At 33.8% G+C, this 120,047-nt stretch overlaps 17 protein-coding genes, 2 long non-coding RNA genes and 1 other non-coding gene across 37 annotated transcripts in view; 10 read left to right on the top strand and 10 right to left on the bottom strand.

Annotated features, from left to right (window-relative positions):
* Nucleotides 1–238: 238 nt before the first annotated feature.
* LOC142545672 (pollen receptor-like kinase 4) lies at nt 239–2,836 on the bottom strand. Its single transcript, XM_075652995.1, has 3 exons — nt 2,033–2,836; nt 1,282–1,872; nt 239–1,017 (listed from the first exon to the last, which is right to left on the bottom strand). The coding sequence occupies exons 1-3, from the start codon at nt 2,709–2,711 to the stop codon at nt 350–352; spliced, it is 1,938 nt and encodes a 645-aa protein (XP_075509110.1). The 5' UTR covers nt 2,712–2,836; the 3' UTR covers nt 239–349.
* Nucleotides 2,837–8,940: 6,104 nt separating this feature from the next.
* On the top strand, nt 8,941–15,891 carry LOC142545671 (uncharacterized). 2 transcript variants are annotated; one of them, XM_075652993.1, is made up of 15 exons: nt 8,944–9,248; nt 9,703–10,227; nt 10,527–10,625; nt 10,703–10,755; nt 11,499–11,556; nt 11,858–11,940; nt 12,141–12,218; nt 12,762–12,841; nt 13,805–13,983; nt 14,145–14,219; nt 14,616–14,656; nt 14,747–14,852; nt 14,938–15,020; nt 15,246–15,319; nt 15,570–15,891. In XM_075652993.1, the coding sequence occupies exons 1-15, from the start codon at nt 9,048–9,050 to the stop codon at nt 15,683–15,685; spliced, it is 1,851 nt and encodes a 616-aa protein (XP_075509108.1). In that variant the 5' UTR covers nt 8,944–9,047; the 3' UTR covers nt 15,686–15,891. The 2 variants fall into 2 exon arrangements, 1 of the variants encoding a protein (XP_075509108.1); XR_012820316.1 differs by lacking the exon at nt 15,570–15,891 and having other exon boundaries at nt 8,941–9,248; nt 14,145–14,215.
* A 503-nt stretch (nt 15,892–16,394) lies between these two features.
* LOC142545670 (uncharacterized) lies at nt 16,395–18,942 on the top strand. Of its 3 annotated transcripts, XR_012820315.1 has the most exons (4): nt 16,395–16,651; nt 16,777–16,921; nt 18,403–18,530; nt 18,620–18,942. XR_012820315.1 is itself a non-coding variant. In XM_075652991.1 (3 exons), the coding sequence occupies exons 1-2, from the start codon at nt 16,490–16,492 to the stop codon at nt 16,918–16,920; spliced, it is 306 nt and encodes a 101-aa protein (XP_075509106.1). In that variant the 5' UTR covers nt 16,395–16,489; the 3' UTR covers nt 16,921; nt 18,638–18,942. The 3 variants fall into 3 exon arrangements, 2 of the variants coding, with proteins under 2 accessions (XP_075509106.1, XP_075509107.1); XM_075652991.1 differs by lacking the exon at nt 18,403–18,530 and having other exon boundaries at nt 18,638–18,942; XM_075652992.1 differs by lacking the exon at nt 18,403–18,530.
* Nucleotides 18,943–21,547: 2,605 nt separating this feature from the next.
* Nucleotides 21,548–23,828, bottom strand: LOC142545668 (3-ketoacyl-CoA synthase 15-like). The gene is made up of 3 exons (XM_075652990.1): nt 23,331–23,828; nt 22,440–23,024; nt 21,548–22,313 (listed from the first exon to the last, which is right to left on the bottom strand). Exons 1-3 carry the CDS (start codon nt 23,727–23,729, stop codon nt 21,762–21,764), a joined length of 1,536 nt encoding a protein of 511 aa, XP_075509105.1. The 5' UTR covers nt 23,730–23,828; the 3' UTR covers nt 21,548–21,761.
* A 742-nt stretch (nt 23,829–24,570) lies between these two features.
* On the bottom strand, nt 24,571–28,833 carry LOC142545667 (organic cation/carnitine transporter 7-like). The gene is made up of 6 exons (XM_075652989.1): nt 28,769–28,833; nt 28,124–28,625; nt 26,234–26,351; nt 25,881–25,972; nt 25,475–25,677; nt 24,571–24,935 (listed from the first exon to the last, which is right to left on the bottom strand). Exons 2-6 carry the CDS (start codon nt 28,131–28,133, stop codon nt 24,792–24,794), a joined length of 567 nt encoding a protein of 188 aa, XP_075509104.1. The 5' UTR covers nt 28,134–28,625; nt 28,769–28,833; the 3' UTR covers nt 24,571–24,791.
* Nucleotides 28,834–34,922: 6,089 nt separating this feature from the next.
* On the top strand, nt 34,923–37,054 carry LOC142545665 (putative pectinesterase/pectinesterase inhibitor 45). Its single transcript, XM_075652988.1, has 3 exons — nt 34,923–35,925; nt 36,017–36,177; nt 36,274–37,054. The coding sequence occupies exons 1-3, from the start codon at nt 35,030–35,032 to the stop codon at nt 36,966–36,968; spliced, it is 1,752 nt and encodes a 583-aa protein (XP_075509103.1). The 5' UTR covers nt 34,923–35,029; the 3' UTR covers nt 36,969–37,054.
* LOC142545666 (uncharacterized) lies at nt 36,995–38,451 on the bottom strand. Its single transcript, XR_012820314.1, has 2 exons — nt 37,751–38,451; nt 36,995–37,539 (listed from the first exon to the last, which is right to left on the bottom strand). It is a non-coding gene; the product is annotated as an uncharacterized LOC142545666 (long non-coding RNA).
* Nucleotides 38,452–44,410: 5,959 nt separating this feature from the next.
* Nucleotides 44,411–46,729, top strand: LOC142545664 (putative pectinesterase/pectinesterase inhibitor 54). Its single transcript, XM_075652986.1, has 3 exons — nt 44,411–44,783; nt 44,879–45,481; nt 45,931–46,729. The coding sequence occupies exons 1-3, from the start codon at nt 44,480–44,482 to the stop codon at nt 46,626–46,628; spliced, it is 1,605 nt and encodes a 534-aa protein (XP_075509101.1). The 5' UTR covers nt 44,411–44,479; the 3' UTR covers nt 46,629–46,729.
* A 3,233-nt stretch (nt 46,730–49,962) lies between these two features.
* LOC142545663 (eukaryotic translation initiation factor 3 subunit K-like) lies at nt 49,963–53,007 on the bottom strand. Its single transcript, XM_075652985.1, has 8 exons — nt 52,747–53,007; nt 52,593–52,649; nt 52,454–52,504; nt 52,287–52,349; nt 51,568–51,618; nt 51,378–51,444; nt 50,562–50,644; nt 49,963–50,420 (listed from the first exon to the last, which is right to left on the bottom strand). The coding sequence occupies exons 1-8, from the start codon at nt 52,882–52,884 to the stop codon at nt 50,217–50,219; spliced, it is 714 nt and encodes a 237-aa protein (XP_075509100.1). The 5' UTR covers nt 52,885–53,007; the 3' UTR covers nt 49,963–50,216.
* Nucleotides 53,008–53,463: 456 nt separating this feature from the next.
* On the bottom strand, nt 53,464–62,551 carry LOC142545661 (uncharacterized). 6 transcript variants are annotated; one of them, XM_075652981.1, is made up of 13 exons: nt 61,664–62,551; nt 60,333–60,597; nt 59,962–60,147; nt 59,469–59,615; nt 58,923–59,372; nt 58,399–58,807; nt 57,739–58,290; nt 56,611–57,584; nt 55,855–56,042; nt 55,599–55,754; nt 55,159–55,393; nt 54,313–54,626; nt 53,464–54,125 (listed from the first exon to the last, which is right to left on the bottom strand). In XM_075652981.1, exons 1-13 carry the CDS (start codon nt 62,434–62,436, stop codon nt 53,813–53,815), a joined length of 4,962 nt encoding a protein of 1,653 aa, XP_075509096.1. In that variant the 5' UTR covers nt 62,437–62,551; the 3' UTR covers nt 53,464–53,812. The 6 variants fall into 6 exon arrangements, with proteins under 6 accessions (XP_075509096.1, XP_075509094.1, XP_075509097.1 ...); XM_075652980.1 differs by having other exon boundaries at nt 53,465–54,125; nt 57,739–58,317; XM_075652979.1 differs by having other exon boundaries at nt 57,739–58,807.
* A 437-nt stretch (nt 62,552–62,988) lies between these two features.
* Nucleotides 62,989–63,061, top strand: TRNAA-UGC (transfer RNA alanine (anticodon UGC)). The gene has a single exon. It is a non-coding gene; the product is annotated as a tRNA-Ala (tRNA).
* A 4,234-nt stretch (nt 63,062–67,295) lies between these two features.
* Nucleotides 67,296–74,152, top strand: LOC142545659 (respiratory burst oxidase homolog protein E). The gene is made up of 14 exons (XM_075652978.1): nt 67,296–68,091; nt 68,255–68,414; nt 69,217–69,265; nt 69,642–69,755; nt 70,451–70,873; nt 70,966–71,352; nt 71,454–71,549; nt 71,788–71,903; nt 72,028–72,198; nt 72,287–72,443; nt 72,554–72,739; nt 72,846–72,974; nt 73,153–73,231; nt 73,647–74,152. Exons 1-14 carry the CDS (start codon nt 67,476–67,478, stop codon nt 73,754–73,756), a joined length of 2,793 nt encoding a protein of 930 aa, XP_075509093.1. The 5' UTR covers nt 67,296–67,475; the 3' UTR covers nt 73,757–74,152.
* Nucleotides 73,098–75,413, bottom strand: LOC142545660 (uncharacterized). The gene is made up of 3 exons (XR_012820313.1): nt 75,096–75,413; nt 74,188–74,333; nt 73,098–73,334 (listed from the first exon to the last, which is right to left on the bottom strand). It is a non-coding gene; the product is annotated as an uncharacterized LOC142545660 (long non-coding RNA).
* Nucleotides 75,414–76,850: 1,437 nt separating this feature from the next.
* LOC142545657 (ethylene-responsive transcription factor ERF017-like) lies at nt 76,851–77,723 on the top strand. Its single transcript, XM_075652976.1, has one exon. It carries the CDS (start codon nt 76,972–76,974, stop codon nt 77,680–77,682), a length of 711 nt encoding a protein of 236 aa, XP_075509091.1. The 5' UTR covers nt 76,851–76,971; the 3' UTR covers nt 77,683–77,723.
* A 428-nt stretch (nt 77,724–78,151) lies between these two features.
* On the top strand, nt 78,152–79,357 carry LOC142545658 (ethylene-responsive transcription factor ERF017-like). Its single transcript, XM_075652977.1, has one exon. It carries the CDS (start codon nt 78,713–78,715, stop codon nt 79,211–79,213), a length of 501 nt encoding a protein of 166 aa, XP_075509092.1. The 5' UTR covers nt 78,152–78,712; the 3' UTR covers nt 79,214–79,357.
* An 854-nt stretch (nt 79,358–80,211) lies between these two features.
* Nucleotides 80,212–82,789, top strand: LOC142545656 (mediator of RNA polymerase II transcription subunit 7a-like). The gene is made up of 5 exons (XM_075652975.1): nt 80,212–80,423; nt 81,277–81,346; nt 82,088–82,254; nt 82,361–82,434; nt 82,532–82,789. The coding sequence occupies exons 1-5, from the start codon at nt 80,289–80,291 to the stop codon at nt 82,590–82,592; spliced, it is 507 nt and encodes a 168-aa protein (XP_075509090.1). The 5' UTR covers nt 80,212–80,288; the 3' UTR covers nt 82,593–82,789.
* A 1,827-nt stretch (nt 82,790–84,616) lies between these two features.
* On the bottom strand, nt 84,617–86,075 carry LOC142544602 (protein TIFY 10A-like). Its single transcript, XM_075651635.1, has 5 exons — nt 85,837–86,075; nt 85,544–85,715; nt 85,143–85,426; nt 84,984–85,041; nt 84,617–84,884 (listed from the first exon to the last, which is right to left on the bottom strand). The coding sequence occupies exons 1-5, from the start codon at nt 85,976–85,978 to the stop codon at nt 84,809–84,811; spliced, it is 732 nt and encodes a 243-aa protein (XP_075507750.1). The 5' UTR covers nt 85,979–86,075; the 3' UTR covers nt 84,617–84,808.
* Nucleotides 86,076–90,047: 3,972 nt separating this feature from the next.
* On the bottom strand, nt 90,048–95,097 carry LOC142545655 (protein trichome birefringence-like 14). Of its 3 annotated transcripts, XM_075652973.1 has the most exons (7): nt 94,926–95,097; nt 93,994–94,221; nt 93,201–93,347; nt 92,636–92,818; nt 91,769–91,964; nt 90,643–91,479; nt 90,048–90,534 (listed from the first exon to the last, which is right to left on the bottom strand). In XM_075652973.1, exons 2-6 carry the CDS (start codon nt 94,205–94,207, stop codon nt 90,651–90,653), a joined length of 1,569 nt encoding a protein of 522 aa, XP_075509088.1. In that variant the 5' UTR covers nt 94,208–94,221; nt 94,926–95,097; the 3' UTR covers nt 90,048–90,534; nt 90,643–90,650. The 3 variants fall into 3 exon arrangements, with proteins under 3 accessions (XP_075509088.1, XP_075509087.1, XP_075509089.1); XM_075652972.1 differs by having other exon boundaries at nt 90,051–91,479; XM_075652974.1 differs by having other exon boundaries at nt 90,054–91,479; nt 93,994–94,148.
* A 6,495-nt stretch (nt 95,098–101,592) lies between these two features.
* Nucleotides 101,593–105,087, bottom strand: LOC142545653 (subtilisin-like protease SBT1.8). The gene is made up of 2 exons (XM_075652971.1): nt 103,383–105,087; nt 101,593–102,735 (listed from the first exon to the last, which is right to left on the bottom strand). The coding sequence occupies exons 1-2, from the start codon at nt 105,010–105,012 to the stop codon at nt 102,071–102,073; spliced, it is 2,295 nt and encodes a 764-aa protein (XP_075509086.1). The 5' UTR covers nt 105,013–105,087; the 3' UTR covers nt 101,593–102,070.
* An 11,086-nt stretch (nt 105,088–116,173) lies between these two features.
* The window catches only part of LOC142545652 (uncharacterized), a 4,659-nt gene continuing 785 nt past the window's right edge, over nt 116,174–120,047 (top strand). Inside the window, exons 1-5 of one of the 8 annotated variants that reach the window (XM_075652964.1) lie at nt 116,174–116,670; nt 116,798–117,003; nt 117,891–118,037; nt 119,074–119,186; nt 119,645–120,047. The exon at nt 119,645–120,047 is cut by the window's right edge and continues 785 nt beyond it. In XM_075652964.1, coding sequence (XP_075509079.1) covers nt 118,010–118,037; nt 119,074–119,186; nt 119,645–120,047 — 544 coding nt within the window. In that variant the 5' untranslated portion in view covers nt 116,174–116,670; nt 116,798–117,003; nt 117,891–118,009. The remainder of the gene's footprint in view (nt 116,671–116,797; nt 117,004–117,890; nt 118,038–119,073; nt 119,187–119,644) is intronic. The other 7 variants (XM_075652967.1, XM_075652965.1, XM_075652966.1 and 4 more) reach the window with 7 other exon arrangements.

Raw genomic sequence — 120,047 nt, 5'->3', positions numbered from 1 at the left:
AAGAAAATGTTATGATTTCCTTTGTAATCAAATAATTAAATATTTATCTATTAAAAGTTATTCTTCTTTCAAAATAATTTAAACATATTTAAATAATGTTATCATATACAGATTATCTATATTTCTCAACGTGCAACGCAGTGCATTTGTCTAGTATAATATATGTATATGTATGTATATCTGATCATCAAAAGAAAAAAAAAATATCAAACATCAATGCTAGAAATATTGATACATCACATGCATGAAATTCTTTTATTTCTTCCACTTGAGCACCCATTTTGATACGTTGATAGAAAACACAAGAACCAAAGTTTCCACCAATCGATCGAGCTAATTTAATTAACTATCATTTAAACGTAACATGAACGAAATCATCGGACAACCCCCTGGAACTCCTCGTATCACCTTCGCTCGCGTACGATGAATAGAACTCTTCATCTTTTTCCTTAATCTCCTCAACCATGGCCGCAGCTTCCTTAAACTCGGGTCGCCTCTCCACATCCACCTCGCAGCAACTCAGCCCAATCCTCAAAAGCTTCATCATTTCCCCCTCAGAGTTCCCAGTTCCCCCCATGTCTCTATCCAAAACCAGCTCAAGATTGCTCTCGTCCCTCACTACGGAGTCCACCCACGTCGCCAAATCTGTGTCATCGCCCTTCCCTTGTTGCAGGAAGTTCGAAGGGAACCGGCCGGTCAGGATCTCCAGGACGAGGATTCCGAAACTCCACACGTCGGTTTTCTTGGTGATTCGGCCCGTTTGCTTGTATTCGGGGGACTTGTAGGCGATCATGTGTTCTATCGCGTGTTCTTGGTTGACGATGGGGATGAATCCGTGGTCGCTGAGGAGGGGATTGAAGGTCGCGTCCAGGAGGACGTTGGAGGATTTGAGATGGCCATGCGGTGCTGTTAAGCATGGGAGTTCGTTGTAGAGATATGCGAGGCCTTTCGCGATTCCTTTCACTATTTTTAGACGAGTTGGCCAGTCGGGGCATGGGATTCCACGAGATCGATTTCCTGTAATATATATATATGTAAGAAAAGATAACATTGATTAGTCTGTGTATCCCATTTTGCCCACCAATTCATGAAAATATAAAGGGGTGGTTCGTATACTTAATTGCTTCAAGAAAATACTCAGAATTTGAAATGCATGGGCCGATTGTAGGGAATTGGATAAACTTAAAACGTAAAGAAAATATTTCCTGTTTTTCGGCTTCAAGGACAATTGTCCTTCGGCATCAGTGCAGAAGCTGCAGAATAAAGATTGAGAATACTTACCATGAAGTTGAACAGCAAGGCTGATATTCTCCGCATAATCTGAAACCAACAGCTTCTCCTCTTTCTTATAATAGAAAGCCACAATGGGAAGCAAGTTCTGATGATTCAATCTCCCCAATCTCCTCATATGCTCATTAAAATCCTCCTTGCTCACGTTATTCATGTGTCTGAATCTCTTGACAACCATCATCTTCCCTTCATTCAGGCTGGTCTTGTACGTGGATCCGAACACACCGCTGCCAAGAATCTCCGCTGAGGCTTTCAGCAGATCCGGCATTTCGAACTTCTGCCCGTCTTCTTTCAAGAAGGTTAGTTTTGCGCTTTGCTCGGATTTCTTGGCTTGACCGGGGTGATCTGGGGAAGGGGAGTTTGCATTAGCTTGGCCTTGTTCCATTATTTTTAAATTGGCGGAGGCCGGGGATTCGTCTGGTTGCTGCGATGATTTCTTGCGTCGGCGGAGGATGACGGCCACAACGACTAGGGCAGTTATGACCACCACCACCAGCACCACGACAATGACTATTGCCCTGATGGAGAGTTTGCTCGGGGCTGAACATGCTTTTAGAGGCGCCCCGCATAGATCTTTGTTGCCTGTAAACAGCCAAAAAATAAAAAAAGACGAGTTGAGCAAACCAGTAAACATAAAATAAATTTTTCTTTTCAATAACTAATTGAATTGCGCCCATATCGACCAAATGCAAGTTTGGTCGCCAAGAATAATGCAAGTCCCGATTATGGAACGAAATCTCACCATTAAAAGCCGAAGCATCGACATGACTTAGACCATTAGGGATCTCTCCCTCCAACTTATTGTTCGACGCATTGAAAACTTTCAACCTGTCTTGTGGAAAAGGAGGTATCGCCCCTTCAAATTCATTATTTTCCAGCATCAACTCCTTGAGCCTAGGCAATGCCGTCAAAGATTCTGGGATCGAGCCCGACAATTTATTGTTGGCCATATAAATCTTCTTCAACGAGGACATCCCAGTGAAAACGCTTGGCGGAACGTCCCCAGAGAATTGGTTATATGACAAGTAAATAGTTTTAATAGCACCAAGTTTATGTAGGTCAGGCAAAGGGCCATCAAAATTGTTATTCATGAAGCTTATTGTTCTCAAGTTTGGCATTTGTGCGAGGGCTTCCACATCAACTACACCCTTTAATCCCATATTCTCGAGTTTGAGTCCCCAGACAGTTCCCTGTTCACACAGAACCCCATTCCAGATCTCGTGATCCCCATTGCATGGAGACTTGTTCTCGTCCCAGCCAGATAATGCATCGGCATTCTTGAGGGATTGCTTGAATTTGACCAATACTTCGGCATCGGAAACGGCAGATGACGTGATAAAATTCAAGAAGACGATAAAAAACAAAATGTTTATACGCGATCCCGGCGAGAGAAAGATGTGTTTGACAGACATCTTGAACATGCAAATGGCACGCGCACTCTTAGGTGCGCGCCCTATCGGAAAACTCCAAGAAATGAGAATGGCTTCTTGGAGGGGAGAAAATGGAAGAGAATGAAATGAAATCTTGCGGGCATGGAGATGGAGAGAAGGAACCAATAATAGGGATTTGGTATCATGAGGTTCAAATGAATTTCTTTCGACAAATGTGAAGAGGGTAAAATAAAGTTGACTATGTCCTGTCTTTCTTCGCATGTAAAGGGGAAACTTATTTTTGCACAAGAAATATGCGCAATACCTTTTGAGTTTGAGGCCATTATCCACATAATAATATTATTAAGGATAAATAAAGAATGTTGACTTGAACTGATTGAGTCTATGTGACCTACATTTTAATGCATGTTCAATTAATTATCTATGACATGGCTCACCGGCTTGTTAATTATTTTGAATTCATTGATGGACTGACATCCTTTCTATTTTATTAGTCAAATAAGAGATAATTCAAAAGTAAAAGGGAAACAAGGACTGAAACAACTCATGCCGAAAATTAAATTAATGATAATAATATGGAAAAGAAAATGGGTAATTTGTAGAAAAATACACCTGCCAGTGATTTTTTTAAGATTCAGTACACACAAGTTTTTTTTTGTATTTTAATACCTGACAAAAGACAAACTTAGTTTTTACTACATGTTTCATGTATTTTTACCTTTTTACCCTTTTTACTTAATAAAAAATTATATAAATCCCTTTTTTTGTTAGTCATCTTCTCTTTCCACTCACCATTCCCGATGCATTTGGACCACATATACATTGAATTAAAATATTTTTTTATTTTAAAAAACAATTCACAACTAAGCATTGAACTTTTTGAAATACTTAATTTTACTTGCGAAATACTTAATTTCATTTTTAAAATACTTGATTTAGTAAATGATATACTCATAATGTGTATTAAAATATTTGATATTCGAATATGCAACGCAAGTTCACCAAGTGCTCGTATTTCCTTCCAAGATCCATTTGGATGATATGTTCATTTCATTTAATTATTTTTTTATTTTAAAAAACAAAACAAATTCGCAACTAAGCATTGAACTTTTTCAAGTACTTAGTTTTACTTGTGAAATATCTAATTGCAGTTTAAAAATACTTGATTTGGTAAATGAGATACTCAGAATGAGTATTAAAATACTGGATATTCGAATATGCAACGCAAGTTCACCAAGTGCTCGTATTTCCATCCAAAATCTATTTAGATAACTTGTTCATTTCATTTAATTATTTTTTTTATTTTAAAAAAAACAAATTCGCAACTAAGCATTGAAATTTTTTCAGTACCTAGTTTTACTTGCGAAATACCTAATTTCAGTTTTAAAATACTTGATTTGGTAAATGAGATACTCATAAAAGTTAATAAAATACTGGATATTCTAGTAGGCAACGTAAGTTCACCAAATGCTCGCATTTTCATCCAAGATGCATTTGGATGACATGTACATTCCATTTAAATATTTTTTATTTTTAAATTCACAACTAAGCATCGAACTTTTTGAAGTACTTAGTTTTACTTACGAAATACTTAATTTTAATTTTAAAATACTTGATTTGATAAATGAAATACTCAAAATGAATATTAAAATACTGGATATTAGAATATGCAACATAAATTCACCAAATTCTCCCATTTTCATCGAAGATGCATTTGGATGACATGTTCATTTCATTTAATTATTTTTTTATTGTTAAAAAAAACAAATTCGTAACTAAGCATTAAACATTTTCAAGTACTTAGTTTTACTTGCGAAACACCTAATTTCAATTTTAAAATACTTGATTTGGTAAATGAGATACTCAGAATATGTATTAAAATACTGGATATTCGAATATGCAAGGTAAGTTCACCAAGTGTTGGTCTTTCCTTAGAAGATGCATTTGGACGACATATTCTTATCGTGTGATATCTTTTTTGTAAAAAAATATCAAATTCCCAACTAAATATGAAACTTTTAAAGTACTTAGTTTACTTGATAAGTACCTAATTTCAGTTTCAAAATACTTGATTTCATAAATGAGATACTCAGAATAGGTAATAAAATACCGGATATTTCTAATATGCATTATGATGCAATTTCAATGCAATTGAAATTTTAACAAATACATTGTTCATCACTCCTCATGAAATAAAAATAACAATTTATTTCGATATACAAAGAAAGAACTTACTTTTACTCCGGGAAAAGTATGCTACTATATTTTTGTTAAAAGTAAATGCTTATTTTGATCTACAAACAACTTACTCTTACTCCACGATCACTAATGAACTGTGTTCATTTCTTTAAATGGCATGAATAAGTATTCTAATGAATCTTAGTTGGAAAACCAACCATGACTGAATTTACGTTGCATATTCGAATATCCAGTATTCTATCACATATTATGAGTATCTCATTTACCAAATCAAGTATTTTAAAATTAAAATTATGTATTTCGCAAGTAAAAGTAAGTACTTCAAAATGTTCTATGCTTAGTGATCGAGCAAAACTTTCATTGTAAAATTCTTAGTAAAAATCAATAATATTCAAGCTCGAAATAATCGCAAGTGCACGATGTCAAGTAATAATATAGTGTACAAGAGTACGAGTATCGTTCATCTAAGGATTGTATTTCTCAATTATTATTCTCAGTTATTCAATTTTTAGCAGCGATACTTCAGATGATTGTTTACTACTACGATTATTAAATAAAAACTCAATGAAATGGTTCAAGGATTGAATGATGAAATAAATAAGCTAGAATAATTGATTAAAGTTCAATGAGAAATGAATTTGTTGAGAATCTCGGTTCACATACCCCTCCTTAATCTACTTAATTCGTTCGACAATGATCTATGCTTTCGACGAGATTTCATATCCAATTGAACATGCCCTCTCAAGCTATGCCAAACTAATTCAACTCAGTGAAGTAATTAAATCTCTTTATTTATTTGTCAAGGGTGAATTGCATGTCGTTTTATTAAATCCCCTAGCTTTCGACCTACTGGACTATGACTATCGACGTGTATCCGACTTCATATTTCTATGTAAATTGTAAATCCACGTATTATGCTACTCGTTCCTATCACGGGTTATTCGCTCGAAAAACATTGTCCGAAAATCTTCAAATCTTCGCTCCAAGCCTTTTTTCTCTTTCAATGCTTTGTGGCTGCTAAAAAGTCCTTGAACATGTCATCCAAATGCATCTTGGATGGAAACACGAGCACTTGGTAAACTTACGTTGCATATTCAAATATCCAGTATTTTAATACTTATTATGAGTATCTCATTTATCAAATCAAAGATTTTAAAATTGAAATTAGGTCTTTCGCAAGTAAAACTAAGTACTTGAAAAAGTTCAATGTTTAGTTGCGAATTTGTTTTTTTAACAATAAAAAAACAATTAAATGAAATTAACATGTCATCCAAATGTATCTTAGATAGAAATGCGAGCACTTGGTGAACTTACGTTGCATATTCTAATATCCAGTATTTTAATACCCATTCTGAGTATCTCTATTATCAAATCAAGTATTTTAAAATTGAAATTAGATATTTCGCAAGTAAAAGTAAGTACTTCAAAATGTTCTATACTTAGTTGCGAATTTGTTTTTTTTTTAAATAAAGAAAATAATTAAATGAAATGAACATGTCATCCAAATGCATCTTGGATGTAAATGCGAGCACTTGGTGAACTTACGTTGCATATTCGAATATCCAGTATTTTAATACTCATTCTGAGTATTTCATTTACTAAATCAAGTATTTTAAAATTTAAATTAGGTATTTTGCAAATAAAAGTAAATACTTGAAAAAGTTCAATGCTTAGTTACGAATTTGTTTTTTAACAATAAAAAAATAATTAAATGAAATGAACATGTCATCCAAATGCATCTTGGATGGAAATGCGAGCATTTGGTGAACTTACGTTGCATATTCTAATATCCAGTATTTTAATACTCATTTTGAGTATCTCATTTTACCAAATCAAGTATTTTAAAACTGAAATTAGGTATTTCGCAAGTAAAACTAAGTACTTAAAAAATTTCAATGCTTAGTTGCGAATTTGTTTTTTTAAAAATAAAAAAATAATTAAATGAAATGAACAAGTTATCTAAATAGATTTTGGATGGAAATACGAGCACTTGGTGAACTTACGTTGCATATTCGAATATCCAGTATTTTAATACTCATTCTGAGTATCTCATTTACCAAATCAAGTATTTTAAAACTGCAATTAGGTATTTCGTAAGTAAAACTAAGTACTTGAAAAAGTTCAATGCTTAGTTGCGAATTTGTTTTGTTTTTTAAAATAAAAAAATAATTAAATGAAATGAACATGTCATCCAAATGGATCTTGGAAGGAAATACGAGCACTTGGTGAACTTGCGTTGCATATTCGAATATCAAATATTTTAATACACATTATGAGTATGTCATTTACTAAATCAAGTATTTTAAAATTGAAATTAAGTATTTCGCAAGTAAAATTAAGTATTTCAAAAAGTTCAATGCTTAGTTGTGAATTGTTTTTTAAAATAAAAAAATATTTTAATTCAATGTATATGTGGTCCAAATGCATCGAGAATGGTGAGTGGAAAGAGAAGATGACTAACAAAAAAAGGGATTTATATAATTTTTTATTAAGTTAAAAGGGTAAAAAGGTAAAAATACATGAAACATGTAGTAAAAACTAAGTTTGTCTTTTGTCAGGTATTAAAATACAAAAAAAAACTTATGTGTACTGAATCTTAAAAAAATCATTGGCAGGTGTATTTTTCTACAAATTACCGAAAGAAAATTCATAGTAAAAAAAGGTTTTACTGTCTGAGAAAAGATGATGTTTTTAGAGCTATCAATCGATGACATCTTCTATCTGAATCGACTTAGTAGAACTCATTTTAGAATGCTACCAGCTAACTGTTGAAATCATGTAAAGATAGATCAACGGATCCAGTTTCTGTATGAAGGGTGCATGCTTCATTTATAAAAAATGGTACTGAGAGAACCTTAATGGATCAAGCGACACTTTCTATCAAAATCTCTATACCCCACACCGAGAAGGCAAAGGCCGTCTGGTGGTGCTGGTGGAGTGGTGCATGGCACGTCTACATGTTGCATCCATCAGCTTTAGCAGCATATCGTCTTCTGCACGGGCAGCAGCTTCCCTTATAGCTGTGGCTACAAGAACTCGAACCATCTGTATATCACCAAGAAAAATCATTTTATTTTAGTTTTGATTCTATAAAATCAAGATATCGTCTGTCTAAGCTCCTTTATATTATTGTGTTCATGCTCAAATTAATTCTCTAGACATTTCTTCTTCTGATATGTTGCTGTACAAATGTTATATTTATTATGAAATTGGACAGGGCGAAGCTGATTTCTAGTGTTTAACCTGATCTCACACCATTATTTTACCTCTCATTTTACTGATCTTGGTGTAGATATCATTTACTGATTTCCAACGTCTTAATTCACATGATTCCAGCTGCATGCTGTATATTGACTCTCTTTTCTCAAATTCAATACATTAGACTAGCTAATTTACAAAGTTGAATGTCTGTTTGAGCAGTTTTTGTGGTTCTTTGGATGCTTGTTGATTCCAAAAGTTTCTCCACAGGTATGGATCCTGGGGAGTTTGTTTCAATTATGAGACATTGTTTGGGATTAAAGGCCTGCTGGCCTGTAAGTGGCTTTTGTTTCTTGTTTGATTCTCGTTGTTTTGTGTTTCAGTTCCATTTTTACCCACACACACACACACACATATATTCTCGTAATGATTTCTCTTCTATCAAATTCCTTTTCCGTTTCTTTTTTTTTAAATTAATATATAATTAATGTGAAGTTAATTATTTATTCATGTTTTAAACACTTTGCAAGCAGGTGTGTGTGAGGGTTTGAGAGAATTACTCTGTTTAATACGCGAACAAATATAACTTTAAGGAGAAAACTGGATATATAAAGAAACGGAAACCTAATGATACTTGTTGCATATCGATATTGCAAGGATTATAGGTGAGGTATTCGGATCTTGAAAGAAACGAGATTCATAATCAAATGTTGCTTCTTCTTCTTGTTTTTATTATTATTAATTTGTTAACTATAAAGAACTTTGTTTCAGCCCCGTTTGAATTTAAATTGTGTTTATTTTTAATCAATTTTTTTATTCAAATTATATACAAATATCTATGTTGATATGTATACACATCTGTTACAAAATACGCGTGTGAAGCACATTATCAAGATAAAAGGTGGAATATACTGATTCAGAAGGGAAAATCACTCGAATTGCAAGAACAGTGTCAGCTACACGACTGCCATGATTCTTCAGCCCTGTTCCACCCAGCCCATTTCGAACTCAGTTTTAGTGCCCCGTTTGAAAAAAAGCTTCCATAGTTGCTGTAATTGCTGTTTCAAGAAAAGGGAAAAGTCTTTTGGGAATGACTTGGAGAAGTATTATTGCATTGATTCACGACACGGCAGTTTCAAGATTCGTGCTCTTGAAACTGGTTTTGGTCAAGTAACTTCATCGAGATTCTTTGATCCCGATGTTAATTTGTGTTGGGTTTATGAATATCTATGAATTATTTGGATGAAAATAGATGTCTAATGTGGACCAGCTCTTGAATTTAGTGAACGACTAATTTTGGGGATTGACTTGCATTAAATTTGATCATTTGAGTGGGTTATAGGTTTGCGCTGCTAGGTGCATATGTTGCAGAAACATATGTGTTTCATAATAAATTGTATTCATGAACATGTTTTAGAAGTTTGAATGGATAAATGAACCTCTGTTTAAAGCTTCAGCCTGATCAAGCCTGTACAATTTGGTCGCACTCCTTGATTTATATCTTTATGGTTGGTGCATATTGTTTCTCAGCGTTAAAAAAATGAAGCTCCTTTGATATTTCCTGTCCCTATTTCTTCTTCTCTGTTTTGTTTTCATTGCTTGTTCTAAAATCAAGTTTTTGCAGCTAAAGGCTGAAAAATCTTTTGGTTCAAGAGCAAAGTCGAAATATGATAATCTTATCTGGCCTTCTCCCAGTGATGAAATTCCATTCTGGAAGAGAGAGTTTCCATCTTTGGATATTAGCTCAAATGGTCATGTCAATATTTCGAAGGACCCTGATCTTATGCACATCGCTCACATAACGGCTGAAATGGCACCTATAGCAAAAGTAGGAGGTCTCGGTGATGTGGTGACGGGGCTTGCTAGGGCATGTTTAACACGTGGTCATAAAGTAGATGTTTTTTTACCTTTCTATGAGTGCATCAACAAACAGCAGATCAAAGATTTGGAATTGGTTGTAACTTATAAATCATTTCATGATGAGGATTGGATCCCTGTTAATATGTATCGCGGAGTAGTTTCAGGCGTTCCAGTGATGCTCGTTCAACCTACCAATCACTTTTTCAAGGGACAGTTTGTGTATGGAGGCTCATATAATGAGCTGGAGGCATATTTGTTCTTCAGTCGTGCTTGTCTTGAATGGATGCAGGTTTGTTGATTTACTAAATGAACTTGCTTTTCAGCATAAATGCATAATTTTAGATGAAATCTGAACGAACCTTAAGATTTGAATGAGATACACCTATAGGATATAAACAGTCCAGATCAAATATATAGTCGGGTCTATAAAGCTAGTTTGCATATTCTTTACTTTTTACCATCACCAATTACATAGTTTCTTCTTTTCGTTACTGAATATTTCGAAGGGTTTCTCGAGTTGAATTTTATTTAACCTTTTCATTTTTACAAGTTCGTTGACATTCATGATGAAATTTGTCCTTGTTCCAGGTTACCGGAACCCAGCCTGACATTATTCATGTCCATGAATGGCAAACTGGGGGTTTGCCCTTGCTATACTGGGACATGTACCATCATCTTTCTCTTAAAGTAAGAGTTTCCTTTTGTTTTTAACTTCTACTGGCAAGATAATATGAAAGGTTGGATTGACGTACATTTCCTTGTAGAAACCAAGAATTGTGTTGACTGTCCATAATATGGAGCACTATGGAGACTGCAGGTACACTTCTAAAATATTGCATTTACTTTGAAATTATTGGTTTTTCTCAGCACTTGCTTATGGTGACCAAGTATTTTTTTATTGAAATAAATTAACTTTGATTGGCTGTTCAACCGCCATGAATCAGGGTATTGGGCAAGGGTTTTGTGTGATTAGGTACTCAAAAACTTCTTCTACCATGTGAAGTTCTTGAACTACTACAGATAAGCAAAAGGATTACATGTCTTACTACCTTAGCTTCTCAGAAGATAACGGACAATGGATACATGGTTTTATGGAAATTAGTAATATGAAGGTAGCCAAGTAGTTAAGAATCTTAGCTCAAATCAACGCAAATGACTGAATGAAATTTTGGGAAATTTGAGTTGAATTTCTTAGGTTGTGTTTGGATTGAAGGATTGAGAAATCCACACCTCAAATACATTGTATCGATTTAGTTCAAAACTAGAATGAAAGGATTTGAAATCTCTTATGTTAGTTATGTACATATTTTTTCCAAATTCATATCTCAATTCAGTCATTTCAAATCCATAGATTTCAAATGCTTTGATTTGAAAGCATCCCATAAATCCAAATACATAAATCTAAACACAACCTTAGTTATTTCATTTTCCAATTCAATGGTGAATCTAAATCCTCCATTTATGTTAGAGTGGGGCTAGTTACTGTTAATCTGGTTTGATAAAACTGGAATATGCTTTCGAATTTATTTACTTAAGCTGTACATTGTGGCTCTTTTCCAGAAAAGAGCAACTCAGCAAGTGTGGTCTTGATGGATCAACATATGCTACGGAAGAGAAGGTATGTCTCCCAGTATTTTGGATGTTTATGTATTTATGGGATTTCAGCATCCTTATTCGAGCCCATAGCTGTTAGTAACGGAGCATTGAATTCAGAGAAAGATTTAATTAGTTTTTCATTCTAAGGAGTATCTTTGGCTGATTAATAAGTTATGGTATTTAATATGTGTGTGATAAATACATATTATGAAGCGCACAAAGCTTTTGAAAAATTCCCTTTTTCATGCAGTCCCTTCTCTACCCATTTCAATTCACTAGTCACTTGTGTGAAGAATATTCTCTCTTTTGTTTCCAATTGACAGGCAGTAGATGATCGAACTGTTGGGCATAATCCTGAGAGATTAAGCTTACTTAAAGGAGGCATTGTCTACAGCAATTCAGTTGTGTAAGCTGGCATCCATCTATCTATAATTATTGACCGAATTTTATTCATCACTGAATATTGAACATACGATATGATTAACGTCACTTCTACCTGCAACCTGACTCATGTGTGGGTATTTCAGTTCTTATTGAGTAAAAGTTAAATGTGTGTAATCATGTCAGCGGGAAATAAGGAGTTTAATATTTTTTCCTGAACTTCAGCACGGTTTCTCCGACATATCTCAAGGAAACACTTTGCTCTGGATGGCTTTCTGGCACATTGATAAGACACCGGGACAAGTAAAGACCACTCAAATTTCAATTTTTTGTTATTTGTTTATTTTCTTTCTGAACGTTATTTCTGTAATCTATTTCATGCCTTAAATCCATTTTTAGACCCCCTTCATGTGCAATGTACTGTCGTTTAGAAGACGGTGTGCTGGTATAAATTTGAGAAATGACTGATTTGTTAGTCATCTGGTCTGAGGCGTCTATGCAATTTTGAGGAATAGAAATTCAGAGTTTAAGTTCTTCTCATGAAATTCTATTTGTCTAGAACTGTGAATAATGGAATAGAAAAGTTAGAGTTTGATGGCCGTCTATGTCCTGTTTCACCTTTAGTTGATGCTGAAGTTTCAGAATATAAATGCTGTCTTCTGTTGTGCTAAACGTGGAGATTATTTTATTGCAATTTATGGCTCGGTCATTTGTGATGTAGACTGTAGTGCCTGTTTTTATTCTGTGTCTGTATCCATTTTGACTGAGTTATTCTACCTTTTTGCTTTAGGCTAAGAATATAAACTTTCATCACTAAGTTTAAAAACTAATAAATTATTTTGGTAGGTACTTCGGTGTCTTGAACGGGATCGATACTACAATATGGAACCCATCTACGGATGTTTTCTTGCCTGCTAAGTTTGATGGTGATTTTTCTTTTTTTGATGAAGTCAGCATTCCATTCTGTTTCATCATATGTATTGCGTGTTTGGTATGAAATTATATTATGGATGTTTTGAATCTAAAGTTTCCTGATGCTGACATGTATGACAAGATTTTGAAAGCATTTTTGTGACACTTCCATTACTAGAAATTTGTATATATTTCTTTATTATGAAACTTGGTTTTCTTGCTTTGAGTTGGTTTACGTATCTGTTTGATTTTGAAGTGCTATTGTCGCTCATTAGTCATTATGAAAGATAAGAGTTATGAAGCTCAATATCAATGACGAATAAGTTGATCTTGAAAGACCAATTAAGTGAAGTCGTGCAGAAATGCAGGGAATGAAGATCAGAGAAATGTCTTATTAATTATTTGAAGTTTTTCAAAATTGGTATGCAACAAGTTCTTAAAGTAGATTTCAATACAGGGGTCAGAATGAAAGGCTGAATTCTGAAATTAGATTGTGTTATTTAGTTGCTAAGAATTGGCCAGTCTGTGGTCAAAAAATTATCTTGTAAGAAATAAAAAAGATTTTGCCGCATAATGATGGTGAGAAGAGAACTCAAGAGGATGTTGTGGAGCTGTTTAGTGCTAGAATCGCTGACAAATGTAGAGTTATGAATGAGGCTTTAACAAAAAATATACTGACATTGATTTAGGAGCCGATCCTGTTTTACTAGAGACTTTTAGACTGGTTGAGAGTTAATTAAAAGTTAATTGCTGCAAAACGGAAGCTATGAAAAAGTCATTGATTGTTATGTTGGATCACTTGGATTATGCAACTCTCTTGTAACTATGAGTAACGATCTGCAGGGAATTGCGTAAAGTACAGATGTGTGTTACTATGAAGTTATGTGCATAATTATTGAATCTTTTTCTTTTTTTCTAATAAACAATTTTTTTTTTTGGTTTTTCTTTTGTTATTTAATTTTATTGTTTTTTGGCAGCTAGCAAGATAGAGGGAAAGAAGATATGCAAACTTTATGTTCAGAAAGGCCTTGGCTTGGCTTCGGAAGGACTTCAACAGGGACCTGATAGGATCCCCCTGGTAGTTTGCATTACCAGACTGGTTGCTCAGAAAGGTCTTCATTTGATTACTAATGCAATCAAATATGTTGAAGGACTTGTAAGTGCGTGTGTGTATATTTATTTCGATATACATCTATCTATGTAAACGTCCATATGTATTGAATATCTATAGAATTTGTTCTATTCCTAATATTATTTTTGGAAATCATGACCGTTGTAGTTTACAATCTAAGACATGTTGGTTTGGGCCAATTCCAGGGTGGACAAATGGTGGTTTTGGGAAAAGCTTCAGATGCTCGGGTTGAAAGAGAATTTGAAGGTCTTGCCAAGTTGGTAAAGCATTTTTATATATTCACAATATATACTGCTGTCTTCTTCAAAAAAACAAAACGGGCCAACCGTTTGACTTGGGATCCAAAATATTTTGTGAATACAGCATAAATTGTAAAAATACTACCATACCCGTTTTGTTCGATGTATAACAAGTGACAACATAGCTTAAGGATCCTACCAAGATTGGCAATCAAATATATTTTTGGGTTTCTTGCTGCTTACAATATTTTCTATGAAACACGCAAATGCTTGGTAAAATTTCAATGAGGTTCAATAGTTGAACGACCGTATGATGCTTTTGAAAATCATTGTGCTCACGTGCTGTCTTATGGGAAATAAACAGTGAACGATTCCCGTAAAACAAGCATAACAAACCGACTTCATTTTGTTTTGTAGTACAATCAAGGTTCCAGTATCCAGATCTTACTTATGTACAGGTAATTGTCCTTTACAATACATCTATACCTATACTATATATAGATATGCCAGTGAAGTGAAAAATTCGACTCACGTTCATTTATGTGCAGCGAGGAGTTGTCCCACATGCTCTATGCTGCTGCTGACATGGTGTTGGTTCCGTCTATATATGAGCCATGTGGACTGGCTCAGATGATAGGAATGCGTTATGGAGCGGTATGTAAATGAGTTATGACAGAGATTCTTATTTAAAGATTTTAAAATGTGAGGAATATAATGAATGCTTTAATTATCGATTCAGGTACCTGTAGTCAGAAAGACCGGTGGCCTTGCAGACACTGTGTTTGACATGGATGATAATTCACAACCTGAGTTGGCGAACGGGTCATGATCAAATTTCATTGTAGTTCGAGTATTCCTAGTTATTTTTTTGCTTGCATCAGAGGATTAAGTTATGTGATCGGCTGAGTTATCAATTAAGCAAGATGATTTTGAAAAGCTGGAGCACGTAAATTGAAATGCTGGAGCTGTGACTCCGTGTTCTTTGTGTTACTTGTAGTTTTTTGCTCATTAGACTGATTAGATTGATATTTTTATTTTTTATTGCAGCTTTGTCTTTGAAGGAATTGATGAAGGATCTTTGAACTGGGCATTAGACCGTGCATTTTCTTACTACCGACAAAGTAAGTGTGATTCTTTTTGCGTGTGAGAAAGAGTGCTGATGCATCTGCTGTTTTCTTGCTAGGCTGGATTCAAGAATTTTTCTGGCAAAGCATAATTTTGGTGCAAAACTCACCATTTTTTTCATAAAAATTAAATATAAAATTAGATTTTTTTACTCCAATCTTGCTCACCCATGCTCATTTGTCTATGCTTTTTGCACAAGGCTTGTGGTTACTTTCGAGTAATGTAAGTTAATGTGATTCGGTGCAGAAGCAGATGAATGGGGAGGCATAGTGAAGAAGGTTATGCAGTCAGATAATAGCTGGAATAATACAGCAGGAAAGTATATCGACATCTACAACTCTGTTAGAGTAAAGGAGTATTGATCTTTTCGAGCTGTGTCTGGTGCGAAATGAAGTACATAGACTTGATATTCCGTGGAAATACTTGTATAATTGCTCTGACACTTGATATTCCGTGGAAATACTTGTATAATTGCTCTGAATAAATTTGGGCAGTGTAGGTTGTATTGAAGTACCTGTGCCATTCTAATTAAATACTACATCGACGCACGCGTTGCGTGCTTGTATAATATTTTTTATAATTCATTTGATATATATTTAAATGAGGATCAAAATATAATTATAAGAAATAATGAGAGAATACACTGTAATTTTGATATATAAATTAAAAAATAAATTGAAAAATAAAAGAATAAAAAAATGACCTCAATAAGAACTGAACATATAACCTAAACCTCAAAAAACAATGACTATATCTACTGAACTACATATAACTTACATTAAAATTTTAACATTATTTTAATATATATAATTATTAAAACAGACATGACACCAAAGTTTATTATTCTAAGTGTCTCAATTTAAAAATATTATAATTATCGAATTTCAAATATGAACCTGAGTTCGAACCGATCTCATTCGAGCATTCTTCGTGTTGGCTCGATTCCCATACTACCTCACACATGGACCATCAAATAATACTAGAGCCCAAGATAGTTTCAGTCAAATGGCCCAATTTTAGAGAGCCCCACATATAGGCCCGTTAAAATGTGTGTGAAACTGTGAAACCGTAAATACAAGCACCAAGGCTACGGCTACCACTCGACGTCGTAGATAACAAAACAAAGGGTATAGCAGGGGGCGAAGAGCAAAAGAATCTCGACGATAATGAAGCCGGTGGTGGGGATGGTCGTCTCAAACAAAATGCAGAAATCGGTGGTGGTGGCGGTGGATCGGCTCTTCCACCATAAGCTCTACAACCGATACGTGAAGCGCACCTCCAAATTTATGGCACACGACGAGCAAAACCAATGCAACATCGGCGATCGTGTTAGTTTCTGACACTCTCAATCATTTGCATTTGGTCTTCTTGTGCCTGTTGTTTAGTCATTGATTGAAATGAATGAGTGTGTTGATGGAATAATAGTTATTTCCGGTTGTAAATATAATTGCAGGTGAGGTTGGATCCTTCGAGGCCCCTTAGCAAGCGGAAGAATTGGTTGGTGGCTGAAATTCTTAAGAAAGCGAAGATATATGTGCCGCCGTCGCTTAGAAAGGTAGGGAGTGGACCCGATGATTCGAGCAGCAGAGCCTCATGAGGTAATTATAGATTTCTATTGTGTCCAAAGTTTGCTCTACTTACTATGTTGATGGATTTCTTATATGATGAGTTTGTGTGAAGAAAGATAATTTATTGCTGCTATTGTTGGCTTTCAATATAATTAAGTAGAAAATGAAATTGATTACACGGTTAAGCTTTAGATGTCAAAACTGGCGATGGAGCTTGTAAATTTAACGGTCTCAGAGTGGCTAACTTTGAAATGAAAGTTGCTCAAGATTGTATCTGCATCACTCATGTAAGAACTTGAGAAAGAATAGGTAGTTTGATTTGTCATGAGATAAGTAACCGGACTGTTATGTGTCCATTTTTTTTATTAATTATCAAGGAAAGGCACCTGTGCCCTTAGAACTGTGGTTTTTATGCCATTGGCAAGTTATCATGGGAATTATCCTTTAAAATGTTGAATATGTTCTACGACCTTGCGATCGATGAGATCATTGGCCACCCTTCTCTCCATTCGCATTTGTAATTCCTGTCCCGATCTTTTGATAGTATGTAGGGTGCAGATTTGTTAATTATTATTGTATTGGGTTGCGTTGGCTCAAAATTTTATTTAGTAAACGAGAAATAATTAACCAGTTACTAGCCTGAGAATTATTGTGACGTTATGACAAGGTTCTAAAATTCACTAGGCGCTAGTCAAGCTCCAGACTAGCGCCTAGAGCTTAGCGCCGCTAGACGGATTCCACGGTATCAAGAGACTTGTAATAGTTCTTAGAATAAATTTCAGCCCAAACTTTGTTAAAATCCAATTAGACACATGGTTCATTCCTCCTGCTTCTTCTGCTTAAGGCGGATTAGAATAATACACAATGCAAAAGAAATGAAAAAAATTACGTTTAGGGTCTAGTTTGATTTTCTTATGTGTGCAGAAGTAAGTAGACAAAGAAGATGAGAGTGGTGTATTAGGGCAAGCGCAAGCCAACAAATTGTAATTTTGATTGGGTTTTCAATCGAAAAAAATTAAAAACAAAAACCTATAATTCTTTCTTATGTCATGTTCAGGTTTAATTGTTCAAAAACTAAAAGCCCAAAAAAAATTTACCTAAAAACTCTAAACGTCTAGGCCCGCCTAGGCTGGCCGCCTAACACCTTTTTAGTGCGGTCGGGCGGCGCCTAGGCACCTCCCTCCTAGAGGGCCGTCTAGTCCGAGTTTTAGAACACTGCATTATGAATGACCTTGTCAATTGTTGTGATTTGCGAGTGATGGCTGCATTCTGATATTTTGTCTTGTAAAGTGTGAAAAGTCAATCAAGTATCCTTCAAGAGATGGCTTCTTACTTTCAATTCTTAGGCTGTATTATTTCTCACATGCTTTTGAACTCTCTGTTGATGAATAGATATTTCTTTACCAAAATGTTGGAACACCATTCTCATGAACTGGTTAGACAGCTTATCATTGCTAATCATAAGCAGAATCTGTTGGTCTTTTTCATTTTTCTTTTTATTATTTTGTCAGATCTATTTACTTCAAAGAAGTTGGGGAACAAATCGCGCAATCGCTAATGCGGCATCGCTTGAACATCTGTGCGGTGTTTATATGATTCCAAGACAAGCAGTCTTACTTCTGTGTTCTTGTTAAAATTGGTTCTTTGTGCTTATTAAACTGATTCCTGTCTGTAATTTTCTCTTGAAATCTAATGGCCGTAGGTTGAATTGATACAATCTAATTACAGTGATTTTGTGTTTGCTAGGTGAAATGGACTGGAAGGTTCTGCTTAGCCCAAACAGGCCTACCACCTGTAGAACATATCTGCTACCTCCAGGAGGATAAAGATTGTATCTGTTGGTTATCCAATTACTGGTGATACTAGTTTCATTTGGTATAGGACCTTTTGTAGGCCTCTTTATTTCTTGGCAATTTCTGTCTGTGCCTCTGTATGTGGATTTATTCCATTCTGAAGGTAGAATTCCTAGAGATCAGTTTCAGAAATTTAAGGTTGTATAGCCAAGCATTTCTAATTTCTTTGTTTGAATTTATATGGGTTTCAATTGGAAATGATTGTCGCGGGGCCCGAAATATTCTCTGACTTATCTTTCACGACATCCTGGAAATGTTATAAATTGCTGATAAAAGAACAATAGCATGCTCTTGTATAATGTTTAACTTAGGGGTGTCAAAGTTGGATTCGACTCGTCAATTCGATACAGTTCGACACGAAAAAACCAGGTTTGGGTTCGAGGTTTTCGGATCAGATCGGGTTTGATTCAATATTTGACCCGAGAAAATAATCGGGTCGGGTTCTCAAAAAAATTAATTTTTTAAAAATCTATATATAATTAATAAATATTGTTTATATTTTTATATATTGTATATTTGAAAAAAATATTTATTTGTATATTTATATCATAAATTTTATATTTAATATTTATTTTGTATATTTTTAAATTTTAAACAATTGTTTATCTGATTTATAAACATATTTTATTTTTTATAATTATACTTTCAAATTTAAATTATATACGAAGTAAATTTTATTATTACGTGTTTAAATTAATTTTTTTTGAATTTTATTTAATTTTTTTAAAAAATAAAAAAATATCAAAATCAAATTGAGTCGAGTTGATCAAGTTCGGACCGTACAATTTTCAAATAATATTATAAGTTAACTTAGATCTTTCTCGATCTATGTGAATTGACACCCTTACTTCTTCCTCAACTTCTTATCCTTCATGTATCTTCTCATTTCTTCCCTCCCAGTCCACTTGCCAGATTCTGCGTACACCATACTAAACAAAGTATGATTAGCTGCATTCTCAGGTTGAACACTAACTAGTTCTTCCAAGAAGTTTACAAGCAAAAACCAATTAACTCCAGATTCTTGGGTTTGGTGTCATGGGAATTCTTTCAACAACATCACGTGCATTTTCAAGCTTACCCGCCCAAGAAGGTCAATATAACAAGCATAATGCTCCATCGTCAAGGATACATCTGCGTCTTTTAAAGCTCGATCAAAAACCATTTGGCCTCCACCTACAAGTCCAGCATTGGTACTAGTGGATAAAATGGTAAGATATATCACTTCATCAGCTTTTATTCCACTCTCTCGCATCTCATTAAAGACTTGCAGAGCTTCATCCGCATAGCCATAAAGTCCATACGCATGAATTGGAGCACTCCAAGAAACACAATCCCTAGTGGCCAATTCATCAAACACTTGAAAGAATCTTTAAGATCACCGCCCTTGGAATATGTGTTCATAAGAGCGTTTTGAATGAATAAGTTGGTACCCAAACCAAGTTTCAAAGAGCAACCATGGACTACACACCCATCTCGTGAAGATGCTAGATTAGCACATGCAGAAATTACGGCCAATACGGTAACATTATTTGGTAGAATCCCGGTCTTTCGCATTTCATTAAATAGTCTTACAGCCTCTCTAGCACTATCCTTGCTGTGAGAATAGCCTGAGATGATCCCATTCCGCATAACGATATTATCTTTTTACCCAATTGTTCAAATATAATCTTGTCAAGCTTCAATCCTTCCCCAGATTCACAATATATATGCAATAGAGTTTATGAAAAGTGAGACTCATAATCAAAACTGTGGCGCATAGCATAACCATGAATCTCTTTGCTGAGCAATATGTCTAAATCTGCACATGCCTGTAGAATGGTAATCAGTGTCACTTTGTTGGGCTTCACATGTCAAAATTAGAAATGCCATATTCGAATCATCAAATCTCCAATAGAAATCTAGTAATGCAGTGGAAACAAAAACTGACTTATCTATTCTGTCATCAAGTACTACCAGAGCATGCATAGGCCTTCCAAGCCTCTAATATTCCCTCTTTACACATGCTGATACAACACTAGCAATCAGCTCAGGCTTGGGCACAAAACCATGTGCATTCATTTCCAATAACATCTCTAATGCCTCCGAGAAGAACTCATTTTGAATATATATCCATGAATCATCACATTCCTACAAATAATATCTCTACCTGGAATTTCAACGAACATCCTTCGCGCATTCCCCATAAATAAATATAAATATTCTCTCTTTATTTTCATTAAAAGCTATTGCAAGGGGATTTCATGGTTTTAGACGGGATAGCAGATCCAACGGTTTCAATGTATTTGGAGCTGTGAGAGGTCTATTGCTTGGTTCGAATAATCCATTTTTGACCTAAGATGAACATTATATTATAATATTTAAAACTCTAGTTCGATTATTATTCTTTGATTTAAATTAATTAGATATGCCTATATGCATAAAACACCAACACGTTACGGTGAACGTGGTGCAAGCCAATGAACAAAGAGCAGATTTCTTGTGAAATGATTTCACAAATCTTTATCTGTGATATGGTCAATCCTACCGATATAATATTCTTAGCATAAAAAGTAATAATTTTTCATGGATAACCTAAATAAGAAATCTGTATCACAAAATACAGACAAGTTTTTGCCATGAAAACAAAACTTGTTTTTGCCATGAAAACAAAACTTGCCTCAGTTGCTAAAAATTCAACATTGTCCACATGACCAAACTCGTGTTTTCGTGATTCGTTATCCAGCTTATTTGTTTCATTCGTGTCGTAATGTTATATGTATAAATTGAGTTACAAAATGAATTCGAAAGATAAATTACAATCTAATTAAGAATTTTTAGCATTGCAATTTCTATACGGCTATATGTTAAATGTAATACATCATTTATCATATAAATGATCAATAATACCTCATTGTAACTTTATATTTATTAATTTTTTTTCCGACCCGACAATTATACTCTAAAGACAATTTAAAGGACACGATAAATTTCATGTACTTAAGATTATAATTAATACCTTATATGCAATAATATAATCATCACTTTTCGTTCCAAGGGTTACTCCTCTTCACCTCCCTGATATTGGCCACAGCCCTCCACACCACACTATTACACTTCAAACCAGAACCAAAAGCCAATTGCCATATCCTATCTCCATTTTTAACCTTACCTTTAGCTTCCAAATAGGCCAATTCATACCAAATACTACTGCTAGAGGTGTTCCCGAATCGTTCCAACGTCTTTCTTGATGCTTCCATGTACTCATCTGTAAGGTCCAAGTTCTTCTGTATAGCATCTAGAACTTTCTTGCTCGTGGGGAGGATGCATACATGCTCGAACGCGAGCTTGTAGTCGGGTATGTAGGGCTTGGAGGTGAACTTTTTCTTCAAAATGAGGGATTTGAAGAAGTGGAATTGCTCGGAGACGGGGAGAACTAGAGGGCCTAATGTAGTGATATTGGCCTTGAGTGCTTGTCCACCTATTTCTATGATGTCTTTGCTCACTGAGAGGCCTTGTTTGCCTTGTGAATCTTCCTTGATTTGTATGCTTTTGAAGCTTCTATCATCCATTCCTTTGTGGGTTCTAACCAACTGCAAAAGAAAATCATAGCAAGAAGAATTTTATGCGTGATACGTAGAAGCCCGCTGTCGTTAAGGGTGGAGTCAGAAATTTTATTAAGAGAGAAACAAATTTACATATTTTAAGGCTGTTTTTACCTGCTTTAACTGATACTTGGCGCTCCACCGATCACGGCGGCGATTGGAGAGCAAAACGGCGGCGGCCCCCATGCGGAGGAAGCAATTGGGGAGCACCATGTCCAATTCATTCCCACCATACCACGTAAACCTGATAACTTCAGTACTCACCACCAATGCATACGATCCAGGATATGCATTCAAAAGATCGTTCGCCAGATCCACGGCGGTGATCCCGGCGGCGCAGCCCATCCCTCCGATATTGAAGCTCTGGATTCCCTGTCCAAGTTTGTAATGGTTGATAAGCATGGCGGAGAGCGAAGGGGTTGTGTTGAGAACTCCGCAGTTGACTATGAGTATCTTGATATCTTTCAGACGGAGGCGTGTGACGGAAATGAGCTCGTCCACTGCGCCAAACATCATCGCAGCCGCCTCTTCCCGGCCGCCCTTCAACTCTTTCTCGTAGTTAGGCTGGAACAAGACTCGGGGAAGGTAGGTTTCGTCGCCAAGGCCGGAATTCTCGAGGACACGCTGCTGGAATTGGATTGCAGCGTCGTTGAACTGGCCGGATTTCTTGGCTAATTCTATGTATTCATCTTTTGTGATCTGTGTCATGTGATTCATTATCCATTAGTTTACTGATCAACGTGGCTTCATCTCTTAAACTAGCAGTGATCCAATAAGTACGTGGATAATTTTCATGTATTCAACAGATAAATTATAGAAAATCATGGCCAATGGACCTTTTTTGTTTTTAGAAGTAGGAGATTTAGTATCACTCCAAATGAAATTGAATCATGAAAAAGTGTTAGATTTGTAATTTGGGAGAAATCAATCCAATTAGAGATAATAGTTGGTTGTTTGGCTAAATCTCTCACATTTTTTGTTGGAAGAATGAAAAGTGAAACATACCTTAAATTCATTTGGTGGTCGGCAACATGCAAAGTCAACCAAATAAGTGGTACGAGGAGTCAAATCAAGATACACATACACAACCAAACACAAGAATCCCAAGTAAAGAAGTGCCTTCCCAACTTCAAATTTCAAGTAAAAATCGTCCCAACGTAGCTTCCCACTTAGTGTACCCATTAACACAACAAAAACAGGCGCCACCACGAAGCAAAAACCAATTCCATGGTTGATAAGGTAACCGTAGCCGAGTTTCACGTATTTCAGATTCACACTACTAAGGAAATCCGGCAGGCCGCGTCGAACCCTTACGGAGAAACTCGGGGAACCCGCGAATGGACCCGAGTCCTCGATGCCCCGGTTCACGATTTCAGGTGAAAAGTACTCCCTTGTGCTCGCCATGAAAAGTGGAGAACGACTTTGTTAGAATAATGAAGAAATAGTTTTCGAATTTGTATAAGCATGAAGACCGATCAAAATGAGAAATGTGTTGGAAGGGTGATTAAAAACTCGTGTTCCAGATGACATTCTAATCTCATAAAATGTATTTTGTAAATTGTCTTGCGTTTAATTAACAAAAACACTCGTGGTTTACTTGAGATAGTGAGAAAGATATTGAAACAACATTGAAAATAGGAAATCAAAACTCCCGAAATTGTGAGGTATAACTGAATGGGAGGGGCTTTTGGCATGAAGCCTTGAAATCTGCAGCTGTGTAGGCAGGATACGTTTTGAGTATCAATAATGTTTGTACAATCCAAAGGGAATTACTCTCCCATGGTTAATTCTAATTTTACATATTAATATATATATTCTTCATAAAAACAAAATAAAATAACGAAACTTGGCTAATTCGTTAATGTCAGCCATTTTTATATTTTTTTTAATGACGTGAGAATTGTAACTATTAACATTCGGAGCATATCAAGTAAACTCATGGTTGTCAAATAAACTGCATCAGGTAAATTCTAAATATAAATTTCTCGAACAATAGATGTAATAAAAATATATTTAGAGAAGTATAAAAGTGCAATAAGGTTTTTAATTTTTACTCCATTTGAATATCTCCTTACTCATTTATGGCATTTAACGGATTTATCTATTTATCAAGGGATAAATAATTTTATTTGATTGGACATAAAAGTAAAATAGGAGAATTAATTTATTGCTTGGTATAAATAACAGGATATGATATTATTAGGGGCTAAAATGGACCTAGCTATTCATTATATTATTCAAAACGCAAATTTGAAAAACAGAGTTGATCTGCTAAAATCAAGATCTTCGTTAAAGTGCAGCAAACACTAAATTCTCAGACAAAACTCTTTCTTCTTTCACCGATTACAAGAAAATCGAAATCCTAACATGGAAAATATCATCGTGCAGTACTAACAATGTTGTCTGTCAAACCTCTTCCCTTTGTCTCAAATTTGAAAAACAGAACACAAATTCCCTATATAATTATTACAATTCCGAAATAACAACCGCAGCAGTTTGATGGCATCCTCTGACCAGACCCACAGCCACGAGTGGACATATCTTTCCACCGATTCTTCCCATTGAGGTTGCAAGTCCTGATCCACTGGCCCTTATACATGTTGGATACACCTATCATCATAGTTAACCCAAAGAAACAACAAAGAAGTTTCATTTCATCAATTTCGGGACAAATGCATGTCATACCGGGTGTACGTGTGAACTGTGAACGTCTTTATAAGATCACGTACGTAAAACGAGGACATATATGAAGTAGTTGTAAGTGGAATTTATTGTGTTAAAGTCCTGTTTGAGTGATCCTGGAGCAAGTGTGACAATTTATATGTATATCTCATGGTTGTAACATAAGACAAAGTAGCCAAAGAGCAGAATTGCTTGAGAGCGATATAGTGAGTCGGGCTATTTGAGCAGCTAACCACAAATTAGCTATTTGATCTAGAGTAATTTCTCTTTTTGTCTTGCTTCTTTTGATCTAGTTCAAGTATGGTGGCTATTCGAAGATAAGCATTTGTCGAGCTCAAATGGTGCTATAGCCTATAGCATAGAGCTAGCTAATCATATCGAGTTGAGCTCAAGACTGGCTTTACTACTTACTTGGGCTCAACTCAATTCCTTTGGACTCGTGATAAGACAAGAATATTGCAATTTACCTCCTTTGCACAGATGGTTAAGGTGGAAAATGCAGTAAAAAGAAACATTCGAGCACTGAATATTAAGGCCATTGTTACGATCTGATTCTGATGGGAAGACAATGGTAGGATTAGAATAAGCCCAAAAATGGTCAGAATTTCCATGGTGAGCTTGCGGCCTATTCTATCCACGAGAAACGTCGCTACGAGAAATACTGGAAATTCTGCAAAACAATACATGAAAAAATAGAAATTTGAGTTGGAGTGGAGTTTCATGATCAAAACTATGAATCGAGTCGAGTTTGATAATAGTATTACTGGAGTATACTTGAGCTCAACTAAGTTATTGTGCAACTCATTTCACATTTTTGTTCACAATTTCAATTTAAAATAATAATAATTACAATACGTAGGAGAGCAAGATTACCTGCTAAACAAGCTATAAAATCACTAACATAGAGGCTAGCATCCTTTAAACCTTCCAAATTGTTAGTAGTCGATGCACACTCGTTGCTTCCGCTGCCCAATGAAGAAGTCGTTAGCACAACTCCATAATAAGCACATGTTAACGTGAAATGCAGAATCCACAACAGAAGAGAAGTCCCCCATATATCGATGAAAGGAGTTCAAACATGGATTTAAGGAGAAGGGTTCCTTCTGACGTAGAATCCTCTTCGTCTATGAACATCTCTTGATCAGATACAAGAGAACCGGTTGGGAGGTTTTTACGGTTGGTAAGAACACTTTTCTCCAAAATTCTTAGCGATTTGTCTGTTTTACCTTTCATGTGCAAGTATCTCGGAGATTCTGGAATGAAATTGGATAATACGAGTGCTAGTAGAGATGGTGTCGCAGAGAGAGCAAGTAGCCATCTCTACCCCAATCTTGGCATTATAATCTGCACCAAGAAATATTTAAATTTTATGTATAATAACGTGAAAATAAATCAGAGATGCTTTGACTAGGCAATTGGCATAAACAAGCAATTGAGGCTTCAAACACTTCATCAAGAATCCAGAAAATCAGCAGACTTAGCATCCAAGTAACCAAGATTCAAAAACATGTCCACCCGCAACAGCGAATCCAAGTAACCATCGGAGCTTAACTTAGAAATCCAGCTCCAGCAGTTACTGCGGTTATGCATCGAAGACCCATTATGTAATAAAGGCCATTTTAGCACGAATTAAGTAGGGGAGTCACAAGAATATTGACCAAGTGGAAGTAAAAATCTGGCAGATTAATATAAAGAAAGAACGAAAAGTAAACGCAATCCAATTGCTTCGACAAGATTTAACCAGGCTCAACAATGTGGCCATCCAAATGATGTGAAATGAAATGTATGTATCAATCAAAGAAATGATCGTTCAGCGTGTTATATTATTCAACTCAGTCGAAGTGATAGTCATGAATAGGGGTCCCAACAATAACGAGAGAGATGGAAAAAAATGAAGTACCGATCACATATAGTTGTTAGTATAGGCACACCGCAAATCTTTGACACATACAAACATAGTGACATATATATTTAGGTTATTGTGCCATGTATAGACTAAAAAAGATAGCGGGGATGATTATCGCTAGCCAACATAGAATGCCCGATTAGATCTATTCCCGATCAAAAATAATTTGAATGACCAAACGAATCAGTGGATATAATGTGGTATCGGTATCTACTTATATGTGCAAAAAATAACTTTAAGAATGTTTTGCAGGAATCACTGATGCCGGATCTCATAATGTCATTGCCAAGAAAGCAGGGCTGTGTGCAGATATTATGGAGTGAGAATAAGCAGAGTGTAACATGGTGCCAACAAATGCATTTCGGGTGCGGTGCCTGACACTTGTAATTTTTTTAAAAAAATCACATAAAATTTCAAGAACAAATATCCGAGGAGAGCTGGGTTCAAGCTGTTCGAGAAAGACTTTTTCTTCTTCTTTTTGAGTGTCCAAGGCTTGTTCATGTCCCTGAAGTGCTAGCACAAACTGACCAAAAGAGGAGTAAAGTGGTTTGGAAAGCATAGCCAAGCGAAAGTTCTCGTACCTTGGCCCCAAACATCTAGCAAATTTAAAAACTTTGTCAATGTCACTAACAGGCTTTTTTATCGCAGCAAGCATGTCACATGTTGCTTTGAATTCTCTCATCTACTCATCTACTGATTGTGACCCTTTCTTTAGGGCCATTAGTAGATGTTTTAGATGTCCCTCCTTTTCAATATTTACCGGCAACAAGTGTTCTTCAAGAGAAGACCATTGCTCATAGCTGTTTCAGCATCAAGATTTAGGCCAAGGGTATCTTCTCTCATAGTGCAAAGAAGACAAGAGAGGAAGACCATCATTGACAATCTATGGAGAATAGTTCGGATTTACCACTTTATCTCCTTTGTCATTTTCAAGTTCAGCAGATGGTTTTTTATCACAATGAAGATGATAAAGTATTCCTCAGCTGCGAACAAGAGAGATGATTTGGGAACGCCATAACAAATCATTGTTGGAGGTTAATTTTGCTGAAACTAAGCTAGAGCATTGGTGAAATGCTTGGATACTCAATTGTGGCTACTGAATTTTGACTAAGCTAGACATTTTTGTTTTGGTTAAATGATATCACAGCCTCTGTGGTACCATGAGAAAATTAAATGAAAGTTAATACAAGAAATTCCTGGAAATGGCTACCTTCTCCCATAGTAATCGGATATAAATCCCCAGAAATAAGCTCCGATCAGCATCCCACCGAGAACAGCTGTCGAAAGAAGGAGCTCTTCCGTGGGAGAAAGTGACCATTCAGACTTGACTTCTGGCCCATTAAAGGACAGCAGATTCATCTCCATCGCCTCCGAAAACCAACCCACGCCGGCTAAAACTAGAGCCCGACATTGAAAAGACCCAAATCCCACTGCAGAAAGTGCCTCATCCAGTGTGTAGACATAGCTCTGATCTCCCATTTCTGGGAAGAAAACTAAAAATCCAGAGGCTGCGTGGGTAGAATATTAGTCCTTGCAGTCAAATAGTGGAGGAAAGACAATGGAACCTTACAAAATCTTCATCCGAAAGTTTTTGTTTTGATTTAACATAAGAATCTTTAAAGTTGATAATCAGCAGAAGAATGTGGTCGTAAGTCGTAATAATGAAAATGCAGTGACTTGGTATCCATCGAATTTTGATTTGTGGGGCAGCGCTGGAAGCAGAAACCAATCAAGAATGAATTTTCAGTACCAAAATTCAAAAAAATCTAAGCTCACGTGTATATTGAAGATGTAGAGTATTACTTCAGGAAAGCAAAGGAGAATACTTGGAATAAATTGACAGAAAGAAGCCAACCTTTAAAGTCTATGCATTTGGCATTGACATTGACATTGGAGCTGGTGAGTTGCAGTGGCAGAAATCCTAAATATGATTGGGTAGACTATCTCATGAATAAAGATTGTTAAAGATCATCTCCCGAAATAACAGAGAATATTTGGAACTTTTATAAAGAAGATTAAAGTAAATTTGAATGGTAACGTATTGGAATTTTTTCAGAGATGAGCTTGGGTCAAAATTATTCAGTTTCATAATTTACAAGTGGTCTGTGATTTTTAATATTTTATAAATATAATATCATTACATATTAAAATATAGATACATTTCGAGTCTTTCGATCATTTCGAATTTTCATAACCGAAAAATAGTTTGAATAAGCCTCGAATATGTTCCGAACGCAAACTTCAATTCGAGTCAAACTTGAGCCAAGAAATTTAAAATTTTTTAGCTTCAAATCGAAATCGAACTCAAATATACTTAATTTGAGATAAATTCAGATATTAAATTTTTACTAATATTAATGTCGATAATTAAGCAACCCCTTTAAAGATGAAACAGTGGGCCAAGCTTGGAATATAAATGGGCCTGTTAGGTTGAAGAATGCCAATAAACCAACAGGCTCAGTAGCAAGGCCTTTTATCTGTAATTTTCTTTTCATATATTTTTGATTATTTAGTTTGTGAGAGTAATATTTCCTACTATTTTCTGTATTTGACTATATAAATTACATAAATGATCGAAATAAAAAAATGTTTACACTAGTGGCATAAACTGACATGATCATGGTTGAGAAATGGATTGCCATATTAAATCGGTTAGTCTTTAAAAAAAATCGCGGTTTTTACATATCATATTATATTTATTTTGGGGGGTTTGTGGTTTTTTGTGAATGGGTCAACAATAAAAACCAACTATTCAATCCAATTTTAAAATAATATTGTAATTAATAGCCAAGTAATAAGTTTTATTAAACAAAATATTACAAGATTCAACATACATATAAATTTTTTATCACTATGAAATAGTATAAAACATTCTTTTTTATAATCTTGTTGCGTCCTTACTCTTAAATATTTCTCCTTTTTAAGGCCACTTCCCTTCTCTTTTTTTTTTTCAGTTTCATATCATTGGAAATCCTATTCTTTCATTTACCTAAATTTCGAGAAAGAATTTAAAAAGCTTATGTAGAAAAGAAATTTCAACAATTAAGAACCAGTTATAACATAATTTCAAATATAAAAATAAGTAATATGCTACGAAAATTGCGGCATACTAATAATACTGAGTAAATCAATATAATAAAAAATATTTTTATTCTTTGTTTCAATAAATTATGCATCAACGAATTTGAAGCTGATAAAAATGAATACTTCAAGTGAAAAAATAACAAATTTTCACCAACTTTTTCGATGAATGCGGATAAAATTTAGATCCATGATTTTGAGCTATTCCTTTTTTTATTGTTCTAGTATTTTTTTCCTGGCAATATAAAAATAGAAATAATTAAAAGCATTACTATAATAATTAAAAAAAAAAAGAAAAGAAAAAGATTGGCAGCAGAGATAGAAAGCATCCCTTCTATTTATTTTTTGCAGAAATCTATATATATATATAAAAGTAGAGTTTTTGCCAAAAATAGTAATTTCCCGCCAAAATGTCATTTCTAAAAAAAAAAGATATAAATTTAATGAATCTCGAAATAAGTGTACTGCAATAAATGATAACTTCAATTATTGTTTGCATTGATTATATCAATTATTTTATTAATTCAAATTTGAATTTAATTCATTTATATATTAATTCAAATATAATTTATGTATTATATGTTTTTTTTATTCAAATTGAAACTAAATTATATTGAAAACATAAACTACATTAAACTTTTTGCATTGATTATATCAATCAATTTAATTTGTGATATGAATTGTGTTACTATGATATATTTAATTTTTATTACAAACTGTATAAATAAATTATAAATACAAATGATTGCAATGTTCAGCATCAATCATCTATATATATATATATATATATATATAGTGAAAATATCATTTCTAAAAAAAGAAAGATATATCATGAATATTGACATATGTGTACTGCAATAAATTATTACTTCAATTATTGTTGCATTGATTATATCAATTCATTTAATTTATTTTTGAATTTAATTAATATTTATATTAATTCAAATGTAATTTATGTATTATATGTTTTTTTATTTTTTTTTACTCAAATTAAAACTAAACTCTATTGAAAACGTAAACTATATTAAAATTTTTGCATTGATTATATCAATCAATTTAATTAAAAACTATACAAATAAATTTAAAATACAAATGATTGCAATGTTTAGTATCACTCATGAGATAAATCATTCAAAAATACATTTTGCTATTTTAAGTAATTTCCTGCCTAAATTAATTACTAAAAAAGAAATACAATATTTAATTAGTTTATTTAATTTTCTAAAAATAAAATTGGTTGAGTGTTAAAAGTTATCACTACAATAAGGTTTTCCAATAAACATTAAATTACCATTTAATAATCATAATTTTTTTATCCCAAATATATATTATTTCGAAATTACCTTAATTTGAAAGAATTAATGCATGGTAATTTTCTTACAAAACTACATATATATTTTATATCTTGAATTGTCTTCTTAAAAATTTAAATAAGAGAGCACAAAAAAATTAAAAGAGATATATTCAAAAGAGTTTCAAATGGACATTAAATAACTCTCAATAAACATATATATTACCCTCAATAATCAGAAATGTTTGATACCCAATGCATGCAATTCGATATTTACATAATTTAAAAGAGTTAATGTATGATATAATTCTGTCAAAAGCATCCAATGTATAATTTTTGTCACTTGGAATGTCTTATTTGAATTTTAAATTATAAATAATGCAATATTGCATATTATATTAGAAACCAATTTTATTCTATTTATCTTACTAAATTTATCAACTCCAAAATTGAATTCTGAAATGAATCCTTTTTTTCAGCACCATATATGAGTCGAATCCTTCCAAGATGTAATGTTCGTTTAAATTTAGATTTGTTTGTTGTTATGAACTACTTACATATGGAAACAACGAGACATTAAGTTTGAAATCTGTCTTTCATGATCGGGAAGTAAAAAATATTATTCTTCTATTTGTACAAAATTTTAATTATTACGTATTATTAACGTGATAATTTTTTTCTATATCACCAGGTTCACGGATACATGATAGTATAAAATGTCCCAATGGAAATGATTAAACCAATTCTAAAGAAAGTACGCATCTTATTAGAAGACACCTTAAAAAATTTATTGACATTGCTTTGGAATACACATAGTAAATGTTAATAAAATAACTTTTCTGATTTATACATAATTTGCTTATGATCACATGTTTCATTTTTCTTTCGAAATAATAGGTTATTGTGTATATTATGAAGAGATTTTGTAGATAAAATCACAACTCATTTGGATAAAAATATTGATGAAACAATTATTGTTATCATTCAAATGTGACAAACACGTGTCATGTCACAAAATTGTTTGTGAAGGTGGATTTAGACGAAATTACTGAATTTTTAAAAAAGTATTTATCATTAATTTTATTGAATGTGATTTAAAAATATTTTTTTATCGCATGTTAAAAAATAATAATATATAGTTTTTCGAAAATTAAAGAATTAAATATGTAATAAGGTTGGTGGTCGACATCAATACACTAAACACGATAAGCATAATGTCATTGCCTTATGCTAACACAATCTAAAATTTGATATATGATAGTGATTATTAGCCAAAAAAATTAATCGACATGCGTTGTATTTAAGAAAGTTTTTTAAAATTAGCGAGAAAATATTTTTTATTTTTATTTTATATAATTATATTATTTTTTTCAATTTAAATATATATTATTTTTTACTAATTTTTAATAGTATCATCCCGTGCGATGCATTTTAAGTATACTTTTACCTTTGTGAGAGGAATAGTTTGAAACGCAATTAAATGAGTTAATTATAATAAGGCATTAAAAATTAAATGAGTTAATTATAATAAGGCATTAAAAATTAAATGAGTTAATTATAATAAGGCATTAAAAATTAAAATTCCGTGTCGTAATAGTTATTTAATTAACAATCATTTTTCAAATATATGTGTCCGAATATTATTCGTTGAAATTTATAAAAAAAAAACGATTTATTTCCCAATTTTATTACAGAAAATTTTGAATTTTATTATTATAAAAGTAATTAAAAAAAAAAAGGGTTACTTAGGGTGGCATGTACTATATATAATTAGACAGTGCATCACTTTGGTGGCTAAACAGTCACCGCCGGCACTTCCTCTTCAAGCCCTTCATTTAATGATCAAATTTATATAATAATTTTACATACAGATATTATATTTATTCTCTCAAATCAAAATATGAAATAGAATACAACATAAAACTATAGTTTTATGGAATGTAATGCAATCATTTAATAATTAATGGCAAACCAAGTGACTCAAATTTAAGAAAATAATATTAATTAACTAGGTAATACAAGTTCTATTTCGGCTTTGAGTTTATCACATAGGGTATACTTGATACAATTTACTTGGTCAGCGTGATTTATAGGTTATGTATTGACCTTTCGGGTATATCCTCAAATCAATATATTGTAGACATTGATAGAATCTCTTGATTTTACAATCCAACTCTTGATCACCATTATTTATACCGACTCTTTCTTCCCAGTTCTATTAAACTAACGTAGAAAATAATTTAAAGAACATCATGAACATGATAAATTATAAACAAACAAAATGGTAAAATAGTGAGTTTACAAATGAAAATTATATATTTATAAAAGTAAAATAGATATTAGTAATATTAGCAATTTTTTTAAAATATGTAACATGTAATTAAATTATATTTAAAATAAAATCAAATTAATAATTATTTTAATTGAATTAAGTATACTATTAATGATCATATTAAACTAACATAGAAAATTACTTAAAGAACATTGTAAACTTAACAAATTGTAAAATAAATGAAAGAGTAAAATAGTAAGTTTACAATTCAAACTCATATATTTATAATAGTATTAGATAGAATAGATATTAGATAATATTATGATAAATTTATAAGTAAAATCAAAATAATAATTAATTTGATTGAGTTAAGTACACTATTAATTATCATATTAAACTAACATGAAAAATGACTTAAAGAACCTCATTAACATGACAAAATATAAAACAAATGAAAGGGTAAAAAAGAAAACTCACAAATGAAAGTTAAGTACACTATTAATTAACATATTAAACTAACATAGAAAATTACTTAAAGAGTCAAATGAACATGACAAATTATAAAATAAAAGTATTAGATAGATTAGATATTAGATAACATTATGATAAATTTATAAGTAAAATCAAAATAATAATTAATTTGATTGAGTTAAGTACACTATTAATTATCATATTAAACTAACATGAAAAATGACTTAAAAAACCTCATTAACATGACAAAATATAAAACAAATGAAAGGGTAAAAAAGAAAACTCACAAATGAAAGTTAAGTACACTATTAATTAACATATTAAACTAATATAGAAAATTACTTAAAGAGCCAAATGAACATGACAAATTATAAAATAAATAAAAAGGTAAAAAGATAAGCTCATAATTCAAACTCATATATTTATAATAGTAATAGATAATAGATATAAGTAATATAAATGTTCCTTCAAAATTGGAGGGCTCAATTAAGATGGTATATTGAGTTTTTTTTTTAAGTTTAGTCAAATCCATTGTACCCACGTTAAAATTATATAATTTATTTCGGCCAAACTGCTAATTGCTGTCAAAGTACCTCAAGTTGTAATCTCAGCTTTTATCCAAGAAAATCCTAAAAAAAGCATGCAATTTGAACCAAAATGGGATCGCTTCAAGAAACGTTAGCAATCATACGAAAACAAAGGAATAAGCGTCTTCACATGAACAATCCACAAGCAAAAAACTTAAACTTCGCGAAATGGATGTTTATCAATCACCCACTGCCTCAAACTTGTAACTAAATTTCTCCAATTTTAATGAAAGCTCCTGAATTCTCTCTAATCCAGACCTCACTCACCTAAGCATCCGCACGGCAATGGTGTTTCATATATATATTTCACAAAAGCAAGCCAAGAAAAAGATTGGAAATATCAAAGAACAAAGAAATCCTGCCTTGGCTTGATTCCTAAGTAGCCAAGGCAGAGTTACTTATATCATATCAGCAATGGCATTTCAAGATTTCGACCAGATTACATTACGTCGAAAACAAGAGAGGCAGCAAAAGATTAAAAGGAGGATTACTATTGCCATCGCTTCGAGTGTCGGTGTTCTTCTCTTGGCTGCTGCTGCTGTTTGTGCCGTTGCTTACAAAAACAATCCAGGTACTGATACAGGGCGGCATAGCGAGTCCCCCTCTGCTCCTAGACAGGTCGTGACGGCTGATAAGGCAGTAAAGTCGGTCTGTGCGGGCACAGATTATAAGCAAACGTGCGAAGATAGCCTGTCAAAGGCAGTCAAGAACAATGCCACTGCTGAGCCGAAGGATATTCTCAAGGCTGCTTTTTCCGTGGCCTCGGATGAGATTGACAAGGTTATCAAACAAGCGTCGAATATCAAATTTGATAGTCCTCTTAAAAAGGCTGCATTTGATGACTGTTTGGTGCTTCTAAATGATGCTAAGGAGGAACTGAATAGCTCTATTTCAAGTATAGAAGGCAAAGATTTGACAAAGCTTTCGTCAAAAACGGGTGATCTTAACAATTGGTTGAGTGCCGTTTTGTCGTATCAGCAGACATGTATCGATGGATTTCCTGAGGGAAAGGAAAAGGATGCGTTGAAGAAGATCTTGAAGACTACTAGGGAACTTGGCAGCAATGCTCTTGCTATTACGTCACAATTGTCGAGTATTTTTTCCATTTTGCAAGTTTCTGATGTGAAACGGAATCTTTTATCTGTAAACAAAGATGGATTCCCGTCCTGGATCAGTCGAGAGAACAGGAGAATGTTGAAGACGAATTCTCCGAAAATTATGCCTAATGTGACTGTCGCGAAAGATGGCAGTGGGGACTTTACTACCGTTTCCGCAGCATTGAATGCCTTGCCTGAAAAGTACACGGGACGGTATGATTTGTCGGGTTTCTTCTTCTCGGTTTCTACTTTATTCTCATGTATGTTATCTTGGTAAATTGTTTCCATTTGCACGCAAATGCAGATATGTGATTTACGTTAAAGAAGGAGTGTACGAAGAGAGCGTGATGATTACCAAGAAAATGATAGATGTTACAATGTATGGTGATGGATCTCAGAAGAGCGTCATCTCGGGAAGCAAGAACTTCATAGATGGTGTTCCAACATTTCAGACTGCTACTTTTGGTATATCTTGGATTCAAATTTTTATCATGATTTAAATCAAGAAAATATAACTTTATCTTCCATGAAAATTTATGCATATTTTTCATAATTTTGCAGCTGTTCTAGGGGAAGGATTCATTGCCCAGTCACTTGGATTTAGGAACACTGCTGGTCCCCAAAAACACCAAGCCGTGGCTCTAAGAGTCCAAGCGGATCGTTCAATCTTCGTTAACTGCAGAATGGAAGGATTCCAGGACACCTTGTATGCCCAAACCCACAGACAATTCTACCGAAGCTGTTACATTACAGGCACGATAGATTTCATATTCGGTGATGCAGCAGCCGTGTTCCAAAACTGCATGATCTATATTCGTAAACCATTAGACAACCAGAAGAATATCGTCACAGCTCAGGGGCGTATTGACAGGAGGCAAACCACAGGGATTGTGCTTCAAAACTGCAAGATTTTGGCAGATCCGAAGCTCGAGCCAGAGAAGGCGAAATTCAAGAGTTATCTAGGCAGGCCCTGGAAAGAACAGTCCAGGACCATTATCATGGAGTCAGAGATAGGCGATCTAATCCAGCCTGAGGGATGGCTTGAATGGGATGGAGATTTTGCACTCAAGACCCTTTATTATGCAGAGTTCAACAACAAAGGCCCGGGGTCAAATACATCTGGAAGAGTTAAATGGCCAGGATACAAAGTCATTAAGAGGGAAGATGCCTTGAAGTTTACTGTTGGTCCATTTTTACAGGGCGAGAGCTGGCTGAAGAATCCAACTGTCCCTGTTCGCTTTGGCATGTCAACTTGAGATCTTGTCTCAAATTTGGGACAAAGTTTTCTTATTTTCTTCTGTTCATAAAGAGATTCAATATACGGATTCGTACCTTTTCCGGAGTTCGATTTTCTTGCTATTTTGTTCAATTTCTAGGCCAACAAAGTTAGACAAACAAAACCAACGTAGGAAACTGACCACTTGGGCATGTATTATTATTAGTAAATTAGCAGATGCAAAATCGAAATGAACAGACCAAATAAAAGACTACTATTATAAAACTCTTTGTTTGTGTCCCTTTTAACTTTTGGCATGAAACCAAGAAATTTACCAGGATCAACATTGTTTGCAGGCAATTTTTTCCATCCTGATTTCATTTTATAAAGTGGTTATATGCTGTCTTTCTTCTTCTCTTGAAATTATCAGATGTTCATTCTGGATGGGCCTAGTAATCATAAATCAACAAAATAATGTCTTCCAAGTTTGAAACTTTTTACCTGCATGAATATGCAACACGGAGACTAATAACTGAGCTCAAAAATGGGACCGCGAAAGGACTCATTTATAACCGCCTCGTTTGATGGTTCAGGGGAGCAAGAAAGAACGCCTGATACAGTTGAAGTTTTTGAGAGCATCAAGAACGATGAATTCGAAGAGGAGGAATACCAAAGGCAAACGTGTAAACGTCTAATAATCATAACTATTGCTTCTGTTGTACTGACTGTTCTGATCATTGGAGCAATAATAGGGGTAATTCACGTTAATGATAGTCCCTCCATTTCGAATCGAGTAAAAGATCCAATTGATAAAGCATGTACCTCGACTAGATTTCAATATTCTTGCTATTCAAGTATACATTCCATCATGACATCAAGCAAAGATTCAAGCTTTGATCATTATAATCCAGAGCAAATCTTCACACTTCCACTGAAAGTGACGCTAAATGAGCTACTGAGGTTGCATTCTTCCATTCTCGAAAGGGCTGTTTCCTTCGGAAAAAACAGCACCAATGGTCGATCTTCTGTTATAGAAGTGCTGAATATATGTGAAAATCTTATCCAGGATGCCGTTGATCGTGTCAACATGTTGATTTCCTCGTCTAAATTTGACATGTTCTCTCCAGGTACGATGTTAGTGATATTAAGAACTGGCTAAGCTCTGCAATAACAGATGAGCAAACTTGCCTGGAGAGGGTAATGGAGTTTCCGAACATTTCAGCGTCGGTTCGGAACGAGATTAAGGCCAATATACAAAAAACCACAGAGTTCACCAGCAACGGCCTGCAAATCATTTCTGACATGTTTACACAACAGTCCGATATTTCTAGATTCATGTCCTGAGGTAAATGCTTCAAGAAATGGAAGTTGGTTTTGGGGATCGATATAGATTATTTCTATACAAAATTGAATTTTTATTTTGATAGTCACTTGAGTTCGAGTTTCTGAATCATTCGACAAAAATCTTTAGTAAACTTCATCAAATTTGCTTCATTCCAATCACTGGATATTGCTATGTGTATTCTTTCTTAGCTTAGCCCCTATGTTTCACAAAAATCCATTCAAATTAAATATTTTTTTTTCGAATTCTTTAGGGATAATATAAAATGAAGTTTTGGGTCCCAAAATCTATAAATCATAACCACCTCCTAAGTTTATATTCAAAATAAGCTAAGCTCAAATTAATGTTCATCCATTACTTCCTTGTGATAATAGGGATCGATCAGTTCTATGAATAATTAGACCGCAGATAATGTAAATTAATGGGACAGCTGCGTTTTTAAAATTATGTTTTGTATATTTATATTTATAATATTTAATTAATTAAAGCTTTATATTTTCTCTTTTTCTCAAGCATTATATTTGAAATTTTATTTATGATCTACTATATTTCTCTTAACATTCTTCTTCGTAATATTTTTAATTAATAAGTTGTAACTTTTTTTAACCTTCTGAAATTAATATATATGGTAAATTTCTATTTTTGATCAATGATACCCATAAATGGGCCAAATCCCTGGCTCATCCCGACTCATTCATTCAGTATATTATTTTCAGCAGCATCTTTAGGTGCTCTCATCTTAAGTCTCTGACTTTTTGCGTCGGAGAGCTATGCTGGGACACCCTCTTGGCCCCCTTTTAACGGTCTTATTCGTGATTTCAGGCCCAGGACAATCTCGAAACCTGCGTCTGGACTAGTGACACTTGCTGGAATCGGACCTTAAATTTTTCGTGAGTATCAATAAGTAAATTATTATTTAAAATGTTACGGAAAATTTACAATTCATCTCATAAAAATACCACAAAATATTATTTAAGCTTATATTGGGAAACATAAGTTGACTCGTCGTTCAACTCTCGTCTAGTTAAATGCAGTCAAGTTGAGTTAGTTCAAACATTTCAATCATAACCATATAATTATTCTGAAATTGACCCCAAATTTGAAAAAAGGTTGTCTCATGTCTAATCTCCACGTCAGTCCAACTTTTAATTAAAAAGCTTGTCCTCAATTTGATCCATGACTTGTGAAGTGTAAGGAAAAGTCAATTTAATCGGTGTTAGTTAAGATGTTAATTGTTGATTGCAATATGATTAATGTGTTAATTACTACAGTAGTCTAACTACGCAATAGCAATACTTTTGTTGCATTTAATTTACATAGTCATTCTAATATTCAGTGTCGAGTATTTGTCATTTTATCGAAGAATAATATAAATCAAAAATTGAAAATGTCGTGTTGTTGATCTCTAACATTGATGAGTTTGATCTCCGATATTTCCGTGTTCAGTAATATTGTATTTCATAATTGCCCAAAATGGTTGCAAAGTACTTGTCAAGCGCGGAATTTTCAGGCAATGCCAGCGTTATTTGAAAACGAACATTCAATTATGGCTATTGATGACGGATTTAATTTCCATACATGTGATTACTTCGGATTTATTTAATGGTTTATTAGGAGGGCAATAAATATGTTTCTTCTATGTATCTATTTTATGGAATGTTTCACCCTGCCCGTGCAGGCAGTGAACGGCCTGGATCACTCCACAGGAGTGATCCGGGCCCACCTCCATATAAAAAAAAAAAATTGACTCGGAAAAATTCGAGCCGTTGGATCGCCCCTTGCGGGCACTGCCAGCAGGGGTAGGGTCGAGTAAACCCTATTTTATTTTTTTCGAAAGTAATTAACAATTATATCATCTTATTAATTTGATAAGTTTATTTTAAAAATAAATACGACCCTGAAACATAAACGAATCAAATCACCTCAATTCGAATTCTATTTTAGGCGTTTTTTTTAATAAAACATAGAATTATCAATTAATATCAAGTACAACGTCATAAATAACTGAAGGAGGGGTGGTTATTCCTATAAAATCAGGTAAGTAAACATTTGTCTTTGATAAAGTGTAGGCGCTGATCTATGCACAAAAACAAAAGTATAAGATGTTATATCCTTAAATAGGACTCGACAGTCATCGATCAATCAACACCAAAGCATCATATTCGATTATAACATTTGAGAAATGTAAAATCTTGAACCAACTAAGAGCTTCTCTGGTTCCCAACGCTTCCGTTGCGGTTGGATTATTGCTGCCATGCAGTCTGCCGTAAATTGCATCAATCACTTGGCCTTGTGAATTCCTCAATTATGCATCCTTGCCCAATGTGCAAATATGGTTGTAGTGTTATTTCTTTTATGAACTAAAAGGAAGGCAAACGGCCCCCTACGTCTCCTTTTTTCAATGCGCAATTAAAATCTAATAAACATAAGTAAAAAATGAAGATTTTAATATGTTTAAAAGACAATGATTATGAACTTATATATAGAAACCTCATTTATTTAATTAATGTGCTTAATTAATTAATGAACCTGACATGCATGATGGAGCTGATATCGTATATGGAATTATTGATGGAATTGTATAATTCTACGTGAAATAAAATAACTTTATTTAGAAGGTCAAGATACCTTATATATATGTGTGTGTGTGTGTGTGTATTGTGTTGATGTAAAATACTACGATTCATGTATAACTTTACGTCCTATCATAAACTGATATATTTTTTTGAAACACCAGGTTCCCTCTATATTCACTACTGCTCGTAAATCCATCCCTATATAACTTTATTTATAAATTATATGTTATTTATCTAACTAAAATACATTATCATCTGTTAAATTGCTGAAATAAATATGTAGTTTATATCCCACATTATATTTTATTGATTCCCGACAAATGGTATCGATTTGATATATATAATTATTGATTTAAATATGTATTTATTATTTAAACATTAGATAGATCATGCCAACACTGGTTTTTATTTTATATGATTAAAGTTGGACTTTCTTACGGAATTTTTTTCGTGAGACGAGTCAATTATACTCATGTTTATAATAAAAGTAATATTTTTAGCATGAAAAGTAATTTTTTTCACGAGTGATCCAAATAAGAGACTTATATCACGAAATCGACACATGAGACTGTCTACTCTACAAATCACGTTAGACAAATAAATAGTACTGGGAAATCTCATGCGTCATGTTCGTGTCTCATAATAGTATTGGTAGGGAAAATAAAAAAGACAGTGATATTTAATTATATATATACAGTTGGCAACGTTTATTTTTAGAAGGCATGAAACTTGTAACGACGTACGTGTCCAAGTCTATGTCATCCATTCTAGAGGCCTAAATTATGTTAAGGCCGCCACCATTTGATGTCGCAAACTCGTTGACAAACGACTAAATTAATTTTGACCGATTGTATATTTGTATGTTAATAATACATTAAAATATTTACTTATTTTCATAATTAAGCAAGAATCATCTAAAAATTATCTTTTTTAGATTTTGTCTCTCTTTTTTACCCTATTGTCTTCATATATATACACACACACACACGCACGCACACCCCCCCCCCCCCCCCCCCCCCCAAGTATGCTTACAATTTTCTATAACACGTATCTCATTAAAATTAATAATGTGTCATATTATTTTTAAAATTAGTTAAACATTTTTTTTGTGTGCGCATATATTGTAGTATTGTGAGAAAAAAAATAGGAAAATAAATCTCAAGCACAAATTTAGATTGGAAAATAACACAAATTTATATAAAAATTAGAATCGCCCTAAAATAATAATGTGATTTAGCATCAGAACTAATACCATCTTTGATTTCGTTGGTGTAGCTCTTTAACTTCTTAATATATATATATATATATATATATATATATATATATATATATATATATATATATATATATATATATATCGGTATGATTGACCCGTCTTACAGATAAAGATTCGTGAGACCGTCTCTCAAGAGACCTTACTCTAATAATAATCAGATCCGCGATTAGAAAATATGTGTTTTTTTATGTTTTTTTTTAAATATTATTAACATATGAGAGTTGAAAATTTTCTAGCCTTTAAAATGATTATATGAAAGATATATAATTTCGGGATATGGATGGAAGTTGTTGTCACTTGTCCAATTTATTATTAAATGGTGTTTGCCATTAATATTACGAGACTCCGTCATAACAAACAAACGTAGAATCTAATGTAGTGTAGTGTACATATTTAATTTTGTCACGGCCACGTATCTATTAACATACAAGAGGCACGACCACTTCTATATAAAAATTGAAGTCCTAATTTTAATATTGGCTTTTAGGCCGGTCGTAGTTAATATATTATTTTGCTAGTCATGCAGGAAAAGTTACAATTTGAATATGGACAATTGCTATAATGTGCATATCTATTAAATAAGGCAAAATGTGCGATACGGTCTCACGGGTCGTATTTTGTGAGACATATATTTTATTTGGGTTATCCATGAAAAATTATTACTTTTTATGCTAAGAGTATTATTTTTTATTGTGAATATCAGTAGGGTTGACTCGTCTCATAGATAAAGATTCGTGAGACCATCTCACAAAAGACCTACTCATTAACTAACATACAAGAGGAAGACGACTTCTATATACATGGAGGATTCGACGTCGCAAAATTTAAATTTCGAGTCGAGCCTTAGCGAAAAAAATTAAATATAATGGATCATGAGAGGTACTTAAAAAAAAAAACAAGAAGAAGGGGCAAGGCATGAAATGGACAAAGTAGTTTCACCAATTGGTCTAGTGAATAACAAGAAGCTCCCAGATATTGACCTCTGAACTACCTCACATGCATGCATACATGCACAACAACAGTGAAGGACAAAGGCAAATTTTATCGCATTTGGCTGATGTTGAATTAATTTATAAGCATAAAAAAATTATTTAAGTTAATTGTTTTGTTTTGTTAGTTTTTTTTTTTTTTGGTTAAATTAATTGATGCATATTTATGTTTTATACCATCGTTAAAAAGTATTCTTTAAAAAAAATAATAAATAAATAAATTAAGGTACGACGGCCAATTATTCTTAAAACAATTTATTTTGTTTTATCAAACAAATAATTAATTTTTATTAAATAAATATCATAGTGAATTAAATACTAAACACAAAAAATTTGATACAGAAAACATAAGATTATAAGTATATACAAAATGATAAATTAATTTTTTGAAATTATTAAAAGAACAAAAAAAAATGAAATACACTAACATTAAAAAGTGTTGGTCCATCATACGGGGCGCCAGGTTGGACAACATTTCGGGGGCCCATTTTGGCCCATTTGGAGGGGTTCTTAGAAACTTTTATTTATTGCTCATCGCAATATTTTATTTTCATTAGTATGTTATAATCAAGGTTCTAAAAAGCGTGAAGCATCTCGAAGCGGGTATGTCGAGCTCCAAGTTTTTCAAACTTAAACGAGATTAGCACATGTTTAAGCGTTAAAAAAGTGTTTTTTTTATTTTTAGTGATTGTAATTATCTTAAACCAATAAATAGATAAAATAATACATAAATATGATAACTTTAAGTCTGATGCATTAATTGTCATATTTATAAAAGCATAAAAATCTCAAAATTGAATCTTTATTTGTTTTTGCAACTAGACCACATTAAAAAATGCTAAATATTTGTCAAATCATTATCAGACATGCTTAAGTATAATTAAAATTAAAAAATAAACATCTAAATTATAAACCTAATTTATTATTTTAAAATAAAATGACATACCTTCAAAATAAAAAATTTATAAATAAATAGATGCGATTAATTATGCTTAAGCACACTTAATTAAACGCATTAATTACGTTTAATTCGGTCAAACTACATTTTAACTTTTTTTTTCCGTTTTCTTCAAAGCGGGACGTTTTTGTCGAGTTTAAACCTCCGCTTAATCGGGTGTTTTAGAACACTGATTATAATTGGGTGTTGAAGATCTCGTCTCGGTCTTGGAACTGTGACCCCTATTTTACTAAAATATTATTCAAAAATTTTGAAAATCAGGTATAGGATTTGGATATCGACCCTACGCAGAGAACGAACCTCTCCCTCGTTATAAAAGGCAATACCCATGGCACGTTCATTATCAAATACTCTACAAATCAGCTCAAACAGCTCACGAAACAAAAAAAAAAACCATATTTTTGACCAAAATGGGAACACAAAAAGGTATAGTTTTTGGTTTAACAATGGCAATATCATGCTTTATCATTATATCCTATGCAGGAAAAGATGATTTTGAACAGGATATGAGAATTCAATGTGGCTTCACCAGATATCCAAACTTGTGTATCCAAACCTTGACAGGATTAGCATCCGGAACTCAAAGACTCGATTTCGCAACCGCCCTCGTTAACATGACAATCCGCGAGTCCGAAATTCCAGAGTCCAGCCCTGCAGGTGCATCCAGCTCCAATCTCATCTCCCCCCAAACTCAACTTGCTCAAATGACCATAGGTACGTACATAACACATGATATCCAGTTGTTTATTTTTTTTATTTTTCATATCATAACTTTGATTGTAACGTTACATATGAACTTATATACGTAGATAATTGCCAAGAACTGATGAAAATGTCGCTCAAACGACTCAACCAAGCTCTGGACGCGCTTCAGAAATCTCCGCAACAATACAAACCCGACATCCAGACATGGATTAGTGCTGCCATAACATTCCAGCAATCCTGCAAGGATGAAATCAACGGCCATACTGAATCAAATCTGTTGATGGAAAAAATTTCTAGGAAAATCGACTATCTTTCGGAACTCAGCAGCAACTCTTTAGCCCTGGCGAACAGGATCCCTAGCAACCCGGAAACACAAAAGATGACAACTTCCAGGCGGCTTCATCAAGAAGAAATCTTCCCCGACTGGGTATCGGCCTCCGACAGGAAACTGCTCCAAAGCACCGAGATTAAAGCAAACGCCGTAGTTGCGAAAGATGGGACTGGGGACTATAAGACAGTCTCCGAGGCTGTCCAGGCCGCAGGCGGTGGCCGATTCGTGATATATGTGAAAGCTGGAACTTATAATGAGAAAGTTCACGTAAACAAGGACGGAATCACCTTGATTGGAGATGGAAAATATTCAACTGTTATAAGTGCAAGTAGCAATGTGGCCGGGGGTTCTTCGCTTAAAGGATCTGCAACTTTTAGTAAGTTCCGTCTCCCTTTATAGGAATATTTTCTTTTTCAGATAAAAAGTAAATTCTTTGGAATCTTTAACATATGGGAAATCGTGTCATCAATGTTAGATTTTTTTTTAGGAAAAAAAAAGCTCAAAATTATGGAAAATAAGCCAAACATAATTTCATGAGTCAACAAGGTCCCTTGAGTATAAGTTGGGGACCAATTAATATAGAACAGAAGCTAATATTCAAATTATCACATGTATGTTGGTTGAATGATAATCAATAAAGACGTTCAAATAAGAACTAAGAACAAATACGAATAAAGATAGAGGGTAGGATCGTACACGGAGAATTTTGAACTTAGACCTCAAACTTTCTATGATATTAAAATTCCTTTTGTTACAAGTGGAGTTTGGGTCATTTTATGCCTCAATCGTTACCGAACTGATTGGTTTTCATCTTGGTTTTCGCAGCAATCACTGGCGATGGTTTCATCGCCCGTGATATCGGCTTTGAGAACACCGCGGGTCCTCTTGGACACCAGGCCGTGGCCTTAAACATTGCCTCGGATCGTTCCGTCATATTCCGATGCAGCATAGTAGGTTACCAAGATACAGTATTTGCGTATGCCCTTCGACAATTTTACCGTGACTGCGATATATACGGCACCGTAGACTTCATATTCGGCAATGCCGTGGCCGTGTTCCAAAGCTGCACCTTGATCTTTCGCCGACCACGACGTGGTGGGGCTTTCAACACTATCCTGGCCAATGGCAGGACCGATCCAGGGCAAAACACAGGATTTTCAGTCCAAAACTGTAAAATCACCGTTGAGTCGGATTTCGCCTCCGTCAAAAACTCCTACAATTCTTATCTCGGGAGGCCCTGGAAAGAGTACTCCAGGGCAGTGGTGATGGAAACAAACATCGACGACGTGATCGATCCTCGGGGCTGGGTCGAGTGGAAAGGAGCAGGCGGTTCGACTTATAAAACATTGTATTTCGCTGAATATGCGAATACGGGGCCTGGATCAAGAACTTCTGGCAGGGTGAACTGGCCAGGATTTCATGTCATTGGAACGCCGGAGGCTAGTAAATTTACCGTTGCAAATTTCATCAGTGGAAACTCGTGGTTACCTCCTACAGGGGTAGATTTTACGTCTGGACTTTAGTGATTCTATGGATCCATTTTTATTGTTCAATTGTTTAAGTTAAGTGATATTACACATACATATATAAATAACATGTTACACAAATGCCAATGCATATTTATGTATGTATATGAAAAGAATGGAGAAAAAGTAGCCAACAGAAGAATGGAAAGGAAGGATAGTATTTATTACTCGTATCCGTGAAACGAGTCAATTATATCTATATTTACGATAATAAGTAATACTTTGACATAAAAAATGATATTTTTCATGAGTGACTCATATCATAAATCTGTCTCACAAAATTGACTCATAAAATCGTGTACACCTTTTCATTTGGTTTGGCATTTGTAAAAGAAAAATGTATGATACAAGTGTCATCTAAGGATATCCTTGTTTTAATTTAATTTGAGCAAATATTTATGAAAGACAGTTCTAGCTTGGCTCAGCAAAAGTAGTCGACTCCATTATTATACCATTCTTGGGTAACAATGGTAATTCGGCTATTTCACAATTGCATTCTGTTTTCCCCAAAGCATGTGTTGCTCAATTTGATTGATTAATTTTGCGAGCCTAAGTCAAAAATGTTAAGAGTATGTGTCTTGTGAAATGGTCTCACGAATCTTTATCTGTGAGACATGTCAACCTACCGATATTCACAATAAAAATTAATACTCTTAGCAGAAAAAGTAATAATTTTTCATGGATAACCCAAATAAAATATATGTCTTATAAAATACGACCCGTGATATCGTCTCATACAAATTTTCGTCAAAAGTTAGATAAATAAATAGATAGAGGTGTTAGCTCTTTCCATGAGAGGGACAATCACTTTCACTTTACCAAACAAACCACTTAAATCACATCAATTAACGTGAAATGAAAAGGCTTCACAAATGTTTAGGCATCTACCAAATACTACATCACCCGTCAAAATCAATATAATTATTAATTTAACTGACTTAACCACCGATTATTAAATTGAATTTACTGGTGAACCACCAATGATAGTGTCAAAAATCGTATTTAATAAGCTAAACTTAAACTTCATAGTCTTCTTAAATGACTCCTCTTCTATCTGATATTTGACTGAAAATTTAGCATGGCTCTTAATTCTTAAAAAATATTATTTATTTGCATATATTTATTTTTAATGATTTTAAATATTTGGATTCGTGGCTATTTATTTACATCCCAATTAAGTGCTTTTTCTTTTATTTTGTGTCATTTTTCCAGTTAACTAGCCTAATAGCACGAATTGGTAAGGTTATATATATATTTTTTATAACATTTTTATTGGAAAGTGAAGGATGCAAATGATGTCTTTCAGGCCCTACTGATTACCATTGATGTGGGAATATTAACCAGAAAATATAATGTATTTTCTATCAGTGGACTCCCTTAGATGTAATTGTCAACTTTCACGTCGTTTGAATGCATTCCTAATCCACCGATGCACAATAATAATTATTCTTCAATATATATATATTTTTTTAAATCCAAATGTGTGGACTTTAAATGGCTTGTTGATGATGGCTGGGTGGACATTGGAGCTTCATGCAATTTGGAAATAATGAGATTTATAATTTTAGGGGGGAAGATTAAGTGATTTTTCAGCTTTAATATTTAGTTTCTTTGTACAATAATAAAACTAAATGTTTTTAAAGTGCCATATTAAATTATAAATAATTAGTTATATTTATTTTAAGCAGTCAAAACGAGCTACAGATCGGTCTGACGGAGTATGACGAGCTGGCCCGACAGGTTTAGTCAGTTTTTAGTTATATTAGACGGACCGACGGGTTTAGATATTATCGGCCTATTTGGTGGGGTTGGTGGAAACCAAACTAATCTATCTTGACGGTTTTATTTTTTTCCTATAAAAATAAGTAAATAATTTTGAAAGTCATTCTTAACAAATTATTATTTTAATAAAAGATTTTCACATCCAAATTGTCGGCAATAATTTTATTTTTTTTTATAATGGAACACAATCGTTATTTTTCTGAACATATTAGATAAACACTTTGACTAACGTATTAGCTTGCAAACCATTTAGTCAGGAAAACTATACTGGACATACCATGTTCGACGTGATCACCTTAAAAAATATTGATAGGAGATACGAACTTTTGATTATTAATCAAACAACTCGACACTCTTTCAATGAAGAATTCTTGCCTCGAAGGGTCTTGACTTCGATTCTGAACGTGGCTCTCGTAATTCAAATCCCATTTGGACACGTTTGAGTGCACATTTGAACCAGTGAATTTCACATTAAACTATTTCAAATTCAAGATTTGTTGGTGATGTAAGATATACTAATCTGAAATTATCCGGAAGTTGTTGGTGAGATGTGCAACAAACGCTGAAACAAAGTAAGAATAAAATGTAAGTCGATGTTATAGTTGGATTCTATCTTTTTAAGATGAATTTACATATGCAAGGTGCTTTTGGAACACGGCAATCATTCGACTTGTGTTTTGTGATATGAGCACTCCAATCACAAAACCATACGAACTTCTTTCTATGTGAACGAACGAAATTTATATGCAACATTATGCAGTTGATGAAAAATGTAAATGTATTTTCGAGTTTTTGATAACCTAATCTTATTCATTTATGAGATATAGGTCTATTTATAATTTTTCAAGAGTTCTAGCCTCATCTGATATCTCAGACCAAAGCATGCATAATTTGGCTTGATGTGCAGGGAAGAATTTTCGAAGGGCCTAATCTGATCTCTGAAAGGAACCTTCCAACTCTCAAACGATTAGTCTTACTAGAAACTGTTTTGCTTTCCTTTTCTGCCAGGCTGGAGGGTTGGCTTTCTCTGCGACAGTTTATAACATTTGGACTGCCAGGATTGTTACGATATTCGAGGACACTGCACCAGATATTTATAGGACCTTCATCAATGTTTTCAATATCTATTTGGTTATGATGCACTACATTTTTTAGGTTGATTATGATGTATTTCCTTTTTACAGTTCTTGTTTGTTCTGATTTCTAGATATTAACATATTAACGATATTGACTTCCAGGTTATTTTATATGTACAAGTCCAGTATATTTGTCTCGACATGATTGACTGATATAATTATTTATTGATTTTTTTTATCATGTAATGTGGAAAAACGAGTAAACATCTTCCATTCGTACACCATATCAGTTTCAAAATTCCAAATCCAAACACTAGTTCAGAATTACCAAAAATGCCATAAAATTATGGTTCAAATCTTGACCGCAAGCCCCAATAACAATACGACTTTTAGGGACTACCTTGTTTTACAATGACCATCAACGGAGAAAAAATATTGGCCAAGTACAGATTTGCAAAAATGCAGTAGGCAGGTAGATAATAAACCTGAAAGCAGGCAGTTAAAAACCCAGTACTGATAATCACATGGTGCACATGACCATTTAATCAAACCAAATAAACAGGCTCTTTCAATTCTTGCTGTATCGCGTGAACATGAGATATGACTACAAAAGGTTTTATCCACCAAAATCTAAACACAGGCTCCCATTATGTAAAATCCATACACGTAATTCATGATTAAACTCTGCCAAAATATGAGTTTAGATTTAGACCACACTGTGCATGAATCAGCCAAGAATTGGGAAAATGCGGGTGACATGTTCCAATTGAATGCCATCTGCAGTGGTTTTCTTAAGCTCGGGATGGTTGAATTCGTTGGGTGGAAGGATGATGAGTAGCCCCTTATCCTGCGTCTTCTCTATGGACCAACCAGAATTTGCAATGTGGCTCTCGAGAAACTTGTCTAGGGACAAACCCTCAATGTTAATCGCCTGTAAAAAGACCATTAAAGAAAAATAAAATCTGGATCAGCAGTAAAGCAACTCATCAATTGTGATCAACTCTGCGAGGAATTTTTATCCAGCAGTTCAAAACCTAAGAAAATCGCACTTAAAAGTAAAAAGAATCAATACCTCGGCAAGAACATTCCTTGGGACCTTTTTGTAAATTAGCGAAAGAACATGAATTGCATATGCCTGAACTGCTTGTTCAAAACCTGTAAGTGTCATACACAGTTTTAGGAAAAATAAGCGAGTACTGAAAGGAGCATCACAAACGTGAATACACGAGACATGAATGAAGCCAACACGCTTTCATTGAAAGGAAACAAATTATGACAACATAGAACATTAGGTATTGCACTAGGCCATTTGCGAAAAGTCTAAAAAACATAAAACACCGTCAAAAATACTAATAGGCTAATATCTTGTATTTTTTTAAATCAAGCACGTATAACCCTTGTGTTTAAAAAACTGGAGTACATTTAGCGCATTTGTTGATGGATCTATGCATGGATTTAAAATTACAGGGCTTCCAACGCAATTAATTTTATAACACAGGAGATTTTTCATTTTTTAAATTTTTTTTATAAAAGGTGTTGATGCAATTTTCCCTAAACATTATAAAAGATTTTTCCTTCCCAACATTTGGATGTGATTCCACCACCAGAAAATCAGCAGATTCCCATGATTCAGGATTTAGTTCTGGCAGTGGTCAGATTATCACGCCTCTTTCCATAGATATACGTGTATTACGAAAAGTCAACTTCAGTAATTTTCAACTTTTAGAAGTACTTGCACAACATAGATATGACATATGTCCATCTCTGCACAAATATGCTCCTATACGCACAAGAAATGGTGATGGAACATGAATAGAATCATCAAGTATTCAAAGTCCATAATCCTGGTTGATGCTGGGAAAAGGAAACAGTATCTTAGCATATATACCTGGCACAACATCTAATAAATGGCGGCTCTTAGCAGCTTCATCCCAAAACTGACTGAATCTGGCAGTCTGAAGACAAAGATATAATCATATATAATAAGATCCACATATATTAATAGCATGCCAGTCATATAATTCAATACAGGACTATTTTTCACGTAAAGGAGAAAAGGGACAAAAAAAATAAAATACCTCCAAAAAGTGCGAGAGAACAATGAGAGTCTTAAATTGGTCCTCCATTTGCTGGTAGTTTCAAAGAGAGATATGGAAAAATAAATCCTCAGAAAAAGTGAAAATCGAGATCAAAAGCAATGAGAGGAGACAAGGATGAAAATCTCATACTAAAAAAATCCGGTCACGAGTTATTAAAGCCAATAGGTTGATTCATCCACAAATAAAAATGGATCGAAGGAGAATATATCCCGTTCATTTCCCATTCTGGACACGCCAGGAGTAGCGTCAATGTGCTTCTATACAGGTAATGATTGGCAATATAGAGTCTACCCTACATTTATTAAAGTTCGATTAAAAAAGTGGACTAAGCATCACAGAAAATAAATTACTTCGCCAAAAATTGCATGATGATTGGTTCAGAGTTTTGTCTTTCTATGAAAAGATAATAAAACAATCAATTCTTCATAAGTTAAAAATACCATGAGCTACTAACAGAGTAAAAAATTCAAAGCATCAAGGATTCAATCAATGGTTCAAACTGTTAAACTCGTAACTGGCAGCCCATTGATGATTCTTTGCTACTTTTGGAGAAACGAAGTGGAAATTCAATTCAATGTCCCGCTCCCCAGAACAATTCATAAAGTGTACAAACTAGATAGTTCAAAGTTAGAGCTTGAATGTAAATTCAGTCGATGACACAACAGAGGCAAGCAATTGCATTTCAGATAGTGACGTACCACTCTTTCAGGAATGAGAAAGAGGCAAAGACTGAAATCCTGAGCAGGCATCGCCATTAGCGCCTGCAGAGAAATTACGTTAGACATCAGCACATATCTATACAACACAACACTCGCAAATAAAGAAAAAACGATGGCCATGATTTCTGTTTTCAAACTACAAGTACCTTGATTAAAATCCGAGACACAATTTGAGTACTCATTCTCTCCGGCTCAAACTGCATTCCCCCCAAATAAGCAAACAACAATTAACAAATCAACAGGGGAAAAAATAGAATAGCTATGAAACAAATCAAAAATCCAAACCTGGTACAGTCGCAAAAGGCAGAGATTTGCATTCAAACTGTAGGTTTGAGACGAGACCTAAGATTTCAATCAAACATCAAATACGGCATAAAAATGCTAGGTTGTCATGGTTTTGACAAAACCGAGAAATTATCAACCCAAAACAGACACATACTTGTTCATCGACGGAGAGTTCCAAATCGGGGAGAATGTCTGGGTTGTACGGATTGACGGAGATTAGCTGCTCCACCGTGTAGGACATCGTCGATTGCTGCTTTTGACCCGTCGTCGTATTAACTACCTCTCTACCCATTTCTTCTTAAAATTCGCGAGAGATTTGTTGTAATGGGTTAAATTATTTTTGAAACCTAAAAACCTCAGCTTTGCTTTGCAATGCTGCGAGTGCCCACACAAGATCGATAAGAAAGAGGAAAAATGGTTTTAGGGCTTTTTATCGCACACTATCCGCTGGACAATTATGCCCCCGTTTTCCCTCTTTAAGTCTTCTCTCTTTTTTACAATTATACCCCCGTTTTCCCCCTTAAGTCTTCAATCTTTGTTTTTTTATTAATATTAATCTATTATATATTTTATTAAAGATGAGAATACGACAGTAACCATATAGAAAACATCAAATTTTTTTTACAATGTTACCCTTATATGATACTAATTTTATAATTTTGCTTTTGTTTTTAATTTCAACAAATTTTTATTTTTATTTTTTTTATTTCAAAAATTCAATTATCAATTTAATCCCTCCATAATTTGTCAAATTTCACTTTAGTCCATCGATAATGATAAAAAAAATTATACACACGAGTAACTAATATTTAATAAGCATGCCTAATGCAAACTAGCTAGTTGAAGCTTCCATATAATATCCCAAACAATTAGCTAAAGAGAATGCAAAGATAGCTACAGATGAAAGTGACCATGTTACGTATGAACCAAATTAGTTGCTTATACAACTGCTTCCTGCAACAAATTTATTTGTATACCATAATTTCACAGAAATATCTCTATACATTAGAACTACAACATGTCAGCATAAAGTGCGAAGCAGTATCTAAAGTCACTGCAGTCATAAATCCATGCACCTCTGCCATCTCCTTCCTGTCGTCATTCATATGTCTTGTTTCAAAAATGCGAATCGTGAAACCAGGAAAAGAGCCATTTTAAGGTTCTCTTTCGAGGAAAGGATTCATCCAAAACCAGAACGCAATGTGAATCAAATGTATTGACTACAGTTTTTGCTTGCTCTGCTTGTTTTTTGTCTTGTGAAGAGGTGACTGACGTGGGTACATGATGATCGCCAAAAGTAACGAGAATGCAACACCAACAACTCCACTAAATGGCTGAGAAGGGTGGCCACCTCTAAACCATAGAGGGAGATTAGCTCGATATGTCAAAAAGCCACCCGTTTTTAAGATGAAACTGCAAGCCAGTATCCCTGTACGGATCCCGACCGGAAGGGAGAGGCTACCTTCACTTTGTTGACGAGCTCCAGACAAACTCAGGGACAGTAACCATAATCCCGGTATTTCCCATATTGATCTAAATTTCAATAAATATTAAAATAAGGTGGAAGAAATGAAAGCACAAATAACCCTTATAAATGGATCCGCACAATAGATATAAAGTAATCTTCAGGTCAAAGTTCCAAAACATTAACAAGTTACAACGATGGAAAACCATGAATAAAAAAAGAGATGTCATGAGCAGATAATACGGAAAGAAGTACCTTTGAGATAAAGAAAATGCAAGCCCAGAAATAATTATTCCGCGGTGATAACCAAAATCGGTAGAAATTTCCTCGGGCAACCATGAACGAAAGAGCAATTCCTCCACAGTTGCAACACCAGTTGCAGTGGCAATTCCTTGAACAATCAGCAAAAGCATACTTGCATATGACTTCATCAATGTAACGGGTTCTGAGTATGGTGAAGATAAAGTAGTAGGCCAACGCAATTGCACGCAGCCAAGTAAGGAGCTTACTAACTGTATCAGTAAAACAAGCATTGCCCCTCCAGCAAGACCCATCGAGAAGTTTTTAAACTACAATGAAGGCAAGTGGAGAGCGGAAAAATGTGGGTGAGAGTAAATTGTCAAAGATCAAGACCAAATTGTAAAGAAACAATGAGGAAATCTAATTTTTGGCTCAGAAAGAACTTTTATTAAAGAAATTATTGTCCCAGCATCAAGGATCTCTTTCTCAAAACCAAGGGTTCAATTGGTTAAACGTTTTGGAGACAGTGATTTGAAATTACTTCAATCCAAAAGCAACCATGAAAGAAGATTTTGGAAAAAAAAGGAAGCAGCATGACAAAATATGGAATCAAAAGTTTCTTGGCCAGATCAAGCACTAAAAATTTACACGATAAAATCTCAACAAAAGCTACCAAAAAAGATAGGAGAATTTTTCCGTGTTGATTCATATCCCCAAAAGGTATATCAAGGCTTTTAAAAGCTAAAAGACATTTGCTATCGTTATGGTAGTATCATACATCAATGAACGTGCAAAAACAACAAAAGGACTGGCTTCACCAGCATCATCTTCTCATGATAGTCATAGAAATAACGTACATACCTTAGGTATTGAAGTAAAATCCAGACCATATTGCAGCAACGGATCATCATACTTGCGAATTCTTTTCCCCCACATCACCACCATTATCATTACGGAAATATACAGTCCAGTTATGCAAGTAAGCTCGACAATTTTGAACGGATTTTGAGTCGTCCAACTTCGCATTAGAGATGGAAACAGTGGAATGACAACAGGTGACCATAGAAGCAGCACCATGAATATAAAGCCAATAATTCTGAATTTGAAAAACAGGGCGGTGAAAGGAAATCAATCGACAATCACAAGATCTCATACAATGTGCATATAATTCTAGCAGGAGGAGGAGAAAGGATGCGAAATTTTTCCACAAATGAATTACCATTATCATCCAACATATACTGATGTAATGAACACTTTAGTTTAAAAAACCCGGTCATACGAAAACAGATGCAGATATTCACCTCTGAAACAGTGTACGTTCAGCAAAATGCAGAAATGAAATGAGCCTGTCAGTTACACTCATTGCACCACGTATTCCACCCCAAAGAAGCGCAACTTTTCCAACCAGTCTCAAAATTCCCCCCTTCTGTCCCAGTTCTGCTAGCATGGCTACCAGCCTATTTTTGGAGTTAAAATTTCAACCTCTCAATTGACGAATAAAATGGAATAAAAAAAAAAGACAGACATCGGAAGACAAGAAAGAATGGTCCCGCAAACCTTGCATGATCCACTTCCCCATCTTCTGTTGTAGGAACCACAGGACTAGCAACAGACATTGCTTTTTCCGCAAGACTTGTGACTACATTTTTCTGAGCTCTCTCTGGCATTTCTTCAAGCTTGGAGACATCTTCACTATTTTCTTCCTCCTCAAGGGAGTCCATTAAAGATCCACCAGTCTCAGTGTTCTACAAGCACATCATTGAATAGCTAACATAATTCAAACTAAAGACTAGAAGCAGTGTGTGCATCAGAGAGTGGTCATGATCATCTACACATGCACAAGATAGGTAACAAATGAAAAGGAATGGTCAACCATATATATCCAACCATCGTCGTCTTTCTTGATAACAAAAACTCCACAGTCCACGTGTTGGAATTTGGCATGTTTAACAATCAAAATCTAATAAAAGTCAACTTAGCAATCATGTAATTTTCCCCAAAAAACATCAGAGATTGTTTGAGCAAAAGCAATTTACAAACAATGTAATTTTTTTTCCAGTGCAGCTCACCACATGCCTCTAGTTCAGTTTTTAACTGAATATTACCGCTGCTTCAAAAGACTTTCTGGAGATAAAGTGCAAGGTTGAAACAATATAGCATTGTTTAACCGGCCTTCTGCTAAATTGAAAGATGCTGAAATTGACTACTGATGTTAATAATGAACACTAGGAACCATAAAATGCAAAGATGAATCCAAGAAGAGGTTCATCATGTACATCAAATTCTTAATGATTCACCATGATTAGTTGATACCTGTTGACCAATAAGCAATGCAGATGCCCCTAGAGCAGCTGTAACAGCGCCTAGCATTACTTTATTGTCGTTTGAACGTTGGAAAGTAATCTTATCATCATCTTTGCTAACCAGCGGGCAAAGACTGCTTTCATCTTTGTATTTCACTGGAAGCCGCTGATTAGCCTCTTTTTTGTCAACTGGAATAATACTGGCATCTGACTTTTGAACCTGATGAAAATTTGCATCGTTTTCACCATTACTATCAAATGCAGATGCATTGAAGAATTTTCTAAGTGAAGCTAAACTAGAGCCAACAATAACCCCAACAGGCAGTACTCTTTTTAAATATTGGGTATCCTCAATAGCAAATGAAATAGCTCTCATTATATTCTCGCTGTGAAGAGAGCCAACTGCACTCAACGGATGGTCATTCTGCTCGCACATGTCTTCCTTTTCGCGCCTTGCAGCCAGAGACACAGCATTTGCGACATGTTCTATATCCCTAGCTATTTCAAGCTTCAGTTCTTCCATGTCAGCACTGACCCTCCTAGAAACTTCTACATTTAAACATTCTACTATAATATTTTTAACAGAAAGCATCGACTTATCCAACTCGCCGAAGTCAGTGTGCTCAGATGCAATGTTCATTTCCTCAAATTCTTCATTTATTTTCTGCTGCTTTCCAGAATCCAGTATCACAAAAGAGGGTTCAATGATATTGCTAGTATACTTAGATCTAGAATCAGAATCTATCTGGCTAGCCCTAGAACCACCTTCATGAGTTGTAAATTTTTCACCGGACGTACCACCATCGTCTATTTGTTCCAGGAGTCTCCACCGACCATCTTCGGGGAAGTAGTTGAGAGGCAAAGCTGACTTTGCATCCAAAACTGCAGGCTTGAATTTTCTCAACTCTGAAAGAAGGCGAGCCTTGAGGTATTCCTTGTAAAGTGGGTCCCCATATGGAAAAGCAGCCAAATAACCTGGAACCCCTGAGACATTAACCAAATCAAATGTTTTGCAAAGTTCAGACAAAAGTGCCTCCTTATTTTGTTTGTCAGCTGACTATAATGGAGTCGATCAAATGCATAATGTGGTTTACATCTTCCTGGATTAACAAAACATTTGAATTCACAGAAATAGTACCTGGGTTTCTCCAGAGATTATACACACTTTCTGAGTCATGGTCAAGATCCTTGAGATTGGGAGTGCCTTCCCTCAAATTTATTTCCATGTCCCTTCTATTGAAATCTAGTTTATCGCTTTCATCCTTCACTTGATTCTGATCTTCTCTTTTCACCTGCAACTGATCAAACATGCCCTCAATTGCCTGAAATACACTATTAACAGCAACTTGAGTGGAATCATCAAACCCTGTTAAGGCTTCTAACGCCTGCGACATATTGAAGCTGGAGGGGGCAGCATTAATTTGACTTGAAACAGGTTGTGGATCTTTCCCTTTCTTCTCCTGATTGTTTTCTGCTTCATTTTCTGCGGGTTGAGTCTCCGTAGAGGATGGAGCACCAGAACTCCCATTAATGTGATCAGCTTCCTTCACCTCACTTTGATCATTTGATACATCAAACGCGTCCTCATTATCATTTTCTTTCAGGTTTGATTGACCTTCAACATTTTCTCTTTCTGTTTCCTTCAGGGTGTTGGAAATATTCTGGGATTCACCAGGCCCTTTGTTCTGGCCTGAAAACTCGTGGTTAGCAATCAGTTCTGTCACATTTTCATTGTCATCAGAGGTGTTTGATAAATTATGCCCAGGAAATTGTTCGTTTTCAGAATTATTTTTCATACCATTCTGTTTGTTTTTTTCTGTGGCAAGATTGTCGTCCAATTGGCTGCCTGTAGATTGACTCAAACCTGAATCCTTAGATTTTTCATGTTCTTCTGATTGCTGATTCGCTAACTCCATATATACATGAGGACCATCTCCAGCTTCATTGCTCCTTTTATTTTGATCAGAAAAGAGAGCCTCGTCATCACTTCCTCTTGATAGTCCAATTTTTTCTTGCAATTTTGAGTTCACTCCTGGTGCTACGTAAGGAATGTGCCCCAATTTCAAGAGTTCGTTAAACTTTATATTAGATCTTTGACTCTGCACAATTTCAGAAACAGAGCTAGTAAGCTTTCCACGTACATCTTCAGGCACAGCATCTTCCAACGCTTTCATCAGCATCTCCCCTTGACCCACAGCATCAAGAACCTGCATATCGTTACTGCATGACGTTTGTACATGAATTTGCATCAAGCCTAAACATATATTACCTATAGAATCGCAAGCTGACAGGTATGAAGTATAAGCACGTTATGGACAGTACCTTCTTTTTCTGTTCTTCTGAAAGAGTTTCTGGCATGGTCACGTCAAGCATATTCATGACCACTTCCACAGTTTGTAGCACTTGTCCTCTTTCATTCTCAGAAGATTTAGATGCTTCGTCTTCTATTTTTGTATCACTAGCATTAAGTTGGCGTCCTACATCACTGCCCTCGGCTTGCCGTCCTTCAGTTTGAGGAGGCATCCTTCCTATATCTCTTGCAGATCTTGACTGAAGTTTCGCCTTAGTATCATACGTCTCCAGCATCTTTGACGTAGAATTTTTAGCAGAGTAGCCATTAGGGAAATTCAGGAGCTTGTTTTCATCATCAGATTTACTAGAAGCTTTACCACCTAACAATGTCAAACCCTTCAAAGGATTTACGGTGACATCGACATCTTTCAGAAGCGGATGACGGCCTTTTAGAAGTCCAAGCTCCACAGCACTGAGCCACTGCATGGATGCATGAAAGAATTTTTTGCAATCATCAGAGCATATCAATCATACATACAGGCTAAACTTTATTCAGATGACAAAGGAGAAAGTTACCTCGATGGCTAGGTTCAGGCACCAAGAGAAATATAAACCACTATCTCTACCCAATGACAAATAAGAACAGAGAAGCAAACTCGTGTATGGATTTTCTGCAATCAAACCCCTTGGAACGGAAAACATTGGAAATGTTCCATCATCGTTCTGTATGAATTAATAAAACAACAATTGTCACTTAGAAATCACATGATTCAGCAAGAACATACACAAGCAAATTGTCCCAAAACCAATAATTCTATTTAAATGAATAGTGTTATTTAAAGTTATTGCTTGAAAACATATATGAAGAGCAGGTATACCCAAACCATCCAGGTCATCAAATCTCATTTTTAAGATATGTTTCTCAGTGTCGTAGACAAAGCAAAAATGTTGATTATATACGTTGCAAATACAGAGAGGAGTTTTCCATGATTCATATGATGGTCAAAGACTCAAAGGTCCAACATTGGTCTCCTTGGTGAAGCATAGCATCAAAGAATGAAAATACAACCTGAATGAAAAAAACAGGAATCTTCACTTTGCCCACAACATCTAGAGTACTGGATTTTCCGTAGAAGTCGTCAACGTTATCAAATCCATGAGACACCATTGATATTGCACTGTCAAAATCTCTTATGGATGATGCCAAGAGAGCCTTTTCCACATCAAATCTTTTTCCTCGACCTTGAAATAATTCCTGAAAGGCAAAGGAACGGTTATGATAAAGAAGACATGGAAATTGGCAAGTTCAGCAAGCTGCACCCCAGGCCACATAAACGCTGCCATAAAATAGGAGGATTTTCAAAATAACATTTCCTTTTATAAGGAAGAGTTCTACTTTAAAGATCACCAATTAGGCAAAAAAACAGGCACAATGGCAACCTTGTTACGTTGAAGTATACTGACCAACCCTCCGGTTAGCTTCATGTCCTCCATTGTTAACCGGGTGGCCGCCTCTAAGTCAAATGGATTGTCTATGCATATTGCAGCAGTAAGAGGTGTTCGCTCTCCATATTCAGCCAAGTATTTTGTCAGCATATTGGCACCATATCCCCATCCTACACTCATAAATGTAGTCCACGGTCTTTTCTTGTGGATAAACTGAACAGCTGTGAATATATCATCACTGTCAGCCGCTGTAAATAACCTACATAAATGAAGTAGTTACAGCGTCCTACTATCAGCTTGTTTTGCCGGTCCAGGAATGAAAGAATCTTCTCAATTAGGAACCTGGACGTCAAACTGGATGATTAACAAAGTTATTTTGTTTTTAACTTTATCCGATTGAAGCCGTCAGAATTGCCTATTTTTTCCCTTTAACACAGTTTTCAAGAAACTTGTAAGTTCAACAAGTTCACACAAACATTGCAAACTTAACACATTTGAAGAACAATTGATTATCGTTTCTACACTAGGTAAAAGGCAACAGCAGGCAAGGAGCTTGAATCACTGAGCCTTCAAATAAGGTCAAAGCACAGAGGGGGGAAAAAGAGCTGGACCTTACCGGGCTTGCCATGATTAAAAAAAAAAGAAGCCATGCTTGAAAATAATGATGAAAAGAATTTTTAAAAGGCTGCATTCAGATGTTCTAATAAGCATGCATCTGAACACATCGACGATCATGAAATATTTGATATAATTTGGCAGTGCAATGGAGATTGGTTGAAGAAAAATGTGTCTATCATAAAAAATTAAACAGCTTTTATTTCATGCGAAACCAACTTGTTGAGGAAAACTTGAAAAGACATTGTGCTATTTGGTAACCTCAAAGTTGGTTGTAACTCAAAAAAAGCATTAAAAAAATAAGTAAACATGAAGAATTCACAAACAAAAACATTCTGATTTTCTGACAATAATTTCTCTACATATCCTATTACACAGAAAATTAAGCATGAACGATATCATGAACTATTTCTCGTAGCACAAGCCAAGAACGTTACTGACTAATTAACTCTAAACTAGTATTTTGCTGCTTACACTTTCCAAGCAGAAGTAGTAAAGCAAGCAAACAAGAAAATCAAGCCAACTAGCTGCCACGCTGCAAAACACTGAACAATGTCGCAACTAATTTTCATGATTTCGACATGATGTTAGCTCTAGTTAAAAGGTCTTTTCAGATGCCAAACTATGCCCTTGGATTGATCCACTAAAAAATAAACAACAGTAGCAAGTGAACAAAAACATGAACAAGATTGATTTTGGATAAAACTAACCGAGGAGTGGTCAACGGTGAGCCCGCACACCCTCTTGGATTCATGACAACTGGAAACACCCCTCTTCTCAAACACTCACAGACTAATCGCTTAATTTTCCCCTCATAACTCCCTTCTGCAGTTCCTGGAACAATCAAAATTGTAGTATCCAATCCTCGCTCCTCCTCTAACTCCAAATTGGCCGGCCAATCCAAGGACAAAACTCCACCGCCGTCCGAGACCACACAGAGCCTCTGATACGCCACCTTCTCCAGAATCCCATCCTCCTCGCTCTTACCGAGAACTATCCTCCCGCGGTTCGAATTCACAAAATGCGTGTCCTCTTCAACGAGCTTCTCCTTCACATTCTCCAGCAACTCACCTCCAGGGAAACAAATTGACGGGCAACGCAACACTACGAAACGATTAAACGGAGTAGGGCTCGAAAACAAAATCCACTCCCCGATAGAAGAATCAAAATCACTGCTTTTTTCAGGGTTCGCTTTCCGGGATTTAGAAGAAAGATAAAGAGCGAGGCCAGAGGCGAACCCGAGAGTCGGGGCAATGTAATCTAGGTAGCTCAGCGAAGGAATTTGAGATAGTAGGCTATGAAATATATTCACAGAGATCAAAGATGAAGCATTAAAGTGGCTACAGATAGAAAAGGGCTTCAAACGGCTGCGTTTACAGGGATGGTGATGGTGGCGGGAAGGAAAGGAGACCCGCTTGTAGACTGCTGAAGATGCAAGGTTGTGAGGAAAAGCGAGGATCATTTCATACGCAGGCGGCAGCATCAAAGTTCGAAATTTGTGGAGGATTTATGGATGAAAATTGGCGGTGGAAAATGAGAAGGTGGCGGAAGCTGCAGCAGTGGCGCTGGTTTTGAATTGATGGTGGCGAATGACGTAAAGTTTGGCTTCTGGTTCCATCACAGACACGTGTACGTGCGTATGATGATTCCACAAAAATCCAATACATAAATAATAAAAGAAACCACTCGCTTTGATGCATGGGATGATATAGCTATTTTTCAAATCAAAGTTCGAGTTAAATGTCCATAATGCAATTATATTAAACCTCGATTTTTATTTTTTTTTTGGGGAGTAAAACAATCCTTAACAAATAAAAAATATAAGCCCTTCATTTAAAAAATAAATAAATAAAGAAAACTTAAGCCCTTCACATGTTCACAACATTTTTTTTTCCCTCTTTGTTGTTCCAGTATTGGGCTTTTGAGACATGAATGATATTGGGTTGCTCCAAACTCTTTCAAGCCCAATCATTAGTTGCATTTGCTTATTGGTTCAGTTTATTATTATATAAAACAAAACCGTACAGATTCGACAGGGGATGTAGCTCAAATGGTAGAGCGCTCGCTTTGCATGCGAGAGGCACGGGGTTCGATCCCCCGCATCTCCATCTTTTATTTTAATTTATTCCGTAATCACAATTTCAATTCACTTACGTAGCGCATGCTTACGAAGTTATTGATTAATCAATTACCATGCGAATAATTTGTATCTTAATTCTTTTAAATCATTCCATTAGAAATCAATGGGCCACAATTCTCTCTCTTTTTCTCCGATTCAAGAAAGTTGTAAGTTCTCCTTTACATAAAATTTTTGAGAATGGTATATAAAGTGTTCGTATTTATTTGGGTCACTTATTCTCTTATAAATTTTAAGCTTTAGATGTTCATTTGTAAACTTGAATAGGTATGTTCATTGTCCCACATCAATTATATAAAACCAGTTGGAGTTGCATATACGGACTTTGACAATCTTCTTTTTTGAATTAACTTTTGAAGTTAAGTTAGATTTGAGTCTCAATCTTAACTAAAATTATTTATTCTGCACACGCGATGTGTGTACCGTCTTTTTTATCATTATCGATATATTAAACTGAAGTTTGACAAAATATGGAGAAACTAAATTGATATTTGAATTGTTGAAATAAATAAAAATAAAAATAAAAGTGTGTGTTGAAATTTAAAAAGAAAAAAATAAGAGTGTAATATTAGTATCATATAAAGGTAAGGTTGGAAGAAAAAATTGATATCATTCCTAGGTGGTTACTATCATATCTTCAAATTTAATAAAATAGAATAGATAACATTCTGAATCAAAAACAATTCATCGGTATTAAAGTTAATTATTGAGAATATATCTAAGCTATTTTTAATTAGAATGTTAATGTTTACGTTTCATTTCTTATTATTTGCACTTTGTTTGTGAATAAATTTGACATATGTTTTACTCATGAAATTAGTTTAAATAACATAAAATTGAGTGTAAAGTTTCTTTTAGATGTATTACATTTTCTGTGTGTAATATCAATTTTTTTACAAAATGATTTTTATTGGTTACATAATTATAATTTTTCAAATTTCTCCGTAAGCGCAGAAGTAGGCAAGGATCTTTTGACATTAGGCCATCTCCAACCATAAAATCTATTTTGGTACAAATTTTACACTACAATAGTGTGATTTCTACATCAAATACAACATTCATCTCCAACTCATTTTTACTTCAAATCTTACACCAAAAAGAATATTCTCAAAATATTTTTTTTATTTTACGTATATTAATTATTATATTTTATTTAATATATTTTTAATTTTGTATTTGTATTAAATTATATTAATTAAAAATCATAAAAAATTAGTTTTTGAATATTATAATTAAAGTAAAAAAATAAATATTTTAAAAATAAACAATTATTATTTTATAATTTTTATGATTAAATATCTAATTATTCAAATAATAAAATCAATAATATATTATTATTTAAATAATATTTATAATTTTAAATATAAATATTTAGAATAAATATAAATAAAAAATAAAAAAATAGAAAACCCATGCGCCAAATTGGCGCAGTTGGCGCAGGGATCTCCTCCTGAGCCAAATTTGGCGCAGTAAGAAGGGGCTGCGCTATTTTGGTTAAATAGCACGGCCCCCATTAGAACAATCAAAGTTGCACCAAAATTGATGTAGTGTTGGAGATGGCTTTATAGATGGTGGAGTTTAATCACAACATACAATAATATTCCGTCTAATATAAAAAGACACTTGAGAAATCAAACACGCCTCTTGTTATTTTACTACAAGAAATCCGTCAAATCAGTAGATGTTCGTTCATTTTCTAACAACTTTGTATAATTTAAAGTTTAGTTTGAATTTTTTTAAAAAAAAAATGGAAAATATTAGACAATAAAATTCAAAGTTGCTGATTATAATGAATGATTAAAAGGCGCTAATAAAGTGGTTTTGAGGCACGTAGAAATGACAAAAATTCGTGTGAGACGGTATCACGGATCGGTATTTTGTGAGACGGGTCTCTTATTTAGGTTATCCATAAAAAAATATTATTTTTTATGTTATGAGTATTAATTTTTATTATGAATATAAGTAGGGTCGACTCGTCACACAAATAAAAATTTATAAGAGCGTTTAAAAAGAGATCTACCCCATGGAAATTGTCGACAGAGAATAATAATTATGTCTGACTAAACGAATGGGGCTATAAATTAAGCATTAAGGTGCACTTATAAACTGGAGTTTAAAATATTTTAAATTTTCTTGTTTGAAAGAAAATTAAATGAAGTCGCCGATCAAAGTTATTTAAAAGAAAAAAATGACTTTCTTCTTGCATCTATTTATTAATTTATTTGGTTGGAACAATGAAAGTACAATAATTAAGAAGCAATTCAAAAGGATTTTGTACTAATTCTGTTTGTACTTCAGCTGTGTGCCTCAAACTCAATTCAAAACTCAATTGCATAGAATGATCTGGAATGTTCGAATACAATTACACAACCATGGAGAAGGCACCCGACTAGAATTAAAGGTTTTTTTTAAAAGAAAATATAAGTTTGAGAGCCAGAAAAATTCAGATTTTGTTTGAGCATATATTTTAAAAATATTTTTAACGTTTTATAAGTGAAAAAATAAACATTTTTTAAAAAAATTTATGAAATTTTTTTAAAAAAACTGTTCTCTAATTATAGTTTTTAAATAATAGTTAAGAGATACTTTTTTTTATGTTTTTATTATTTTTATGTTAAAAATGACCTTGATGTAATATATGTTGATTTGAGTAAAAATATTAGTTTTATGTCAAAAATATTACTTTTTACATTATGTATAGACGGAGCCGACGTGTTTCATGGGACCGTTGTACATGAGTCTTAAATAAAAGAAAAAAGTATTGTTCAAAATAAATAAAATAGCGGGCTATGATATTGTGATAGTTTTTACAAGACGTAAGATAAATAATATGAGCCGTCAGTTGAATAAGCGGGGCAAGACAAAATCAAACCATGCCCTAAATTAAATAACAAAGAATGTTGGGAGTTGGTGTTCTTTCTAATACAAACAAATCGAGTGGTTTATTGTTTTTCACTAACTTATTAATGTGCACTGCATTGAACCATGCCAAGGAGCAGACTAAGGTGGTCTAAATTTGACCGCAAATACTGACCTTAATTTACTAATAAAGGTCCGCCCCTTCGTTTGATTTCTTCTTTAATTTCTGAACGGTGGCTAATTAGCTACCTCATTTTCACCGAATGCAAAGACTTCAGACCAGAATATAGATTTTATTGTTTTGTAAATCTATCGTTCTCTTGAGGTTATAAAAAATTGCAATACTTAATATAGTTTATAAATTTATTTTATTATAAAATTTCGTATTGATCAACTCTCTCTACACACACACACACATATATATATACACAAAACAAATATGAAAACTTATATATATACTTATATATATATATATATATATATTTGTTGCTCATTTGCCAATTGCTTTCCCAGTTATATATATTTTGTTGTGTTTATTTATATAGCAATTAACATTTTCTATTACTTTTTGACTATATATTATTGCGCGAAGCCCTGGTAAGATTCATCGTATGGTACAGTTCTGATGCCACATATATTAAATGATGAACCTAGTTAAGAGATACATTTATTAGAAACAAAAGACATAATATTTAATTTATTTTAGACAAACAAAAAGTACATTGAATAGTTTTCTTATTCAAACTTAAGAAGAGTATCTCTTCATATACAATATGATATGATATTCTAATATGCAGTTGATCTTAATTTCCATAACTCGAACTTAACTCAAGAGTTGATGAAGTCGAGAAAATTCAAAGAGTGAATATCTTGCGAGACGGTCTATAGATATATGAGATCAGTTGATTCGATTCATATTTACAATAAAAAATAATATTGTTTCATGAATCTAGTCGGATTGAAGATCTTTCTCACAAAATTAATTTGTGAGACGTCTTATAAGAGTTTATGTAAATTTAAAAACGCTTCACTCCAATTCATAACAACCTAGCTATTTTGAAGAACCTTACAAGCTAAGCAATGTTTATAGTACCACAAATATAGATACAACTTGTACAAATAAATACATTTTCATAGTACAACCAAATTAAGGACTTCATTAATTAATTACATTTACGTTATAAATTTCGAATGTGGTGATGGCTAATTGTGTTGTATCATCGTTCAAAAAAAAAAAAAAATTGTGTTGTATCAAAATTTACATTTTAATTTTTTTATAATAATAATATATTAATATTAGGGATGGTTGAAATGGCGTGGCTAGGCAGAGATTAGGTTGGGTTGGGAGGTGCTGGTTTTCAAGTCTAATTAACTCCCATCCCTCTTTCCGGACAAAGCGTGTGATTCTGCAACTTCTCAATTTCTTCTGCTGTTCTTCCTTCGTTACCATTTTCGATTTTTCACCGAACCGTTTTCCAAACAAATGTATACGGATTGAATTTTGTTTTGTTTTCGATGAAATAGTGATGAAGCGGTCGTTGTCTTATGGGAACAGTTCAACGTACAGGCGCTCTTTTGACTTGCCAGAAGATTGCGCCGAGGTGCCAGAGTATGGAGTTTGCGGCGCAATGCTGCCAGTTTTCCTCAACGATTTGGGGAGGAATGTTGATCACGGGAAGGAAATGGTTGAAGTCACTCTCGAGCTCGATGAAAGGTCCGTCGTCTTGCGAAGCGTTGTTCCGGCGGAAGCCGATAGTAATGCAAGATCATCTGCTGCTTGTGGAAGAGTGGGGGATGAGGAGGCGGTTGACGGATTTCTGAAGCGGAGTTCGTCATCTGCGTCGAGACTACGGCGCATGTTCACCTGGCGGAGATCCGCGTCAGCCAGGGCCTACACGCCGGACACGGAGGGACAGCGCATGTCTCCGCCGGTGGTTTCCGTTCGCGAGATGATGAAGTTGAAGGCGAAGTTGGATAGGAACAAATCAAGCGCGCATAGAGCACTGGGCGGGCTGAGATTCATCAGCAGAAACACAGACGGCAAATCCGACCCTAACCTGCTCTGGAAACAAGTTGAGGCTCGGTTTGATCACTTGGCTAAAGACGGCTTGCTCTCTAGACAAGATTTCGGGGAATGCATAGGTAAAATTTAGCCAAATATTAATCAAATCAGTATTTAAGTCGCAATATTTTCGGTAGTTCGAACATCAAATTGGCAGGTGGTTCACGCTATATGAATCGCTCTCAAATTTTTATCTAGTTTTTCAATTTCTGATTTAATGAATTTAACGTGGTGCATGTGTAGGGATGGGTGATTCGAAAGAGTTTGCGGTGGGAGTATTCGACGCGCTGGCGCGGCGGAGGCGGCAGAATATTGGGAGAATAACGAAGGCGGAGCTGCATGAATTTTGGCTCCAAATATCCGACCACAGTTTCGATGCCCGTCTCCAAATTTTCTTTGACATGTGAGCATGCGCAAACACCGCCATCTTTTCCTTTTTTCGTGTTATTATTATTTATTTAAAAAAATTCTCACATTTCTTTTTTCAGTTGTTATCCCCACTCTTCTTTAACTCAATAATATGGATTTCAAATTCGTTATTCCAAATACATTATTGATTTATTAATTCATATGATAGTTGATAAATTGAAAAATGAATTATTATAATTATTTTAAAATTTGAGTTAAATACAAAACAATACAAAGATGAATATCATCTGTCATACTAAACGGTTTCTCAAATCAATTGAATCGAAATTTTTAGCTATTATTTTTAGTTATTTTTAAATTTATAACAATAATTCTCAAATCATTAATTCATTGAGTTATTTCAAATCCACTGGTTCAAATTTCTTGTAGAAATCAGATTATTCAATAAAAAAAACCTAATTTAAATAATTTCGTACAACAAATAGTTTGTTTTTTCACAATTTTGTATTCTGGAAAAAGAGACAATATTTCCCAATTAGTATAATTACTAATAATTACCATATTTAACTAATTTCTTGAAGCTTTGATTGGAGAAGCTTCCCTCTGTATTTTCCTTAACATAGAGTAATCACTGTACTTTTTGTATATATATTTTTAATATATGTACTCGTCAACTAATAAATTCTATCTACACATTTGCTAATAATTGAGTATCGAATAAATTAAATTATTCTGATTAACTACGACAGAATTGACCTCCTTATGTTTATCGATTTCATTTTAAAAATTTCTGATGGAATTATTGGACTAATCTTGATGAATTGTTTAAAATATAGGGCAGATAGTAATGGAGACGGAAAAATCACAAGAGACGAAGTGCAAGAGGTAAAGTTGTTATTTGTCAACTTCTTGAAGGGGAAAATTAGAACTCAGATTTAGGTCAAACCACATTCTATATAATTTTATTAACTATGAATACTGAACAATACTAATTAAGACATGCGCTTTTGCTGATTCGCCAGATTTTAAATCAGTATATTATGATTTTTTTTTTATTTTTCTTATGTTAATTCTTTTTGTTTTTTCCCCTGTAACAGATCGACTTAAAACCAATGAAAATTAGTTTTAAAAAAAGGCTTTAAATTGTTGTAGAAATGGGCAAGTCGTGCTTGAGACATGGCAATATAGAATAGTCTTCTTAAAATGGGATTCCTAATCCAATTATTGCTATTTTTTTTTTTTTTTTTGCTGTTGTAAACAGTTAATGATGTTGAGTGTTTCCGCAAATAAGCTGTCCAATTTGAGAGAACGTGCAGAGGAGTATGCCTGTTTAATAATGGAAGAACTTGATCCAGAAAATCTTGGGTATATTGAGGTACATTGTTGCTAGTTTTATAATTATGTTGCAGGCAAACATAACTAATTGCGTACAATTAATATGAACTTAGCTTGTGGCTGATTTTGCCAAAGCGTTGTTAATTTTTTTTTTAAAAAAAACGTGCCCCTTGAAAGGAGATCGGTGAGCTTTGACAACACATCACTAAGTGCAAATGACAACTAAATATTGCAGTTAACTAAATTTACATATATAATAAAAGATTTTTTGTCTCTAGATATATAAAATAGCATTTGTACCGAGTAATTTAAAATATATGATTTCGAGTTTATTTCAATTGTTAAATAATTTAAATAAAGAAAATTCAAGATAATCTCCTACTTATTTACAATATAATTATCCTAATTATAATGAATTTCAAATTACTCTAATATTCTAAGACTTTGAAATCTATTATGAATAATATAATTATATTGTAAATAAATGATGGATTTGAAATTCTTTTGTTTTAGGTTATGGAAACAATTAAAATAGATTTTTAATCCATGGATTTCAAGTGACTCGATCCAAATGCATCACGCTAAATATTACCTCATTATATACGGTTCAAATTTTATATTCTAATAATTCTGATTTCACCTCTTCATATATATGGCCATGAACAATATTACATGTCTTGCACAACAAAACTATGTTCATGGAAACCGTATTCCCTCATTTGCTCTTTTATTCAGTTATGGCAGCTGGAAACACTTCTATTGCGAAGGTACAATTACATGGACTACAGCAGATCTTTGAGCACAACAAGTGTCGGATGGAGCCAGAATCTAAGCAAATTTAGCCCCAGAAAAGTGGCGTCCAAAGGCTGGATTGCACTCAAGCGCCTCCTCTTGGACAATTGGCAAAGAAATTGGATTTTGTTGATATGGGTTTTAATCATGGCCGGACTTTTCATCTGGAAGTTCCTTGCTTACAGGCAAAAAGAAGCATTTCAGATAATGGGTTACTGCTTGACAACAGCAAAAGGTGCCGCTGAAACACTTAAACTCAACATGGCTCTGATTCTTTTACCAGTTTGTCGTAATATATTGACATGGCTAAGATCTACAAGTGCCAGGCTGTTCATCCCTTTCAATGACAACATTAATTTTCATAAGGTGAGAGGCAATACCAGAATAATCCTTGATAAAAATTTGGCTTATTCCGTTATTCGTTAGCTATCAATTTCACAACTTTAAAGCATCTGCAGGTCATTGCGACTGCTATAGCAATCGGGATCATAATTCATGCAGGAAGCCATCTAATATGCGACTTACCCCGTTTAGCTAGAGCATCGCCGGATAAATTTTCAGCCATAGCTTCAGATTTTGCTCATGGTGTACAGCCCACCTATGGTCAACTATTGGCAGGAACAGTAGGCATCACCGGTATTGTCATGGTACTACTAATAGTGATCTCCTTCACATTAGCAACAAGAAGCTTCAGAAAAAGAGGGGTGAAGTTGCCAGCACCCTTCAACCGACTAACAGGCTTTAATGCATTCTGGTATTCGCATCATCTTCTTGGTCTAGTCTACATACTACTACTGGTTCATGGAACCAGCTTGTTCTTGGTCCATCAATGGTATGCAAAAACGGTAAGATAAGAGTAGGAGAAAACATTTTATGCATCCGGAAAATATACTCTTAACAAGAACAACTAAGTAGTGTTATTGGCATGTCTTGCTGGATTTGACAGACATGGATGTACATATCTATACCCTTGCTGCTTTACATAGCTGAACGGAGTCTAAGAAATCGAAGGTCAGAACATTATGCCGTTGAGATTTTGAAGGTAGTTACATTTCATATCTCATTAAAACAATCCAAACATTGGGAAGCAATATGCATAATCTATTCACACAATGCATAGCTTTACGAGGTGCCAAATATTGTGCGAGATTCATGCATAATTGTTGAATTTTAATGAAAAGTAGCTACTGCAAGAGTCTCACTGAGCTAAAGTGACTTGAATAAACAAATCAACAAAGCCCAAAGCAAAAGATTCACCCAGGTTCTTCTGGATTTTATAGGTTTCTGTACTTCCAGGAGGTGTCTTCAGCTTGGTCATGGCAAAGCCAAATGGATTCAAATACATAAGTGGGCAATATATTTTTCTACAATGTCCCACAATCTCCCCCTTTGAATGGTGAGTACAACTGCACAACCATCATATGTACAAATCTCACACACATGTTCAGATCCATACATGAATATGTCTCTGCAGACACAAGGGCAATTGCAAAATTAGTTTTTATTTCATATTCCTTCAGGCACCCATTTTCACTTACTTCAGCGCCAGGAGACAACTACCTGAGCGTTCATATTCGTACTGTGGGAGATTGGACACAAGAACTTAAACGAGTATTTACCGAGGATAATAGTTCAGCAACGGTGATTGGTAGAGCTAACTTCGGAGGACGGGGAAACATTCACCAAAATGGGTAACTAAATTAGATAAACTTTATGACCATACAATCAGTTAGAGATGACTCTCTAGGAAGCCTGAGCAAGCAAACTTCCTTGGTGCAGCTTACCTAGATTGCTTGTAGATGGACCCTATGGAGCTCCAGCACAAGACTACCAGAACTATGATGTATTACTACTTGTAGGACTTGGAATTGGAGCTACTCCTTTCATAAGCATCCTCAAAGATCTATTGGACAATACAAGACTAGAAGATCAAGCGGTATTGTTCAGTATCTGTAGCCGCACCTTTTCCCTTTTCTTTTTTACTTTTTTTTTCAGTAAAAGAAACTTGACGGAACTCAGTCGTTTTATTTATTGTTGCCGGCTTAGGACTCAAATACGGAAACCAGCAGATCAGATGATAGCTCAAATAGTATCGCCTCTTCATGCGAACCTAGCGTCAAAAAGAAACCACAGCATACAAGAAGTGCACATTTCTACTGGGTTACCAGGGAGCCTGGTTCCTTTGAGTGGTTCAAGGGAGTCATGAATGAAATAGCAGAGATGGATCACAAGGCACTTCTTATCCCCTTCAAAAAACTTATTCATTTAGAATTCTGTTGCTAAATTTGGAACAGGAGATGCAAGTTATTCAATTTTATTTGTGCTCAAAATGGAACAGGGTCAAATAGAGATGCACAATTATCTGACAAGCGTTTATGAAGAGGGTGATGCAAGGTCGACTCTCATCACCATGGTCCAAGCACTAAACCATGCTAAACATGGAGTTGATATCCTATCTGGCACCAGAGTATGTTCTCAACTCATATTCTACAATGGTGTGATATTATTCTACAATGGTGTAAATTATATCAGTAATCACTCTTTCTTACAATGTACCTTTCATGTACAAGTGGCAAAAATTAGATGAGGATTGTTAAAAATTACGAGCAGATAATGTCTCATGAGATCATATTTCCCCATTTCAGGTGAGGACACATTTTGCAAGGCCAAATTGGAAAGAAGTGTTAAAAAAAGTAGCCGCAAAGCATCCATGTTCAACAGTAGGTAAAGATATTTTTCATACAAATGTATCTCATTTCATCCTGACCTTCGAATTGGATCCTTGCTCGTAAAATTGTTCCTTGACATTGCCATACGATTCAACAATCTGCAAGTTGAAGAAAAGACTCAAGTGATATAGTTTCTGATATAATTGAACCAAATTTAACAAGCAAAATACCATAAGTTGTATTGTTCATCAAGAGCTCAAAGATAGAAGAATTCAGATTGAAGCAAATCAAACTAAGTCAACATAAAGAAAAAATCAGGAAATGAATGTTTTCTTGTGCGTCAATTCTAAAACATTAAAATCCAGTTTGATCTGCTAAGTTAATAGCGATGTCCTTCAACATCTAGAAATCCAAAATTAAAGTTTAAATTTGAGAGACTGATTAAAAACAAAAACTTCTTAAATTTGCAGGTGTTTTCTACTGTGGCATGCCTATCTTGGCAAAGGAGCTGAAAAAACTATCACAAGAAGTAACTCGCAAGACATCCACGAGGTTTGAGTTTCACAAGGAATACTTTTAAAGTGGGAAGACCGTATACTAACTATTCTTGCAAATTGTAATTATGATGTCTACGAGGATAAAAAAATATTACCTCGGCAAAATGTCTGAACGTATCGTGTATATTAGGTTAGCCCAACGATAAAGTAGGGATGCAAAACAGAGGGGGGAATGATTGTGGAGGTTGGATGTAGAAAGTATATACTCGGAATATATTTTCTTCATAGTCGATTATGTTACAATGGCTTCAAGAAAATTTGCATTATCGAGTGAAATATTGCATCTGAGAAATAAAGCATGGAAATATTTTCTAGGTAATTTGACAAGTGATACAAAACTTTTGGAGATGAAAAATTCAAGAAGACCATCAATTGGAGTTTCCACATATAATTTGTTGTGAAAAATACTACCCCTACATTTCAAGTACCTCAAATGATATTTGCGCAAACTTACTCTTGACATTTCAATCATCTTTCAATCTACGCAGCAGTTTAGATGCCCATCGCCGAACACGTCTTTTCAAGGTATAACCAGCAAAAACTCCAGCAAGAAAACAAATAGCGCAGAGCTTTGAGCAAGTCCAAAGTGATACCACCTGTCTGCATAAGAGATCCGTCATTAAAACACACACATGCTTTCATTAACTTTTTCCTCTTTCACTTAAAACAAACGCACATAAAATTTATGCTACATTTGGACCAAAGGATTTTGTGACGAATTTTTTAATTAGGGTTTTCATCCATTATTTTAAAACACAAATTTTTCAACTAAATGAAAATGACTGTTTTCCAATCTAGCCTGGGAAAAAAATTTGAATTATTTCTTGGATATGAAGCTTTTTTATGTTAAATCAAAACCAAGATTTGAATTACATAACAAACTATTTACCCCAGACAAACAAAATCTGACTAAAGTTCTCGGGTTAAGAGTTTTCTAAGCAAAAACAAACAATGAACAAAGATTCATGAACAAATAATGGCATTATAAGTCCTATAGATCCTTCCGATTCAAAAAGGAAAATCAACTACAATCTGTAGTTTTTCTAGAAATTAATTTTCACAAAATTAAAATACATTTTTTGCAGTGCGCCGTTGATAAAAAAAAATATCAAGCCAAGTATTCCCCTTACAAAATCACCAAAATTAATCATTCAGATGGAAGAGTTCGATTTCAAATCCATACTACAACCCATTGTGCTCGTTTTCGTATTTTCTGGATTCTTCGCATTTATATTACGATCAAGTATTTCAACGGATTTCGTATCCCAAATGACAGTAATTTGACATCCAAAATCTCAAATATAAATTATACCATCCAATCGCAAGTGAAGGCATTTAACCAGCAACGACGAGGGTTCTTACCTCGGTGGTTGGGTCAACAACAAGCGAGACTGGTCAGCTGAATAACCGGCAGAGGATCCAACACCAGATGATGATGAAGAAGAAGCAGCAGAGTCCATTCCTTTCGATTTTTCTAAAGACGAAGCCAAGGAGCTAAGTTTTGCCGTTGATTCTTGAGCCTGGGCCATCGCACTACGATATGCTTTCTGTAGTCCCTCCATTTTCAGATCAGTTCACTAGTTAGGGTCTGTTTATACCCATCGAAATCTGAAATCAGATGAATTTGGGGATTTAGGGTTTTAATGTACTTTGATTTCCGCTACCGGTTTGTAATAATGAGTATTGCTAAAGTGATACATTCTACTATTATATTATGGTATTTTGCTTTTATTTTGATAAGATTTTATATTATAAATATTTAAATTTTTTATAAATAAAATTTTATATTAAATTTTTATGACATAAAAATTATTATACAAATTTAATTATACAGATAATATTACACATTATTAAATCATATAAAACGCAATGAAAATAATGACATCTACATATTCATATGATGCTTAATAGTTAATACTGTTTTGGTTCACTTTTTAATTTATTTACTTTTTTTTTATGAAATGACATCATACTTCGAGTCGAGCTCGGCTCAAATATGAACTTCCGAGCTCAAGTAAATCGATAATGTATCAAGTTACACGAGTTCGAAAAACACGATTTCAAAATTTTTTAAAATAATTTTTTTAATTTTGAAATATAATTAATAAATATATATATTTAAAATAAATAAATAAATATAAATCTGCTCGAGTAGCTCATAAAATACTCGAGCTTCACGAGATCAAGTCGAAGTAATCACGATTAACTCGACTCGTTCTCCCTTCGAGTCCAATCCAAACCTGCAATCTTGCGTTAATATACTAATTTAGTTTGAATTTTACAATATAATATGTGATAATGATCGGATTATGGGTATAAAACGCATATAGTACGTATTCATTTACGTTTAGCCTTCAACGCCATCTCCAAAGTGATTGACGAAAGCCCGGACGACGACACTACATCAGGTGGGATAGACAATGTGTCGTCCCAGCTTGTTTCCATACGTGACATTTGGCATGTCAAACTGGAAGTCTAGAATACACTTTTTTTGTATACTTTTATATTTTATTATTCAATCATATGACTCTAGCTAGCTAGTCAAAACACTTCGTATCAACAATATTTATATTATGTAAACATGTTACTCGTTTTGTCCGAAACTTTGTTTATTTTTTCACATAAATCATTGAAAAAATAAAATTTACAGACAAACTTTATAAAAATAAGATACAATTATTCGACACATAAAATACATATCGATCGGACACTAATCAATCAACAAACGCAACAAATACTCGATACTATGTATTGCAGTAAAACATGTCCGCTGTCGGCTTAAAAAAAAATGACTTATTGGAGGAACAAATTCGAAATTAGCCCAATTTATAAGACGTGAAAAATAAATATGTATAAATAGTGATTTTTTAATATTGATTAATAGAGCCTGCCTAACTTGGATGGTCTTCGAGGAATTCTAGTTCCTCACGTGTTCTTATCTCGATAATAACCCGAACCAATGGACCGCGTAATCCACGAAATCTTCACTTCTATATTCATAATTTCCCCACGTTTTAGGACAGTGTTTCGATCAACGCGCCGTGGGTCTTTTGACCCCCTTCCTTTTACTCCCGACACTCTCACTCCACACTCATATATATATATATATATATGCGGCCGCCATTTTCCCATACTCAACATCATTAACAACGACGGTGTCGATCCATTTTAATTCGTTTCCAGATAAGGGAATTGTTGTTCCTGGATTTTTCTTTCTAATTAAGGGAATCTGTTCTGTATGGTGAAATCTGTGGATCAAAACGAACAACCATCCCCGCCGCATTCGGAGAAGATATGCAGGTCGTCGGCTGCTTCGTCTTCTTCGTGCAAGTACAAGGGGGTGAGGAGGCGTAAATGGGGTAAATATGTGTCGGAGATCCGGCTGCCGAACAGCAGGGAGAGGATTTGGTTGGGTTCTTACGACACAGCTGAGAAGGCAGCCCGTGCATTCGACGCCGCTCTTTTTTGCCTCCGGGGCAGGAAGGCGAAGTTCAACTTCCCGGATAATCCACCGGAGATACCCAATGGCGGTTCCTTATCGCCGGGGGCGATCCAGGACGCGGCGGCGCTTTTCGCACAATCGGCCCATATGGACCCACCCGTTTCGCGGGTTCATAATTCGGATTCACAGTCGGATTCTTCGTCGGCATCGGATGTGTTCCTTCTGAATGTAGGATCGCCGTCCACGTCGTTGTCGTATGGGGCGGCGCACATGGATAATGAATTCTTGGAAATACCCCTGGACCATGCATTTTTGGACCAGTTTTTGGCTGTGGGCAACGAAAATAACGTGCCCGATTACGGCTTATTTTCTGGATTCGACGACTTTTCAATTCCCCACGTGGATTATTATTGTCCGGATACTAATAATAGTGAAGGAATATCTTCTCCTCTTTGGGATTTTCAAGATTTAATTTCGCCAACTTTTCTAAGTAAGAAGTTGTGGTAATCTTTTCAGCTACGATTTCTATCCTTTTCCTTTAATTTTTAGGTTTTTTTGTCGATTTTTTTAATCAGTTGGTGAACAATTTAATTTGCATCCATCAACTTTAATTCTGTCGACAATTTACAGGTTTTTTCAAAAATATATATATAGATAATTAATGCGTCTTATGGAATAAAGATGAGGTTTGGAAATTGATATACTGCTTATATGATCTGAAATGTTGGTTAGTGTATATATAAACATTTATGTACGCAATTGGTATTATTTAATTCTCCTCTTATATATTAAAAGAGCATGCATATTTAATATATTTAGTTTCTCTTTATCCTCGTATAACTGTCAGTAGAACTAGAGGCACACTTTCATAAAAGTCGCAAGCAGATTTAATAGATAAAGTTAGTATGTTGATGTCAGCTCTGATAGATTCATCTTACAGCACTATTAATTAAAAAAATACAAATAATTAAATTTAAAACAAAATTAAAAACTACACATTATTAAAATATATACATAATTAAAAAGTAGACAAACTTCATTACACATTCTTATGTAAAGTTCGATCAAATATTCTGCATGCGGAGTTGAGTTTGATTTTCCCGCCAATTTATTAATAAAACAAAAATTTATCAAAAGTGTGATTTTATATGATAATATAACATAATTGCGAATGATTTTGGCAAAAAGTAAAGAGGGCAAAAGATAAACACGGAAATTAGCGACAAATACTACCGTCACAACCGGGATGATTTTCACCTGATGCAAGTGTATGCCCAATAAATGGTCCAAGATCCACCGGGTCATAGCATTTGCCGAAATTAGCCTACCCACGTGTCTTGCTTTTGCATGCGGAGATCTAACTCTAGCACCGCCACACCTGTCGATCAAACACCATTTTTAAATGGGAATCCGCTGCTTGCTTTGACTATCGACGAGTCCACTCGTGTCATTCATTCCACGCAGCATTTAAGTGATCTTCAAACACAAGGAACTATAAAAGGTTATTTAGATTACAGATGCTTTTTGGTTAAACTCCATGGGCAGGACTGACCAATCGAGAAGATCAGAGCGGCGCGGCGGCCACTACAAGGGTGTGAGGATGAGAAAATGGGGGAAATGGGTGGCCGAGGTTCGCCAACCGAAGAGCCGTGATCGGATCTGGTTGGGTTCTTACGAGACTCCGGAGGAGGCTGCTCGAGCTTATGACGCCGCCATGGTTTGCTTGCGTGGACCTTCGGTGGTGCTGAACTTCCCCGAGGATCCACCACCGAGTATTCTGGCAGCGGGTGATGAGCTTTCCAGGTCGCAGATTCAGGTCGCTGCCTCTAAGCATGCTCGCGGGCAGTCTGCGGTTCCGACACCGGATTCGGCTGCAGGGATGGAGTTGAAACAGCCGGCGGTGCAAGACGTTGTCTTCGGGGAGAACAAGGAGTTGGGCTCTTCTTCTTTTGGCCAGTTCGGGGATAGGGAGAGTCGTATGGAAAGCGGCGAGATAGACGGCGGAGAAAGTACCGTTGGCCTGTTGTGGAATTTTTGAGGTTCTTTTTCTAAGATTAAAAGGAAAATAAGTTGAGTTTTTGTTATAATGATATATTTGTAGCTGTTGGATGGTCATTATTCCATTTTGTTCAGAAGATAATACGTAAATAATTATTATTATCAAATCTCGAATTAATCAATATTTGATATGAAATATAAAATTAGAGCCTTGATTTATTTAGAATTTTTTAGTAAAAAAACGTATTGATTTATATAATGAAGCTGGATGTGGAAAAGTTTGGAATATTTCTTTGAAAACTATAATTCTTTTCTAAGCCACATTTAAATTCATTGGGTCAACTCCGTGAATCATGAGGTCTCTCTTCAATCTAACGTAAAATCAACCAAACCCACGAAATTCTATTGTAGGGGGGGAGATGGGGATAGGTGACAAGCCACGAGTGAATAGGTTGTTTGTAATCGCGCGTCTCAGCTTCAGAGACTTCGCCCATCTCCATCGAGAATGTCAATTACTTGTGGCCGGGCCACCTAGTCCAGACTCGTTCTATTGAGCCAAGGTCACATGGTCGGGTCTTGCTCCACGGATCAATATCATTTATTTATTTTAATTATATGTAAATAATTCTTTTTTATGAGTTCATCGCATCTAAAAAAAATTAGAAAATTGAAATAAGTATGTGTCAATTATTATCGAATAAATTTGAATCATTTGTATGATTTTGTTTTTTCAAATCTAAGACATGATTTCAATGGATATATTAAAACAATTAATGAAAAGTGTACAATTTTATTTTTATTAAAATTGATCAAATACATTTTCATTTTTTTTTATTTTTTGGATGTAAAAGTTTACAAAATAACTGACAAAAAAAGATAGAAATTAATATAAAATATATAAAGTATATAACTCTAAAATATATTTATTTATTTAGGAGAACGTCATTGACAAAAATCTAATTAATTTTTCGAAGGAACCTCGACTCCTCCGAGTTTTTATTTTTTTTAGTTTTTTTTATTATATTGTTATTATTATTTAAATAAAAACCATAGCAAATGTATCCATTTGAGCTAACAGCGCAGGGTGACTGGGTTCTGATAACCACTCGAAGAAAATGGCAACGGCGACGTATCCGCCGCCGCCGCCTTTCTACAAACTGTACAAAGACTATTCTCAAGACCCCGACTCCGCCCCCTCACCACCTCCTCCAATTCAAGGCCCCTACGTACTTTACGGCGCCAGTTATACGGTATTTCTGATTGATTCGACTGCACTTTGGGATTTGGGGGATTGCAATTACGATGTAATTTTGTTTCTTAAGTAACTATATATAATCAATTGGGAAATTTAGGATTATAGTAGCTTGTTTCTATAGGAAAACGTTTGGGGATTTTTATTTTATTGCTGAAATGATGAGTATTTGATGTCCATTTCGGAATATATCATTATATTTCTAAAGAAAGTTATGTTGTTTTTCGAGGATGACACGAGGTCCTGAACACCAAATGCTGATTACTGTGGATTCTCTTTGAACCATTTGTATATTTTACATATGATATGATGAGGAGTCAGATATGGATAGTCTCAAAGAATCATGAATCTTGTGGACAAAAATTGGGGAATTATGTAGAAAAAATGTATTTGAACTTGGTCAGACTCTTTTTTCCACAATCACAGTGTGTATGGAAAGTAAATAGACATGCTACAAAATTTAAGTTTGAGTTCTTTGCTGGCAATTAATGAAATCAACTGTGTAGGATCGAGATTGAGTCGGTCCATGCATTATGATTCACTACTTTGACGCACTTGTTAAATCTTTATGGTTTATAGCAGTCCTGAAGTTATAAGCTTCAGTTTCTCAATAGGAATCAAATGACCTTTTCCTCCATTTTCTTTCTGAAAGTTAATATCTTTAGCCTGTATGTTTCAGATTAGAGATGTGCTTATAGAAGTCTCATTCTCTTGAGTTTTGTATGTCATGTATTTGTTTTCCGAAAGTTCTTGGTGCTGTAGTTTGTCCCTTGCGTTTGCTAGCTCATTATTTTGTGAAAGATAACAAATTTATCGTTATTTTAACCTTCTTTTTTGAACATCTTCTGTAGACAGATGATGTGCTTCCAGGTCTAGAAGAGCAAGGTGTTCGTCAGTTGTACCCAAAAGGGCCTAACATTGGTATCTTCGTCCCACTCTCTTCGACACAGTATCTGTGCTATATTATTCGAATATTATATTGATATCTCAACCATTTTGATGTTGGTTACAAAGTTATTTTACAAATTCATTTTACCTTCTGCATGATGTTGCTGTTTTATTCGGGACGATATTTTTCCATTCCATAGATTTGATAGAATTTGACCACTAGATTTCCACGATAGCGTATGGTTTTGTCACTATAGTGTATTATGACTCGTGAGTTTAAAGATTCACTTGAAAGTGAGTAAGCTAGTATACGCGCCTCTCATTGAGTTCATAATCCTTGTCCTCTTATTATATATCAACAAGACTATATATTTGCTTGTTAGCCACGAAGTTCTTGCACCATCTTGCGTCCTTCTTTGGTTCTGATCTCTAATTTGGTTGAGAAAATTATGCTTCTAAAGTGGTGGTGGCTGCATGGCCGAAGTTGTCATTGCCGCATCCACATTTTGTATGCTTCTGGATGGGGTATTAATTGTAAACTTGGACATCCACTCTAAAAAAGTTGCCAAAATTCAATTGGTTATTTATCATCAAATAAGAACATGAGTGGTTTTTTAAAATATATTTCATATGTGGTGGTTTAGTTCGTATTGTCCTGATTAGTTCTTGATGCAAAATGTTCTAGTTAGAGCGGCTAGTTTCCTATGGTTCAGATCCTGGTATGTCATGCTGAGTGTGAACATGGGTAGAAAAAACTGACATCTTTTCTGCTAGATTTCAAGAAGCAGCTGAAATCACTCAACAGAGAATTACAACTGCATTTGTTAGAGCTTGCTGATGTTCTTGTGGAGCGGCCATCACAATATGCCAGGAGAGTGGAAGATATCTCTCTTATTTTCAAGAACTTGCATCACCTTCTCAATTCTCTTCGTCCATACCAGGTTAAGTATTTCCATGTAATACAAAAATATTTGTCAAATTTTGTTGCATGATCCAACATTCTCTGGCTTTGCTTTTGCTCTCTCAAGTTGTATTCCCTTAATTCAGGCCAGAGCAACACTTATCCATATCCTAGAACAACAGATAGAACGTCGGAAACAAGCTGTGGAAGACATTAGTAGGTACGTATGACAATAAATTGATATATTTTATGCTGGCCATGTTGCAAAGTGTAGACTGGTAAAATTACAAAATGTTGTATTTGATGTGATGGATCAGGCGAAGAGAAGAAGCACAAAGGCTTCTAAAGGAGGCCCTTGGAACCTTAGATGGACAGTAGAAACCTTTGACAGGTAGCTTTTCTTGATAAAATTTACTATTGTAATTGATTTGGTAGCTAAGTTCAACTGTTCCTTGGTGTAGAATGCGGTGACGCTTCACGTGGTATCTATGTATTTACATGAAACTGTTACTCCCCGTATTATTTAGTACCAATATGGGGCATAATACTTACAAAAGATTAATCGAAAATCTAAATTTATAAAATGAAAATATGTATATAATATTTACCCGCTACATTAATCTATTATATTATATAAAAGTAGAGTTTTTCATAAACTAGTTTGAATAACATCAAAATATTTTATTGCACAAGTATTTTTCATACGCACTGTCCCACTAAAAACTTTCTATCAGTCAACTCGTTTAATGTTTACATAGGAAAAAACTAATTGAAGAAAATTTTGTATTAATTGTCAAAATCATCTGATCAACTGAAAAAATTAATGACATTATACATTTTATGTTCATATTATCATTTAATTTATACATTATTATTTTACACACGATTACATAAACTATAATAAAATATTAAACCGTCTTTGTCAAAAAAAGGAAAAAGAAAAAAGTGTAGGTTTTTTGTGAGATGGTTTCAGAAATCTTTATCTGTGAGACGGGTTAATCTACTGATATTCACAATAAAAAGTAATAATTTTTCATGGATGACTCAAATAAAATATTTGTCTCATAAAATATGATCCATGAGACCGTTTCATGCAAATTTTTGTCAAGAAAAAAAGATTAAACAGTCCGACATCCATTCCCCGTTCATAACGCATTGGCGTTCGGGAACTGTGAAAGGCCATTATTATTCCACATACGTTACTACATTCTCCTTTGAAAAAAATTGATTAAATTTCTTGACATCTATATTTTTTTGGAGAAAATACGACCCTCGTATTTTAATGTTATTCAAATTTGTATTCTCAATTGGTGCCATAGTAAATATCTTGCTTAAATTTGACTTGAAATCTCACAAAGCATTTTGCTTTTCTCTTTAATAAATTGAATTTTTTTTTAATATGTAAGACGACCCTGCTTCGCTCAGTTAAAGATATATAGAAGGCACATCATGTGATGCCAATTAAAATTATATTTAATATATGTTACTTTAGAATATAATATGTGTATGTTGTGTCAACTATCAAGAATGGGATTTATGAATTATTATTATTTTTTAAAGCAAAAAAGACGATTATCGATCCATGTAGTTAAGATACGTGTACAAACGTGACAAATACAAGAACAAGCAAAATGACGACCAAAAATAAAAAATAAAATGGTGACAAATTTTTTTTAAAAAAAAAACTAAAAAAATAAATAAACAAACAAAGAAAGAACAAAATGACGACAAAAAAAATGATGACAAATTTTTTTAAAAAAAACTAAAAAATAAATAAACCAACAAAGAAAGAAAAAGACAAATCAATTTTATTTATATTTATAATAAAAAACAATTTTTTTACATAAAAATATACATATATAATGAATCAAATAAATATAAATATCTCAAAACTAGCTCGTGAAATCGTTCTTCCCGTGAGCTTTCATGTTCTTAAAATACATACTTATCCTGCTACCTTACCGTAATCATTGCTCTCCATTCATGTTTTAAAATTTTTTTTTACATATTTATTTATTATATACTAAGCATGATTTCATCTCCTCCTAATCATTTCATTTCTGTATTTAGCCTATCAAAATGAAACATATACATGATACCACGGCTATACATGCGATTAATTACTTTAAAGCTATCAAAAAAGCACACAATCTGATCTTTGGGAAGATGTTCAGAAAAGATATTATTGACACTGCTACCCTAATTATACATTCAAATATTTTATATAAACCACGTATTATTTATCATTATCTATCTTGTAAGAAAATCTTACGAATTTATATTCAGCCGATAAAATCGACTAAATTTTGTTCCAACATATTAAAATTTTTAAAAATAGCAGAGTTTTAACTAAAAATTTACAACTTTTAATACGAATGACACGATGCATATGCTACGTTGGCTAAGTATATATGAAGTTATTTATTCTCAACAAATAGCACGTGCAAATTGAAATCGAAATTTATAATGAAGCTACTCAGAACTAATCCTATGCTTAATTTACACGTAAATAAATTCAAATATTGATTGATGGGTAAACCAACAACTTTAACAATCATTAATTAATTGCGTCTAGTCTGGGGACCCAATCTCAGTCATGCTTCGTTGTTTTGAGCCGCCTTCAATGGCGCCGCCGGATTTCTAGCTGGGTATGGTTCAGTCGCAGTAGTTCTGTAATTAGCAAAAATATTTTATTTGATTTAATTCACTACAGCAAAACGAAGAAATTCGAGATTTGCTGTTTCGTGTGAAAATCAAGAAAACGCTTACCGATCTTTTCTCTTTTCCAAGAATCGGGCCAGTGATTTTTTTCTGGCAATTGGTAAATCTGAAAAAGAAAGGGTTAAAAAAGTCGCATGAGATATTGTCTTCTCAATATTTATCGCAAATAACTTGGCGGTCGATTCGTTAAATAGACGTTATGCTTACCGGAAGCAAACTGCGGCGTCGGCGTCGGCGGCGGAGTGGGAAGAGCACGCTCTAAACTCGGGATAAAGTTGGGAAAGCTGGTGGCGGACGCCGTTGGAATTTGTGGTGTGATGGGCGGAGCGGAGGGGGAGAAGTGGTAGTTCTGCGCCGCGGCGGCGCTCGATTTGTTGGCTAGCATCATAACTTCATTGGCCTTGTCAGCCGGAAAATCGTTAAACACTATGACCTGGCCCGAATAGAAAATGGTCAAAGGCGCACTTTCGGCCACCAATTTCGTTCCACAGCTGCATCAATTTCAAGGAGATAATTAGGAAATGGATTACAGATAAAATTTGTAATTTTTTACCATCTAAGGCGAAACAAAATTTGCTCAAAAATGGTAAGTCTAAATCGTTCGTCACCTGGAATCAGATTTCTTCATGGTTTCTTCCCTCCTCCCTCCGCGGACAAGGTAGTGGAAACTGTTCAACGGGGAGGTAATGTTCTTGGGATCCAAATCAGGGTTGGGAGGAGCCTGATTCAGACCCAATTTCTCAATCATGGGCAACAAATTCATCGTCCCTGTCGGGACCACTGTTTCAAAACATTAAAAAAAAGATAAAAAAAATCAGCTTCGACCTAAAAACAGAAACAAATCCAAGAAAACCAAAACCCAAATCTAAGAAGCAAAAAGAAAAACGGAAGCCGTACGTACCTTCATGTTCCAAATTCTGAGACAAAACAAGACCCACTTCCCCAAAGCCGCCGTTCCCCTTCAAGAACTGACTAAACAAGCTACAGGTCTGAGAGAAATTCTTCCTCTTTCCCGAGGAATCCACGACTTCCGACGAGTCCATTTCAACTCCGGAAAAATAAATCAAAAGTGGAGAAATTGAAAAGAGTGGGGATAGCGAATGAATGCAAAATGGTTTTTATCCTTTTGAATTTGGGTCATTTAGACACGAGGAATTTGTGGTGTTTTAGGGAAAAGCAAAATGGCCGACAAGTTGTGCGGATAATTGCCAAGTAGGACCATATTAGTTTAAATATTAAATAATAAACACGTGTTGCTTTCCATATCGAACACTATCCCACTTTTACGCCATCTATTATTCCGTTAGCTGTTAACGTCACAAATATGGAACACTATCCCACGCCGTCTATTATTCCGTTAGTGTTATTAACGTCATAAATATTATTAAGGGAGAAACAATTTTTTTTCCCGATAAAATATAAGATATTAAAATAAAAATTATAAAAAATAATACAATATAAGGATATAAATGAACCAAATCGTTTGCGAACTATTCAAAGCTCGACTCGATAAAAAACTCGTTTGTTAAGTATATCAAGCCAAGTTCAAGCTCGATTTCGAGCTTGAATATTTAATCGAACCAAGCTCAAACCTAAGGATATTCGGCTCGTTAGCTCGCAAACAGGTTTGATAATAGACTCGCAAACATGTTTGATAATAGGCTCGCGAGCTCGATATCGGCTTGTTTAGTTGGCTCGTAAGCTCGGACTAATTGACTCATTAGTTGAGTTGACAAATAAAAATATTATTACTAATGTCAATGGAAGGAATTGAACACAAAACATAGTGGAAAAAAGATGAATTTACATCACATAATCACAATTATATTTTTTATCTTACTTGCATATCATTATACTAAAATGTTCTTTCAAACATATTAAATTAACATAAATACACCAACTTATTTTGTTCTCCAAAAAATTTACATCATCAAGTCATATACATGTTGAGTAACTTTACAAATTATTATCTTAAGATATTATATTATATTAAATATAATGAATTTATATTAATTAAAAAATAAAATTTATTTTGGAACACATCGAATGTAGTACTAAAAAAGTGAAATTATTATAATGTTATTTATATGGTGATATCAGTGTATGACAAATATTTGTTATTTGGATGCTAGATATATTATTTTGGGGTGTTCAATAATATAATGAGTTTATGTTTTTTTAGTTGTTATTTTTGTCGTTTTGGTAATTTATGAATTAATTTATATTTTTATGTCTGATTTAAAATTAGTTCATAGATAGATTTAATTTGTAACAAGCTTGAATCAAGCTCAAATTCGAGCTCAATTCTATGTTTTACGAGCTCGAAAACGAGTCGAGCTCAAGCCAAGCTTGTTAAACATGATAAACGAGCTGAGCTCGAGCTTTTCTCGAGCTTAGTAATTTCAATACAAACCGAGCTCGAGCCTGATAATAGAAGCTCGAATCGAGTTCGAGCCTCAAACAATCTTAAACGAGTCAATCTCAAGCCTGATACTATTTGGTTTGGTTTGGTTTGGTTTGATTTGATTTGATTTGAATCGTTTACCTCCCTAAATTACAATCATTGTCATGTGAAATTTTATTTTTCAATCTTCAAATATATGATATCGACTTTTATTAATATATGATAGATCCATATGATCTAATAATGTCATCGACCCGTCTCTTCAAGATAGTTTCTAATATAATTTGCTTAGAAATTCAAAAGGATACTGTTTAATTAATTAATAGTGAATGAAGTCAATTTGCGTCCCTCAATCGAACGCTTGAGTCAAAGCTTGAATGATAGAGACCCAACACAATCCATCCAACATGCATTCACTATATATAGTTCTTTTTAATATTTAATAGATAAAAATTATATCCAATTAAATTTTAGATTTAAATAAAATTTATAATCAAACTCTAAATATATGTGTAATATAAGTTTGAATGTTATTTGAACCAAAAAGGGAGAGAAATTAATTGTCAAGTTGAATTTTGGAATTGATTATGTATGATATTTTTAGTCTATTTTTTAAATTAATTATAGTTATGTAACTATATTTTAACGATTAATTTTAGTCATCTTTGCTAAAATCATGTAACTAAATCATTACTATTTTTTTATGATTTAGTTGATAAAGACACGTGCATGTTACAAAAAAGTTTATTAATTGCGTGCTTGTTAAAATTTGACAACGGCTATTTAATTATAATTTTGATTAAAATAATTAAATTGATCATAAAAATATAATTAGAACAACTATAATATAATTGATTGAACAAAATTTATAAAACAAAACAAAAAATGTCAGGCTAAAACAGTTTGACTTGCGATCAAACTTTATAATTTCATTAAATATATATTAATTAAAACCCGGAATTGGTCCAACCAAATATCACCACGTGGTGACGTTCCACGTGGTTGAGATGCACAGCAGCCTCTTCCCTTGATTGAATATCTTGAAGATTGAGAGTTATCTTCAAGATATGCATGCATGCTAATAAATACTCGCAACTGCATGTGCCTCGTTTTTAAGATGCATAAATTTCTTGCTATTTTGTTTTGAAAAACTTAATACAAAGTATTCAACATTAGAATTTAGTATCAATAAGAGTTAATTATCTAAATAAAAAACTATAGCACATATATAATAAATGATCAGGAACTCGGAAAGGTACTTTTGGAAGAGGCTTTATTTTCAAATATGGAAATAAAAAGTTTTGGAAAAGAAATACATCAAAGAGATAAAAACAATTTCAATTAAAACTACATAAAATTTTTGCGAGATGATTTCACATATCCTTATCCAACTGATGAATATTTTATTTGGATAACACATGAAAAAGTATTACATGCTATGCAAAAAATATTACTTATTTTTGTAGATACAAAAACTAATGTGAGACTGTCTCATTGGTCAATTTTATGAATTATGTTTGAATAACTTATGAAAAAAATATTACTTTTTATTGTAAATATTAGCAAGGTTAACATATCTCGCGAATAAAATTCCGTGGGATCGTATTACAAGAGACTTACTGTATTGTAAATATTGATAGAGTTGACTCGTTTCACAGATAAAGATCCGTGACACATGCTAATGCAACTAATATATATAATATAATTTATAAACTTATTTAGATGACATTTCGACTAAAATTAAAGACATTTACCGTAATTTTTTTTATAATATAGGTATTAAAACAAGTTCTGCACCAAATAAATGGAAAAGTTGCATCAACACTCGCTACCAAAATTGAAAAGAACAAAACATGTTACGTGTAAAATCAATTGCATTTAAAATTCTATTTTTTTTTAAAATTAAATATAAAACCCCTTGCAAATAAGTAAATATGCTGGACATGAGGTGTAAAAACCTATTAATATTTAATTTTATATTGGCGCGGAGGAAAACTGCCACATCCCCTCTCATCATACAAATCCATATTTTCACAGGGAGCGGAGGAACACCGCCACTATAACGCGTCCCTGTACATAAGGACGCTGGAAAAATGTTTCTTTTTATAGGTTATCCCCACATATATGTCCTGGAAACTCACATTCCATATGTGAGTATCTCCACTCCCGTGTATTCGAACCGGAACTCGAACACCTTCACGGTGAACCGATAAGCAATATATTCCAGTCGAGGGACATCCTTAGGATCGAACCCCTCGTCTGGATTTTCATTGTACTCTGTCTTGATTATGATTCCCACAGGGACAATCTCAAATGTCAGGTTTCTGTACGTTGTGCTTAACATATCCTCCTCTTCCAGGGGCTGTTTTGATCCGAACAGCTCTCTGGAGTTCCACATGTGGACGCTTTCTATTGTGACATTCGACGCTCCAACAGACATCTCACTGCCTATCGATATACCCTCACTGAAACAAGGTGTCGGCTCACTTCGGAATAAATCACGTAAAAACAGGCGCACAGAGCAGTTACATACATACAGAATATATCACCCAACTGACCATGGAACGAACAAAGGTTTCGTATAACTATAATTGTCAATGGTCTTCCATATGCGACCCCGTGGGAATCATATTACTGACTTTATTTAAATAAGTAGGAAAAAGAAAAAACTAATTTCGGGCAAGGGATTAATTAACCTTTGACGACGAATCTATCTAAAAAACCAAAAAATTCAGGTTCTTGCTCAGTATTTTGATGGTCGATTTTGATTCCAAAATCATTGAACCCGTCAACCGAATCTAAACATTTTTGTAGAAATCCATATCGAATTTATATATTCAAGCACTTACGTACGTGGAAGGAAAGACACGAGATAGCTTTCTTACAACTATTTTATCAAAATACAAATCGAACCAATCCGTATTACATTAATCAGCAAATTCAATTGGTGCCAGCACTTAAATCCAACTGAATGTTCCACTCGACCTTCGTTGGTATACAAATATGGTAGAGGTGCCTGCTGTACTCGATGTTTATGAAGACCAAGAAAGAAAGAATTAGGAAGAGGATAAAAAAAATATTATGCAAATAATTTTCTTAGTGTATATGAGGTTTATCTGAGAAAAAATATCATATATACGTCAAGAATTAGCGAGAATGAAGTAACAAATTAGAATAACCTGAGAGCATCATCATCTATATTAATGGCGATCTTCCCAACCAACACCGCGTTTCCATTGGCATAGCATCCGTAACTCCTACGAATACTTGTTAGCTGGGGACTGAATAAAATTCTCAAACCACTTTAGGAACTATATTTGCGCAAACAAAATTTCATTCCAAGTATCCGGAACACCTGGTAAGCACCAATGCAAACAATCCTGTACCCCAGGTGTTGCTTTGATGCTGTAACGTGAAATATGACCCTCGTCTCTAAGCTGAGACAACGCTGTGATGTCCAAAAGTCTAACACTGGTTCCGTTCACTGCTCCTGAACTGAGAGGATCACCCGATTCATCTTGCAAAACTTCCTTGCCACCCGATAAAGGGGTAGTATTGTCGCAGGTACCTCCAGTGTTCCAGTCTCCGTTGAAAAAATGTCTTGGCGATATAGATCGGAAAAATGCTTTGAGGCCTGGGAATTTTGGGAGCTCAGTATTCACCCATTTGACAATACTGTGGACCGTAAAATCTTTTGCGCCCACAATATTTGCAATCTTCCTATCCGTGTTGGGAACACCACCAACATACATGATCCATCTATTGGCCTTGAGTTTTCCTCTGTTCCAATGGTGTCCGGTGTTGAGGACAAGAACATCAAATCTGTGGAGATATTGGCGTAAAAATGCAGGAGGTCGATCCAGGTGCATCGCAAAATCGGTGGTCGGGTTAGAGATGTTAATAGGCTCTAAGTCACAAAGACTGGCCGACCAGTAGTAAAGAATGGTGGTGTTGGTACTAGGAAACCGATAAGCCCATCCATCAGGCCTTGCAGAACCAAGAGCTTTAACAAGACCATACTCATGCCCCACATCTGCAACATCGGATGTTTCTTTGCCGCCTGTCACCATGCACATGAGAGACTGGAACTGTTGTCTACCCAATGAATCACCGACAAATGCTAGAGTTTTGTCCTGCATTCTGCAAGAAGAATGACATTTTATAACTTTTTCTGTTTTTGAGTAAATATAGCAGTTAGAATTTCATGTCATCATTCCTAAGACATGCAGCATTTTTTTATAAAATAAGAAGTATCTCTGATTTAGATGAAATGGACAAATCTAAACACGAAGAAAAATTGTGCACGCTTAATTTCTCACAACTTTGTTGATGATATTATTACCGAGAAAAAAGCAAAGAGAACAATAACCATCCAATTTCTTTCATTTTTATGTTTCGACGAGCAAATACTGAACTTTGTTAGTCGTACCTCTTTCGGAACTTCGAAGCCGTGAATTCTACCATATCGCAGTCCTTGGGTCGCCATCGTAATTTTTCATAGTCAAAATCTTTTCGCTGTGTGAGACGACAAGACCACATGGGCGACAACCATTGATGACAATCGTAACCGGAATATAGAGGACGACTATCGTCAAAGATCCATTTACCTTTGGCATAATTACAGCCTGTAAAACGTAAGCAAGCTTAGCATAATCATAAAATATGTTTCAAGTTATGTTAAAGATACCACCCACACATGATAAAAAAGAGAAAAGGACAATTTAATAAATAAGAGACCGAAATCATAAGTCAAATTTTTTGAATACTAGAATCCCTTCGATGTTATTTGTTTGCTTATCCACAGGGATAGAGGGAACTCATTCAGAATCTAAATTTTCTAATGCTATCATCAGTAAACCATGTTCTATACATGTGCTACATTTTCATGCAATCAATTTGGTACATCTATTGACAAAGCCTTAATTTCTTGTAACTTAAGTCATATTGAAAGAACAAGGCGCAAGCCTTAAACAACATAATTCTTTTTGTATGATCAAAAGTTTGCAATCCTCCCATCGATAATCATAATAAACTACAACTTATGGAGGAAACCAAACACGTAAACTTAGCTTGGATAGCAATCATAGGACCAAATGCTTTTATAGCTCTACCAAAAATCATAGAGAGTGATAATGGTAACTCAAATTTTTTAAACTCTAAAGCAGTCCATGCATAACGTTTTTTTACTGTTTTACCAGCCGTAGTAACTATAACCCGCAAAACTTTTCATCTGGCCTTTATAATCATTATGGTTATCGTACATTTGGTTTTCAAATGAAGGAACTTGGTATATAACCTTTCTTTGTATGGACTTTCTTATCAGCTGCTGCTGGAATGTTTCCGGTTTGCGCTCTCTTGACAAATGGCTCTTCAATTGCAGAGTTCACTGGCGCCGCCAAATGACTCTCGCCTTCTTTCGATTTATTTTTTACCACTGAATGTTCTTCTGCTCCAGTTCTTTGGAATAAATTTTTTGCCACTGTTTGGATTGAGAAAAAATGAATTCATTTAACAAATTTTGAAAAAAAACTTGAAGACTAGACTGCAATAACTGAATGCTGATTACAGAAAGAATGATTGGATTGAATGTGAATAAAACCTTGAAGGGTGGCCTAAACTATGGAGATACCGTATAAAAATCATATGAACTGGAAAAAGCAATCTGGTGTATGAGGACAACTAGAAAAAGACTTCCATATTTATGTAAAAGGATACCATATGACCAAAAAGGTACTCGAATATAAAGTAACACAGGAGCAACAAGGCTTTTAAAGACATATGGAACCAATAATCTCAAACGATTTGCAATGATGACATAGGTCACTGTTATTATAAACACAAACGGATACAAAATTACCAACCTATGTTTGCAGAAATAGTAATTTCACTATTTCCCCTCTTAACAGTAGTCTCTTTTGTACCATTAGAACCCACTGATTCATATCCGTTCCCCTCCTTTTGCTCAGAACTATTTTTTCCAACTAAAATTTCCATCATATCTGCTTCATCTGTGACAGTCAGATGAAATTCATCGTCAGTAAGAAGTTTTGATATCAGGTGTAGTACGAGCACGGTCAAATGAATGCCTGGCAAACTGCAAGAATTTATTCTGCAGGGAAGTATTTGAAAGCAACTACTAAGGAAAATTCTTCATCTGGACAGTTATGCAAATTAACTGATATTCTTATAGATTGAATATAATCACAGGAAGACAGTCCTTGACACAGCAACCATTAACTTTTTTTTATAAAAACACATATTATTTTTACGTCAAGTCAAAAAATAGAACATCTAACATTCCTATTCATTCCCTCAAATAAATATTTTAATTCATTTGCCCGTGATTGTGCCAAAGTACACCAGCTATCACAGACATGGATCACAATCAGGTCTTATGCGGGAAAAGCAGATTAGACTTGAAGTTAGTTCAAGATCAGACATTTGAAAGAAAAAAAAAATCTTTTTTTACCATATTAATTGAAATGATATAGGAATACGATGGCATGGACATTACCTTCGTAAAACAATTCACTCCAGACCAAAGCTCGAATTAGCTTCACAGTTAATCAGCAATTATAAACTTTGAAAAGTCCATATTCTACATAGGTTGATCGTGGTCGTGAAATCAGATGGAGATCATAAATAAAGACACACCTCGATTAAGCTCCAAGACACGACTTCGAGTTGGGACGAAAGAGGTCAGGAATGTCGTCTTCTTCCACGTTAACCCAAGCATCATTGCACACACCAAACCAAGGAGGATAAAAGAGACTTGTTGAACTTTAAGTCCATATATGCCTCGCTTCATCCTGGACAGTTCCAAGTGAAACAGATTCAAGTTCACCTCAACATGAAAACACTTGAACATCTACTAGATCGGATCTATGAAATATTCCACAATCATTAGTCCGCAATACTGATTTTTGAAGTTCCATAAACAGCATCCCGGCCCTAAAGGTTGATAATACACACCTTCTTATATTTAGTATATAAAATCATTGGTATTGGAATCAGCCTACAATTACAACCTGAAGACAGTCCGATTTGTTTTTTCTTCATAGTTTTCTCGTCATGTTACATGAATGTCAATCACAAAATAATGGAGCATCGTTCTAATCACACACGAAGTGCTCAATATTGCTGAAATAACCACCCACTACCCTTCCTTCCCCAAACAAAAATAAAACGATATCACCGTCATTCACTCCACCAAATTCAACAGTACATACTCACACACAGCATAGGGATTGGAATCCCCACGGCTCTCAGCTCGTCCGAAATTTATAACATCGCCTAAAGCATAATCAACAGATCAATCAATTTCATTTCAAAAACAATACGAAAAAGCTTACATTTTAAGCTACTAAGACAATAAAAATCAGTACAGCGAGAAAAAAAGAAGAGAAACGAAACAAAACTTTCAACTCAAGAAACAATCGGAATTCCGAACAAAGAAATAGAATTTAAACAACATACAATTTGCTAAACCTGGATCAAACAAAACGGAAGCAAATCAAGCAACCTTATCAAACAGTAACAAAAAATGGAGTACTTTAACAAAACGGCGAAGAATAATAGATTTTTACCTGAAATCAGAGACCCCGGAAGAAATGGAACTCACGGAAAATGCTAAGATTTTATATCAAATTTCGTAAAAAAACAACACTCATAAAATAAATGTGTGTGAGCAAGGGAGGAGAAGAGATGGAAGTGCCGCTGCGGAACCAACAGCTGTAGTAGGGTGGCCGTTGGGCGGAGGTGACGTACAGAATGATATGGGTAAAGAAAAAGGCGATATTAAAATATAACAAAGGAGGCCACGTGTCGAGTATTTGAAATATTAATATTATATTATATGTTTTTTTTTGGGACAAATATACTAATATAGGAACCGAAGATCCAAGTTCATCCTATTTTAGTTTATTTTATTTATAATTATATAATTACTGAATTCTATTTTGACAATGATATATCCATGTACCTGAATTAGCTGCTGAGTTATTATTTGTTGTATTATTATATATAGCAAATAATTTATTTAAATAGATAATAATTAAATTTTATAATTTATTACACAAAATTTTTGTGAAACAGTTTTATAATTATAAATATATAAATCCGTAAAACATACTCTATTAACTATTTGATATAGATGATAAGATATATGATACTATAGACATGATAGATTTTTTTTATTTTTATCTTTTTACATCGATAATATTACAATTATTTTTTCTTTTGTAAAAAAAAATCCAAGATTTTTCGTTTTCACATTATTTTAATATTTAAATAGCCCTTAGTTTCGTATGTGATGTTGCTTAATACTAAAAAAATTAGAGAGATCATACTTGATCAAATTTCATTATTAAATTTTGATTTGTAATTTTTTTTTTACTTTAACTAGTCAATCATAAAGAATATTATTTATTACAAAAAATTTTTAAAAAATGATCCTACGAATTAATTTTGTGAGACAAAAATAAATAATAGTATTAAAAGATACTTATATTATATAAGAGTACGTGATTGGAAAGACGACTTATTGTTGGCAGTTGAGTGGTGGAAATTAAATCTTTCACCACGGGTTTGTGTATTTACGTTCGACAACTTTCCACTAGAGATATCACATGCCAGCATTGATGGTATGAATTAGACTATTGAACGAATTAATCCGTTTGTAAGTTTTTTAAGAACATTTGATTTGTATTTGAAATTATTAAATTTATGTCGAATTCGAACATGTTCCAATCTTTTTTAATCGAATTCGAGTTCAAATTAATTTATTTGATAGTTTGTAAACCGCTTAAAAATATTACTAATATAATATAATTATATACGGAAAAAACCTATGAGAGACGGTCTCACGGAGCGTATTTTATGAGACATATATCTTATTTGGGTTATCAATGAAAAATATTACTTTTTATGCTAAGAGTATTACTTTTTATTGTGAATATCGGTAGGGTTGACTCGTCTCACAGATAAAGATTCGCATAACCGTCTCACAAGAGACATATTCATTATATATTAAATAAATATATTTCGAGTAGCGAGGGAATATGTTATGATATAATTTTTATTTTAAAAATAAAAACTACTATATTCTTATTTTTTACGAAATATCTTCATGTGTGATACGATCCGTTAATGTGTTTATATATATATAAAAAAAAAACCCTTATGTTAAATTAGACCTTACATCTCCGTAATTTTTTTAAAAAGTGGATGTATTTGTTTCAAAATTTGGAGGTTCATATACTTGATTTTATATGACGTGATGCTCATTTGTCATCTTGCTACCTTTTTCTTTTTGTAAATAAAAATTTACAGATCAAAAGATTCAACAATATTGCTTTCTTTTTTTTTTTCAGGAATGAATCACAAATTCACGATTTTGTTTTTCTTTTTATAATAATACACTTACGTCCAGGGTCAAATAGGGAGTATTCATATATTTGTTTCTGTTTTATAATTACGTGGTCTTTAATTCCTAATCGTTATTAGGATGCAATTTGATTAAGATTAATTAATTACAGCGAAAACCGAGTTTAAAATTTTCTTTACGATGAGCCCAAAACATATTATTTGAATACTAAAAATTATATTTCATCTCACATCATAAAACATGCCCACACGTAATCAAAAACAACTAAATACAAACAAACTCATATTCTCGGGACATGCCCCGGTATAAGATACATATTCATATATACTGGGAAACAACCACTAAACCTCAACTCAAACTGTGACTCCCTCCAGAAGTACCATCTCCGGTCTCTTGATAACCTGGAGTACCTGTCATTGTCAACATACAAAGACAACAACAGCCCCCTCTGGGGTGAACAAAGCTCAGTTTGAAGCAACCACAATATATACCACAAATATCTAAACAATGATATATGATATGCAATGCATGTATGTCGTGGAGGTATCAGGTCAAATGCCTATCCACTGAGCACATGTCAGAATCAAACGAATCGCTATCAAATCAATGCTCGAGCTGGCACACCGGCCTCAATCAGGGATACTCGTATGATAGCGTCGACAAAGCACCATCAAATCCCAAATCATCGGGGCCACTAATGTCTATGTTTTAAGGGCCACATAATGCCAAACAAAGCATTGTGTTCACAAACCCCATAATCAAATCCAATCATATCAGGGTATCCAAGGATCATAGCTCAACGTGTATGTCATGTATGTCACATCAACTCGACAATATTCTCAATCAAATCCATCAAATCAATCAAACATATAGCACATGATACAGATACCTGTCGTATGTTACTCGATGGCTTATTTCTGATTATCCAAACTTGATATCTTCAATGTTGGGTGAAATCTACACAATTCCATATATTTATTTTTGTTTCAGTTTCTCATTCCATAATCCATATGTCAACTAATTTATTTTCTATGATTCTTCAATTTGTCAAACTAAGTTGAAGCAATTATCACTAATTATCATTTTAATATTCCTAGCACAAAAGACCATCAGAATTCGAATTACACAACTTGTCCGAAGAAGACCTCATTATTTCATTATTTTAAGATTCAATATTATGTTGTTATGATTCATTTTACTACTTTGATTCTTTGTTTCACCCCAAATCAAGTATTACAATTAAAAACTCTCCATTAGCACTGACTTAATAAAATTTCAATATCATTATATAACTGGTATTGAAGAATTATTTATTTTACACATATTACTAGATTGACGTTCTCATAAACATGAGTCTACATATCAAGCAAACTCCACTTATGACATAAATTCTCAATTCAAGTAAGAAATCCAAGAACTCACCTCGATTACTTACTAGCTATGCCAAAAGTGAATAATATGCTGCTGGTTTAATGTTTTTGCAATACTTAATGAAGGAAAGGAAAACGGTGAGTCCCCTTTAACTTTTCTCTATTTTTCTGCTATTTTTTGTTAAATAAATGACATATATACACAATAAAATGGAATAAATATGAGGCGGTGGACTCACAGCATGCGTACGAAATGAAAGGACAAAAACACCAATTTAACATGAATCAAGGATCTGCATACGTAAATTTCTTATGAAAATTATCATTTTACCCTTAAATTTTAATTGACTATTTTTAAATTAATACACTAATTTTCTTTTACAGAAGTTCACATGCAACCCATATCTCTTTATCATGATATATTATTTACATTTTCTTATTTCAATTTTAATTATGATTACTTTATGAGTTGTTCTATGACTCATAATTACATAATTAATATTAATCAGATTACGGGGTCTCACAATAATACAATATATAACAATACCAAGAATCTAGAGGCCAAATTCTGTGATTTTTTTTTTCTAGTGGGTTGCCCCAACTCGACAAGTCCATAGATTTTCCGAAGTAATGATGGGCAGAGTTCGTTGACCGATTTTTTTCTTTCTTTCTTGCTTAGTTTTTTAATTTTATTTTTACTGTACTAGCGAACCGAATCATTGGATCTGATTTACCACAATGGCCACATGGATTCGAACTCGTGTGGTGGGAATTTGGTTGAATTTTTTAACAAATAGTACTATTACTATTAGGCACCGTTAAGATAAGATTAATAATTGAAAGATAATATAACAGATAACAAAGTTGAGAACGTGGACATTTAGTATGACTTCTTAAACTTCATTCCGGTTTGGTAGTATTTATTCGCTGAGGATAAACACAACTCATTATTTAATTTCCCAATTTTACCCCTTTAATTGTACACAGCAGGCTTCTTCTTTTTTACCCGCAGTGCAGATCTCCATAACTATTCTCTCACTCAATGCTTGTCCTTGGCATTTCTTACATCCCACATCTGATGTAGAACCGAAGTATATCTGTGAAAGAAAGGTAAGGAACTGGGATACAAATAAATCTTATGCCAATTTTTTTCTAAGTTCACGATCTGGTGTAAATGTGAAGAAGGAAATCGTTTCATTTTTCATGTTTGTTCATTAATTTTGATTCTTTAGTTTTCAGTGAAAGAAACTTTTGCAGGTTCTGTCATAAGCATCAACCAACGGCGACGGCGGCCATTTTCAGTACAAGATAAATGTGTGAGAAATGAGAGGTTTCGTTAAAGTATGGCTAAGGGTATTTTTGTAAAATAAACAAGTTGTCTATCGTACTGTGCAAATGAGGACAAAGAATACCTTCCTGAAGTTGGGATTTAAATCTTGCTTTTTCACGGTTCAACAGTGCACATTTCACAGGCCCCGGGTTACTAGTGCTTGACTTAAAAACGTATCAAACACTTGATTAAAGTGTAATCCTACCCTAATCCCAAGTACCAAACGTGGCCTTATTAGTATTATTTTCAAATACTTTTAAATTTAACTATTATTATTATTATTTTTATTTTCAATCTAAAAAGTATTATTATTATTGTTATAATAACAGTTTTCACACACTAATTACATATAAGTGCATAACTAGTAATATATTTTTTGAGAGTAGGTCTCTTGTGAGACAGTCTCACGAATCTTTATATGTGAGACGGGTCAACCCTACCGATATTCACAATAATACTCTTAGCATAAAAAATAATAATTTTTCATAAATGATTTAAATAAGAGATATGTCTCACAAAATACAATCCGTACTACCGTCTCACATAAATTTTAATCGGGATCCGTCCAAGGGAACTGCTGTATGTTTGTTTGTGGCCTTGTCAAACACTAGACGTGTTCTTTTTGTCAATTTTGAGAATTTAGACATCTTGCGAATGGGCTGTTTCTAGAAAGGACACCTGTTACGAATAAAATAATCTTTGTAATTTATAATTTCATATTATCTGAATTTTTTACAAAATATATGATAATATATCTAAAATTTGCTTTAAACAATGTAAATTATTCTTCGCCTACCTCTCTTGAGTTTTTTCATATTAACAAAAAAAAACTATTTTTAAATATTAAATATACATTCTTGTGAATTAACAAACATCTAATAAAAATTTACATCGACAAAAACTTGTGTGAGATGGTCTGACGAGTCGTATTTTGTGAGACAATGATATCATTTATGAAAAAATATTAATTTTTATGCTAAGAGTATTACTTTTTATTGTCAATATCGGTAGGATTGATCCGTCTCACATAAAAATTTGTGAGACAGTCTCACAATAGACCTACTCGTTTACATTATACACGCTTCCTTCATGTTTGTATTTCTTACATTTAACGACGAAATATGTGAGGCAAATAAATATAAGATACTCACAAATTTGACATGTGTGTTTGTAATCGCTGAGTTAAATATCCATGAGTGAAAGTGATATTGAGATGAACGACCTCCTGGAAGGTTCTCGTAAATCAAATTGTTGACGTTGCGTCACATGATCTTATAGGCTAGGTAAATCATAAAAGAATGTCGTCAAATCTTAGTGGATAATACTTACTATGCTGGGATTAGGGTCGGTGGTAGTGAAATTATTAGACTGATATTTAAAGATTATGAGACATCACAAGTATACATAGACATGCAACTCCTCGAACTCATAGGCCAAACAGTCAGACTCATTACCTCTTAATTAGGTACAATCTGCACTATCATGAATTTAAAGAAATAAAGTTTTGTTTGGCTAACAACGTTAACTTTTCACCTATTACTAAGTATCTTAACAATTAAAATTAGAGCGAAGTAATGAGTTTAAGTCTCTTAATAAATATATTTCTATATCTCTTAGGTGAAAAATACCGAGTTAAGCCTGCATAAGTGAGTAATACTAGGAGGAGTGACCTCTTGAGAAATTTGCGTGCGTCAAGCTGCTGACATTGCTTTGCTTAATCTATTGACTAGGTGAACAATAAAAGAGTGACGTCAAATCTTAACGAGTAATATTGTCCCTACACGAAACATGATTGACGATAGGATAGAGGTAAGACAAATCTCTAATGGATATGAGACGCCTCCAACAGATAGACATACACCTCTCATAACTCATAGGCTTAACAGTCAGACCTATAAACACCAAAGTATGTGCATTCAATGCTTTCACGAATATAAAGAAATAAAATTGCTCCTTGATTACAACTATACATTCTTGTCTAGTGATAAACGCTTGATCCTAATAATATTTGTTAAAATTATTGAGTTTATTTGTTATTTTTCATAAACCTTAATAAATAGAAAAATATAACATTTAAATATAATTCGTTTTTTCTAACTGTTACAATAGATAAATGTAATTATTCTAACCAAAATGCAACAAATCAAAATTTAAAAATAATCGAAAGATTAAATCAACAATACTTTGGAAATAATTCAAATAATAACTTATGACCAGCCATTTTACATGCTTCTCTTGATACATGATTGTGTTGGAAGAGTTCCACAAAAAACGGGCACTCTCTCTTTACAAAAGCAGAGAATGTGTGTCGTTTTTATATATATAAGAATTCAAGTTTAATTGCCGTCATATTAACCATGCGCACATATCCTTGGAATTGCGATCCACTCCAATTACTGCAACGCAAGCAATTGAAAAGTTTAAACATCAAAATCTTGGTAAATTTAGGCCAAGATCCAACCAGCTTCCCATTAAAATAAGTAATCTTTGGCTATAATCCCCGTAGAACAACCAAACAAAGCGGCAAGCACATATATTATCCACTCTACTTTTATAATCTACAAGCAACTTCTTCCTGTAGATTCCCAGAACACATGTCAGGTCGCATAATGCAGTATTTCCAAATTACAGAACATTGATCCACTCTCAGACCCGGACCCACGAGAACGAAACCGGGCTCTTCACTTGATGCTGAGCGTTACTCCAAGTAATCGACCCAAACCCATTCCCTGAAGATCCATTCGTGCCCTTCTTCAAAACGAATGTTGCTGTGAAACGTCTTTTGTCCCCCACGATCTTGAAAAGAAGGCTGGACGGTTTAACAATCACCGCCACGTTTGCGGGAGTTTCAACAGAAACATTGTAGACAGACCCAGCTGCTCCAACATTGGTCAGTTCCCGAGAGTATGGCACGACCCTGGACTTACCAAACAACACTGAGAAAGACGGATAGTTAAGCTGGCCAGGGTCATGAAATCTCCTGTCACAAGTGACATTAGGACGTTTCGAGATGGTTTCAATCATCCCAAGTGTGTAGTTCAGAGAGCAGAGAAAGGTGATGTAATCTTGTGGGGTGGCATCATATACGAGTCCAGGATTGAGGGCTCTCTGAGGGTCGACATGGCCGGAACCATGAGCAAATGGTGTGGAGAGTGAGTAGTCGGCTGCATCGCGAAGAGGGGAGTTGGTGGTGTCAAGTACGTAGGCAGTGGTCATCAAGGCGGATTTGATGGCACTCGGGCTCCAGTTTGGATGCGCTGCCTTTAGCAGGGCTGCTAGGCCAGAGATGTGCGGGCAGGACATGGACGTGCCTGCAAATTTTAACCTGATATTAACGCACAAGAATTTTGATAAATAAATTACGCCCTTAAAGCGCGATGATTTAGTTCGATTGAGTTTATAAACCACTATAGTTACAAAACAATTTTCCAACAATGGGGCCAACTATTTTCTGGGAAAAAAAACTCGTGAAAAACAGTTATTAGCAAAACTCAAATCTTTTGAATATATTCGCCACAAGATTCTTGCGGCTAAAAACCTTATTACGTATAGTAGGTAGAACAAAAGTCAACAAAGTAAGGATAATACGATCGCAAATGCATTGATTTTCAACGTACGAGTAATGTCCATCATGCGACTTTTCAAGGGCAATGAATCTTTTTCAAAGGTATGCTATAAAGCTCTCAAACTCTTAAAAAGTAGACAGCAAAGCATGCATACTATACTAAAAGATCCATTTAGTGCGATTCAAAAACTATTTGATGTTTTTAGTTTTTTCATCAAATCAACAATTTAAAAACACCATGTAATAAAAAATCATCGTAAATAATAGTACTCACGTTACCCTATCTTTTGATATATTTTCTATATTATTATTATTATATATAAAAGTTTGACAGGGACAAGACTTTCCAATAATTACCAACAATTCGGAAGATAGCCGTTAAAGGGAACTTACCAGATATGATATTGAACCGACTCTTTCTAGTGTCTACTTCAAGTCCGGTGGGCCCGACTGCTTCAGACCAAGCTGCCAAGATATTCACACCCGGCCCGATAATATCCGGCTTTAATATCTGCGGCGTGATCGTGTTGGGGCCCCTCGAACTGAACGCCGCCACCACCGGAGACGGTTTCACGTTCACCACCGTCCCACCGAAGCCCAGAAGCGCCCTCGGGTTCTTCTGGGTTTTCACGTACTGTCTTATCTTATCACCCACTTTCCTCCCGACTGCTACCGTCGGCAATAGGTGGCTGTCTGCTACCAGCTCCTCCCCGCTCTCCGCCGTGTTCGCCAGTATCATTCCAACCCCACCAGCGTCCCTCACCACCGCACCTTTCTCCACCCTCGCGTTGATCCCTCTGTCACACAGCACCACTTTCCCACGAACTATTGTTGGATCTAGGGATCCTGCTAAGCACAAATTGTTTGAACTGTTCTTGCCTTTATTGTATACTAATTCTACCTCCTCCTCACCCATGCCTTTTCCACTGTACAATGATACACCAGTGTACTTCTTCCCGTTTCCTAATGTGGCAAACGCCGGAAAATCCCGGTCTATTGTGCCGGCACCAACAGTCATAATCCATGGCGCAACATTCGTCAGTGAAGATTTAGCAGGCCCACTATTTCCTGCTGAACATGACACGAAAATCCCCTTCTCCATCGCAGAGAAAGCTCCTATCGCGATTGTATCGCGCGCGTACGTCTCAGATCCACCGCCAAGGGATAAAGATAAGACGTCGACTCCGTCGCGTATTGCACGGTCCATTCCGGCTAGTATGTCGGAACCAAGACAACCTGTTTTCCAGCAAACTTTGTAGGTCGCCAATCTGGCTTGGGTGGCCATACCTCGGGCTTTTCCCCTCGCGTACCCAAAGAGACTGGCATTCGCCACTTCAGACCCAGCGGCAGTGCTTGCCGTGTGAGTTCCATGGCCATCGAAATCGCGCGGGGATTGCAAATCCTTCATCTTCAAACTCGACACCATTTGAGTATAACCTTTGGAGAAAAACCTCGCACCAATAAGTTTCTTATTGCAGTGGATTTTGGGATTGAAATCGTGCGCAGATTCACATTCGCCGCGCCATCTGGATGGCACATCAGGCATATCGACGTCGTTGAAGGACTTTGATTCAGGCCAGACCCCTGTATCCAAAACCCCGACGACAACATCTTGTAATGCCCGATTGAGTTCCTGCAGACCGTGGCCTGTCCACGGGCTGAGCTGAGCATCCAGCCCGAGAAACTCTGGAGTACGAGTGGTGTGCAGGGAGTAAATTCTGTCCTCATAGACTCCGATAACAGAATCCAATCTTCGGAGGGACTCTACCTCCTCCAGATCCAGCACGGCGGCGAAGCCATGATAAGCGGCGTCATAGGTATACAGAAGAGACTCCGGGGAAAAGGAACTCAAATGGTCGGCGTACCATTCACTATGGGTCGAATAAGAAACGGGTTTTTGGTGGTGCTTAACACGAACAATGTAGGTTTTCTTGGCTAGTACCGAAACCAAAAAGGTCTGGAAAATAAAAAAGGTGGCACAAAAGCAGATCCCATGGGAGAAAATCCCGGAGTTTAACCCCATGGTTGCAGAAATGAAGGGAAAATGAACACGAAAAAAGGTGCGCTATAAAAAGGACAATGTGTGTGATAGAGAAGACGGTGGCTTGTTTTGGGTTTACAAAGGGCAAAACGCTAACTATAAGGCCTCAATTCTATTTTTATTACGATAATACCACTGCCAATTGCTTGGGCGTGGCGGTTTCTTTTCTTAGTGGACCTGTTTAAGTCTCTTAATTTACGGTTTTTATTTTATTTATTTATAAATTTTTTAAAACAAAATTCATTTTTAATCAATTACTTTTATTTTCTTCAAATTGTATGGTCTTATAATATAGTATAATTATAATATACTATACTTAATCAGAAGGCACGCACTTCTAGGCATCCATCTGCGTCAGATGATCATGCTTGGGTTTAAATGTCGTGTGGACTATGTTTGTAGTTTGTAATAAAAAAAATTAAAAAGATAACACGCACATACGAATTAATTTAATATAAATGCATATCTTGACTATTCTGTATGTTTTGTCAAATAATTTTTTTTTACCACTGAATATTAACAAAAAAATTTATTCAAATAAAATATTATCCGATGACTTAAATATTAAAATTTGTCTAACTTAATAGTGAAAAGTAGTTCACCGAATAAGTGCTTTCAGAGTATTCTTGGATATGTAGGTTCGACCAATAACAGTTCACAATTTCGAATATAACCAAATCTAAAATTCGTTTTAATCGTCGTCAAACTCGAACAAAAACCGATCATGCATCGACGAACCAATCAAAAACCAATCTAATCGATTCAATTTTTTAAACAAAATTTAGAATTTTTTCTAAATTTTGATTATTTCATATCATAAGTTTTGTTTGTTATTATATATAGAATTATTTGGATTTTAAACTTTGTTCAAAAAATTAAAGTTTATTTGATCTATTATTTAATTTTGAAAAATATATGTAATTATATTTGATATTTTGTTATATTTATTTTGTTGTTTAAATTTTAAACTTTGGCACATATGTTTTTTTATTATTTATATGATTAATAAAAATATTTAAAATATATATCATATTAATATTTTATATAACATAACAATGTTTCGATCTGACTGTCATATTGAAATACTACTAGTATCGCACGGGATAATATTATTAAAAATTAGTGAAAATGAATAAATATTTAAATTGCAAAAATACTATAATTATAAAAAATAAAGATAAAAACTATTTTTCGGTAATCTTAAAAAAAATTATTAAATACTACGCATGTCGATTAATTTTTTTGTCTAATAATCACTATCATATCTCAAAATTTTAGATTGTGTTAGTCTAAGGCAATGACATAATGTTTATCGTGTTTAATGTAATGATGTTGACCATCAACCTTAATACATATTTAATTCTTTAATTTTCGAGAAGCTATATATTATTATTATTTAACATGTGATAAAAAAATATTTTTAAATCACATTCAATAAAATTAATGAGAAATATTTTTTCAAAATTTCAGTAATTTCGTCTAAATTTACATCCACAAAGAATTTTGTGACATGACACGTGTTTGACACATTTGAATGATAACAATAATTATTTCATCAATATCTTTATCCAAATGGGTTGTGATTTTATTTATAAAATCTATTCATAATATACACAACAGCCTATTATTCCGAAAGAAAAATGAAACACGTGATCATAAGTAAATTATATATAAATCAGAAAAGTTATTTAATTAACATTTATTATGTGTATTTCTAAATAATGTCAATAAAATTTTTAAGGTGTCTTCTAATAAGATGCTTACTTTCTTTAAAATTGGTTTAATCATTTCCATTACGGGAAGTTTTATACTATCATGTATCCGTGAACTTTGTAATATAGAAGAAAATTATCATATTAGTAATACGTAATAATTAAAATTTTGTACAAATAGATGAATAATATTTTTTACTTCTCGATTATGAAAGACAGATCTCAAAGTGTCTTGTTGTTCTCGTTGTTTCCATATGTAGGTAGTTCATAACAACGAACAAATCTAAATTTAAACGAACATTACATCTTGAAATGATTCAACTCATATATGCTGCTGAAAAGAATAGTCATTTCAAAATTCAATTTTGGAGTAGATAAACTTGATAAAATAAATAAAATAAATTTGGTTTCTAATATAATATGCAATATTGCATTATTTATAATTTTAAATTCAAATAAGACATCCCAAGGGACGATAATTATATATTTGATGATTTTGACATAATTATATCATTCATTAACTCTTTCAAATTATGGAAATCTCGAATTGCATGCGTTGAGTGTCAAAAATTTCTGATTATTAAGGGTAATATACATGTTTACTGAGAGTAATTTAATGTCTATTTGAAACTCTTTTGAATCTATCTTTTTAATTTTTTTGTGCTCTCTTATTTGAATTTTTAAGAACACAATTCAAGATATATAATATACATATGGTTTTGGAAGAAAATTACAACGCATTAATTCTTTCAAATTAAGCTAATTTCGGAATAATATGTATTTGAGATAAAAAAAATTATGATTATTAAATTGTAAATTAATGTTCATTGGAAAACATTGTTGTAGTGATAACTTTTAACACTCAACCAAATTTATTTTTAGAAAAATTAAATAAACTAATTAAATATTGCATTTCTTTTTTAGTAAGTAATTTGAGCAGAAATTACTTAAAATATAAAAATTTATTTTTGAATGATTTACTAATGAGTGATATTGAACATTGCAAACATTTGTATTTTAAATTTATTTATACAGTTTTTAATTAAACTGATTGATATAGTCAATGCAAAATTTTTAATATAATTTATGTTTTCAATATAATTTAGTTTTAATTTGAGTAAAAAAATAAAAAAAACATATAATACATAAATTACATTTGAATTAATATAAAAATTAATTAAATTCAAAATTGAATTAAATGAATTGATATAATCAATGCAAACAATAATTGAAATGATCATTTATTGCAGTACACATATATCAATATTCATAATAAATTTTTTCTATTTTAGAAATGACATTTTGGCGGGAAATTACTATTTTTCGCAAAAACTCTGCTTTTATATATATTCTAATATTTAACTCGTGCGATGCACGAGATGATATTATTAAAAATTAGTAAAAAATGAATAGATATTTAAATTGAAAAAATAATATAATTATAAAAAAATAAAAATAGAAACTTTTTTTCGCTAATTTTAAAAAACTTTCTTAAATACATAGATTAATTTTTTGGCTAATATCACTATCATATATCAAAATTTTAGATTGTGTTAGCCCAAGGCAATGACATGATGCTTACCGTATTTAGTGTATTGATGTCGACCACCAACCTTAATACTTATTTAATTCTTTAATTTTTCGAGAAGCTATATATTATTATTTTTTAACATATGATTAAAAAAAATTTAAATCACATTCAAATAAAATTAATGAGAAATACTTTTTTAAAAATTCAGTAATTTCGTCTAAATCCACATTCACAAATAATTTTGTGACATGACACAAGTTTGACATAATTGAATGATAACAATAATTGTTTCATCAATATCTTTATCCAAATGAGTTGTGATTTTATCTACAAAATCACTTCATAATATACACAACAGCCTATTATTCCGAAAGAAAAATGAAAATGTGATATAAGTAAATTATGTATAAATCAGAAAAGTTATTTTATTAACATTTACTATGTGTATTCCAAAACAACGTCAATAAATTTTATAAGGTGTCTTCTAATAAGATGCGTACTTTCTTTAGAATTGGTTTAATCATTTCTATTACGGGACATTTTATACTATCATGTATCTGTAAATTTTTTAATATAGAAGAAAATTATCATATTAGTAATACGTAATAATTAAAATTTTGTACAAATAGAAGAATAATATTTTTTACTTATCGATCATGAAAGACATATTTCAAACTTGATGTCTCGTTGTTTCCATATGTAGGCAGTTCATAAAAACGTACAAATTTAAATTTAAACGAACATTACATCTTGGAAGGAATTCAACTCATATATGATGCTGAAAGAAAAGTCATTTCAGAATTCAAATTCGGAGTAGATATATTTAGTAAGATAAATAGAATAAAATTGGTTTATAATATAATATGCAATATTACATTATTTATAATTTAAAATTCAAATAAGACATTCCAAAGGACAAAAATTATACATTGGATATTTTTGACAGAATTATATCATACATTAACTCTTTCAAATTATGTAAATCTCGAATTGCATGCATTGGGTGTTAAATATATATGATTATAGAGGGTAATATACATGTTTATTGAGAGTAATTCAATGTCCATTTGAAACTCATTTGAATCTATCTTTTTAAATTTTCTTGTGCTCTCTTATTTGAATTTTTAAGAAGACAATTCAAAATATACAATATACATATAGTTTTGGAAGAAAAATACAATGCATTAATTCTTTCAAATTAAAGTAATTTCGAAATAATATGCATTTGAGATTTAAAAAAAATTATGATTATTAAATGATAATTTAATTTTTCATTGGAAAAATTTGTTATGGTGATAACTTTTAACACTCAACCAATTTTTATTTAGAAAAATTAAATAAAATAATTAAATATTATATTTCTTTTTTAGTAAGTAATCTGGGCAGGAAATACTTAAAATAGCAAAATGTGTTTTTGAATGATTTATCTCATGAGTGATACTGAACATTGCAATCATTTGTATTTTAAATTTATTTGTAGTGTTTTTAGTTAAATTGATTGATATAATCAATACAAATATTTTAATATAGTTTACGTTTTCAATATATTTTAGTTTCAATTCGAGTAAAAAAATATATATAATACATGCATTGGATGTCAAACATTTTTGATTATTGAAGGTAGTATACATGTTTATTGAGGATAATTTAGTATCCATTTGAAATTCTTTTGAATCTATCTCTTTTAATTTTCTTGGGCTTTCTTATTTGAATTTTTAAGAAGACAATTCAAGATATATAATATACATATGGTTTTGGAAGAAAACTACAATGCATTAATTCTTTCAAATTAAGGTAATCTCGAAATAATATGCATTTGGGATCAAATATATCATAGTAACACAAAATCATACCACAAATTAAATTGATTGATATAATCAATGCAAATTTTTTAATGTAATTTATGTTTTCAATAGAGTTTAGTATCAATTTGAATATATATATATATATATATAACACATCAATTATATTTGAATTAATATAAAAATGAATTAAATTCGAATTTGTATTAAATGAATTGATATAATCAATGCAAGCAATAATTGAAATTATCATTTATTGCAGTACACGTATTTCAATATTCATGATATAACTTTCCTTTTTTAGAAATGACATTTTGGCGGGAAATTACTATTTTTGGCAAAAACTCTGTTTTTATATATATATAGATATAGATTTTAAAATACACCGGTTCGATCACATGTGTGAGTATAAAAACATTAATGCCTGTCGTTATGATAAATTTGTGTTCAAAATTTAAGCCTTATAACGAAATTAAATTTATTTAGTTTTTAAAAAGCAGATAGCGTTTTAACACTCATTTATTAAAGGGCATCAATTTATTAAACCGTGGACTTAAAATACATTGAACTAACTGCTATTATCGAAAAGGTTCAATGCACGAGTTCCTCCACTGTCTGTGAATGCACGTAATCATTTTGGGAAAACGAAGAGTCCACCTTTTGCATATTCCAAATTGATTTCCCCAAATTAAAAAATATTACATATTATAATGACTAAAATTTGTGACACATTAGTCCTACTAAAAAAAGGAAAAAGTATTGCATGTACAAATGACTAAAATTTTGACTTTTAACGGTTCGTTTGTTGAAGTTTATGGTCCAGCCCACACCTTTGTGATGCATGTGAAAACTTTATGCATCACACCTAATAAATAGGTTTTGAAATCATTCCCTAAATGTAGCAAATGATTTGGCCAACCCAAGTCAATGAACTAAGAGTAGGTTTCTTGTTAGACGGTTTTACGAATCTTCATCTGTGAGGCGGGTCAACCCTACCGATATTCACAATAAAAAATAATACTCTTAGCATAAAAAATAATATTTTTTCATGGATGACCCAAATAAGAGATATATCTCACAAAATACGACGCATAAGACTGTCTCACATAAGTTTTTTCCATGAAATAAAAGGGACCTCGACTTAGTTTGAATTGCATTTCAATTAGGTTTATACACAAAAAATAATGGAAGCCCACCATGCTTGGTGTAACGCCCCGAAAATTTTAAGGTCCATGTAAACCACATGCATGTAATTATTAAATTCTTTTGTATTTTAATTAATTGTTTTAATTGTATAAATTAATTATGTTGTGCATATTGACATGTTTAAAATATATTTTTCTACATGGTTGCATTAAAATGTATTTTTAAAGGTTATTCGAGTTGCGATCGAGGAACGGAGATCGATGGATGAAAAATAAAAAAATGATTTTATTAAATAATTGTTTTTAATTATTTAAATTAAGGGTGATGTTTTTTATTATTTTTGAAAATGAGCGGTTTTGAAGTGATTTTATACACCGGGACGTAATTTTTATCGGTGTTGGTTTAATTCGGGATTAAAACGCATTAATACATTATATTTAAAGATTAAATTAAAAGTCCTCGATTTAAGCTAAATAAAAATATGAGAAAATTCTTGTTAACTTAAATAATTATTTGGGACATGTTAGAGTCAATGAAATTAAGAAAAAGTCAAAAACGTGAAATTTTACGTCAGGGGTAAAACGATCTTTTTACACCTAGAAATTAGTAAATGTCATGGCAGTGTCCTTAATGATTTTTTATGTGCTAATATGATTATTTTCAATGGTTATGGATGTTTATGGAATTTTTATATGTTAATATGTCAATTTTAAATGTTTATGGATTTTTAAGATGTTAATATGTTTAAATATTTTATGATTTAATATGTTAAAACGTTTATTTTAAATGTTTATGATTTAAATATTTATTTTAAACGTTTTGATGTTAAAATGTTTATTTTGAAACGTTTATGGTTTTTTATGATTTTTATACATTAAAACATTTATTTTAAATGTTTACGGATTTTTAATTTATTTTAAAATTTTTATAGATATTTATGATTTTTTATATGTTAAATTATGATTTTTAAATGTTTATGGATTTTTATGATTTGACATTGACATTTATAAGATATGTTGCATGCTTGGTTTTAAAGAAAAATAATATTATATGCATGTTTTTATTAAGTGATGGAAATGCGAAATGTTGAAGGACGTGAATGGATTGTGACTAAATATGTTAGAAATATCGTGAGGGTTATGGTCCTAGTGGGAACCCAACGATCGTGTTTCATTGGATACAAATACGAATACGAATATGTTAATACGTTGGCCAGGGCCCAGTTGACTGGTGAGAGTGTCGCTGGTGTCCCCCGCCGCCCAGTATTGTGGTTTTCTCTAGATGAATCCATCGCCCAATACGTTTAATAATACGAGTTACAATCACGATATGGCTTCAACAAACACGAATATGACTACGAATATGAATATGATGATACGAATATGTTGATATGAATATGAATATGTTTATGAAAATATATATGCAAAAGTTTATGAAAATGTTTATGTTTAAAGTTGATACATCATTATGAAAACATTTTTATTTAAAGTTTTATGCATCATGAAAATGTTTACGAAAATGTTTAAGTTTATGCATCTTCATGAAAACGATATTTTAGGTACAAGTATTTTTCACTGTCGTATGTGATCTGTATATGTAGTACTTGTTATCAAGAATATGATGTATTGAGTCTTTAGACTCACTAGATGTGATTGATGCATGTAATTATGATAATAATGATAATTGAGGTCTTGATGGTTGACTTTGCTAGACTAAAGGTGCACATAACCCGAGGACCGACGCTAGTTTTCTGCACTAGTTATGATTTATGATTTTAAGTTATGTTAAAGATATTTTTACGACGATTTATTTATGAGTGGTTTTTTAGAGGTTATAATATGAGCTATACTTTTCAAATAATGTTTTTGGATTGATAAAATAGTTGGTTGTTTTATTTTTAAAATGGTTCCAAAATATTTTATGGTTCGGTCGAATTCTATGTGAGGTTTGAAAAAAAAAATAAAAATTTTAGCACGTTTTAAGAAAATGATTAAGCAGACGTTTCACTTGGAATATCAAATCATCCAGTATCGATGACGTTGCATGTGAATTTAGGTTGTGTTTGTTATAAAAGATTTAGATTTTAGTAATTATTTGAAAGATGAATCAATATAAATTTTTTTAGGATTAATTTGAAGTCCATCGTAATTACTTGATAAATAATTATTTAAAGCTTGAAATTCATTGCAAATACAAATCAATGATTTTTTTATTTTAAATTTGCAATCTTTAACTTGAGATCCTTCAATTAAAATACAATTTTAAAAATTGCTTAAATGCCTACTTAAATCATAAATTTTAATTAAAAAAAAACACGTTTTTGTTTTCTTATCTTGATTTTGACAAGAGGATTGGAACAAGAACAAAACTTATTTATGTTGATTCCCGTGTCCCCAAGTTGACTCCAACTGGTAAAGCATTGAAGAATACTCTCCCATAAGTGAATTTTGATTTTATTGGGGATCTTTAGTTTCCGTAATTTGTGCTTCTCCCTATCGAATCCACCCATTACTTCCTTCGTGAGTGAAAGACGGTACCCGATTTCACGGTGGAATCTGCTTTTTCAGTATAATGCCACACGATCTTGTCATGAGCACTGTTTGCATTTCCAACGGATGTCCACCTCCCAAAGTGCTCGTTTGATAATTAACAACACACATACGACTACGGTTCTCACTAAAACCGTTGTTAAAAAATTTTTAACAACGGTTTTAATGAAAACCCTTGTCGTGTAGCGTTTTTTAAGCAAATGACAACGATTTTATAAAACCGTTGTCTTTTGGGGGTCAAAAACAACGGTTTTTAGGGTCAATGACAACGGTTCTATAAAACCGGTCTTTGAGCTTTTATGACAACGGTTCTATGAGCCGTTCTCTATTAGCGTGTTTTTTTGGACAATCGACAACGGTTTTAGAAAATCGTTGTCGATTAACGTGTTTTTTGGACAAACAACAACGATTTGTGTATGCTGTTGCCATATTTAACGACGATTTTAGCAAAACCGTCGCTATTTCAAAATTGCGACGGTTTGAAATAAAACCGTTGCTAAATTTAGCGACATTTTAAAGTAAAACCGTCACATGTATTAACTTAGCGACGTTTTTAGCGAAACTGTCGCTAAATATAGCGACGGTTATAACCCAAACCCTCGCAAAATTTAAAATTTGAAAAAAACCACTATAATTAGCGACGGTTTTACCAATAACCGTCGCAAACTTTCTTTGAATACCCGCATTTTCGATTCATTTTCTTCCACCCACTTCACAACACTCGAAATTTTTCTCTCTTACATGATTTTTCCACTTTACAACACTTAAATTTTTTCTTCTTACACGATTTTAGTTTCGATTTAGGGTAAATTTTTTCGCTTTAATTTTTGGTAACTTTTTAATTGTTAGTTAATATAATGAATATTGTTAGCCTATTCAAATTGAAAGTTTTTTTAGATTTATTAAATTATTAAACGTAATTTTTTTTATTTTACTGAAAATATTAGCGATGGAAATCATGATCCAACCGTCGCTAAAAGTAGCGACGGTTCAGCGACGGTTTTACATAAATCCGTCGCTAATTTTGTAGGCTACAACAACAGGAAAAAATCGTTGTCATTGAGCAAACCATTTAACCACAGGGGTTTTAACAACGGTTTTAAAAGATCTATCACAATGGTGAAAAAAACCGTTGTCGTAGGCTTTTTTTTTATACGATTCATTTTGCAAAAGAGCACGCAGCTTTTTGGACACTTTTCTCATATTTCTCCTGTAAAAAAGTGTTCAGGTCTTCATTCGCAACAAGACCAAAACATGGCAGCCCCCTTCAAATGGTTTTTGCAAAATTAACGTTGATGCCGCAGTAGTTGCCTCGTTGGATTTCTTTGCTGTGGGAATGGTAGGGTAAGATTCCGTTGGCCAGGTGCTTTTTGTTTCAGCTCGTCTTTTCTCTTTGGAAGAACCTACCGCTGATGATTTCAGAATGCTCCAACCAACCTGGGATCAAAATTCAATATTGCCCAAGACCCGCTAATCAAGTCGCACATGCTCTTACTCGACTCGACTTGACTCATAAATATATGCTCCTTGGAGGAATCTAGTTTATCTTGACACAATTCTATTATTTTTGACAAAAGACGTAATGTTATTTTCAGAGGGAATTTCCTTTACATTCTTTAAAAAAAACAAAATACAAGATGATTGGGATTCCCTCCAAGAAAAAGAAGAAGAATAGGAACCGTTCACGTCACAAACTAGGAAATTGGGACATTTTTTTTTAAAAAAAAGATACAGTTAATGTAAGACAAATCGTTGGGAATACACAAATAACCATATTATAAAATATTATCAACTTCTAATTTTATACCAAACAATATAGGATACTTTTATTTATATAAACTAAGTAGGTTAGAGTATATAATAACACTCTCCACATATAAAAAAAAATTTATGTGAGTGTTTCAATAGTTTTTTGTTCAACTTTGTGTGACGGATTTTCGATCAATGAAAAATATTATTTTTTATATTCAAAATATTAATTTTCACTGCAACATCTCATTTTTTGCGAGTTATGTGATGAAATATAACAATTTAGTGAAAAATATCTGGTCCGTGAAATTTTTTATGTTGAAATATATTATTTATTATATTATCATTATTTTATATAATATAATATTGTTTTTTTTCGATCAACTGAATCATTATTTTAAAATAAATCGATTCAGGTATAAAAACGTAATGGGATACGATTAGATGTTGAACTTAAAACCTTGTACTAAATTTTTGACCTCGATATTAGAGGTGTCAAAATGAATAAAAACCGTCCCGTTTCACCGTGTCAAATAGACTGACTGATTGTGAGGGATCGCGGGCAGCTGTCCCGCTGGCGTATTTTGATTTCTTATACGTAGGATTTGCAATTATTCGAGGAAGGGAAATTTTGTGTGGAAGGAAAGAGCTGAAGTTATATATTTGGGGAAAAAATAAAAATAAAAAACTTACTAACGAAAATTCAAAATATAGGAGAGAGTAAGATTAGCTATTTCAGCGATGGAAAACGAGGGACGGTTGAGACTGAACACCAAAGCCACTGAAAATCAAATTCGATTACACCCGCCACCACAGGAAAATAACCTTCGATTTCTGAAATCCGCCGCCGAGTAGCCGCAATGTCTTAGCTGATGGCGGTGCCATGAGCTTTGGAGAGGAACAATTGTGGCCCCGATCGAAATGCCGGGATTTGCTAACCGCGACATGACATTGTTTTCTCGATCTGTTTCTCGCCGGAGTTTTCCATTACTTGGTTTTTCTGGAGGTCGGAGTGGCTCGGGGGGATCTTCCTTCACGCCTTGGATGAGAAAAAAACAGCGGCGAGTCCTTCGGGAGGCGGAGTGGAGTGAGTGTAAAGGAGGGCCTGCCTTCGGAAATATGGATGCTTTGGATGAAGGTGTCCCGGTAAAGTACGCAGCATTCCCCTTCCCTTCAGTGTACTAAAGTCAGTCAATTTTTTGAATATGTGATGATTCTGGAAGCAGTTATTACTAAAATCGATCTTGCATTTTGGATTGATTTAAAAATTTTGTCCAGGGTTCGGGGTTTTAGGTGTTCTGGTATATTTCAAGAAACACGCGTATGAATTGATGAATATATCTCACACACACTCCTCTGCGTGAAGATGACTCTCATTGATGACCTAAATCGATCCGTTTGGAGATTTAACCGTAAACTTGAAAAGCACTAATGCTATTAAACTCAGTCACACTAGCCGACTATGTTGTTCTGAGCTGACTTAGGTGCACAAATGAGGTTTTGTGGGATTGTTTTACTATGGATGGTTTTGTTACTTCGGAATCTATTTATTTTTTTGTGCCATTGTACTTTGGGATTTCAGTGAGAAGCATAGAAATCTGTCATCGTGTTCCATCTATCTGCCTGGCCGCTTTCTAATGTTTCGATGCCTGCCTGATTATGCTGTCTATGCTGTTCTTAAGATTTCTATTTAACAATTCCTTTGATAATGCAAGCTACGTAGAGCCTGTTTTTATGAATCCACTAGGATATGAATAACTGTCAAAAGATTCTTTACTTTTTTCTTGATGTGTCTACATTAGACATCCTTAGCTCCCTCTCTCTCAGCTTCTGATCTGTGAATTATGGATCAATGAAAGCGCCAAAAATATCTTTCTTTTGTTTCTGTTTTACTTTATGAATCCTGAATATGATGCTTGTTCATGGAGCTCGAGATAATATACTATCTTTATTGCTCTTCCTCGCATGCTTCTGCTTATTGTGGTAACTATTTAGTATTTAAGCCTAAAACGTGTTAGGTGGTTTTACAATGCGATCACTAGATTTTTATCAATTTACTGCGTCCAAAGTTCTCAAGGCAAGTCATTTATTTGCCTGTGAGAAATTTAGGATTTGTTTTTCTTAAGTTATTACTGGCCTTCCCTTTGTCTATTTACGTGTGCTAGAGAGACTGAAACATGTCTCTCTCTTCCGCACTGGAGAAAAGTTGCCGCTGTCAGGCTGAGTTTGCCTATAGTCGAGCCTTTATTTGTTCTTGTAAATTCATGCATGATGGTCTAATGTTCTGAATTTTTTATTTTATAATTTTATCTCTTCTTAAATATTTGGATTTTTAAAATTTTACGTGAAATTTCTTTGGTGTCTTTGTCAGTTGGTTTCAATATCTTTTCCAGCCGATAAAGTATGATCGTTGCAACCAGAATCATCAACTTTCAGGAATACCAATGGCTGTAGGAGCTCTACTAATGATCAGAAAAGGCTCGAACAACAATGGATTGTCAGTTGAAGACTCTTTATGGTATGATATATGATTTAGCTTCAGACAAAATTTAGGTTATACTATCGACAGACTAGTTGTTTGTTTGTCAATATTGCGTTGATCATTGTCCAGATTTGTAAATTTTTTAAAGTTCATGCAGATTGCTCTGACGCGACCTCCTAGAAATGTGGCCGCGATTAAGTGGTGATTGTTCCCAAACTCAAAATTTGTTGTTAGTCAATAGTTAAAAATGAACATATTATGTCATTATGCGCAACAGTGGATGTTTGGGTCGCAATTGTCTGACGTATGAATTGTACGGAATAGCAAGAGATAACTTTGTTGCGCAAAGTTGTCGTTCATGAGTTAAGCCAAAATCTGCCGTCATCCATTAAGCTAAACAGCCAAAATTATGAACGATTCCGTTATGTTGATTTCCAACTACATAGCGACAAACTTTTTAATATGATGCTACCAGTTATCTCATATTAAAAATTAATATCACCGTGTCTTCAATCTGTCGAGTATCTAAAGTTCCATTAAGCTAAACAGCCAAAATTATGAACGATTCTGTTATGCTGATTTCGAACTGCATAGCGACAAACTTTAGATACTCGACAGAATATAAGGTTATTGTTAAACTCTGCCAGAGTATAAGGTTAAATTTTCATTGCTTTACCTAAGTTTGCTAAAATTTACAAAAAGCAGAAAGTGTGAAACAAACTATACTTTTTAGGTTTCATAATTGAGATGAAGGAAGACATTGAACTGGGTAGGGTTGGATAGAGAAGTGTAGAACTTTTGGACCCGTTATAATAACCCAGGCCTTGTAAATTTGTAATCCCTTGAAAATTGTGGATTTGGTGAATAATTGAGTTCTTTGATTTCTTCACCTTTCTTCATGTGCAACAAGTGTAATGCTTTCGCGGCTTCTGACTGAAACAAAAGAATCGTGATACATCCAGGGCTTATTGTTATAATCTCAACAATCACATTAATTCACCTACTAAAGATTATTTCTCTTTGAAATTTTCCTACTCAGCACAGTTAATGCTTGTTTTTTTGTGAACAACAGATAAAAACAACTTAATGCCTTCATCTACCATCGATGGATGTGATTATATTTATAAAGCGAGTTGGGTCATAGAGTTCCTTAAGAAAAAAAGTTCTATTCAAGAATTTTTTACCGTAAGTCGCCTTAGGTTCTTCTCCTAGCAAAGAAGCCTGCTAGACGTCTTAGTCTAGAGTTTGATGTAATTGTAATTTTGAATCAGCTGCATGGCTTTTCCTGAAGAAAAAAGAAGTGGGATTTATTTCCCATGAGCTCCATGAATATCTTCTAACTGACTTTGAGCATCTGTTTCTCTGATTTTTCTGATTTTAAGAAGATGACTCAAATAACGTGCATTCTTCTTCATTTTTTTTACTCATTTGCATGGATTCTCATTTTAACCCTTTCTCATTTTAATTTTCATTTCCTCCTCTGGAACGCACATTCTCGATTTTGCTTTTCTTGATTTTCTGGGTGGCTGGTGGTTACTGCTAGTTACTATCTTATCTCAAGTCCTGTTTCTCTGTTTCACTTTTGTCATTTTGTTATTTCTAAGTTTTACTTGGAATTCAGGTTTGATGTTCATGCTTAACAGGTTTGGCATCTCCTGGCTGCGGATATTCTCATGGATGGTTCATTTCCCTCTGTTACGCTAGAGGAATCCAAGATTTTTCAGAAGATTGATAGACAACTGTACACCATTCTTGTGCGAGATCTTTGGCGAAACCCCTTAGACTGCCTGCAGATCATGGGACTGTGGCTTTGGTTCGAACGGTCAGGCTTTAGCAATGCCGTAAGTAAGATCTTGTCGCAACCTGTGTTTCTTATCAACGAACTAGCTGATGAGGCCATGGCATGCCTCAAGTGCATGGATGATGCCCAGTTCCCGCTCCAATTTGAAGCAACTGAAATTCCGCTCACTCAGAGCATCGTGCAAAAGGATCTCACTCTCAAATATTTCCACCTCCGTCGACTTACTGTTTACCATGAAATTCAAA

The sequence above is a fragment of the Primulina tabacum genome, chromosome 5, assembly GCF_025594145.1.
Source record: "Primulina tabacum isolate GXHZ01 chromosome 5, ASM2559414v2, whole genome shotgun sequence".
In the NCBI taxonomy this organism is placed as follows: domain Eukaryota; kingdom Viridiplantae; phylum Streptophyta; class Magnoliopsida; order Lamiales; family Gesneriaceae; genus Primulina; species Primulina tabacum.
Note: the sequence above shows the minus strand (reverse complement) of the source record. Positions and strands in the feature narration are given on the sequence as shown.

What these genes read in the sequence shown, in the direction of transcription:
- LOC142545672 (XM_075652995.1), bottom strand. Translation starts at nt 2,711, where the DNA reads ATGTTCAAGATGTCTGTCAAACACATCTTTCTCTCGCCGGGATCGCGT. An exon ending in CGATGCTTCGGCTTTTAATG is followed by an intron (nt 1,873 to 2,032) that starts GTGAGATTTCGT and finishes GGCTGTTTACAG; the next exon opens with GCAACAAAGATCTATGCGGG. An exon ending in CCTTGCTGTTCAACTTCATG is followed by an intron (nt 1,018 to 1,281) that starts GTAAGTATTCTC and finishes TATATATTACAG; the next exon opens with GAAATCGATCTCGTGGAATC.
- LOC142545671 (XM_075652993.1), top strand. Translation starts at nt 9,048, where the DNA reads ATGATTCTTCAGCCCTGTTCCACCCAGCCCATTTCGAACTCAGTTTTA. An exon ending in TTGAAGGTCTTGCCAAGTTG is followed by an intron (nt 14,220 to 14,615) that starts GTAAAGCATTTT and finishes TTTGTTTTGTAG; the next exon opens with TACAATCAAGGTTCCAGTAT. An exon ending in CAACCTGAGTTGGCGAACGG is followed by an intron (nt 15,021 to 15,245) that starts GTCATGATCAAA and finishes TTTTTATTGCAG; the next exon opens with CTTTGTCTTTGAAGGAATTG.
- LOC142545670 (XM_075652991.1), top strand. Translation starts at nt 16,490, where the DNA reads ATGAAGCCGGTGGTGGGGATGGTCGTCTCAAACAAAATGCAGAAATCG. An exon ending in AATGCAACATCGGCGATCGT is followed by an intron (nt 16,652 to 16,776) that starts GTTAGTTTCTGA and finishes ATATAATTGCAG; the next exon opens with GTGAGGTTGGATCCTTCGAG.
- LOC142545668 (XM_075652990.1), bottom strand. Translation starts at nt 23,729, where the DNA reads ATGGCGAGCACAAGGGAGTACTTTTCACCTGAAATCGTGAACCGGGGC. An exon ending in GACCACCAAATGAATTTAAG is followed by an intron (nt 23,025 to 23,330) that starts GTATGTTTCACT and finishes CACATGACACAG; the next exon opens with ATCACAAAAGATGAATACAT. An exon ending in CCAAGTATCAGTTAAAGCAG is followed by an intron (nt 22,314 to 22,439) that starts GTAAAAACAGCC and finishes TTTCTTTTGCAG; the next exon opens with TTGGTTAGAACCCACAAAGG.
- LOC142545667 (XM_075652989.1), bottom strand. An exon ending in GAGATACTTGCACATGAAAG is followed by an intron (nt 25,973 to 26,233) that starts GTAAAACAGACA and finishes TTCATTGGGCAG; the next exon opens with CGGAAGCAACGAGTGTGCAT. An exon ending in TTTTATAGCTTGTTTAGCAG is followed by an intron (nt 25,678 to 25,880) that starts GTAATCTTGCTC and finishes ATTGTTTTGCAG; the next exon opens with AATTTCCAGTATTTCTCGTA.
- LOC142545665 (XM_075652988.1), top strand. Translation starts at nt 35,030, where the DNA reads ATGGCATTTCAAGATTTCGACCAGATTACATTACGTCGAAAACAAGAG. An exon ending in CCTGAAAAGTACACGGGACG is followed by an intron (nt 35,926 to 36,016) that starts GTATGATTTGTC and finishes ACGCAAATGCAG; the next exon opens with ATATGTGATTTACGTTAAAG. An exon ending in ATTTCAGACTGCTACTTTTG is followed by an intron (nt 36,178 to 36,273) that starts GTATATCTTGGA and finishes ATAATTTTGCAG; the next exon opens with CTGTTCTAGGGGAAGGATTC.
- LOC142545664 (XM_075652986.1), top strand. Translation starts at nt 44,480, where the DNA reads ATGGGAACACAAAAAGGTATAGTTTTTGGTTTAACAATGGCAATATCA. An exon ending in ACTTGCTCAAATGACCATAG is followed by an intron (nt 44,784 to 44,878) that starts GTACGTACATAA and finishes TTATATACGTAG; the next exon opens with ATAATTGCCAAGAACTGATG. An exon ending in TAAAGGATCTGCAACTTTTA is followed by an intron (nt 45,482 to 45,930) that starts GTAAGTTCCGTC and finishes TGGTTTTCGCAG; the next exon opens with CAATCACTGGCGATGGTTTC.
- LOC142545663 (XM_075652985.1), bottom strand. Translation starts at nt 52,884, where the DNA reads ATGGGTAGAGAGGTAGTTAATACGACGACGGGTCAAAAGCAGCAATCG. An exon ending in AACTCTCCGTCGATGAACAA is followed by an intron (nt 52,650 to 52,746) that starts GTATGTGTCTGT and finishes TTGAAATCTTAG; the next exon opens with GTCTCGTCTCAAACCTACAG. An exon ending in CAAGGAATGTTCTTGCCGAG is followed by an intron (nt 50,421 to 50,561) that starts GTATTGATTCTT and finishes GTCTTTTTACAG; the next exon opens with GCGATTAACATTGAGGGTTT.
- LOC142545661 (XM_075652979.1), bottom strand. Translation starts at nt 62,436, where the DNA reads ATGCTGCCGCCTGCGTATGAAATGATCCTCGCTTTTCCTCACAACCTT. An exon ending in CATTGCTTATTGGTCAACAG is followed by an intron (nt 56,043 to 56,610) that starts GTATCAACTAAT and finishes ATGTGCTTGTAG; the next exon opens with AACACTGAGACTGGTGGATC. An exon ending in GCATTTTCTTTATCTCAAAG is followed by an intron (nt 54,126 to 54,312) that starts GTACTTCTTTCC and finishes ATTGAAATTTAG; the next exon opens with ATCAATATGGGAAATACCGG.
- LOC142545659 (XM_075652978.1), top strand. Translation starts at nt 67,476, where the DNA reads ATGAAGCGGTCGTTGTCTTATGGGAACAGTTCAACGTACAGGCGCTCT. An exon ending in ATCAATGGTATGCAAAAACG is followed by an intron (nt 71,353 to 71,453) that starts GTAAGATAAGAG and finishes TGGATTTGACAG; the next exon opens with ACATGGATGTACATATCTAT. An exon ending in ACAATCTCCCCCTTTGAATG is followed by an intron (nt 71,904 to 72,027) that starts GTGAGTACAACT and finishes ATATTCCTTCAG; the next exon opens with GCACCCATTTTCACTTACTT.
- LOC142545657 (XM_075652976.1), top strand. Translation starts at nt 76,972, where the DNA reads ATGGTGAAATCTGTGGATCAAAACGAACAACCATCCCCGCCGCATTCG.
- LOC142545658 (XM_075652977.1), top strand. Translation starts at nt 78,713, where the DNA reads ATGGGCAGGACTGACCAATCGAGAAGATCAGAGCGGCGCGGCGGCCAC.
- LOC142545656 (XM_075652975.1), top strand. Translation starts at nt 80,289, where the DNA reads ATGGCAACGGCGACGTATCCGCCGCCGCCGCCTTTCTACAAACTGTAC. An exon ending in CCCAAAAGGGCCTAACATTG is followed by an intron (nt 81,347 to 82,087) that starts GTATCTTCGTCC and finishes CTTTTCTGCTAG; the next exon opens with ATTTCAAGAAGCAGCTGAAA. An exon ending in GCTGTGGAAGACATTAGTAG is followed by an intron (nt 82,435 to 82,531) that starts GTACGTATGACA and finishes GTGATGGATCAG; the next exon opens with GCGAAGAGAAGAAGCACAAA.
- LOC142544602 (XM_075651635.1), bottom strand. Translation starts at nt 85,978, where the DNA reads ATGGACTCGTCGGAAGTCGTGGATTCCTCGGGAAAGAGGAAGAATTTC. An exon ending in TCAGAATTTGGAACATGAAG is followed by an intron (nt 85,716 to 85,836) that starts GTACGTACGGCT and finishes GTTTTGAAACAG; the next exon opens with TGGTCCCGACAGGGACGATG. An exon ending in GACGCCGCAGTTTGCTTCCG is followed by an intron (nt 85,042 to 85,142) that starts GTAAGCATAACG and finishes TTTCTTTTTCAG; the next exon opens with ATTTACCAATTGCCAGAAAA.
- LOC142545655 (XM_075652973.1), bottom strand. Translation starts at nt 94,207, where the DNA reads ATGTTCAAGTGTTTTCATGTTGAGGTGAACTTGAATCTGTTTCACTTG. An exon ending in GAAAGTCCATACAAAGAAAG is followed by an intron (nt 91,965 to 92,635) that starts GTTATATACCAA and finishes TACGTTTTACAG; the next exon opens with GCTGTAATTATGCCAAAGGT. An exon ending in GCTTCGAAGTTCCGAAAGAG is followed by an intron (nt 91,480 to 91,768) that starts GTACGACTAACA and finishes TTCTTCTTGCAG; the next exon opens with AATGCAGGACAAAACTCTAG.
- LOC142545653 (XM_075652971.1), bottom strand. Translation starts at nt 105,012, where the DNA reads ATGGGGTTAAACTCCGGGATTTTCTCCCATGGGATCTGCTTTTGTGCC. An exon ending in TCGGTTCAATATCATATCTG is followed by an intron (nt 102,736 to 103,382) that starts GTAAGTTCCCTT and finishes TAAAATTTGCAG; the next exon opens with GCACGTCCATGTCCTGCCCG.